The sequence below is a fragment of the Castor canadensis genome, chromosome 13 (assembly GCF_047511655.1).
Source record: "Castor canadensis chromosome 13, mCasCan1.hap1v2, whole genome shotgun sequence".
Lineage (NCBI taxonomy): Eukaryota > Metazoa > Chordata > Mammalia > Rodentia > Castoridae > Castor > Castor canadensis.
The window spans coordinates 52,879,363-53,023,541 of NC_133398.1; the positions used below are offsets into that span (position 1 = coordinate 52,879,363).

Genomic DNA, 144,179 nt, shown 5'->3' on the forward strand with positions numbered 1-144,179 from the left:
TCCTCCCCCACAAAAAAAATCCATTCTCTAAAATCCCAGATGATCACATCCTGGGCCAATTATTAAGGTAACAGCTCTAAGCCGGTTATAACTGGCTACCGCCTGTGATCCTAGCTACTTAGGAGGCAGAGGTAAGTAGGATCTTGGTTCTAAGCCCTATGGAAAACTAGTTTGCAAGACCCTATCTTGAAAAAAATCCATCACGCACACACAAAAAGGGCTGATGGAGTAGCTCAAGGTGTAGGCTCAGAGTTCAAGCCCCAGTACAGCAAAAAAAAAAAAAAAAAAAGGTAATGGCTCTGTATCCTTATGGAGTCCACTTACCTTATCAAGGTTAAACCTGGAAGGGCAAATAGGATGATCAAATGCACAAGCGCCTGCCCTCATTCTTTCAAAAGTGCAGGCTTATGACCTCCCACACCAGCACAGCTACTGCAGCTGTCAAACCACTTAGGAAGGGCCAAAAGGGGAGGGCCTCAATTTCTTGCCTGCTAGTAACCCGACCCTATTGGATAGTCAAACTACAAGCCCCATACAGCTGCCTCAGAGTTGATCCTTATCCAACTGCCAGTTTCACCCCTCAAAGTGTACTATAATCCGCTTTGCTAATAAATAACTCCTTTCTATCTTCCCATTCTTTGCTATTCTTTTGCTAACTTCCCTTCTGCCCTCCCATCCTCCCATCCTCCCGCCCTCCCTTTCTTCCCTCCTTCTCTTTTTTCTTTCTTGTGGCACTGGGGTTTGAAATCATGGCTTTGCGTTTGCAAAGCTGGTGCTCTACTGCTTGAGCTACACTTCTAGTCCATTTTTGCGCTGCTTATTTTGGAGGTGTGTGGGGGGTTTCAGGAACTGTTTGCCTGGCCTAGCCTCGAACAGCAATCTTCCTAATCTCAGCCTCCCAAGTAGTCAGGATTACAGAGGTGACTGGCCAGTGTCCTAATCTTAAGTGTTGCACCTCAAGAACTGACAGAGAGACAGAAATAGAGACAGAGAGAGAGAGACAGAGAGAAGACTCCAACCATTGGTTCCAATAGCATAAACTTCAGAGGATCTGGTGGTTTTAGTAAGTCAGGAAGCAATAACTGCCAGGCGTGTCAATGTGAAAAAAGTAGGATACCCCCACGTCCAGACCTTGAAGCACGTGGGGTGTGCAAAAGAAAACAGCCAATTGAAAGTGCTGCAAGGGGAAGCCGTATTTTTATGAGAACCAGATTTCAGGTAGAGCAATATGAAAGGAACATTCAGCATTTGAGGATACAGAAAATGTTGCTAATGCTAAAACCGAGGCTCAGAGTTTAGGGGGCGTGTTCAGGGTCAGACACCTAGTGCCCTTCTCAGTACACCGAGCAACACTACTCCATCTTTGGCTTTTATCTGATTTAGCAATCATGCGAAGATTCAACAGTAAACTTTAAGACTTGGGAATAGCTAGTCCAAGTGGTGCCGATAAAATAGCCTCAGAGAACTGCGCTGCGGATGCGCAATGCATAGTGGGTCTTGTAGTTTCTCGGCGGGGCGTGACGGGAAGTGACGGAAGAGGACGCATTGCATGGCGGGAGATATAGTCCGTCACCCTCCCCGGAAGCCAGGCGGCGCCGCCGCACACTGTACTTCCTCAAGCGCGGGAGTCTTGTTTGTGTGGCTTCTGCCAAGCCGCTGTAGCAGCGCTGCCGTTAGAGGCTCCATTTTCCCGAGACGTTTGGGTGGGTCGTTTGAGGCAAAATGGCACGGGGCGAGAGAGCTGCGGGTGGCCTCCATGGAGGGGCCCCCACGACCTCAGGCTGCCTGTAGGGAGGGGTCGCTGGAGCCTGCGTTTGCTTCCATTGAAGTCCCCGTGCCTCCCGTGAAGATGAGCTCGGCCTCGGTCACTTCTTTCGAGAAGCAGCATCTCTGGATGTTTCTGCAGGCGCTCGGCTTCGAGCCGGGCCCGGCGACCCTCGCCTGCGGGAAGATCGTGTCGCACACGCACCTAGGAGTGTAAGGAGGCCGGAGGGGGCGGCGTGGTGGCCGCCCTGGCAGACGCGGTTGAGCACCGGCTGCCGAGGCTGGGGTGGAGGCGGTCGTGTGTCTGGGGACGGTGTGGTGCGGAGATGTGCAGGGTAGATGTGCAGGGTAGATGTGCAGGGTGGGCCGAGCCCTGCGGCGGGTGGAGGAGGGGGTCCGGCGAGGGGGCGGTGGAGGTCACGTCTAAACATTGACTACCAGGTTAGGATGATGTATTCATTAAACGCACTCCGCGTACTTCACGGCCCCGCAGCAGTTTCATTTTCTCTGTACTGTCAGGGAAGGTTTAGGCTTCTTCAGGGGCTCCACTGAGAATGGCTTTAATTGCCACTGCATCCTTCTCTCCAGTGTTTTGGTCAGTTTCCCTTCTCTGGTTTGTCCGCCGTTATAGTTTGCATTCTGCATATGAAAATGTGTTCGAAGGTATCAGGTTCTGGTTCAGTGATATCAGGGTTTAGCTCCCCTCTCCTCAACGCTCATGGATGTTTTTCCATCTTTTTTTGAGACAGGGTCTTGCTGTGTACTCCAGGCTGGCCCCAGACTTCTCATCCTTTTGCCTCAGTCTCCTAGGTGCTAGGATTACAGGTATGATACACCATGCCCAGCTTTAACTGAAATGCTTTAGAGTCATTTCAGTCTGTTATTTGGAGTGATCTACCATTTTGAAACACGTCCCTTTTAAAATAACTAAAACATAAAGGTTGTGTGTTTACTTAAAGCCTGTAATCCTAGCTCCTTGGGAGACTAAGATTCGGAGGATCATGGTTCAAGGCCAGCCTTGGCAAATAGTTTTCAAGACCCGCATCCTCAAAATAACCAGAGCAACATGCACTGGAGGTGTGTGGCTCAAGTGGTAGAGAGCCTGCTTTGCAAGCTTAAAACCTCCAGTTCAAACCCTATTCTCTCTGTCTCTCTCTCTCTCTCCCTCCCCCCCCACCCCCACAGTTGCTTATATGGTAATTTTTTTTTGGCTTTGCAATTCTATGAATTTTTAATTTGTGTGAGCATGTAGTTGTTCTTATAAAGTTAAACATATATGTAGCCTATGGCCCAGCATCCCACTGGTATTTGCCTAAAAGGTTGCATTTTGGAAGAATGATACTGTTGCAGAGAATGGATTAGAAGGGAAAGCAAAGTTTCACAGTTACCTAGGCCTGAAGTAAGTTGGCAGTGGGAATGGAAAGAAGAGAGGTGACTATTTTCCATTTAACAGATATTTATTGAAAATATTATTGGATCTTGGTATACAGTGGTGAACAAAATAGATGTAAACTTTTCCTATATAGAATTTTATTTTTCTTACAGAATTTTAGTCTAGTGAGTGAATAAAACTACAACAGATGTATTATTACAAATTATAAGTGTCACAGGGAAGAGGACAGTACTATGAGTAACAGGTTTGAGAGATGGTAAGGAAGTTGATGGATAGAATTTCATTTTGTGTTCCTCAAGGAATGGAGACATTCCAAAGACAAGAGTTTGACTATAGATAGGCATACAAACATATGCAAGAGAATAGTAGTGCTAAGGTAAAAATACACTTGATTTGATTCTGTGTAAGTAATTTGATGCCTTGTGTTGGGAATCAAACCCGGGGCCTTTTGCATGTGAAGCAAGAACTCTATCAGTGAGATAGAATTCTAGCACCCATATTAACTCTTGATTCTTTATAGCTGTGTGACATTTCTTACAGGGTTTAGTGGATTTTTTTTTTTGTTTTGTGTTTTTCAAATTGTAATTTTTGACTTTGTTTTGATTAGAGAAATTGGAATAATAAAATCTAATGAATTTGCTAGCATTACATCATGGTTCTGGGAATAAAATCTAGTAGTTAAGACCTTGGACTCCAGGGTCAGGCGACGTATTTCAAATTAATACTTTTCTACTTTTTGGTTATGTGATAATTTTAGGGGCACGTTTTGTAATGTATCTAAGTTTAAATTTCCTCAGCTGTATAATGAGGATAGTAAAACTAATAAAACAATCCATGTTAAAACAAAATAAGTGTATCTAACCTTATATGATAGTAATGAAGATTAGATAAGTTGCTAACTGTAAAAGACTTAGAATAATTCTTGGAAAATAGAAAATTCTCAATAAATGTAATTGTTGGTTTGCTGGTGGCTCATGCCTGTAATCCTGCTTACTCAGAGGGAGCGATCAGGAGATCAAGGTTTGAAGTCACCCAGGGCAAATGGTTCATAAGACCCTACCTTGAAAATACCCAACACAAAAAAGGACTGGAGGAGTGGCCCAAGTAGTAGAGAATTTGTCTAGCAAGTGTGAGGCCCCGAGTTCAAATCCCAGTATTGGCAAAAAAAATACTGGTTGGTGTCGTTGTTTTCATATTAGAGGGTATGTTCTCTTAACCTAATTAGGCTTTTCTTACCTTTCTGTAGGATGTTTCCGTAGCAAGTAAGCAAGTGCCAGGTTTCTATTGGATTTTAGTTTCAGAATCAGAAAATTAAGCTTGTTTTTTTTCTTAATTGATTAAAAATGAAGAATATTAACTTTGTGTCAAACTCTTATACAGCTTTTAATGATGTTTAGCTTTATTGATCATTTTCCTTTTTTTTCCCCCTTCCTGCTTGTTTTTCATCTTAAACCACTAGGAACATGTTTGACAAGCTGAACCGTGACGCCTTTCAAATAGTTTCTTACTTTTTGTTTCAAACACTGGATGAGTCCCTTACCAAAGAAGTTTTCAAGTAAGGAGAAAATTATTTAATTTCCTTTTCTTATTTACTTATTCTCAAATTTGAAAATGACTGTCTTGATACAGCCAAAATTTCAACTTTGGCTATTAACTCTTGTTTTGAATGGATGTCACAAAATGCAGGTGTGTCCCTAAAAAATTAGCTAGCATTTGTTGCCCTCAACGCAGAGAAACTAAAGCAGATACCTTAAAAGCAACTGAGGCCAATAGGAAAAGGGGACCAGGGACTAGAGAAAAGGTTAGATCAAAAAAGAATTAACCTAGAAGGTAACACACACGCACAGGAAATTAATGTGAGTCAACTCCCTGTATAGCTATCCTTATCTCAACCAGCAAAAACTCTTGTTCCTTCCTATTATGGCTTATACTCTCTCTTCAACAAAATTAGAAATAAGGGCAAAATAGTTTCTGCTGGGTATTGGGGGGGGAGAGGGCGGAGTGGGTGGTAAGGGAGGGGGTGGGGGCAGGGGGGAGAAATGAACCAAGCCTTGTATGCACATATGAATAATAAAAGAAAAAAAAAACAAAATGCAGGTGTGTCTTAGAAATTTACTGCTTAACCTCAGTAAATTACTCAGGTGATGTTTTTGGTACTTAACTTAAAATCATTGTATACTTCACATTTAATGTAGGTTTTATTTCATAAAATTAGTTCCTAACCTTCATGGTCTTAATTAGGCAAAACTATTATCTTACACCAGTCTGTTTATACACTCAATTTTGCCCTATTTAAAAAAAAATGTTAATTATTCCGTGCCTTACTACTTTTCTTGTGGGGAATGTTATTTGTTTTGTCTATTTTTATTTTCCAGTTCTCTGTAAATTATTTTGTTCAGTGATGTATATTAATGGGTCAGTTGTACAAGGTGTGGTGGTACACACTTGTACACCTAGCACTGAGAAGGTTGAGGCTGGAGGATCAGGAGCTTGAGGCCAGTCTGGGCCACATAGCAAATTCCAGGCTAGCTTAGGCTAGTAAGATCCTGTCTCACAAAATAAAGGGGGTGAAAAAATAAAGGGGATGAAAAAGCTGAGCACCTGCCAGTCTTCATTCTTAAGTTATTTCGCATATAATTTTGGGTATTTCTTGTCTGAAAAGTGTTCAAAGCTGGCTGTGGCGGCACATGCCTTCAAATATTCTGGATGCTGAGATAAGATCACTAATTCAAGGCCAGCCTGGACTACGTGACAAGACCCTGTCTCAAAATGAGAAAAAATTGTGTTCTAAGCTGGGTGCAATGGTACATGTCTGTAATCCTAGCACTTGGAAGGCTGAGGCAGGAGGATGGTTGGTTTGACACCATTCTGGCCTAATAGCAAGAGGCCTTGTTTCAAAAAAGAAAAGTTGTAAGTGCCCAGAAGAGTAGGTGTATTGAAATTTCTATAATTAGGTATAGGGCTTCCTTTGTACAAATAAAAATAGGTTTTCTGATATTCCTTATTAAACCATGGCTCATTTTAAGTATTTCTTAAATGTAAAGGTGGAGGTAATCGTTCCTGAATGTACCAAAATGAGGCTATCACTATTGACCTGCCAGCCTTTTGGTCTTTTTTTCCTGTGTATACTTAATTTTTCTATGACTAAAGCCTATGTTTTAGAAATGCAAAAAACTGAGGGCTAGATGTGGTGACTTCTAGCACTCAGAAGGCTGAGGCAGAGGATTGCATTTGAGGCCAGTGTGGGCTACAGAGTGAGACTTTGTCTCAAACAAACAAAAACAACAGCAACAACAAAAACCAAAGAGAAAAAAAAGCAAGAAAAGCATGATAACTTTAAATGAATAATTATGCCTCTGTAAAAATTTGTGTAAAACTGATTACCAGGGAAAAGTAATACATTTTAAAATGTAGTATATTTGACAAAAACTGAAGCAAAACTTTTGTTTTATATTTTTGTATCTTTTTTTTAGCTATGAAATCATAGCACCCATAGACAGTGATACGGGTTATCTCTAGGAGTCATATTCTTACGCATTTCTCTGCTCATCATGTATCCAGCTATGCTTTTCTTCTGCAAGATTCTGCGCCTCTCGGCTCAGTACACTAATTTATATCATCTTTGTAATGTTGGTCCAGTGGATCTGTTGAGTGTTGCCTCTAGCCTAATTTTCAGTTTTTATTATTAAATTTTTTTTTTTTTTTTGTGATGCTGGTCTTGTGCTTGCTGGGTAGTACTGTACCACTTGAGCCATGCCTCTAGCCCTAATTTTCAGTAATTTTAATTGTTCGTCATTCTTTTGCTTAAGGTACATATTCATTAGCTATTTGCACTAAACTTAACTCAACTCAATAGGTATTTATAAAGAAGACCCACTTTCTCACAGATTGGTATCTGTCTTTAGTTGAAATCTAAGATGGTTAGCTTTAATCCATTTTGGTTTAGTGTTTCTAGTATAGGAAATAAATTTGATGTGCTTTTAAATTTTGCTGAGTTTGATTGCTTTTTTTTTAAAACAAATATTTGTTTTTAAGATTTTGCTGGCCTCCATTTGACCAAAAAAGTGACACTGAATTCCGGAAACATTGCTGTGAATGGTTAAAAAAGATTTCTGTAAGTATTCTCTTTGGAAGATGCAGACTTTAAGAAGTTAAAAACTACATTTAGTCTGGGGATATAGCTCAATGGTAGAGTGCTTGCTTATCATGTGCAAGGCCCTAAGGTCGATTGTCAGCACCATAGAAAACAGAAAGAAACAACAAAAAACTGCCACTACTAGCAAAACAAAGAAACCTCCCCCAAAACAAAAATCAGAGTACAGTAATTTTTTTTTTTTAGAAGTGAAATCTTTTTATTGCTTTTATGCTAACTGTGCAAGGAAATAGTCATGTCTAAGTGCACTAGAAATTGGTTTTAGATTCTTGAAAGCTTAATTATCTTTGTGACCAAGTCTGCCTAGAGTTTAGAAAAACCAAATCATTCAACTTGTGGCTCAAATAGAGTAATTTTTTAACGTGAATATTCATAGATTGTTTTGTTTTGTTTTTTTGTGGTGCTGGGGTTTGAATTCACGGCCTACACCTTGTGCCACTCCACCAGCCCTTTTTTGTGACGGGTTTTTTCAAGATAGGGTCTTGCATACTATTTGCCTGGGCTGGCTTTGAACTGCAATCCTCCTGATCTCTCCCTCCTGAGTAGTTAGATTACAGGTGTGAGCCACTGGTACCCGGCTTTCATAGATGCTTGATTTGTTATAACCCAAACCTGAATACAATCCAAATGTCCTTCAACAAGTGAATGCATAAAAATGATGAAAACTGGAGAAGGTCTGTATTCTAGTTTATACTGTTGTACCAACATTAATGTTTTGGTTCCATAGTGTATGACAGTTACATAAGTATCTCCATTGGGGGATGTTGGGTGAAGGGCATATGGAACTCTACTACTTTTGCAGCTTCTCAAACAGAATAATCTTGATCAATGATATGTTTACAAAATGATATGATGTGAGGACGGATTGGGTGGGGGTGGTCACTGACTGAGGCTTCACCTTCTCTTACCATTTTTCACTCCATGTTGGTATTGAATACATCCAAACCACTGTGCCATGAAGAGGAGTTGCTGATGGTTAGTGCGAATGATAGCTGTCACTGCCCTACTGTGAGATGCTCATCTGTGTCGTCTATTGCAAGATTGTCATGCTTTTTAAAAAAACAGTGATGTAAATATGATGTTATTGCTGACAAGTTCTTCAAATCATTTTATCTCTTTTCTCCATAGGCTGAATGTGGAAGTAGCTTTCCTCAAGTTGTTGGCTCACTATTTCTTTCTCCTGGTGGTCCTAAGTTTATTCATCTGATGTATCATTTTGCACGATTTGTTGCAATAAAATACATTAAAACCAATGCTAAAAGTAAGTTAAGCTTATAGTAGGAATGTATTTTGTTTTAATTCTTAAATTGTTACTCATAATTTTAAAATCAAGAGCTTTTAATGAAGCAAGATGAGTGAAAACATTAATTTACTTAAAAAAAAAGCAACCTAGGTAATATTCTACTGGAACTATACTTTGAAATCTCATAATGAATCTCAGTTACTGTTTGTTACTTTATTATGTTCTAATGTAGCGGTTTGGGAAACAACTTCTATAGAAAGGTCAGATAATAAAATATTTTAGTCTTTATGGACTACATAGGGTCCCCCTTCCCCTCCCTTCCTCTCCCTTCCTACTGATGATTCTCCTGCCTCAGCCTCCCTACTGCTGGGATTACAGGCATATACTACCCTGCTGAGAAATTCTTTTTACTTTATTTTAAAATTTTAATTCAAAAACTATTTATTTATTTATTTGGTGGAACTGGGGTTGGAACTCAGGGTGTTGGGCTTATTCTACCACTTGAGCCATTCCCCCAGCCCTAATTTTATTTTTTGAGACAAGGTCTCATTGGAACCCGTTGGAACCAATCAAACTAATGATTCTTCCACCTCAGCTTCCTGCTTGTTTTCATTGTTTTTTGAGACAGAGTCTCATTAGGTAGCTGAGGCTGGCCTGGAACTCACAGTTTAGCCAAGGCTTACCTCTCCCTCTCTCCCTCCCTCCTGTTCTTTCTTTCTTGTTTTCTCTCTTTTTCTTTCCGTAAAAACAAAACAAAAAAGCAGATGGAGCCAGTTGTGGGGGTGCACACCTTCAATCCCAATACTCAGGAGACTGAGGCAGGAGGATCTTAAGTTCAAGGCCAGTCTAAGCTACATAGGATACTCTTTCTCCGACCTGGGCCGGTTCACCCCTCCTTAGGCAACCTGGTGGTCCCCCGCTTCCGGGAGGTCACCATATTGATGCCGAACTTAGTGCGGACACCCGATCGGCATAGCGCACTGCAGCCCAGAACTCCTGGACTCAAGCGATCCTCCTGCCTCAGCCTCCCGAGTAGCTAGGACTACAGGCGCGCGCCACCGCGCCTGGCTAGGATACTCTTTCTCAAAACAAGTAAACAAACAAAAGGAAACTCATAAATAATAATGAAAATTTGGTTTTGGATCTTTTTTTTCCTAGGTGGTTCTGGAGTTTGAACTCAGGACCTTGTGCTTTACCAGGCAGGCGCTCTACCACTTGAGCCATACCTCTAGTCCTTGGATCTTTAACAGTTAATCTTGGAGATCATTCCTTATCTGCTTATACAGCTTACTTATTTTCATTCTTTTCTTTTTTTTTTTTTTGGTGTGACTTGGGTTTGAAGTCAGGACTTTGTGCTTACAAAGCAGGCACTCTACCACTTGAGGTCCATCTCTGATTGATTTCGCTCTGGTCTTGTGAAATATTTGCCTAGGTTAGCCTCAAACCTCGATCCTACTGATCTCAGCCTACCAAGTAGCTATCATTCTCTTTTTTAGAACTGCTTAATATTACAGTGAATGGATATACCATAATTATTTACTTACTCATTCTTCTGCTAACAGACGTGTGGATGATCTTTTTTTTTTTTTGGGCATTATGTCACACACCCAGTCCTTGATCTTTTACTATAAACAATGTTCAAGTCAAACTTTATACATAAATCAGTTTATCTTTGTTCAAGTACATAGATACACAAATGATTCCTAAATGATAATTTGCTTGGTTAGAGGAAGTATGCATTTATACTTTGCTTGCTATTACCAGATTATTTTCTATAAAAGTTAGCCGATTTATACTTCTGTCACCAGTGTGTGGACAGTATTTATTTTCCCAAAGGCTTTTCAACATTCATATAGATTGTGATTGACATTTTATTGTTTTCAGTCTGACAGGTTGTAATGGAATCTCAGTATAGTTTTGATTTGTATTTGTTTTATTATTAGTGAGGTTGAAAATTGTTTCATATGTTTAAGAGCAATTTGTACCCTATGTTTATGTATCTTGTTCATTTTTTTCTTGGTCTTTTTTCATTTATAAAAGCCCCTTCTCTGTGATGTGACATACAAACTTTTTTGCTCATACTCTTTTTCTATGCATGATTTTTGAAAATATGCATGCAATCCTGCTTTATATACATTGGCTTATTTTTAATTCTTCATAAGTATTTTGCCAGTTTTTCTATCAGTAGATGATTTGTTCCAATTATATGTAAGCCATATTATTTCATATAAAATATATGTGTTTGGGTTTAATAAAGGTTTATTGTGCATAAGGCTTTGAAGCATGCATTGTCCTATTTCTGATTTAAAGCAATTCTGGTCAATACGCCCAGTGTGTAGATGACTTTTAAATTTAGTGAACTGATTTCCTATCAAATGCTTAGAAATTGTGGTGGTTTCTATGTGGCATGCTAGGACATGGACAAGTAATGTCAAGTGAAGTATGGAGCCCCTGCTTTCCAGAATATCCAGATCTTTATTGTATGGAGCCATGTTAAAGTAGGATTGATTTTTTTCTTTTTCTTTTTCTTTTTATATATTTTTCTCTTTTTTTTTCTTTTTGTCTATGTTTTGTTTGTTTCTTTTTGTTATTAAAAGTAGGATTTATTACAGATGAAATCCTGGATTCTGAAATGACTGCATGGCTTCTCAGACATACACTTTGATCATTAGTAACATAGCCAAGAATTCCTTGAAAAATGGAGAATGGTTTTGTTTAGTTGTTTTGTTGTTTTGGTCTTATTGTGAGGAAAAGTAAGTTAATGGTACAGTGAGGATGATTCAGTCTTATTTCATCTCTCTTTTTCTCTCTCTTTTTTTCCTTTTCAGTGCTGGGGATCGAGCCCTGATCCTGGAGCATGCTAGGCAAGCCTTCCCTGAGCTACATCCCTGGCCTTACCTCATCACTTAGTTGATTTTCTTCCTTTGTTGTTAAAAGATCCTATTAGGAAGCCTAGTAGCTCATATACAACAATGTATTTGTTCATAGATATATAAAATTATAATAAGAATTATTTTGGGCAGATGAACTCTGAAAGTTTTCGTTGTGTAAAACAGTACCCTTTTGCGTACTTTTAAAAATGGCCATCTTGCTTTTATTAGCAGTACTTTCGTCTTTTTTATGTATGTGGCATACTAGCTTTTAAGGAGTTGTTAGTTGTATGATGTTAATTTCTTGAAATGAAAATTAAACTTTTAAAAATTTTGTATATAATTGGGTCTTGGTATGTTATCCAGTCTGGCCTTGAGCTCCTGGGCTTAAGTGTTCTCTTGACTCAGTCTTAGTGCTAGGACTCTAGGTACTTGCCACTGCACTGGATAAAATTAAACATCTTTGATATTTCTTACCTGAAAGTCTGTTTTCTGTGATCTTGTCTTCTGTGTAGATTCTTCTCTACGTTTTGCAGAGACATTTAATGTAAAGCCACAAGATATGCACAAGTGCATTGCCAGATGCCATGTAGCACGTAACAGATTTTTACAAATTTTGCAAAGAGAAGATTGTGTTATCCAAAAATATCGGGAAAATGCACAGTAAGTAGTATTTTGATAGTTAGAAAATAATTCCTTTCTTTTTGAACAAATGCTGTCAATATGACTACATTAGAAATAATCTATACCTGCCAGGTGCCAGTGGCTCATGCGTGTAATCCTAGCTACTTAGGAGGCAGAGGTCAGGAGAATTGTGGTTTGAAATCAGTCCCGGGCAAATAGTTTGTAAGACCCTATCTTGAAAAAAATCCATCACAAAAGGCTGGTGGAGTGGCTCAAGGTGTAGGCCCTGAGTTCATACCCCAGTATCACAAAAACAACAACAACAACAAAAAACCTAATCTATACCTACTTCACAACCTTTGCTATTATTTTTTCATTTTACAGTATTTTTTTTTTTTTTATTGGCTGTACTGGAGTTTGAACTCAGGGCCTCAAACTTGCTAGGCAGGCGCTCTATCACTTGAGCCACTCCACCAGCCCTTATTTTTTCATTTTAAAGCTGGCTAACTTTTGTTTATTTTTGGTGGCACTGGGTTTTGAATTTAGGGCTTTGTATTTGCTAGACAGATGCACTGCCACTTGAGTCACATTCCTAGCCCCAGATAACTTCTTAATAGAATATTTTAAAACTTCAGGCATTCTGTAAATTAAAGTTTACGGAAAATTTAGAGAGAAAGAAAACATCACATTAGTTCAAAAATTCAATTTTTTCCTGTAACTTTCTGTTTTTCTTTTTGGTACAGGGTCTTCTTATGTATCCCAAGCTGGCCTAGCACTTACTACATAGCCCAGGATGGCCTCAAAGTCATGATCTTCTTGCCTCAGCTTCCCAATTACTGGGATTATAGGCATGGTCCACCATAATCTGGCTAAAAAAAATCCAGTTTCTTACATGCTTTTTCTTCTTTTCAATGGAAATGTATCATTATTATTTTTGGTGGTATTGGGATTTGAACTCAGGGCCTTGTGCTTGTTAGGCATTTGCTCTACCACTTGAGACATGCTCACAGCCCTTGTTACTTTAGTTATTTTTCAGATAGGGTGTCATGCTTTTTGTCTAGGGCCAGCCTTGGACCTCCTACCTTTACCTGGATTACAGATTATAGGAGGGATTATAGGCTGCACCACCATGTCCCACTTGTTTGTTTGTGGGCCTGGGGTTTGAACTCAGGGCTTTACAAAGCAGGAGCTCTACCCCTTGAGCCATACCTCCAGTACATTTTACTCTGGTTATTTTGGAGATGGAGTCTCGAAAACTATTTGCCTTAGCTGACTTTGAACCAGAATCCTCCCTTTCTTGGTCTCTCAGGGATTACAGGTATGCGTTCCAGCTTGTTTTTGAGATAGGTTCTCCTTAACTTTTGCTTTGCTGGCCTTGAACCCCAGGCCTCCCATCTCTGCCTCCTAGGTAGCAGGGATTTTTGCATGCACTACCATGCCTGGCCTTGGTAAGGTATTTTTATGCTGTAATTGTGTTAATCCCATTTTGCATCGTTTTTGTCTTGGTATTTCATTCTGTAAATATTGCCCATAGTGAATTACTTTTAGTTTTTTTTATTTAATAGTTTGTGTAGATACTTCATTAAGTACGTATTCCTGAAAGTAGGTATTCCATACTTGAACTATTTCATAGTATTATATATTTAGGTTCATCTATTCAACAAATGTTTTTTTGGGGAGTTTCTTCTGTGGGCTGGATGTTGTTTAGCACTGGTACCACAGCAATGAACAAGATAGGCAAAGTACTTTGCTTAAGGGATAGGTTGCGGCCAACTTTCTACAATGATAAACTTTATAGTGAGATATCTTTCTAAATGATTTAACTGTTACTAAAGCTACAGAATCTTGACCGGCAGCGTGGTTCAAGCAGTACAGTGCTTGTCTGGCAAGTGGAAAGCCCAGCACTGGTAAAAAACAAAAACAAAACAAAACAAAACGCACAGAATCCTTTGAAATTACCTTAAAGCTGAAATGTTTCCTGACTGTGTTAGATAACATTTAAATTTACCCCCTAGGTGTGTCAGACAAGGATAAAAGAGCAGAGCATTCTTTCTGACTTCCACCATTCTATTCAAAGAAGTCGGTATACTAGCCCAGAAGTCATGGTCCATCTCAGTATTACCCTGTATGTTCGATCTAGCATGACAGTTAAAGGGAGTCTAGAATCTTTTAGCTGGCTGGGTGTCCTAGAGACCTTGAGCAAAGATGTGAAAAGGGAAGATATTCAAGTGAACTGTAGTAGTTAACTAATGGAATTATAATTGTTATTTTCTATGTTTTCTTGCAGACTATCAGTTAAACAAGTACGAAATTTGAAATCAGAATGTATGGGACTACAAAACCAAATTAAAAAGTAAGTGACACTTAGAGCTGGAATTTGCCTTAGATATTAGTTTAGCTTTTGTATCCTATAGGTGAGGAAATAGTGCTACAAATATTTTTAAAAATAATAAGGTATCGTCTGGAGGCATGGCTTAGGTGGTAGAATGCCTACCTGAATTCAGATCCCAGTACTGCTGAAAACAACAACAACAACAAACCAACAAATAAGAAACTCCCACAAAATAATATAGCTAGATAATGATAGGACTAGAATAGAGTTCTGATTTCTAGTCCAGTTTTCCTCCTAAAAATATTTATTAATCTTGGATGTATTATTATTGTTATCTAATTGAAATGGCTGTTGGTGGGTTTGCAGATCAGTTAGCTTTTTGACTATTAAGTCACATTGTGATTTTTTTTTTTATGACTAATTAGATTATTTAACTTTTACTAGAACGGAACCCTATGATGACCAAAGTAATATACAAGAGAAAATTCAAAAGGTGAGACTTTTTTTGTTTTTGTTTTTTGAGATATGGTCTCAATATGTAGTGCAGTCTGGCCTCAAACTTATCCACTTGCCTCAGCCTTCCGAGTGCTGGGATTACAGGTATGTTCCACCACTTCTGGCTAATTCCTTCCTCCCTCCCTCCCTCTCTCCCTCCCTCCTTCCTTCCCTCTCTCCCTCCTACCCTCTCTCCCTCCTTCCCTCTCTCCCTCCTTCCCTCTCTCCCCTCCCCTCTCCCCCTCCCCTCTCCCCCTCCCCTTGTGGTCTCTTTTCTCTCTCTGCCTCTTTCTCTTCTCTAACAGCAGTCTCCCTGTGACTCTTAGCTCAGCCTCAGGAGTAGCCGGGGCTATAGGCACATATGTGCCTAGCAGTGGCACTCTTGTATTCTCTGTCTTTGTAGTACTATTACTCTTTTTTTTTCTTTTTTTAAAAAAAATACTCATTATTTAAGCAGTATGGTATATAAGAAAATTAACATGATGTCTCTAAAACACTTGAGTATAATGGAAAAAAAATCAGTTTATAATTTATAAGATTAAGTATATGCAAAAAATAGTTTAAAATATAATTAATTTAAAATCCCTCATCCCAGCAAGAAAAGTTCTCCTTGGTTGTAACCTAATGGTGCCTGGTGAACTATTTGCCCAGGCTGGTCTGAAACCACCATCCTCCCAATCTCAGCCTCCCAAGTAGCTAGGACTATAGGTGTAAGACACCGGCATCAGGCAAGGAAACTGTATCTTGTGAGACCACCAGACTGTCAGCCAATGAGTCTTTGAGGCCAACTTTAACTTGCTATGTTTAGTATTTTATTTATATCATGGAAAGACACAGACACTGACATGAGTTATAATTATCATGTTTTACCACTTTTGTAAATTTAAAAAAATTTTTGAATTGTTATACATAATAATAGGAATTTCATTGTGATGATTCTGTACATATGTACAGTGTACCTTGAACAAGTTAACTCCCTCCATTATATTCCTACTCCCATATTTACAAACACTGTTACGTCGGTTTCATTATGCTGTCTTCATATGTGTTTGTGCAGCATACTTCACCCCTTAGTATCCTTTTCCTTTCCTCCCTCCTTCCTCCTGCTATAGATTCTTTTGAGCATAACTTGCATACAAAAATGTGCGAACCATTTGCCCAACAAGTTCCCACAAAGTGAATGCACTTGTGAAACCAGTTTCCAGTTTTAGGAACAGATCATTGCTGATGACCCAGAATCTTCTTCAAGCTCTTCCATTCACAGCTATTTTCCCCCAAAGGGTAAACACTGTCTTCACACATACTAAAGATTAATTTTGGACTGCCACTAGTAATCCTGTAATCCTAGCTACTTGGGAGGCTGAGATGGGAAAGATTGCAGATCATTGCCAGTTGGGCAAATAAGTCTCAGAGACCCCCACCTCCAAAATAACCAGAACAAAATGGACTGGAGGTGTGGCCCAAGCTGTAGAGCACCTGCTTTGCAAATATGAAGGTCTGAGTTCAAACTCCAGTCTCTCCAAAAGAAAAAAAAGATTAATTTTGCCTGGTCTTGAACTTTATATAAATGGCAGTTAATAGAATATTTTCTTTTGTGTGTGACTTCTTTAACTCATACTATTTGTGATATTCTTGCTGTTGTAGTGTGTTCATTCCCATTATTCTATTTTATAAGTATAGCAAAATACACCCTTTTTACAACTTTTGAATTATTTCCTGTTTTTGACTACTACACATAGAAGTGTGTAAATATACTTTAAATTTTCTTTTTTTTTTGGTGAGACTGGGATTTGAACTCAGGGCTTAGTGCTTGCAAAGCAGGTCCTCTACTGTTTGGGCCATACCTCTAGTCCTTTTTTTTGTTGTTGTTTTAATTGATAAATAATAATTGTATATTAATGAACCCACTGTGATGTTAATTAGCATCTATCACCACCAATTTATTATTTTTTTACAATGAAAAATAGATTTTTAGCAATTTTCAAATATGCATTATTAATAATTGTGGTCACCATCAACACAAATAAACCATTATGTCTACTCTTCCAGTCTAACTCAGTATGTAAAGAATTTTTGTTTGTAAAAAAAAGTATGTTATTTATATTTTAACTGTTCAGGAACTCAAAGACATAAAACTGATATAGTTTTTTTTCTCTCAAATCTTTTATTATTTCTCCCTTAAAAATTTCCATTAGATTGATGGCATGTCAGGATATAGGAAATGCTAACTTATCTTGGTGGTATCAAGATTTCTTAAGTTTGTCTCAAAATTATAGTGAGCTAGATTCTCCTGAGAAATTCTTTAGTTTACAAGCCTCTTTCGAAGTTAAACTATTAGAATACGGTTATTTAATTTTTTCACCAGAAATCATCCAAAGAATATGCCATTTGTTACTAAGGATAAGCAAATACTTATGCTTACAGTTCTTAATATAAGTACAGATTACGGATTTTCATATTTTGTCTCTTTTGAAAGGTTCAGTCTCTGTGGACTTCAGTGAATGAAACACTCGTGTTTTTGGAAAAAGAGAGAGAAGTTGTTAGTTCAGTGCTTAATCTTGTTAACCAATATGCTTTAGATGGAGGCAGTGTTGTTATTAATATTCCAAGGCTCTTACTGGACAAAGTTGAGAAACAAATGTGTCAGGTAAGCATTTGATAGTGAGGAAACTTTTGGAAGATATATGCTATATATAGTAATATATATTGTTTTTCTCAAAATGTTTTTCTACTAATTTCCAAATTTATTTTTGTGAGTATATAGATATAAAATCTTCATAAAGAGGGGTACTGTTAAAGGCATGTATATCCTTCAACTTTTATTATTTGTTCATACCTTGTACAGTGTAGTGAATATAGGTTACTTAGTAGGAAGGTAGTTCTGTGCTAGTTCTTTATAAATTTTCAAAGAAAACAGTAATGGTTTCCTTTTGCCAGATGTCTTTTTGTTATTGTTTGTTTTTTAAAGATAGGGTCTTGTTTTTTAGCTGGACCTGGAATTCACAAACTATTTACCTCAGTCTCCTGAGTGCTGGGATTATAGGTGTACACCACTGATTTTGGCTCTCTGAAAGTTCTTTTAAAACAGTCTCTATTTTTTGACTTCTCTTTTATGCTGTTAAGCATTCTTTTATATTTTTATTTTGGATAAGTGGGACTTTTTTTTTCGTTTATTCATATGTGCATACAATGTTTGGGTCATTTCTCCCCCATTCCCCCCACCTCCCTCACTCTCCCCCTTTACCCCCTCACTTCCAGGCAGAAACTGTTCTGCCCTTATCTCTATAATTTTGTTGAAGAGAGAGTATAAACAATAATAAGGACAAAGCGTTTTTGCTAGTTAAAATAAGGATAGCTATACAGGGAGATTCCTAGCATTGCTTCCATGTACATACGTGTTACATTCTAAGTTGATTCTTCTTGAACTGACCATTTCTCTAGTTCCTGATCCCTTTCTCCTATATATCATGATTTTTGGGTTTTTTACCTATCCTTATACCTCCCTTGTTTGCTCTCCCCTTATCATGTGACCAGAGTCCAATCACTTTGCTGTATTTGCCCTTGATCTAAAGTCTGCTTATGAGGGAGAACATACAATTTTTGGTCTTCCGGGCCTGGCTAACCTTGCTCAGGATGATATTCTCCAGTTCCATCCATTTGCCTGCAAATGATAAGATTTCATTCTGCTTAATGGCTGAGTAGTATTCCATTGTGTTTAAATACCACATTTTCTTAATCCATTCATCAGTAGTGGGGCATCTTGACTGTTACCATAACTTGGCTATTGTGAATAGTGCTACAATAAACATGGGTGTGTAGGTGCCTCTGGAGTAACCTGTGTCACATTCCTTTGGGTATATCCCCAGGAGTGGTATTGCTGGATCATATGGCAGATCTATGTTCAGATTTTTAAGAAGCCTCCAAATTATTTTCCAGAATGGTTGTAGTAGTTTGCATTCCCACCAGCAGTGTACGAGGATTCCTTTTTCCCCACATCCTCGCCAACACTTGTTGTTGGTTGTGTTTCTATTGATGGCTATTCTTACAGGGGTGAGGTGGAATCTTAGTGTGGTTTTGATTTGCATTTCCTTTATGGCTAGAGATGGTGAGCATTTTTTGATGTGATTTTGGCCATTTGAATTTCTTCTTTTGAGAAAGTTCTGTTTAGTTCACTTGCCCATTTCTTTATTGGGAGAGTTTAGTTTTTTGAGTTCCCTATGTATTCTGGTTATCAGTCCTTTGTCTGATGTGCTGCTGGCAAATATTTTCTCCAAGCTGGGGGCATGGCTCAAGTGGTAGAGCGCCGACCTAGCAAATATTTTCTCCTACTCTGTGGCTGGTCTTTTCAGTTTAGAGACCATTTCTTTTGTTGTGCAGAAGTTAAGCATTCTTTTAAAGTCTTCTTTCAGCTTTCTGATGTCTATGTGTCTCCCTGTTGTTTTGTTTTTTTATTTTTTGATGGTGGTGAGGCACATTGAACTCATGGCTTTGTACTTGCTAAGCAAGTGCTCTACCACTCGAGCCATACCTCCAGTTCATTGAATTTTCAGCCTGCTAATCTTAGTTTGTCCCACTGGTTCCTTTTTATTCTACCTAGCTTTTAAATAAAAGGGTTCTCCACTGTTCCTTTTTGCTTTCCCTCTTTACAAATTTGAGTACTTGATTACCAATTCTTTGGCTTCAATAGCTTCCTATACAAAATATTACTAAAATGTTAATTCTTGTCTCTGTCCATCAACCCATACTCCATGTACTTATTTCCATATATGTATGGGATATTTCCATCTGGTTAGATTACTTTTTTTTCTTAGTAAGCACTATATAAATAGTATTGATGGTAATATGGGGCTACAAAGATAAAATATTACTGTGACTCTCATGAGCTTTCTTGTGAATAGGTAATATGACAGGTACCTCAGATTCTGAGTACATAAAAATCATTGTGTAAACTCAGATATCTACAAGGTATAGGCAGGTAGTAGATAGGAAGTACAATAATTATGTGTAATAATAAGGAGAAGTCAGGAAGTAATGAGGTCTTTGGAGAAAACTACTACATACATACACACACACACACACACACACACTTTTTTTTTTTGGTGGGACTGGGGTTTGAAGCGCTAGTCAAGCAGGCGCTTTACCACTTGAGTCACACCTCCAGTCCATTTGCACTGGTAATTTTTAAAAAAAAGTTTTTATTAGTATAGATAGCTATATAGGGGAAAACATTTTTATTAGTACATGATAGTTATATGGGGAGTTTCATTGTGACATTTCTGTGTATACATACTTTGTACCTTGGTTTGGTTCATCCCCTCCCTTAATCTCCTTCTCTTATGCCCCTTCTTGCAATGACTTCGACAGGTTTCACTGTTCCATATTCATACATGTATAGAAAATACATCAACCATACCATCCTCTTTTCTTCGTTTATCCCTCCACCCCTCACTACTACCCTTCCCTTAACATGACCTTTTCTACATTCCTGTCCTTCATTGTTTTAGTCTGTTCATTGTTCAGTGGGGTTTTGCCTCTGTATTTTACCTGTAAGTATATTGTACTTTAGTCACATAAACTCCCTCTATTACTCTTCCTTATCTTTTTACCCCTACCCTGTATTGTTGCCGTTTTCACTTTGCTTTGTTGTGTCTTGTTCTTACACAGATGTAAGTATTTGGATATTATTCATTCCCTGTCATTTTCTTAATTCATTTATCAGTTGTAGGGCATCTGGGCTCTTTCCTTAGCTTGGCTATTGTGAACAATGCTGCAATAAACATGGGTATACAAGTGTCTTTTTTGTATTCTGACTCACATTTCTTCAGATACATGCCTAGGAGTGATTTTGCTGATCATATGGTAGTTCTAGTTTCAGTTTTTTGAGGAATATCCATATCGCTTTCCATAGTGGTTATACTAATTTACATCCTAACTGAAAATGCATAAGGGTTCCTTTTTCCCTGAATTTTTGCCAGTATTTGTTGTTGTTTTGTGTTCTTCATAACCATTCTAACAGGAGTGAGGTGGAATCTTAATGTGGTTTTGATTTGCATTTCCTTTATGACCAGGAATGTTGAGCAGTTTTCTTCGTATGTTTTTGGCCATTTGTACTTCTTGAGTCATTGATTCTTTGGGAGTTCAGTGTTTTGAGCTCCCTGTAAATTCTGGTTATTAATCCCTTGTCAGATGTATGGCTGGCAAAGGTTTTCTCCCATTCTGTTGGCTGTCTCTTTTTAGTGTCATATAGTTGCATTTGTCAGTTCTTTCTCTTCATTGCTGTAGAATAATATTTAGGAAGTTATTGTCTATGTCTGTGTGTTCCAATATGTTCCCTACTCTTTCCTGCAGTAGTTCAAAATTTCAAGGTCTTATATTAAAGCCTTTGATCCATTTTGAATTGATACTTGTACAGGAAGAATGACATGGGTCTACTTTCAGTCTTCTACATGCATATACCCAATTTTCCCAGCAACATTTGTTGAAGAGGCTGTCTTTTCTTCTTGTATGTTTTGGGCACCATTGTCAAAAATCACTGTAGCTGCATGGATTTATGCCTGGGTCTTCTATCTGTTGCAGTGTTCTTTGTTTGTTTTTGTGCCAGGACCATGCTATTTTTTTTTTTTTTTTTATAGCTGTGGCATTGTATTGAAGTAAGATATTTTGATACCTCCAGCGTTGCTTTTTTTACTCAGTATAGCCTTGGCTATGCACATTCTTTTTTTTGCTTTCATATGAACTTTAGGGTTGATTTTTTTCAATCTCTGTGAGGAATATCATTGGAATTTTAATGGTGATTGCATTGAACATATAGATTGCTTTTGGTAATATAGCCATTTTCACAATGTTGATTCTGCCAATCCATGAGCATGGAGCTCTTTGCATCTTCAATTTTTTTCTGCAGAGATTTTGCTGTAGAAGTTTTTCACTTCCTTTGAGGCTATTATAAGTGGAATTGTTTTCCTAAAGTCTTTCTCAGTCTGTTCTTTGTACCAGCAAAGAAAAACTTAGATTCTTGCATAATGATTTTGTATCCTACTACTTGGCTAAAGGTGTTAATGATGTCTAGGAGTTTTTTGGGTCTTTTCCATATAGGATCATGTCATTTACAAATAAGGATAATTTGACTTCTTCCTTTCCTATTATTATTCCTTTTATTTCTTCTTCCTGTCTTATTGCTCTGGCTAGAAATTCCAGAACTATGTTGAATTAGCATAGAGAGTGGATATCCTTGTCTCTTTCCTGACTTTACAGGAAATGGTTTCCGTTTTTCCCCATTTAATACGATGTTGGCTATTGGTTTGTGGTATTTAACCTTTATTATGTTGAGTTACATTCCTTCTGTTCCTAGTTTAATCATTTGTTCTGGTTATTATGGAGAGTGGAATCTCACAAACCATTTGCCCAGTCTGGCCTTAAATCGTGATCCTCTTGATCTCAGTTTCCCAAGTAGCTTAGGATTACAAGCATGAGCCTCCAGTGCCCAGCTACTATTATATTTTTTACATGAAATGTATAATTTAGGAAATATTGGCAACTCTGCAGGCTAAAGAAACGTATCTTGAGTTTGGATATTACCTTTACGGGTCATTGATTTGCAAGTGTTGTAAAATAAAGAATTCCCCAAACCTTTACTTTGGTTTTCTAAAGAGGCCCAGGCTGGCCTTGTACTCGTGATCTTCCTCACTCAGCCTCCTTAGTATTGGGGTTATAGGTGTGTCACCACATTCTACTCAATTCTTCTTTTCCTTTTCTTTTTTGTTGGGACTGGGGTTTGAACTCAGGACTTTGTACTTGGAAAGGAGGTGCTCTACTGCTTGAGCAAAACCTCCAGTCCTCGGTCTTTATTTTTCTTTCTATCGATTTGCATTTCTTTTCCTCTAGTTTTTAATCTTTTGAATGATATAAAAATGTAACATGGAATGTTAATTCTTCCATAATAGTTTCCACTGGAATTATTTACATAGTTTTGTGTTTGGATAGTCTTTGATTTTTCTTCTTACTCTTTAGGGTAAGATTTTTATATAATAGTAAAAAGCATATTTATGTAACAGTTTACCATAAGAACCTATAGTTCTCTAATTTTATTCCCCCCTCTGAATCTTTAGTTGCACATAGGAAATGTTTATGAGACTGGAAAATTGAACCTCTTAACAGTTATTCAGTTGTTAAATGAAGTCTTGAAAGTAATGAAGTATGAACGTGGTCAGACTGACCAAGCAAGATTGACTGTAGACCTTCAATACCTTGAAAAAGAGACCAAAGTCCAGAGGGAAAGATTATCAGAGCTGGAGCATATGAGGTACACTGGCAAGATCTTCTGTTATTTCACTTTGAATGGTTTCCTCAGTTAAATTCTTGTATAGTTAACAACCTGCAGCTTTGGCAAACACATGAAAATTTTACTAGTACTCTTAAGAGTTTGTGTAAGAACTCTCCAAGAGACATGTGAGGTAGAACAGATAGGTAATGTAGTTTTTCCTTACTGGAATAACACTTTGAACTAAGTGAAATCATTCTAATTTTTTCTAGCTTGTGTTGTGTTTAATAATAAAGTTGAACCTCAGAAAGGTTCATTTGAGCAGACTCAATGGACAGAGAGTGGGAGTAGAATTCTGACTGAAGAGATTGGAGCTAGGAAAAAAAAAATAGATAAAAATACATGACTTGGGGCTTTTAAGTAAGCACAAGGCCCCAGGTTCAATCCCTAGCAAAACTCACACATACACAAGTATGTGCACACACACACAAAACACCCCCCAAAACGAAAACAAACCCAAGAAATAAAAAGATACTTGGGCTTGGGGCAGGTGCTCATGTGGTACAGTGATGCCTAGCAAGTGAGAGACCCTGATTTTAAATTTTGATTATTAACTTATGAGAGTTATATTGATTGAATTTTCAGTTGTAGTTGCTTTTATTGCCTAGTATTAGTATTATTTTCTTAAATTTTACTCCACACTTTTTTGTTTATTTATGTTTTGAATAAAGTTCCTTTTTTGCTGTGACAGGTATAAAATAAAAGAAGATCTCTCAAATATAAGACATTCTATTGTTGAAAAGCAAAGAGAATGGCATAAGAAGTGGAAGGAATTTCTTGGTCTGTCTCCTTTCAGTCTATTGAAAAGTTGGACTCCAGTAAGTAATGTTGACTAGCCTTTTGGAGAGTGGTTTAGTTTTGGCAGTCTTTTGTTTTATCATGTTACAAGTAACTTAGAAATGCTATATGTATATATGCTTCTCATCTTTGCATCTGAGTCTAAAGTTCTAATGTTTTGGTTTCTGTAATTTTTCTAAATATACAATAGAATTTTTATTAAGCTGCTGTTGTCATTTATAGTTAATATTTATAAATTGAGAGGGCTATATTAAATGAGATTTGCCTCTTGATGTGAGATACTATGGCATTTGAGACAAAATAGAGGACAAAGTAATACCCTTGTTTATAGTGTTGTATGCTTTGATTTGCAAATAGTTTTAAGATATATATTTGGTAATTCTTTGTTAGGCAAAAAAAAATTCCATCCATATGTTAACTTAGCATTGTTATTGTGGTTGTTGGTAAATGTGTTTAAAATTGTGTGTTGTGTGTTTTAAGGCTGTGGATCTTTTACCACCTATGTCCCCCCTTTCATTTGATCCTGTCTCAGAGGAAGTATATGAGAGGAGTATTCTATTTCAGTATCCTGCTTCACTTTCAGGTTGGTTATTTACCTTTTTCCCCTTTAAACCTCCCTTCTGTCATTGTTTCTCATTATCATAACAATTTTTTATGTTTTGTTTTTTCTCTTCATCTATCTATCAGTTGTGGGACTGGAGTTTGAACTTAGGGCTTCACACTTACAAAAGCAGGTGCTCTACTACTTGAGCCACACCTCCAATCCATTTTGCTCTAGTTATTTTGGAAATGAGGGTCTCATGAACTATTTGTCTGGGCTAGTCTCGAATAGCAATTCTTCCTTTCTTAGTCTCTCATGTAGCTAGAATCACTATGAGAGCCACATAGGGGGTTTCTTTGTGACATTTCCATATAAGAATATATTGTACCCCAGTTTGGTTCATCTCCTCATTATTCTCCTTCCTCCCCTTCTCCTTCCTGAAGTTACTTTGATGTATTCTAATCAATCAAACACCCTCTATTACTCCTCCTTATTCTGTTCCCCCTACCCTGCATTGCTCAACAGTTTTTAGTGTGTTTCCCTGAGTCTTTTTCCTACTCTCAACTTCTATGAGGTTAGCTTTTTTAGTTTCCACATATAAGTGAGATCATGTGGTCTCCTACAGGTCTTTCTGTGCCTGGCTTATTTCCTTTAACAAAATGACTCCCAATTCCATCCATGTTTTGCAAATAGTTTTGCAAATAGTTGGAGGAATGAATGGATTAAAAAATGAATTATTGAGCCAAGCTGGAGCTAGTAGTAGATATATGCAGGCCAACAGGAGGTCATGAGAGCAGTTAGCACAGGACTTAGAAAGAAACGTGTGAACATTTGGGATAGGTGGTCGGTTTGGGAATCAGGTGTATTTGGGGAGGATACAGGTTGGGAAAGATCATTGATCAGAGAGGAAGACTCAGTATGTGACTAGAGGAGTAGACATAGAAAAGACTGCATGGTTTGAGGAATGAGAACAAGCTTTGGGTTTGAGCATTCAGGACTGTGGTAGCTTTGGGCAGTCCTTCGTTATGCTGATGGAAGTATGTTGATATTCCTTGGCATATTTGATTGGCATTGTGTTCTCACTTTAACCAGGAAAGGGCCTTTGCACTCTTGCCTGACTTAGTTTAAATCCTTTGCAACCGTGGAATTCTCATGTTGTATAAGTCAGCTTTTTGTCACTGTGACAAAATACTTAGAAAATCAGCTTAAAGGATGAGCAAGATTTATGTAGGCTTGTGGGTTCAGAGGTTTCAGTGTGTTGCTTAGTTGGCTCAGTTGTTTCTGGGCTACGGTAGGGCATTGCCTCATGGTTAGTGGTATGTGGAGCAAGGCAGCTCAGCTCCTGGTGGCTGGGAAACAAGCAGAGGGCAGGGGCCAGGTATAAGATGCACCTTCTCAGGCCATGCCCCAGTGACCTGTTCCTCCAGTGAGGCCCAGCCTCCTGAAGTTTCCATCATTTCTCAAGAATGCCATCAAATTATGACTATCAGTGGATTAATCTGCCAAAATTAGAGCCCTCATGATCCATTTACTTCCAAATACCCCATCACCTGTGGGGACACTTTTTATCCACATGTCCATTTGGAATTTGCATATCTGCTTTGAGATTGAGGACATACTTGTGTCTTCTTAGACTGTTCATTTGGGAGTCCACATTTATAAGTATTTAATGGTTCTTTGGGGGTACCCCTATCTTATAGGCATTACACATTTGTACTCTTAGAATTAAAAAAATTTTTTTTGGTGGTATTGGGCTTTGAACCCAGGGTCTTGTACTTGCTAGGCAAGTACTCTGCCACTTGAGCCATGCTCTAGCCCTCCATCCTTTTTTTTTTTAAAGCATAGTAACCTTGTTCTCAGCTGACGGACCTCAACATTTTTTATTTTTTTGTGATAAAACAGCATTTTTTCCTCTTCTTACACCTTACATCTTAAAGTAGTTTACTTTTTGAATTTAATTTAATCTTTTGGTGGTGGTAGTGGGATTTGAACTCAGGTCCTTATGCTTGCTAGGCAAGCAGTCTGTCCCTTGAGCCATTGCTCCGTCCCTTTTCAGTTTAGTTATTTTTGCAGTAGGGTCTTGTGTTTTTGCTCTGGCTGGCCTGCCATCCTCCAACTAAGTGCTCTCCACCACATTTAGTTTATTGCTAGAAATGGGGTCTCACTAACTTTGCCTGATTCGGATTCAAACTGTGATCCTCCCAATCTTCGTCTCCTGGGTAGCTGGGGTTACAGGCGTGAGCCACCATGTCCCGCCTTCTTCCTTTTATTTTTTTATAGGGGTACTATGGTTTGAACTCAGGGCTTTGCGCTTGCTAGGCAGGCACTCTACTGCTTGAACCATGTCTCCAGCCCTTTTTCTCTGTTTATTTTGGAGATAGGGTCTTGCTGCCCAAGCAGATCTGGACTGCAGTTCACCTATATCATGCTTTTTTCTCATCACTGGGATAACAGGCACGCGCCCCACACCAGCTTTTTTTTTGTGTGTTGAGATAGGGCTGTAGTTGTGCAAACATTTTTGGCCAGTGTTGGTGTGGAACCACAGTCTTTTGGATTTCAGCTGAGGAGCTTGGGATGACAGGTGTGTGCCACTGCATCCAGCTATTGGTTGAGATGGTGCTTTGTGAACTGTGTGCTGGGGCTTCTCTGGAACCTTGGTCCTTCTGATCTCAGCCTCCCAAGTAGCTGGAATTTACAAGCATGAGCCGCTGGTGTCTGCCTCCCCCGACCTGCTCTTGTTTTTTTTTTTTTTATAAAGACAAGTTCTTGCTGCATAGACCCAGCTGCTGTTGAACTTATTATCCTCTTGCCTCAGCCTTGCTGGGTTAACAGACATGTGCCTCCACACTTGGTTGATAATCTCCTTTTGAGTAGACCAGGTTTTAAATATTTTTTCCACCCAGGTGTATAAGCAAGAATTTTTTGCTATTGCCAAGACCAGGTGGTAGTTTCTATAATCCCCCTTTCAGGGTTAGAGCAGCATTTGCAATGTCCTGACCTTTAGTCTGTTTTGGATCTGACTGAGTGGTTTGAGGTGATGCTTCTCGTTAACTACGTAGGTGTTAAATTGCAGTGTCTGGTCTCTGGAGCCCGCCTGTCCTGTCAGGCCCCTATTTCTCAGCTTGAGCTTACTGTGCTGATTAAGCTTTCTCTCTTTGTTCTGGTTTATAATGTTACTGTTTGTTCTTTTGAGTATTCCTTTCCTTTTTCCTTACATTTTATTTAGCACTTCTACTGTGTTTATGGTAGGAGTTAGTGTTTATTTCCTGTTGGTTTCATCTTATGACTTCAGTTTTATTTTTATATTTCAAATGCCTTGCTTTATCTGTCCTCTTCTGTTTTCCCATATTAAAGTGCTGCAGTTGAGTTCTCTCTTTTCTGGGGGAGGAGGGGCACTGGGGTTTCAACTCAGAGCCTTCTGCTTGCCAGGTATGTGCTCTGCCACTTGAGTCACATCCCATTCCCAGTTCTCACTCTCTTTTGTTTTTTTTTTGGTACCAGGGCTTGAACTCAGGCCTACACCTTGAACCACTCTACCATCCCCTTTTTTTTGTGAAGGGATTTTTTTGAGCTAGGTTCTTGCGAACTATTTGCATGGGCTGGTATCAAGCTGCAATCCTCCTGATCTCTGCCTCCTGAGTAGCTAGGATTATAGGTGTGTGCTACCATCAGCCAGCACCAGTTCTCATTTTTTAAAAATTGTGTTCTAACCACCTTTTCTGCCTCCAATGTCAATTCATTCCATATTCCAAATGTTTATCAGTGATCAATTTACAATGTAAATGCGATTCTTTTCTTTTTCTAGTACAAAATACATTAATGGCCCTCTATCATTTTTTTTTTTTTTGTGGTACTGAGGTTTGAACTCAGGGCCTACACTTTGAGCCACTTTACCAGCCCTTTTTCTTGATAGGTTTTTTTAAAGATAGGGTCTCCAGCTGGCTTCAAACCTCAATTCTATTGCTGTCTGCCTCCTGAGTAGCTAGGATTACAGGTGTGAGCCAACACTACCCAACCCTCTTTGACTTTCAGTTTTTTTTTTTTTGTTTTTTTTTTTTTGTGCTGGGGTTTGAATTCAGGGCCTACACCTTGAGTCACTCCACCAGCCCTTTTTTTGTGATTGGTTTTCTCAAGATCCAGTCTGGTGAACTATTTGCCTGGGGGGCTTTGAATTGTGATCCTCCTGAGTTGCTAGGATTACTAGGTGTGAGCCACCAGTACCTGGTAACTTTTTTTTTTTTAATCTAGATCCTACATATGAAAGAAAACATGAGATACTTGTCTTTCTGAGTCTGGCTTATGTTGTTTTACATCATGATCTCCAGTTCCATCTATTTTCCTGCAAAAGGCAAAATCTCATTGTTCTTTATGGCTGAATAATACTCCACATTATCCATTCATGTGTTCATAGATATCTGTAGGTTGATTCTATATCTTGGTTATAGTGAAAAGCCTCATGATAAACACAGTTGTGCAGGTATCTTTGTTGTATGCTGATTTAACATTCCTTCAGGTGTATGCCCAGGAAGGTATAGCAAGATCATATGACTGTTCTAGTCTTAGTTTTTTGACAAACCTACATGCTGATTTTTATTGCAAGTGCACTAATTTGCATTCCCACCAACACTGTATTCCTTGCGTCCTCAACAGCATTTGTAGTTGTTGCTTTCTTGATGATAGCCTTTCTGACAGATGAGATGGAATCTCAGTACAGTTTTAATTTGCTCTCTCTGATGGCTAACAATGTTGAACATTTTTTCATTTAGCCTATTATACTTCTTCTGAGAACTCTGTTCATTTGCCCATTTATTGATGGGACTGTTTGTTATGTGGTGTTTAATTTCTTGTTCTTTATGTATTTTGGACATTAATCCCCTGTCAGATGAATAACTGACAATGATTTTTTTCATGTTCTGTTTTTTTATTCTGGCAGTTGTTTCCTTTGCTATGCAGAAGACTTTTAATTTAGTGCTAGGCATCTGTCAATTCTTGTTGCTATTACTTTCTGAGTGATTGAAGTCCTATTCAGAAAGCTATTGGCTATTCCTAGATCTTGAAGTGTTTTTCCATATGTTTTCTGTAGTGGTTTCAAAGTTTCAAGTCTGAATTTAAGGTCTTTGACCCATTTTGAATTGATTTTTGTGCAGGGTGAGAGAAGAATGTGGTTTCTGTCTTCTACAGTGAAGACATTATTTGTTTTCCCAACATTTTTTGTTAAGAAAGACTGCCTTTTCTCCAACATATATTTTTGTCACCTTTACTGGGAATCAGGTGGCTGTCCTGCATGGATTTTATTTCTGAGTCTTCTAGTTTTTTGGTCTTTGTTTCTGTTTTTGTGGGAGTACTGTGCTGTTTTTGATCCTATGGTTTTATAGTATAATTTGAAATCAGGTGTTGTGATACCTCTAGTATTGCTGTTTTTGTTCAGAATTGCTTTGGCTGTTTAGGGTCTTTTGTGCTCCCATATGGATTTTAGGATTTTTTTTTTATGAAGAATGACTTTGGAGTTTTGATGGGAATTGAATTGGATCTGTGTATCACTTTCAGTAATTAAACTGTTTTCACTATTCTGCTGATTCATGATCATGGAAGATGTCTAGTGTCTTCTTCAGTTTGTTAAAATTTTCATTGTAGAGGTCTTTTACCTCCTTGGTTAGGTTTATTCTAGATTTTTTTTTGTTTTTTGAGGTATTGTGGATGAGATTGTTTTCTTAATTTATTTTTTTTCTCAGAATGTTTGTTACTGGTATAGAAAAACTACTGCTTTTTTATGTTGGTTTTGTATGCTGCTACTTCGCTGATAGTGTTCAGTAGACCTAAGAGATTTCTGGTGGAGTCTTCAGAGTCTTTTAAATATAATATCATATGATCAGCAAATAGGGATAATTTGACTTTTCCTTTCCTATTTTTATCCCTTTTACTTCTTTCTCTTCCCTTATTACTCTGGCTAAGAATTCAAGCACTGTACAGAATAAGAATGATGATAGTGGACATGTTGTCTCATTGATAATTTTAGAGAAAATTCTTTCAGTTTTTCCCCATTCAGTGTAGTGTTGGCTAGGGGTTTGCCGTATGTAGTTTTTATTATATTGATAATAAAGGCTGAAAGTGATCTTTCTCTTCCTGGTTTCTTCATGGCTTTTATCATGAAGAGATACTGAATTTTGTCAGATTTTTTTTGCTTATTGAGATGATCATGTGATTTTTGTCCTTGGTTCTGTTATATGGATTGATTTGCATATATTGAGCCATACTTGGATCCCTGGAATGAAACTAACTTATTCATGGTGTATGAACTTTTTAATGTGTTGTTGAATTCAGTTTGCAAGTAGTTTATTAGGGAATTTTATGTCTGTGTTCATCAGTGAAATTGGTCTTTCCTTTTAGTTTTGGTACCAGGATAATACTGGTTTTATGGAATGAGTTTGGTAGTATTTCTTCCCTTGGAATTTTATGGAATAGTTTGAGGAGTATGGATGTTAGTTCATCTTTAATAGTCTGGTAGAATTCAGCAGTGAATCTGTCTGATCCCAGGCTTTTATTTCTTGGAGATTCTTATTACTGCTTCAAGCACCAGTCTTTTTACTAAAGCCTACTGTAGATATTCTCTTATTTCTTTCTTGACTATCATTTAACCTTAACAATTGGATAATTATCTTTTATCAGTAGTATTTATATTGTTTTTCTGTTTCCTTCTATTTGGAAGTTTCAGATAAGTATAGTTCAGTGGTAGAGTACTTCCCTGGCATGAGCAAAGCCCTAGGTTTGAATCCTAGCATTGGAAAAAAAGTATTACATGTTTTTTTTTTTTTTGCAGTACTGGGGGCCTCACACTTACTAGGCAGACACTCTACCACTTGAGCCACTCTACCAGCCCTTTTTTGTGTTGAGTATTTTCAAGATAGGGTCTTGTGAACTATTTGCCCTAGCTGACCTCAAACCTTGATCCTCCTGAGTAACTAGGATTACAGGCATGAGCTACCCTTGCCTGGCACTGTTATAGAATTTGAAGAGATCCTTGCATATTAGAATGTATGAGCATAGTTAAAGAATAATTAATTTTTCTACTTCCTTAGATACATCTAAGCAACATAACCTAGAAAATGGCTGCAGAAGAGACATGGATACCTTGGGAGCTGTGTGTGATCTAGCTAACAGGTAAAATAAATTTGATTTTCTTATTGATTTTCTATATTGATTTTTGTCTCATCTTAAGCCAGTTTCCAAACTTCTATACATAACTTTCCCTTCTTTTCGGTTTTTTAAGGTGGTACTAGGGTTAAACTTAGGGCCTGAAGCTTTCTGGGCAGTGTGCTCTTCTTACCACTTGAGCCACACCCCCTCCCAGCCCAGCTCTTATAATGTCTTCTTAACTAGACAGTATTTTTCTGTTGCATACCCACATTTTAGGAAAAGATTGAACACTTATGATGCATAGGCATGTTTTTCACTGTTTTTTTTTTTTTTTATTTTAAAATTGGAGTTCATGGAAATTTTTTAAGTTAAGTTTGGGATTTTTTGCCCTTTTTTAATGTGTGTCAACCAACCTTTTTTTTCTCCTGGTGGTACTAGGGGTTGAATTCAGGGCCTCCTGCTAGCTAGGCAGGTGTGCTACTTCCAGCCCTTGTGTCAACTTTTTTGAAACTGCTTTGTAACTCTTGACTAAGTCCAAGAGTTTGGGGGACCTTTGAAACTATTTTTGACCTTTTTATTTCTATATTTCTCCTTTATTTACTGAACTTCAAAGATAATACAGTAGAATCTTGAATATATGCTACCTGATCATCCTTGATGTTAGAAAAATTCCAATCTCATGTCTTTCTTTTTAAAAATAATTTATACTTATTATCTGTTATGGATGTATTATAACAGTAGTAAATAAAAATGAAAAAAATGACTAAAATTTCTAACAAATTGTCAGATTTTCTTTCAAGTTTTTTTTTTTTTTTTTTTTTGGTGGTACTGGGGTTTGAACTCAGGGCTTTATCCTTGCTAGGCAGGCACGCTACACTTGAGACACTCTGCTAGCCCATTTGCTTTTATTGTTGAGCCAGTGTCATTGTGTTGCTCAGGCTGGCCTTGAATTCACCTACCTCTACCTCAGCCCTACTGAGTACATGGGATTACAAGAGTGTTCCTCCTTATCCAGCTTTTAAGTTTGTTTCTAGAAATTGTACGTACTCATGTGTAAATTTAGTTCTAATTAAAGCATGGATTCTATTTTATGTTCTAAAATAAAAAATTCTCTGCATAATAACTTATTGTAAGTAGTCTTGTGTATGTTCATGTATGTTTAGTCTGTATATTAACTAATTTCCACATAAGGCTTTGTAGCATTACATTTATTTTTAGACTTTAACTCTGTCACAGTGCTAGCATTTCATGGGCCTCAAACTTGACATGGTAAGTGTGTAGAGATTAAGGGCTAAGTCAAGGCTGCTTTAAGGTTGTTTTTGATTGTGATGTTCTCTTTTATAAGGCTCCACAAGAATGGTATTTAAATAGAAACATTTGTTGTCACCTATAGAATCCCATCCTAAAGTGACGTTTACTTATTAATTTACTCAGTCTGTCAAGCAGTTACATACTGTAACTGCTATCCCCTGGGAATAGCCTTTGGGAGACATATAACCTTTGTCTCCCATCTAGTGGTGGCACCTTAACGATATTATTGGCCCATAGATTTGCTAGCTCTGTTTCAGAGGGCTTTTTTTTCCCATAATTTTAATGTAAAGGTTTTGGAAAAAACATTGTATTTTGCTTTTGATACCCATTAATTCTTAATTGAAGCTTGAGCACTTGTAGTGATTTTTCAGTTAGTTTGGAAGATAGGTAAAGATTCCAAAAATGCATGTTTGAAAAAATCTTACTTTTTATATTACCTATGTAGAAAAGCTTTTTTTGTTTTTTGTTTTTTTTTTTGTGGTACTGGGGTTTAAACTCAGGGCCTTGAGCCACTCCACCAGCCTTTTACTTCAAGGGTTTTTTCAAGATAGGGGCTCATGAACTATTTGCCCAGGCTCCCTTTGAACTGCGATCCTCCTGATCTCTGCCTCCTAAGTAGCTAGGATTGCAAGCGTGAGCCACCAGCACTCGGCCTAGAAAAACTTCTTTACCTTTGAATTTAAAAGACCTTTCCAGATCCAGATAAGATAATTACTTTAGGGCCAGGTGTGGCAGCTCATATCTATAATCTCAGCTACTCAGGAGACCCTGTCTCAATAAACAAGCTAGGCATGATGCATGCTTGTAATCCTAGCCAGGCAAGACGCAGGGTGATTGTGGTCCCGGCCAGCTGGGAAAAAGCAAGAGTGTATCTGAATAATAACATAAAGCAAAAAGGGTTGGGGGTATGGCTAAAATCCTGAGTTCAAACTCAGTGCTTCCAAATTTCAAAAAAGTTAAGGTTACCATTTCTATCTAGGTGCTGGTGGCTCATACCTGTAGTCCTAGCTACTCAGGAGTCAGAGATCAGGAGGATCAAGGTTCAAAGTCAACCCAGGCAAATAGTTCACAAGACTCTTGTCTTGTAAAAACCCTTCACAAAAAGTTGCTGGTGGAATGGCTTAAGGTGTAGGCTCTGAGTTCAACACACACACACACACACACACACACACACACACAAAAGTTATTTCTTTTAAGCTTTTTAAAATTTAATCCCTAATTTTATAATTAACATGAAAAGATACATGAGATTTAAATGTTTATGCAAAGGGACAAGGGAATCTAAAAGGTGAAGGAATGTAATACACAGAGCTCTGAGTAACCTCGTGACTTCACTGTTTACGTGCCATGTTTGCTATAGAACAAAATTCAGCATATGAGAACTTGATTTTGGCATGAAATATCAAAGGAATTTTGTTTTTACTGACAGTACTAGGGTTTTGAACTCAGGTTCTCATGCTTGCTAGGCAGCTGCTCTACCGCTTCATCAGCCCTTTTTTATGTTGGGTATTTTCGAGATAGGGTCTTGAGAATTATTTTCTTGGCTTCAAACCATGATCCTCCTGATCTCTGCCTCCTGAGTAGCTAGGACTATAGGCGTGAGCCACTGGTACCTGCCTGTTTTTTTGTGACTAGGTCTTGCTATGTAATCCAGGTTGGTTTCAAATTGAGATCCTACTGCCTCAGCCTCTGGAATGCTGGGTTTACAAGTGTGCACTGCCATGCCTGGCTGAAAGAATTTTAAAATGTCTGCTACAGTGCAATTCTGTGACTTGGATCCTGAGGACAATTCTAGTTAATTGAATTTATTTTTAAGCTGTATTCAAGTTTTTCAGTGTTCATTAAACCATTTAACCCTTTTAGGAAATATTATTGACTTAAAAATATATATATAGCAAGTAAGTAAAATGTTTATAATTGGGAGGCTGATACACAAATTGGGCTGAAATACTGCTCTAATTGTCACCATACCTCCCTAGAATAAAAGCTGCCTTTTGATGACCGGGACGAATTGAGTGAAATCGTAACGGACAGATACGGGGCAGACAGTTTCTTTAGACTATTCAGATACATCAAATGAATGAAATTTTTTCTTGCGTATAACTTGGGTTTGCTGTCTTTTTTTTCTTTTAGCTCTGACTCTTTCCGATTGCAGCCAGCTTCATCATCAGATAGAAAAAGTGTCTCACTACTTGAAAAGGTATATTCTAAAGCAATTTTCAATTCTGGTGATAATAAATTATGATAAAATATTTATTTTGTTGATATTATAGCTTAGTTAAGTTTAAGTTTTATTTTCACATTTCCCACTACTTGTACATTTTGTTCTATTTCTTTTTTTTTTTTTGGATGGAGGCACTAAAGTTTGAACTTGGCCACTAAGTGCTCGTACTGAATGAGCCACTCCCATTCCTTAGCCCTTTTTTGTGATTTTTTTTTTCTTTCCTTTTTCTTTTTTTTTTTTTTAATGTGATGGATTTTTTTTTTAGATGGGGTCTCACAAACTATTTGTCTAAGACTGGTCTCAAACTGTGATCCTCCTGAGTTGATAGGATTACAGGTGCAAGTTGCCAGCACTCAGCTTCTGTTTCTGTTTATACAATCTCTCTTGCTAAGTGGGAATATTATAATTTGGTGGGGGGCAATACGGGGGTGTTGAACTCAGGGCCTTATGCTTGCTAGGCAGATGCTCTACCACTTGAACCATTCCACCAGCCCAAAATAAGTTCAGGTTTTTTGTTTTTGTTTTTGTTTTTTGGCGGTACTGGGATTTAAACTCAGTACCTCACACTTGCTAGGTAGGTGCTCTACCACTTGCGCTACTCCACTAGCCCTAGAATTCTTTTTCTCTGCCATTGAACATGCAATTTCACAATAATATTAGCAACTTTTTGCTGTGTGTGGTGTAACATGCATGTAATCTCAGTGCTCAGGAGGCTGAGGTACAAGGATTTTGTTTGTCTCAACAAGCAAACAACCACACTTTTTACCTATGAACCTCTAAAGAAGAGATTTTTCAGCATCAGTCATGATTATTAAAGTTTTAACATCATATATCTTTTCTTCAGGAATCAAAGATGAGAACTCCCAAAGTGAAAAATGAAATGATTTCTGAGAAAAGACCTGAGTTTGAAGTGGGCGTCTCTTTATCAGATATTGCAAAGAACAGTGCATTTGAACAGTCTGTGCCAGCCAAAAAGAGTGATCCATTCCAGACAGAACAAGATCATTTGGTAGAAGAGGTTAGAAAAAGATTCTTACTACATATACTTAAATATCTGGCATTTCCTAAATGTTATTTGGATCTGAAGTGAAATATAGTTAATTATTGAGTAACTGGGGTAATTTGAGGTAAAGGTAGTCCCAGATAATAAAAATCACTGTTAAGGTAATATTGTTCTTTCTAAAAAGTAGAAATAAATGTCATATAAGCTTATTTAGTTAACATTATATCCATGATTTAGAATCTACTTCCTATTCTACAAACATTATCCAAAAGTATAAAAATAATGATATTTTGGGGATTAATCATTGCATAAAGTTTTAGGTAAATGTACCCAATGACTATAGTTATTTAAATACTTTGTCAGTGTTTTGTATTTCTTAGCTTCCTTTTATTTTGAATATAACAAACAGTGCAGTATTATCACCACATGAAAGTTTTGTTGTTTTTGCTTTATAAATAAAAAATGATTAAATGCATTGCTGCTCGTGAACTTGATTTTCTTAACTAGCCCTGTCTCTTAATGCTGTTCTGGTTTTCACTAGTAAGTGACCACAAAATGCTACTATTTCTCAGTACTACAGAACTCAGTTTATACAGACTAAATACTCAAGCTATTCACCGATGTTATTTTTATTATGTTTTCCACAGTATCCCTTATCATTTGAATTTGGTTAAGCAGTCAGAAAACATCATTTACTTTTTGTCCCCAAGTGACTTAAAGAATATTTTGGGTTAGAGCATATTAATTAGGTTTCCTTCTTTATTCCAATCTTGATCAAACTGAATGAGCATCTTCCAAATAGAAGAGAACTGGATGCAGTCATTTTTCTTGTTTTGGTCTCTAAATACTTCTGACGTTTTTTTGTTTCTTTTTATTGACTATACTAAAGAAAAGATAGTCATTCATGGACTGAAAAGCACAGAGAGACAGAGATGGCTCATTGTTAGTATTTTTATTTAGGAGAAGAAACCTGTGGAGGGGGTCTCCAGCAAGAGAGCTGGGGCTCACTGCTGCTTACAGATGAGGGGTTTTATAGGAAAAGAAGGACCTGGTAAAAGGTGGGGGAAATTTTTCCTATTGTGGTTTGTCCATTGTCTGTTGCTAGGGTAGTCAAGGAACTGGGTTTGTGTTCTGGTACAGGTGCTGGGAAATAGAACATTTCAGGCACAGACCAATTGCAAAAATAGGATGCTGCTGGGGGTAGTCAAGGAGTTAGTCTTATATTCTGGCATCTGTGTTTCCCTTGGGAGCCCATTTCTACCAGAGCCAAACAACTCTAGGGTCAAGCAGAGTTTAAGATGGTATAAGTGATGTCAAATTGAGACCTAATAATAAGTCTTCTTTTCTTTTCTATTTGTGGAAGACAAGGCACATTTTTTGAGCAATAGAATTTAGATTAGCAGTAGAACATGATGTGCTAGAAGTGGAGAGTCCTAGAATCTCATAAAGAAAGGTAGTGAACTTAATTTTCTCAATAGTGTTTTTAACAAGGGATATTTAGCGTTTTAGTTCCAAGAAGCCTTTTGTTTTTACTTGAACCAATTTTATTATGGTTTCAGGAAGATTCCTTTTTAGCATTCTCCAGGCAGAGATTTTAATTTGCATATTTTTTGTTTTCCAGTTTGTTGACATTTAGTTAAATAGAGCTATTTTCATATTGTGTATTTTCTTTTTTTTTCATTAATTTATACCTGATAATGAGGTCTCTGGCAAAGAAGTATATTGTCAGAATGTGTTCTTTTTGCTAATAGAGGTGTAACTGCAGATGGACTATAAAAAGAATCTGCCTGCTTTAAAATAGTCATTTTAGTGGATACAGAGTTGTCAAACCCAAAGATGTGGCAGACAGCAGCTTAGGTCACTGAAGTCAAAGTGCCCCTGAATTTTCCTAACTTAACTATAAAAATTCTTTCCTTTATAATAGGTTATCCATTTAAAATAACAAAAAGTTTTGTATTCTATCTTATTGTACATTATTGTATCTAGATAGTCATCAGGAATATCTGGGAATTTCATTGTTGGTTATTTTTGTGCTATCTCTATGGTAGGAGCTACTGTGAAATGTTCATTGTTCTTACCAGAGTTATTGTTGCATTCTGCCAATGGGCTTGGTAACTTTTTATTTTTTCTTTTCTGTTTCAGGTTGCCAGGGTAGTTTTATCTGAGTCACCACAAGTCTCTGGAGGAAAAGAAGTAAAATTAGAAGAACTAATTGACTCTCTAGTTTCTAACCCCTTCTTAACAAGGAGTCAAATTCCCCGAACTCCAGAAACCTTGAGTAAGTTAACAATGCTTCCTTCTTCTAGTTCCCCTTTCTTAGGCATTACCACTATTGGCCATGTTAGGAGAGATCTGTTGGAAACTTATTTTAAAACTCTTCTGTGTCTTTCAGTTTAGTTGGCGGTGCCTCTTTATTTGTTATGATGTAAGGGGGCTATACAGAAGCATTCAGTATGGGCACTCTCACATAGCAGTCGCTTATCAGTATTATTTTGTGGCTGTAAGCATAATTATGTAGTATAATCAGCCCTGATACCACAATTTTATTTTTATTGTGTTATTTGGCTTTTCTTGTGGAAAGTATCTTACTTGATCACTTAACAATTTTTTTTTTCTTGGCCTTCATATCTGCCTTGGATCACATTTAGAGAGCATGAAGGCTGTGTTCTTCTAGTCAGAAGCCAGAAGCATCAGCTGAAACTGCAGATCTTTATCCCTTCCCAAATAATCAGAATGCCACATATTTTTTTTTCCTGTGACCAATAATTTGTGTAGGCAAAGTTCTGATACAGGTTTCCTCATGTAATCAACACGGAGCATCCTGGCTGGCTGATTAAATACAATTTCTCTCTTGCTGCTGATTTAATTTAGGTTAAGCTGAGACAGCTTAGATCAGTGGTCAACAACCTGTGAGCTAAATTTGGTCCTGCCCTGTGCTTTTTATCAATAAAATTGTATTGAACACAGCCTTGTTCATTCTTCAACACATTTCTTAGAGCTACTTCCATGCTATGATGGCTGAGTTCAGCAGTTGTGATAGTTTAGATGGGTACTATACAGGAAAAGTTTGCCAAGCTTTGGCCTAGATGGACAAGAAAATGTCCTTTTAATATATGTTAATTGACATATGTTACATAAAAGTACATGCACATTTCAGGAACAGCTTTTGTTATATGGACGTAGAGTTTCTGATGTTGGGGTTTGTTATATTGAGAAGCCATTCAGTATATTTAATATATATCAACTGAGTCAGTAGGTTTATTTTCAGCACCAGAAGTAAAACATTTAACTTGCATGCTCTGTGTTTGGAAATATTTGTAAATTATTATTTTTTTCTCCCTTTAATTAGTAACTGAAATTAGGAGCTCATGGAGAAAAGCAATTGAAGTTGAAGATAATAGAAGTACAGAACCAGATCAAGAGGATGCTGAACATAGAGAAGTATTATCAAAATCTTCACCTGTATTGTGTAATCAAAGGGAATTTAGCATGGCCAGTTTTTTCTCAGATTTTGGCAAGTCTCATTTGCCTGAAGAGAAAGTTGTTTTAGATTGCCTCAAGGGTGTACCTCAGAAACATGTGGTGACCAGTCCTATAGGTGAAACCCCAAAAGAAAATCAGTCAGATTTGTTAAATAAGAAAATAATTAGTAAGCAAGATTTAGAATATACACCTTTACCAACCAAGCTTTCAGAAACTAGCCAAATAGAAACATTCTCCCCTGCTGTAGGCAGTAGAACAGATGTGACGGGTAGAAATGAAGAGGAGTATATTAAACTATTAGATCACTCACATACTTCTTATAATGAACCTTTTATGCATAAAACTATGTTATGGGACTCTTTTCAGATACCAAGTAAAATTAGTTCTAAGAATCTTAAGGATATGGATTTGAGCATTTTGCATGAAACTCTTCCAGAAATTGGTCACCTAAGTCTTAATAGCTCTAGGAGTTCTGAGATCAATTTTAAACTGGAACCAAATAGTTCTATGTACAGCAGCATTTTTCCAGATGATGTGGAAAAAGTGCAGACTACCCCAGAACCAGACTTCAACTTACAGGTTATTCGCAGTCATTATGAGGCCCTAAAGAAATCTCTTTCCAAAATAAGGGAAGAATCTTACCTCTCTAATCCTGAAACACTTGAAAGACACAAACTAGAACTGATTCATACATCCAAAAACATGCAAGAAGATGATATGCTTAGCTTTTTGGACGCTGAGGATTTACTCATTGACTGTACAAAGCCATCTTTACACATGTCCCTCGATGAAAGAAAACCGTCTCTATCACCAGTAACTTTGTCTAGTGGAGCAAAGATTGAGGACCAAGGTACCATGTAATCTTGGACAACTTTTATCTAATTTAAGAGGTAAGATTTAATTAGACTTGTACATATTTACTTGTTTTCTAATTTTTTTTTTTTGAGTCAGGGTCTTGCTATGTAGCCCAGGCTAGCCTGAGCTCTCAGTGCTCCTGCCTCATTCTCTCTATGTTTCATAAGACTACTTCACAATTTGAGGCAGAGATAAGAGGATCATAGTTTGAAGCCAGCCCAGGCAGAGTTAGCATCAGTGTTTCATGTTTGAAAAACAAAGCCAAAACAAGATTGGGGGCACAGCTCAAGTGGTGGAGCACTTGCCTAGCATGCCCCAGTATCATGGGGCTGGGGGTGGGGTCGGGAGTAGGATGGGTGGGAGTGGTGGGGGGGATGGGACAATAACAACATAGATACTGCTGCATGATCTTTTGGTTTTGGTCGTTTTTTTTGTTTGTTTGCTTGTTTGGTGGAGGTGGTGGTACAAAATATGTTCCTTATTTCTTCATGTAGGATGAGAGGAGTGAACTTCACCTTAGGGGTATTTTCAGAATCTCTATGGATATTTATATAGTTTACAATTGGCTTAGGCCAGGGATGGGAAAAAAAAGTCCTAAAACTGAATTGCTTTTGTAATATAAACTACTGAAAGTAAATCTCAATGAAATCTTCTTGTCTAATGGAAAATGATTTAAAAACTTTGAGAAACACAGGGCCAAGGGTAGTGGTGCACATCTGTAACCCCAGCTACTTGGCTGGGCCTGGGTATAAAAAGAGAGGCTATATCTGAAAAATAACTAAAATAAAGTAAAAAAAAAAAAAAAACCCACAAAACTTTTAAATACACTTTTGTGGTAGTATAATATCTGGGATTTGCTGTGAAATAAATTTGGTGTGGTGGAAGGGGGAAGTAGAAAGAAAGCAAAGTTGGTCACTGTATTAGTTTCTTCCTAGGGCTGACATAACAAAGTACCACCAATAGTGTGATTTGAAATTTATCATCTGTAGAGACATTAGGTTTTAGAGACTCGAAGTTCAAGATTGAGGTATTGGCTGGGCCATGTTCCTTCTGAAACCAGTATTGGAGGATCCTTCCTTGCCTGCTCTAGCCTTTGGTATCCCCAATCTTCTTTGGCTTCTAGGAGCATAATTGTCTTTACCTCTGTCTTCACGTGGCTTTCCTCCCTGTGTATCTGCCTCTTTTTTGTAAGTCATAGTAGTTACCACCCTACTCATCCTAGCTAATTGTATCTTTATGACTATCTTTCCAAATAAAGTCACATCCTGAGATACTGGGGTTAGATTTTCAACATACCTTTTGGGGGACACAATTCAACTCATAATGGCATTAATAATTACTGAAACCAAGTGGTTAGACATATTGGATTAATTGTAATTCTCTTTGCTTTCATGTTTGAACATTTTTATCATAAAGTGTTTTAAAATTACTCATGTTAGGACAGGTTTGAATCTGGTGAGATATTGATTACAACACTTTGATTTGCCCATGATAATTAAATACTGGTATTTTGAAAAGTATTCTAGGAGGAATGTATTGATCTCTGGATAAAAGGTACTTCGGTGAGAAAAATAGTAATTTTATCATAGTTTTGAGTATTTGCATAAATGTGGATCTTTTTAAAATTAACAAACTTGCTAGTAGGAATCTTTCCTATTATTTATTTTTCTTTGTAATGTTTTTCTTTTTTAAAATCAATTTTGCAGAAGAAAATCTTGAATAAGAGCCTTGATGCAAAGGAATCTCTGACTTGACAAATGAAGCAGGTACCCAGCTAACTTACAACGATGCACTTAACTTGAAGCTGTGTCACAGAATAGAAGCCGACATATAAGTTAAATACATGTTGGAACTGAAATGCTTGTTTTCCAAGGTCTAAAAAAATCCTAATGTGCTTTAGCTTCTTGTAATGTTTTTAGGTAAGGGAAATATGTTTGGAGTTTTTCTTTGTAGAGCTATCAGGTTGAAATGTGAAGTATTTGGGAAGCAGATGTTAAGTTATAGAAAGTTTGATTTCTTGAATAATCTTGTAAGCAATAAATGACAAAAGTGGTAGTTTATTATAATTTCAGTAAATGAACATAAGAATGAGTAGTTCAAATGTACTTCCACTAAGTGGTTAATAGCAGCTGAAGCTGGACGCCGGTGGCTCATACCTATAACCCTAGCTGTTCAGGAGGCAGAGATCAGGAGATCCTGGTTTGAAGCCAGCCCATAGGCAAATAGTTCCTTGAGACCCTGTCTTGAAAAAACCCTTCACACAAAAGGGTTGGAGGAGTGGCTCAAGGTACAGGCCATGAGTTCAAACCTCAGTACCACAAAAAAAAAAAAAAAAAAAAAGCCACTGTTTCTCTTCATCTTTCATTTTAGAATTAAACCACTTTTATTGGATCTTTATGGGACATTCTGGTACTAATCAAAGGAAGTAGTACCTTGGAATGTGTTGTAAAGACAGATTTTTAAGTTTTGGAAAGCTCTATTCAGGCCTAATGATTATTCAAGTATATTGATCCTGAGAAGTGATGGTTGATGGAAAAAAATGCATGTGATGATAAGTGAAAACTAGGACAGAAGGAATTTAGATGATGGAAGAAAGTGACTAGACATTTAATGAGCACTGTCAAACTAAATCCATTTAGTGGGTTGTAAACATTTATATTTAGTCTAATTTAGACTGAGAATTTAATTCTAGTTTATATTTTAACAAAAATATAAATTAAAAGATTCATTAGTCTGTTTTATTGTTGGTTTTTTTGGGGTGGACATGGGTGCTGTTTTGGGGAAAGCAGCTAGTTTTTTTTTTGGGGGGGGGGAATTGGGGTTTGAACTCAGGGCTTCACACTTGGAAAGCAGGCATTCTACCACTTGAGCCATGCTCCCAGTCTGGGAAAGCAACTAGTTTTGATTGTGTTTCTGTACTGTTCAAAAACCATTAAAGTTCTCCAGTGCCTACACAATATTCCAAAATAACTTGAGAAAACTGAACTTTGAGTTATGTAAGTAATAACATTCATATGGTCTCCTGCTTCACTTGTTTCGGGTCCCTGGCCCAGAAATGCTCTTGTCCATTACCTCTGTGAATCAGGAGGACTAGAACAGGCACAAGAACGATCGCCTTCAGTATCCTCTGTATAGCCCCAGTTCCTAACAGTCAAAATCTTGTCCACTAGCCCCTAAGAAACTGACGAGGGGTAGAAAAAGTTGGAGGGGTGAGTTCTGGAAGTAGTAAATGGACTTAATGTTTATCTCTCTTATTTCGGGCTGCCTTTTTCTAAGTTGTTTGTCCTGTTCCCAGTTTGAAGAACAGTCTTTTTGTGAGCAAAGACAGAAGAAAGGACATTTAAAGTACTTTCTTTGCAGTGGAAAGCAAAGGAAGGGAAAAGCTTCTAAGGTGTTATGTTCCTTTATTAGTTAATACAACAAATTAAAGACTAGTTCTGCGTGGAAACCATTCTCTGTTCTGCTTTATAGATGTTAGGGAGAAGGTAGGGTTATCATATTGGCATCTGCAAAGTGCCAGGGCCATTGTTAGATAATGCATATTACATTAATTACAGCCGTAAGATAGCAGTTATACCCACAGTACAGATTTTGATACTGAAGTCAGGGAATCTACATGAGTTAAGTGTGACTCAAGGACATGAGTTTATCTGAGAATGCATCTTTTAAAAGTGCAAGTCTAAGGGCTGGGGATGTAGCTTAGCGGTGGGGTGCTTATCTAGTATGCACAAGACCTGGCTTTGTTCCCAGCCACTGCAAGAAAAAAAAAACAGGTCTAAAATAGTGATCAGAAATCTGTATTTTTTAATATAATTCTTTGTAATTCACAAGCTCAGTAAAAAAGTCTGAGTACTGTTGGTAAGGATAGAGATTCACATTTAAGAAGCAGGTACACTATTGCCTGTATGTTGCTTTAGAGATAGTTAACTGACAGGGAAGCTGAGGTTAACCAATAAAGTGTGGGATGTCCACAATTACTGAGAATCCAAAGATCAAATGTCTTTCTGTGAATTTATAAAAGTCATACTGAAATCTGGGAATGGTGGGGCACACTTGTAATCCCAGCTACTTGGGAGGTGGAGGCAGGATCTTTATCTAGGTCAGCACGGGCAAAGTTGGTGAGACCCCATCAAAAACAAAATACAGGTGGGCGAGGCTTGCACCTGTAATCCTAGCTACTCGGGAGGCTAGGAACAGGCCTCCTGCAATCAGGAGGATCGCAGTTTGAAGCCAGCCCGGCAAATAATTCAAGAGACCCTATCTCAAAAACCCTATCACAAAATAATTGGGCTGGTGGAGTGGCTCAAGGTGAAGGCCCTGAGTTCATGCCTCAATACCACACACACAAAAGCAAACAAAAAGAAAACTACAAACCAGGGGACTGGGGCATGGCCCAAGTGGTAGAGTGCTTGCCCTAGAGGGCTGGAAGCGCCGGTTCAATCCCTTGGGGAGATCATATCGAGATTTATATGTGTAGGCTGAAAGTTCCTGACTTTCTTGTCCTTCCTGTGTCAGTCCCATGAACAAAATCTCAAATTTATTATTTCTCCAAAACCACTGTGATTGTAACCTGTTTCCTTCAGCTTCTTCCCTGTCCATTATTTCTTGCACAGTTGCCTTTTGATCATAAAGAACTCCCTTGCATAAATGCCAATCACAAATGGTTTAATCCTAGAATAGAGTTCAAATTTCAAGGCATGTGAAGTCTCCTACATGGATTTCATCCGTTTTCCTTTCCATCATGATCTCCTGTCATTTCAGTGAGCCATGGGCCTTTAAAAAGCTTGATCCACAATTCTGGCAGTACTGGGGTTTAAACTCAGGGCCTTGTGCTTGCCAGGCAGGGGCTCTGCCACTTGAGCCACATCCCCAGCTCTTGATTCACAATTTTAACCTGAAATTCTGATCTTCCCTTTCTGGCTTATCACAGTTATAGCTCTCTTAAGACTCAGAGCAAGTCTCATTTCTACCATGAAGTCTTTGTCCTTTCCATATCCCTGTGCCTATCCATTTTTTGAAATCTATGGTTTATCTTAACTTTTTTACTCATTTGGTATTTCATTAATTGCTTTTATTATTTTTTCATGGTCGTATGTAATCTCTCATTATGCCAGGATATACATTCATACCTTCCTGCCTATATAGGTGTGAGGTATATATATATGATCCACACATACCCCAGGGCCATGTGTCATTGTTGGCAAATATTTAAGTATTGGAATTTTGTTTGCCTCCTACATGTTGGGAGTAAAAGTCGAGGTAATGAGGGCTTACGGCTGTAGATGTATTTTTTGGTCATTCATATCAGGTTACATAGAATATACCTTGTTTTGTTCACTCTAAGACATAAAGGTGTATAAACTGACTTCTACATCAAACTGAAACTGTACATGATTGTGGTGCTGGGGTTCAAACCTGGGGTGTCATGAGTGCTGAACAAGCACTCTGCCACTGAGCTACACTCTCAGCCCCTACTTACTTATTTGCAGGGCCTTGTGCGTGCTGTGCAAGCACTGTAACTGAGCTACATCCCCAGATCTACCCCTCATTATTTTAAGTGCTTAAAGAGGAGAGTCCTGTTGCTGAGCATGAAAAAAAATACTATCAAGTAGAATAAAGAAAATTCAAGAAAAACATTTGGGGAGGGAATTAAATGGAAAACAAAAATACATTGAGTTTGCTGGACACTGGTGATTCATGCCTGTAATCCTACACTTGGGAGGCTGAGATGGGGAGGATAGTGGTTTGAGGCCAGCTTAAGAACCTAGCTCAAAAAAAAAAAAATCACAAAAAAGGGCTGGGGAAGTGGCTCTAGGTGTATGCCCTGCGGTCAAACCCCACGATTGCCCAAAAAACAGGAAATTTTGAAACCTTTCTTTACCATATGTTTCTTAGCCATAAACTATGAAGTCAGTTTTAGCTAAAGACAGGAATTCTTGACAGCTATATGAAAAACCCTGTTTTCCCTACTTTGAGTGTGCTAAAATTGAAGAAAATGTTTAAGGATATTTTGTTTAATGTAAAGAAAGTATTTGCTAAAATAAAATTCTCCTTTGCATTAAGTTCAGATACCATAGTTGCTCTAAAGAACTTTTTTTTCCTTATGCACTGTGAACTGGTGGCAAGTTCATACTCTAAATTTAAAATATTTGTAAATGTTGGGCTGAGGCCTGACTCAAGTGGTGAAGTAGTGCCTGCCTAGCAAGTCTGATGCCCTGTGAGTCTGGTGTGGGACTATTTGTAAGTATTTTCTACATACTATTGTCTAGAATAAATATTCAATATTATACCATCTGTCTCTGGAATTTCCTATATCAAAAAGAACTGTGTCATGCAAACTATGAAATGATCACATACAAAGGTATATAACTTGATCAACAAAATAAATTTGAGGTTTAGTGATTCAAGTAAGAGTATTTTGTCACTGCCATTTTAAATAATAGAATTTCATGGAGTTTAACTTGTTTTTTAAAAATGATTTTTAAAAGTATACCTGTGCCACTAATTTATTGTCAGTGGCCTTAATTAGATGATTTTTATATCTTACACATTATTTTTGAGACAGGGTCTTGCTATGTAACACAGGCTAGCCCCAAAATCTTCCTCCTGCTTCATTCTCTAAAGTGCTGGAATTAAGGCATGTGCCACCACATCCGGCTTATACCTTACATGTTAATAATTTCTCGCTCTTCGTGGGTAGGGACTGTCACACTTGTTTCTAAGAGAGGGTTTAATAAATGTTCAAATAATTTTATAAAGCCTGAAATTATAAAGCCCTACCATTTTTATGTACTCTCTGTACAAAGATATTGCCTCATCTGTAAAACGAAAGGCTTGCAGTTGTTCAGAGGTCTCTTAGCTCTAAAATACTTAGACTTCATCTAAAATAATCTATAAGATAGCTATTACTGCAACTGGGATGGGACAGTTTAGATTTTCTGATTTCAGTATACCACATTGGCAAGGCAGATTAGGAACCTCAGTAATTCCCTGAAAAAGTAGGTAATCTAAGAATCTGTTCAATATTGTCCAATTTCCAAATAAATACAAATAGGGTAATGATCTTGCCCAATTTGACTGAAATATTCCTTGAGGTCTCTTAGCTTCCTGGACTTTGGCTTCCTTAGTATGCAAATTTGGATTATATGAAGATATGATCAACCTAAAAAGCTAGGGTTTCTATGATTAACTTTTCTGTCAGTGGAGGAAGTAATGGGGTGTAATGGTTAGGGGAGGGGAGTCTAGTCAGATTGCCTTGACTTAGTTCTGACTTAATAGATCTTACCAGTATTCTCATCTATTAAAACAGAAAAGTAACATATCTCGTAGGTTGTGAGGATAAAATAAGACAAAAGCATGTTAAGTACTTAATACCCATCATATAAAAAGGCTCAGCTATTTGGCCAGACTTCACATGGGGAGGAATGGCTCATTGGGTGGTGGTGATGGTTAACAAAGTACTAAGAAGTGCTAGGAGCCATTTTGAATACTTTGTGTTGTCTTACGTTAATCTTTTTTAAGTCTATGAAGTATTGGTATTCTTACATTTCACAAACGAGTGAAATTTACTGTTGCCCAAGTTTATGGAGCTAGTGGTAAAAGAACCAGAATGCTAACTCAACTCAGGGGTCTAGCTGAGTCCGTACTCAGCCACTCTGCAGCAGTTGTTACCAATCACCAGTAAAATGGGGGATTTGCCAGTTAAGCAATGCTTGTGGGTAGTCAGGATCTTTAGAATTACTTATTAAACACCTTCAAATTATTTTAAATAAGACCATATTTTAAATTGCTAACAGTAAATGTTTATTTGTGATTGAAGCAAGAATTTATAAATGCATTTTAATACCTTGCTGATAAAATAGTAACATTCCATCTTAGCAATCTGATAATACAGGAAGATATTGGTAAAGCTTTAATGTGCATATCTATTATAACCAGGTTATCAGAACACACACAAACCACCTACTTTAGTGTTACACCATACCAACTTTTCAGAAAGGCCATCTTGAAGTTCTACTGGATAGCTGAGTAAATAGTGTCCAATGTTTATAGACTAGGGAATAGGGAAAAAAGATGGAAGTAGTAAGCACACACTTCAAAGCCCACTTTTAAGCACATGACATTGTGAATATTTAAAAAAAAAAAAGGATGCAAAACACAAAAGGTAATTCAGCATTTTCATAAGAGCATTTGGCAACATTCAACGCATGAGAAGACTGTGCTTGGGGCCATCCACTCTCTCCAGCTTCTCAAAGTGTTTCCTGGCATTGCGAATGTTGATCAGGGTAGCTGCAGAGGGGATGGACGGATCCGACATAACAACCATCACATACGTGTTAGAAGTGAAGATGTCGATGAAAGCAGCGAAGTTAGAATTCCTAACTTCCATGCTCTGGAAAGAAGCAGCCAATTTACTGCAGCTCAGCTTGAACTGCTTGATGATGTTGCTGATCTTCTCAAATCGGTGGACGTCACGCTGCTCTTTGCACTGGTAATGGGAAATCACCAGGAAGGTAGCTCTCTCGAACAGCAGAACTTCATCAGCCTCAATAATCTGGGCAAAATTCCTTAGGTTCATCTCCAGCTGCTGGACATTGGGGATCAGCTGATAGACGATACTGGACCAGGCCTTGTAGAGCGTTTCGTCCCAGATGGACGTTCGAAAACAAGCGCACTCCAGTGGGCGGGACAAACGCCGCAGGTCCTCCTCCCGCTCTTTAAAAATCAGGTCACGCTGATCCTCCTGAACCAGATCCATTTTGTGCACCAGGCAGAAGATTTTGGCATCAGGTGAGTTCTGGAGGATGGCCTCCAGACAGGACTGGTAATAATGCATGTCCTTTTCCAGTTCGCGGCTCTCTACGTCAAACACGTAAATCAGAACCTCGACATTACGGAAGATGTTGTCGCGTTGGCTGGTGAAGTAATTCTCCATGAAGGTATCCTGGCCGCCACAGTCCCACAGGTTCAGCACCAGGTTCCCCAGGAATCGGACGTGGGAATGTTCCACGTCAATGGTGGCACCCAGGCGCCGGGTGTCGCGAGCAATGTAATTTGCAAAGATGATCGACCTCATGCTGGTCTTCCCCGACCCGCTCTTTCCCATCAACAGCACCTTTTTCTTCATGGCTGTGTTTGGCATCACCCGCCGGGACCGCCGCGGACTGGGCCTGAGGGCGCGGCCTAGCTGCAGCACCGAGGGAGAGTCGGGGAGGGGGCTCCGCAGGCTGGGCTACGGTTCGCACCGCGGTGCAGCTGTGCAGCGGGGAGGCCAAGAGCGCGAACTCAGGGCTGGGGAGGCCGCGGTGGGGCTACCTCTTCCTCAGAGGTGAGCGCCTAGGGCAAGACGCTGCAGCCGCCGGGGAGAAGCGCTCGCCTTCTAAAGAGGGGAGCCGCTGCGTCTCTGCCACCACCCACTTCCCGCGGCAATCTCGCGAGAACTCCTCGCTTCTGTGCCATCCACTTCCGGCGACGATCTCGCGAGAACTCCGTGCTCAATCGTCGCTGCTGGTGCTTTTCCGAAAAGCTGCTCCTTTAAATGAACCGTAACTGGGGCGACAAGAGAGAGAAAGTGGTAGATAAAGCCAAGGACTCTGGTGTTTTGTTTTGTTCTATTTAAGCTGGGTTAATGGTTGCAGGGGCTACGTGTGTGTTTGGTCGGGAGAATGTTGCCCTCTCGTGGCCAAAAATTTCCGCACCACAACCAACTGATTTTAAGAGCGATATGGGCTTTTGGCTTGGGTAGCGGACAAGTGAGGTTCCTGACTTTGCAGCCCACTTCGGGAAGCCAAAAGAAAACAGTAAGAAAGAGACTTGAGAAGTTAACGATTGCCCGGGCTACACAGGAACACATCCCCTCTGGGAGACAGACACCCCGTCCTAGTTAGGGCTTTCTCCCTTCCAGACAAGTTCCTTTTCATATCTGATAAATTCTCAGACCTGAGAATTTATAACCAGAATCCCAAAGCTCGAGGAAATTGTAATATGGAGCATCAAGCATTAGCTTCATCCTCCCAATAACCCTGTGAACAAATAACTAATGTCATTTGAGGAAATCAAAGCTTCAAGAGGTTAAGTAACTTGACCAAGTTACAGATGTACTGAATGATGAGATGAAGTTTGGATTCATAAGTTTGCAGAGTTTATTTGCCTAACAATGGGTCACACCGCCTCCTCCAAAACAATGATTCTGCTCTTGGTCTTCAAGTAGTTAAACAATTACTGTCATTCAATATTACTCATTCAGAATGAATAAGTTGATCATCTGGACACTGAAGTCTCCTAAATCAGAATATATCTGCCATAAAGGCCTTTCGGACTGGATAATATGCATACATATTGTATATGCACAAATGCACGTACCTCATTCTATTCATTGAGAAAATATTTGAGGGCCTACTATGTGTAGGGCACTGAGTTAACATGTAGCAAAAGAAGTTCGAAAATAGTTCTTTTATGTAAATAAAACCTGCAGTGATGTGCTATAAGGCAAAATACTATGAGGGAAATCTTTCAATATTCAAACTCAGTTTCATTTCCTTGTTGACATTTCAGGAGCCTTGGGATCTATTCAACAGATGCTCTGAACTCCTTTGGCCATCATTCTGGGGTTAACCTCCCCCCCTCTTTTTTTTTTGGTGGTACTGGGGCTTAAACACAGGGCCTCACGTTTACTAGACAGGCAGTCTATTACTTAAGCCACTCCATCAGCCACTCCATTCTTTAGAGTTGGATGCATATTTCCTTGATCCCATGTCTTTCTTATTTTTGGCTTATTCATTTGGTGGATCACATTTTCATATATATGTGTGTATACATACACACATATATGTATGTATAAATATAAATAACTGTTTTTGTTGTTTTGAGACAGGGTCTCACTATGTTGACCAGGCTGGCCTCAAAGTTGTGATCTTCCTGCCCAGTGCTGGATTACAAGAATGTACCACTGTGCCTGACAAACTCAGCTGATTTTTTTCTCTCTTTTTTGGGGGTAGGCAATGCAGGGGTGTTTAGACAAGTGCTCTACCACTGGGCTGCATTTCCAGCCCTTTTCAGTAGTTTTCCTATAAAAAGTATGAGGGCAGTACAAATTTCAAAACATTGCATATCTGAAAATGTCTTCATTTTTACCCCCATGCTTGATGGGTTGAACCTAATGTTCCCTCAAGAGTCTTAGAGACATTGCTCCATTGTTTTTGCATCTGATATATGCTTTATGTATTTGACCTATTTTTTTCCTCTGGAATAAATAAGAGTGGAATGGCTCGGTCATATGGTACATGCATGTTTAACTTTTTAGGAAGTGACCAAAGTGTTTTCTAAAATGACATTTTATACTCTTACAATCTGTGAAGACACTTTTTTTTGTGTGTGTGTCTTTGGCAACCATGTTGGATTATAGTCATTCTAATGGATGTGAAGTGGAATCTTAGCTATGTTTAAAATTTGCATATCCCTATGGGCTGGTGAAGTGGCTCAAGTGGTAGAGTGCCTGCCTAGCAAGTGTGAAGCTCTGAGTTCAAATCCCAGTACCATCCCCCAAAAAGTTACATATCCCTAATGATTATTGATGTTGTTCATTGTGTTAGTGGTCTTGAAGGCCACCCTTAGATTTTATAATTTGCTAAGAGGGCTCATAGGATTCATAGTTATTGTTTATTATAGTGAAAGGAACCATCACAAAGTCAGCAAAAGGAAAAGGTACACAGGGAAGGTCTGGAGGTAACTAGATGTTCACTTCCAAGTGTTTTCTCCAGTGGGATCAGACAAGATGAGCTTAATTCCTCCCAACACATGAAATGTGAAATGTCTGCTAGGAATCTCAAGAGATTTAGTTCCCAGAATTTTTATTGGGGGCCAGTTTTATAGTCACAATCTGCCTGTCATGTGCCAAAATGCCGGATTCCTAGAAGGAAACAGGTGTTCATCACAAACCACAATACTTGTACAAACACTTAAGGCACAGTGAGCTAGTCCTGCAAGAAATGGTGGGAACTCTTGCCCAAATTCAGTTTCTCAGCTGAGGGAGGACTTTTCTTTTTTCCTTTTCTTTTTCTCTCCTCCCACCCTCCCTCCTCCTCACAGGGTCTCCATATGTAGTCTAGGCTGACCTTGAACCTAAGATCCTCCTGCCTCAGCCTCCTCAGTGCTGGGATTATAGATATACACCACTATGCCTGGCTGCAAAGCAGGACTTTCTAAGGATAGCAGTTTCTGTCTTGCTGTGTTAACTCTTCTATTCTTTTTTTTTTTTTTTGTGTGTGTGTGTTTATGTTAATTGTACAAAGGAGTTCCACTATGATATTTCCATATATACATATTTTGTTCCTTGATCAGACTAACCCCCTGTATTGCTCTCTCTTTTTTTTATTGTTTTATTATTCATATGTGCATACAAGACTTGGGTCCTTTCTATTCTTTTTTTGACCTTTTTATTTTTCTTGGGGTTTATAATTATATATATATATAATTATTATATATAATGCTTTTTAATTTTTCTTGGGGTTTATAATTACCTCAGTTTTGTTTTCTTAATTCTGAAAAACTACAATTACTAACTCATTCCTGGGTCTTTGAAAAATGAAAAATCTGTAGTAAATATTACACTATTATTTTGTGTGTGTGTGTGTGTGTGTGTGTGTGTGGCAGTATTGGGGTTTGAATGCAGTGCCTTATGCTTGTCAGCAGGTGCTCTATCACTTGAGCCATACCCCTAGTCCTATTCTTTTTTGAGATATCATATCTGAACTCTCCGTCTTTAGGCATTTCCTGTTGACTTCATGCTGTTGTACTCTGCTACCCTTTTCCTTTAATACAGTTATATTACTGTTTTAGAAACTTTACAACTAACCCATAAGAAATAAAATGTCCTTTGTCACAACAGACTGTATCTCTCAACTTTCCACTTTATAAGGATACAACAACCATTCCATTTACTTTCCCCTCCCTCCTTCAGCATTACTACTTGTCAATTATGTTCTTACATCATGGCTGATAAAATTTATATTCTACTTTGTAACTATAATTAAGTATTCCCTTAAAAGATGGAAACCATACACAGTGCTTGCATTATTATGGTTATTTAAATGTTATTCACTAAAAAGCCAAGCTTTGGACAAAGATTAGATTCATTTTTTTTAACTGCACTGCTAAATATGGTTGTCTTTATTTTCCTTTTTCTTGTCCAGCCCTATCTAAACATAAAATAAGGGCTGGTGGAATGGCTCAAGTGGGAGAATGCCTGCCTAGCAAGTGTGAGGCCCTGAGGCCCTGCGTTCATACCCCAGTCCTGCAAAAAAAAAAAAAAAAAAATCCCCAAAACCAAAAAACCTAAAACAAAAACATAAAAAACTAAAGTACTGAAATTGACAACCCATTAAAATCAGCAATAAGATATGAAAAATCATAAGGATTTTTTAAAAAGTAACTAACACTGGTTAAATTTATTTAGAAAATACAAAGTCCAAACAGCACTGGGTAAAGTCTTTAGGAAGGCTTCCCAGGGTAAAGAAGAGGACTAGAGCAAAACCTGAGTTTGAAAGACAAAGAGAACACATGATACCAGAGTGCAGGCTAGAAATGTCATTTAGGAGAAAGCAGCATATCTGTAAATAGAAGAGCAATAATCCCCTGTGCAGTGGGGTTGTGAGGAAGAAGACTTGTTGGGAATCAAAAGCCACAGTTTGACAAGGTCACTGTGGCTTAGCAGCATTCCGACAAGGTCAGAATCTGCAGGTGCACCATGTCTCTATCATGGTGGGAAGGAATGCTAAATGGTTTCTCTTGACTGAAAAGAAGTTTATACTTACCCAAGGACACTGGCAGTAACAGGATGGCAAAAACAGATAAGTTGTAACTAGGTCAGAGTGTTTTGATGTTTAAGTCTCTGCCTCTTTTGTATAAAGCTTGCTGAGAAAAGTAAAACTTTGCCAGTTGGTCATCAGCCTTCTGGCCCTCTCAATATGTGTCTTGTCTGTTCATTCCTTTTCTGAGTCCTTTTGGGTCAAGGACCTCTGTGATCCCGGCAGAGACTGCCTGCAGAAAACAGAAGCAAATCTTTCCATTAAAACAAGACAAATGCTGAATTTAGCTATATGAACTATGATAGTGTGTCTGTTGTATATATCAGATAGTTAAAAGCTAGTAAAAGGTGATGATTCTAAAACAAAACCAGAACTGACCTTTTCCCTCCCTAGCTCATACCTAATTCATTTGTGCGCTATAAAGAGTGAGGTGTGAGATATTTTATCATTATCAAATGCTTCATCAAAATAGATGCATTTTTCCACTGTAAAAACCATCTATGTTTACTCATGGACAAGCTTTTAAAAGATGTTATTTTGGTTTTCAACACATACAAACAGTTATCAAAATCTTCAATAAAAATGCCACGTGGCTCAGACCTCATGCCTGCTAATCTACGTGCACAATTCCTGATCCGTGAAGACAGAGAAGCATGTGGACCTTCTTCCTTTTGGTCCTCAGTGCATTTCTTCTTGGCTTCAAGGTCTTAATTCATGTGCTGCTGATAGAGACACTGAAATAAAGTCCATTTTCTCACAATCCCACCATTTGTTCAAATCCTGCAGTATTTTATATTTAGTATTTTGAGGTTGCTTTTCCTGAATAGTTTTGTTTTGGCTGACAGTTTCAGTGTTTCCTCTCGTGCCATGAAAGAAATATATGCTGTTCACATCACATTTTTTTTCTTTTTGTGGTGGTATTGTTGGATTGTGTGATCTCTGTTCAGATTATTTCAAAATTCTTGTGCTTGCCACTGAAGCATCTAAGCAAGACACATGAATGTAGCAAGGGAGGTACTAGAGTTTATTAAAGGGAAAGCATCACAAGAAGCAATGAATGTGCCATCTAGCCAGGTGGGCCAGGTGGGATGAAAGCAGGGAAAAGGGAGCAGAGAAAGTGCTCTTTGTTTCAAGTGCTTTTAAAAACCTGGGATAACCTGTGGGAGGGGAAAGAAGGCAGTCTCCAGATCACCAATAATCAGCGAGTAGGGAGAGATTTGGATGGTCCCAATAGGTGGGGATATGTTGATTGACAGTTACTCTGCACATGCATTTAAGCTAGTTCTTAGGTATTTAATCATATGCATGAGGTGTCATCAAAATTCATGTTTTTACCTGAAATATAATAGAGGACAAAATCACCCCAAGGTTTCTGGTCTTACAATTTATGACAGCAAAGGATAGCACTGGGCTGAGATAAGAAGTTTAGCATGCATTGTGCCAAGAATAAGCTATTTGGGGTCTGAGGAATCCCAATGCATCTTTCCTATTTTCTAGCTTGCCTTAGTACTGAGGTTTGAACTCAGGACCTAGTGCTTTCACTTTACTACTTGAGCCATACCTCTATACCAGCAACACATCCTTGATACCATTAGCCTCTTATTTGATGTTGATTATAATTCATATATTCCCAAAGTTGCTGATTTTTTAATCTTAATTTAGACCATGAGTTTGTCATACATTTAAATTTTTTTCTAAAAATTTTAAGACTTCCTTTTTTATACAGCAATTCCAGTTGGTTGGAAGGAAGAAAGCCAAAAAGGCAGGCAGGAGGATTTCCTACTACGTACCAGTAGCTCTGTAAATATTGCATTGTCAAGGCTAATAGGCACAGCATCTTCATCACTCAAATTCTCACCCAATGTGGTGGGCAGGGGTACAGGAGGTTGAAAGTGTCATGGAAGTTGACATTTCACAAAGGCAGTTTGATGGAAGGAGGCACGAGTGGGCACCCTTCTCTACTGGCCAGAAAATAGAAGCCAATCAGTTGAGAGGAAATGCAGTAATAAAGACAGAACTTTACATAAGCTTGCTGATGGGAAGATGGCAGGGATTCCTATCCCAAAAGAGCCATCTTGCTGAGAGCCTGATTTAGGGTAGTTTATATAGGAAATTGCTGATTGCAGACTGGTGGGCGCCTCCTCATAAGCAGAGGTTCGTGGCCCAATCACACACTTCTGATCTTAATTGCCTAGTCACAAGATGTTTTCCAGTTCTGCAAATCTCAAGAATCATTCTTTCTTCTTGGGCAATTTGTTGTCGTTGATTAGTTTGTTCATGTGCAGTTCCTGACATACTACTCAACAGACAGGCTAAAGGGGATAGCTGCCCAGAGGGCCTCTTGTTGATTACTAAACTCATGGTAATGCCTAAGAAAACAAACTCCAGCTGATTATTGTGAAAGACAGGCTCCTGTGAAGTTGAATAGGAAGCCGGGCATGAGATCTGGTCTCACTGCTTGACTTCACTTTTTTGGAGTTCATGGATGATGTTTAGGTAACTTAAAGAGAGTGGACAGTATGTGGGCTCTGCTTTGGCTTCCACAGCTCCCCCTCTGGGTTCCCCACTCCCTTTCTATATCCTCTTTACCAGGGAGGCAAGGAGTAGCTCCACTGTAAGCTTTGCTTCTGAATCTACTTTTCTAGAAGTGGGGTTAGAAAACTTGCTATAAAAGTCAAAGAGGAGCTGGGTTCTGGTGGCTCATGCCTATAATCCTAGCTATTTCTGAGGCTGAGATCAGGAGGATAATGATTCCAGGTCAGCCAGGGCAAAAAAGCTTATGAGATACCATGTCAACAATAACAAAAAGCCAGGAGTGGCATGCATGTGTCATCCCAGCAATGCTGGGAAGCATAAAATAGGAGGATCAAGGTTCAGGCTTGCCTAGGCAAAAAAGTAAGACCCTATCTCTAAAATAACTAGAGCAAAAAGGTCTGGAGGCATGTCACAAGCCCAAAGCCCTGAGTTCAAACTCTGAGACCCTCAAAAAAATAAAGCCAAAGAGGCAAACTCAGGAATGTTTTCACACAAAATTTGACAAAATTGAAATATTTTTCTATAGAGACAGAAATTTGACAGGTTATATAAGTTTCATATGTCATGTAATGTTATGTTAATTTTTTTGTTTGTATGTTACTAGGGATTGAACTCAGGAACTTGCACTTGGCAAGTGCTCTACCACTTGAGCTGCACTCAGTCCTTTTACTCTTAGTTTTTTAGATGAAGTCTGTTGTTAACTTTGGTCTGGCCTTGGATCCAATCCTCCTGGCTTCACCTCCTGAGTAGCTGAGTGTGGTCATGAGCCACCACTCCAGGCTTGGTTTTGAGATAGGGTCTTGTTGGGGCAAAGGCCCCAACTGGCCTGGAATTGGGACGGTCTTGTCAGCCAGGCTGGTGTGTTGTCTGTGCTCTGTGCTGTGCTCTTGGGCAAGGCAAGCTTTAGGAATGGAACCACTATCGGGACTTTGCAAGGGCTGCTTAAGTTTTCTTTTGAGCAAATATTCATGACAGCTGTCAAGATTCTTGAGATCTTCTTAACTAGCTGGGATTGCAGGCACGTACCACCACAACTGGCAGAACTAGAGCTTTTGATGCAGGAAATTTCTGGACAGAAATCTGCAGTGATTCTCATAATCAGGAAAGCCGTTGGGGAAGGCTGGTCAACAGGGCAAAACTGAATCTCTAAGGCTCTGATTCTTAAATTGTGGTTTCTGGTCCTGCAGCAGCAGCATTACTTAGGAATTTGTAAGAAATGCAAATTCTCTGGAGCTCCAGACCTACTGAGACAGAAACTGGGGGTGGGTCCCGGCAATCTGGTGTTTATTAAGCCAGGTGTTTTGGTTTTGTTTGTGTGTGTGTGTGTGGTGGTACTGAGGTTTTAACTCAGGGCTTCTCACTTGCAAAGCAGACCTTAGACTCTTAAGCCACACCTCCATTCCATTTCGCTCTGGTTATTTTTTGGAGATGGCATCCGAGAACTATTTGCCTGGGCTGGCCTGGAATAGCGATCCTCCTGATCTCAGCCTCCCAAATAACTAGGATTACAATTTGATAAGCACAGCTCCACGGCGTCATTCCTTACCAGGTCCTGGAAACGTGAACATCCACCTGAGCGCCCTAAAACTGCTTTGTTCTCAAGAGCGCTGCTGTACCGGTGAGAACAATTCCAACCAGCTAAAGGCATGGATTTCCACAGGAAGATTTGGAAATGGTATTAAAAGCCAGGCTCCATAGGAAGAGGCACCATGCATCCTAGCCCAAAGTGCTGGCATGGTAGTTTTTAGCCTTTTTGTACTCGTGACCATGGCGTTTGCTGACTTGCACACCCAGGAGCCTTTCAAAGCTGGCCATCACACCTCCCTCTTTCTTCCAAGGTCCGATGGGGAATTCCTATCTTGGGCCTGCCAGGTGAGGCGCAGACGATGTCCCGACCTCACAAGAGGTCCTTGTGACATCACTGCCGGCCTGAGTACACCCTCAGGCCCTGCAGACGACACACAGGACTCGCGATATTGGGCCCTACGGATTTTAGGGGCAAGGCGGGCCGTTGCAGGTGTGTGGGTCCCGGCGGCAGAGGCAGGGGCGTGTGTCCATGCTCGGTGCTGCTCGGTGCCGCAAGGCCACTTCAGGAAAGGAGCAAGCTACAGGAATGTGCAAAAGGGCTGCTTAGTTTCTTTCAAGCAAATATTCCCGACACCTGCCAGGACCCTCAAGACTTGGCGCACCCCCGCTGGGCTACCAGGAGGCTGAGGCGGGGGATGGCTCCTATGAAGAGGAAGTGCACCTGTGACCTGTGCTCCTGCGGGTAAGGTAGCTGCGCCCAGGGCAAGCCTGGGGGCGCCTGGATTTTCAGACTCCCTAGCCAGCCAGGCCCTTTTCCTGGAATGTAGGCAGCTTCATCCGTGTCATGGAGGATCGTTTCACTTGTCTCCTTTACTAGGCTTCAGTGTTGTCAACTAGCATTTAATGCACCTGGATCAATCAGTTGGGTGAGCGTAGCTGTTTTCAGGCATTTTTCTGTGCTCCTTTTCTGTAGAGCTGCAGGAAGCTTGAGGGTGGGTCCAGTCCTAGCCCAGTTTTTACTCCCTTCCACTAGCCCAGAACAGATCACCCAAGGATAGAAAACCCCTGGCCAAGCTGGGACTAGTCTTGCTTCTTTTGTAATTCTTCAGGAAAGAGAAAGAGAATTCCTTTCATTTAACTGAATTTCTCAGAGACATTACTGTTACTTTGTCAGAGAAACCTAAGATGTTTTAAAAACTTGATTCTGTGTTGGGTAGAGTTAAAGTCTCTTGTCCCAGCTCAGTCACGTCTCTCTTTATCAGTTACCTTTAAGGACCATGCCATGGTGAAGCCTGGCAAAGGCAGATGGTCCCAGGGACAAACTATGGGTTTTAGTCAAAAGTTCTGCAGTTGACTAGTCTATATCTCATACCTGCATCCCAGGGCAAATGGGAGCTGCTAGGCTGGGCTCTGGGGTAGCTGTCCTGGGCTGTCTATGTGGGATCTTGGGTAGGCAGCTGAACTTCTCCAGATCATAGTTTCCATATCTGTATCCATAGTACTTACCTCATAGGACTAGTGTAAGGATTAAATGAGATAATGTGTGTGACTACTGGTACGTGGATTGTGTTAGTATCCAAATCTCCAAAAAGGGCTTACAAGTGTAATAAATTATGTGAAAAAACATATAGCTACCCATAGTGGGGAGAATTAAAGGGCACTGTAAAAACTTAGAAACCTTATCCAACTTGCCCTGGCTGCTTATTAGAGTCACTTGGGGGAACTTCAGAAAGAGTGTCGGTTGCCTAGGCTGTTAATGATGTTGGAGGGCTGCCCTATCAGCAGTCTTCAGGTAATTCTGACCATTAGACAGGATTGGGAACTACTGAACTCTATTACAAACAAGCATGATTCTTGCTCTAAAGCTTTGTTTGGTGGACCACAGCACTGCTTAGTCTAGGGCTAATTTTTCACCCTGAAAAATTCTTTAAGACTCATTTCCTTACTGTGGTCTTTTACATCACCATTTTGCCTCCTCCTGCTCTGTTCTAGGTTTCAGTATTGAAATCTGTAAGACATTGTCTCCGTCTTTGCACAGCATGCCACCCAGGTAGGCAGACAGGAATGCTTACTGAAGAGGTGCAAAGTCTACAGCAAGAAGTTTCCTTCCACTCCCAGTCCACCTTGTATCTAGATATTCCTTCTGATTCTGTTTTCCCTTCATTCCTGCAAAGGGGCCACTTACCATCAGATGTGGAGCCTGTCTTGAGTTTTCTTCTCGCCTCCTTTCTTCCTCCTGTTTCTGTCCTTCCACTTTATGGTCCTGGTAAGAGTCTGTTTGACAGTTACATCCATCAGCCTCTCTTCTCTTCTCTTCTGACCTCTAGTCTCATTTCCACCTGGTCAACGTGCTTGTTGTCTCATCAGTCTCAACTCCAACCTGCAGACATTCACTAATTCCCCCTTTCTCCCAATGTCTGGCCCATTAATGGTGCCAGTAATCTTCCATTTACCTTGGTTTAAAGTTTTGAATCATCTCTCATCCTTTGATTGCAAAGGATAATTTACTCCAACATTTACTCATTTCAAAGTCTGGTCCCCTCTTCCTTTGCAATCTTTCTTTAATTGGTTCCTTTTTATTCCCATTGTTTCTTCTCTGGTACTTTCATTTTTATATTTGGAAACTGATGTTAATGAAATCCTAGTTTTCTCTACTGTGATTCCCTTACATGAAACCATTTTTTTTTCCAGCTGCACTGGGGTTTTGAACTTGAGGCCTTGGGACCTTGTACTTGTTAGGAAGGCACTCTACCACTTGAGCCCGACCTCCAACCAAAACCATTTCTTAAAGTGGATGGGACTTTTCAGCATCCCAAGTGCACTTTCTGGTTGCCCTCTGTGTTACTTACCCTTGTCCTTGCATCTCTAAAATGCTCAAGTCCCCTGTTTCTGCCTCTTAATCTTTAAGGCTCTGCTTCAGAACAAGCTCTGTGGTTCCCCATCTCAGAGGAGCATCCCCACTCCCTATGTTCTGGTCTTCTAGTTACGTGTCTGTAGGCTTCAGATCCTGATTGGTGGTATACTGTAGGAAAGCAGACACCATGTTTCCCATATATGTGTATGCTCTGAAATACTAACTGCTACATTCTCCATTTAGCAGTAAGCATCTTGAATGAGTAGGTGGATTTTTAACATTCTAGAATGGATGAAGGACACAAGATCTGGAGTGCTGCTATCCAGTATGGTAGCCATATGTGGCAGTTTTATTTAAATGAGTTAAAATTAAATAAAACTTAAATTCCTTAGTTACACTAGCCACATTTCAAATATTCAAAAGCCATGAGAGTCTGGAGATTCCGCAAAAAAGCTAAAAATAGAACTGCCATATGATCCAGTGATAAAGTCAAGATACAAAAGAGACACTTGCACACTGATGTTTATCGAAGCACGGCTCACAATAACCAAGCTAGATGCCAATCCAGATGCCCTACAACTGATGAGTGGGTCAAGAAAATGTGATACTTACATATAATGGAGTTATACTCAACAATAAAGAAGAATGACACCATGTGGTTTGAAGGTAAATGGATGCAATTGGAGGACATCATGTTAAGTGAAGTAAGTCAAGTTCAGAAAGATAAAGGCCACCTGTTTTCTCTCATATGTAGAAAGTAGATCAAAAAGATAAACATATATGCAAAAACAAATCATATAGCAATGTATATGTTAGAACATATCTGTAATAGTGGAAGTACTTTATGGAACTCGGAGGAGGAAAAGGGAATGATAGAGTGTCAGCAATATTATTATGTATGTAATACATAACATCTGTGAAGGTAGAGGTATAAGGATATATATTGAAAGCTGTTGAAAAATGGGGGGTGGGAGAGAAGGAGTAAGGGAGAGTAGTGGAGGAGGCTGAATAGACCAAAGTAAAGTACACTCACAGTGGGGATACATTGAGAAACCCCTTTGAAATCAACTTAGAAAATAATAATGAAATACAGGACTGTAAAATAGGTTCAGTGGGAGTAACTTGTGGAAGGGGGGAGGGCGAATGAAGGATATTAAGGTGAGGGAACATGCTGATGGAGTTCATATATTTTTATAAAATAGAACAATAGAACCTCTTGCAATTGCTTTAAGTGGGGTGGGGAGGGAGTTGAGGGGGAGAGATGGTGGGGATGATCTAACCAATACACAATATAAGCCTATTTGGAGTTGTTGCAGTGAGTCCCCCTGTACAACGAATATATCCTAATAAAAAAATAAAAAAAAACCCTAGAAGAGTCAAGTGACTACCATGCTGGACCATGCAGATAAGGAATATTTCCATCATTGCAGAAAGTTCTCTTGGACAACAGTGCTCTTAGTTTTTATTATTTGGAAGTCTTCATCTCCCCCACCTCCACTCCAATTAAACATGCTCAGAAGCTGGTTGGATGGAATGAGTAACTCTGTAGATGATCTCTTAGGTCTAGAAGCCCAAGATTTTTTACTTTCCAAGACTGAGGTTATAGGAAAAGCTAAGGAGAAACCTGGGGGACAGGAGTCTGTCAAAAATTCACTTGTAGCTGGATGCCAGTGGCTCACACCTGTAATCCTAGCTACTCAGGGGGCAGAGATCAGGAGGATCAAGGTTTGACAACAGCCCAGGCAAATAGTTTGTGAGATCCTATCTCGAAAAACCCTTCACAAACATAGGGCTGGTGGAGTGGCTCAAAGTGAAGGCCCTGAGTTCAAGCCCCAGTACTGAAAAAACAAAAGAGAACTCACTTGTCAGAGGAGAGACCCCTTCAGTGGGAGAGGAGAAGCTGAGGTTTCTGAGTGAGTCACTTGATCTCTCTGGGCTTCATTTCTCCCATCTTTTTAATCCAGAGAATTTTTTTGAGACCCAGGGAGGGAGAGAGGGAGGGAAGTCCACATTCCCTCACACTTCCTCCTAAGGTTTTTTTTAAAAATTAAATTAAAAAAAATCTTATTCTACTGAGGGTACATTGTGATAGTTATGAAAGTTCTTACAATATACCATAGTTGAATTCATTCCCTCCATTCCTGGAGTTCTCCTCTATCCTGGAATAGTTTCAGCAGGTCTCATTTTTCCATTTGCATACATGTGTACACGTTATTTGTACTATATTTATCCTCCTACACCCTCTCCACGTCCTCCCCTTCACTACTGGTACCAAGCTCCAGGCAGGACTTGTTCTGCCCTCCTGTTCTCTGTTTTTGTAAAAAGAAAATAACATTTTGTTTATGATAGCTAGACATTGGTACCTTGTGACACTTCCATGTATATGTGGATTATAACCTGAATTGGTTCATCCTCTCTGTTTTTCTCATTCCTATGTTAGACCTCTTGTGATTTCAACAGGTTTAAAAATTCTATTTTTATTCTCATATAGGAAGTACATCAACCATATTCACCTTCTTAACTTCCTTCTTTTACTCTCTCTTTCCTGTTAGCAGCCTCCCCTTAGCATGACCTGTTTTTCATAATATTGCTTGTATTTGTGTTGGGCTTATAGTCCACATATGAGAAAAAATGTGACCTTTGGCTTTCTGAACCTGCCTCACTTATGATCTACAGTTCCATCCATTTACTGGCAAATGACAAAATTTCATTCTTCTTTATGGCTGAATAAAATTCCATTATATATAAATACCATGTTTTCTTAATCCATTCATCAGTAGTGGGGCATCTTGGCTGTTTCTATAACTTGGCTATTGTGAATAATGCTGCGTTAAACGGTGTGCAGGTACCTTTATTGTAGCCTGACTTACATTCCTGTGGATATATCCCTAGGAGTGGGATTGCTGGATCATATGGCAGTTCTATTTTTAGTTTTTTGAGGAGCCTCCACACTGTTTTCCATAGTGGTTGTACAAGCTTGCATTCCCATCAGCAGTGTATGAGGGTTCCATTTTGCCCACATCCTCACCAACATTTGTTGTTATTTGTGTTTTTCATGATGGCTATTCTAACAGGGGTGAGGTGAAATCTTAATGTGGTTTTGATTTGCATTTCCTTTATGGCCAGGGATGTTGAACATTTCTTGAGTTTTTTAGCCATTTGGACTTTTTCCTTTGAAAAAGCCCATTTCTTCATTGGGTCATTGATTTTTGGGGAATTTAGTTTTTTGAGCTCCTTGTATATTCTGGTTATTAATCTCTTGTCAGATGTATAGCTGGCAAAGGTTTTCTCCCATTCTGTGGACTGCCTCTTCAATCTGGTGCAGAAGTTTTTTAATTTCATGTAGTCCCATTTGTCAATTTTTTTCTCTTAGTTTCTGAGCTGCTTGAGTTCTACTGAGGAACTATTAATGTCTATTAATTCCAATGTATTCACTGCTCTCTCCTGCACAAGCTTCAGTATTTCAGGTCTGATATTAAGGTCTTTAATCCACTTTAAGTTGATACTAGTACAGGGTGAAAGACATGGTTCTGGTCAGTTTTCTGCATGCAGATATCCAGTTTTCCCAGCAACATTTGTTGAAGAGGCTTTTTTCCATTGTATGTTTTCAGTGCCTTTGTCAAAAAATCAGGTGGGCATAGCTGCATGGATTCATATCTGAGTCTTCAGGTCTTCATGTCTGTTTTTCTGCCAGTACTGTGCTGTTTTTATAGCTATGTCTCTGTAGGACATTTTGAAGTCAGGTATTATGATACCTCCACTATTGCTCTTTTTGCTCATTATTGCCTTGGCTAATCAGTGTTTTGTGCTTCCAAATGAACTTTAGGGTTGATTTTTCAATCTCTGTAGTGAATGTCATTGGAATTTTGATGGGAATTGCATTGAACATGTAGATTGCTTTTGGTAGTACAGCCATTTCCACATTGATACTGCCAATCCATGAGTGTGGGAGATCTTTCTATCTTCTGTAGTCTTCTTTGATTTCTTTCGTCAATAGTTTATAATTTTCATTGTAGAGGTCTTTTGCTTCCTTTGTTAAGTTTACTCAGGTATTTTTTGAGACTATTGTAAATAGAATTGTTTTCCTATATTCTTTCTCACTCATTCATTGTTGGTATATAGAAAGACTACTGATTTTTGTAAATTGATTTTGTATCCTGCTACTTTGCTGAAGGTGTTCATGATATCTAGGAGTTTTTTGATGGTGTTTTTCAGATCTTTTAGGTATAAGATCATGTCATCTGTCCATATGAATAGTCTGACTTCTTTCTTTTCCACTTGTATTCCTTTTATTCTTCCTGTTTTTTTGCTCTGGCTAGGAATTCCAAGTCTATGTTGAATAAGAGTGGAGAGAGTGGACATTTCTCTCCCATTTCTGATATAGAGGAAGTGGTTTCAGTTTTTCCCCATTTTATATGATTTAGGTATAGGTTTGTCATATATAGCCTTCATTATTGAGGTACATTCATATATAGCCTTCATTATATTGAGGTACATTCATTCTATTCCTAGTTTCATTAGAGCTTTTATCATGAAAGGATGTTGGATTATGTCAAAGACTTTCTGCATCTAATGGTTTTTGTCTTTGCTTCTGTTAATATGCTGTATTACATTTAATGATTTGTGTATGTTAAACCATCCCTGCATCCCTGGGATGAAACTGACTTGATCACGGTATATGATCTTTTTGATATGTTGTTGAATTCAGTTTGCCAATATTTTATTGAGGAATTTTGCATCTAAGTTTATTAAAGAGATTGGCCTATAATTCTTTTTTTTTTTGTGTGTGTGTGTGTCCTTGTCCAGTTTTGGAATGAGTGTAATATTGACTTCATAGAATGAGTTTGGCAGTGTTCCTTCTCCTTCTATTTTGTGGAAAAGTTTGTCTTTTATGGTTTTGTTTGAGCAAAGAGTTCTTTAATGTGCTTGTTCTTCTTCATGTGCATGTGCACACGTGTATAGGATCTCACTATGTAGCCCAGGCTGGCCTTGAACTGGTACCTTCCTGTCTCAGTCTCCTATCTGATTTGATTACAGATGTGTGACACCACATCTGGATCTTTTAATGTGCTTTAAACTGTGGCACATTGTACTTGTTAGAGGGGAGGTTCTGATGATGCTCAGAGGGCTGGATGAGAAAGCTTCCATCACAAGAGCCACTGTCTTCTGGAGACAAGGATGCTGTCTTTGAGCAAGTTCTTAAATTTTCCCACTAGATGGCAGTCTTCTCCCAACCAACTCTCATTGCTATGTAGGACAGCTCAGTTTAAGCAGAAAACAAAACCTTTGGGGTTTTGGACTTCCTTGAATTTTATCTTTTATTTTTCATAGATTTACCTTAAGTTTTCTAAAATGAGCAATTAGAGCTTAGGGACCAACAGGGCTCAGGAAGCTGGTGTTCCTTGAGGAGCAGACCACAGATCACAGAGTGAGGGTGCTTCAACTATCTAAACCTGAAGATTGCAACCACTCAGAAAACTTGATAGTGAGCTTTACTGGTTTAAGAAAAGGGACACATTTCACTGTATCAAGCTCCAGGCTCTCCCTCCACAGCACGTCCCACCCCTCCCCTTAACAATCAAGACTGGCAGTTGGAATAATACCATAAAATGTTATCATATTTTCTTTTCAATATGACTAGCAGCAAATAAGCAAAAATATTCATAGGTTGTAGAAATACATAAAGTCAGCAGTTTTTATTTAATTTTATTTTTTTTTCATTTTTCTTTTATTATTCATATGTGCATACAAGGCTTGGTTCATTTCTCCCCCCTGCCCCCAACCCCTCCCTTACCACCCACTCCTCCCCCTCCCTCTCCCCCCCCTCAATACCCAGCAGAAACTATTTTGCCCTTATTTCTAATTTTGTTGTAGAGAGAGTATAAGCAATAATAGGAAGGAACAAGGGTTTTTGCTGGTTGAGATAAGGATAGCTATACAGGGCATTGACTCACATTGATTTCCTGTGTGTGGGTGTTACCTTCTAGGTTAATTCTTTTTGATCTAACCTTTTCTCTAGTACCTGTTCCCCTTTTCCTATTGGCCTCAGTTGCTTTAAGGTATCAGTCAGCAGTTTTTTAAACTAAGCTATTACTTACCTTGACAACAGAGCTGTACCGTGGACAGGCATGGAGTGACCCCACTTTTGTATAGCAGAGAATGTTTTTAATTACATCTGAAAATCCTAAGCATTTCCTGTCATTGAAAAAAGTGTTTGTACAGTATTACAGCACCTTACATTTCTATAGGGTTTTGAAAAATTTAAAGGGTTTTCTCATATTATTATCATATTTGGGGGGAGGATCCTCAATATGGAAAACATTGCTTAGTTTGACATTTGAGTCATTAAGCTTAGCCTGTTTTCCCTGGGATGTTTTCAGTTTACTGAGCTGTTCTTTCCCAAATGACTAAATTTGTCATTGGGGTAGGGGTTGTAGTGATTGCTGATAAATGTTGTGCATTTTTTAAAACACCACAGAGCTTTAGTGGTCTCTAGCTCTTTCATCTTACAGATGAAGAAATTGAAGCATTTCAACTTAATTTTAGTATAAAGGAACACGGTTTTACCTGCAACTTAGGTTAATTAAATTTTATTCATCTTTTACTGTATACTAGACTGCTAGATGTTACAATGGTGTCTTTTCAAGTCACTGGGCTTTTTTTTTTTTTTTAAATCGCAGGATCTCACTATATAGCTCAGGCTGACCTAAAACTCCTCCTGAGTTACTGGAGTGCTGGGATTATAAGCGTGTGCCACCCATGACTGGGGATGTAGATCAGTGGGAAAGCATTTGCCTACCATGTACAAGTCCCTGGGTTCAATCCACCAATCCCCATCCCTTTTTCCAAAATACCCACACTTATCTCCCTGCTCCCTCTGCCACCAGTGCTGTGAGTTGAACTCAGGGCTTTGCTCATGCCAGGCAAACACTCTACCGCTGAGCTACTTCTCAGCTCCCACTGGGCCATTTTTGACTAGATATTACCATACAAAGGCTCCTTTCCAATTGAGAAATATTATATGATGTTAAAAAAAAGTGTAATTCTAAGAGCTTTTTAGTAAAGCAATATAAATAGCAAATCGCTCTCCTGAGATTAAAATGTAGTCATACTACTTTTTCTAAAATTCTGTTAAAAAATAGCTGTTAATGAAGGGATTGACATAGCTTACTTTTGTATCTGATTATTTTATGGCTTTCTGTGCACCATTTAAAAGATTTTGTGCAATCTTGCAGGAAATTCCAGGATGGGATAATGTGTCATGAAATATTTATGTAGCACTGGTAGTATGTGCAGCATTTCATATAGAAGGTAGTCCCATGGAGGGCTTGCAAATTGCTGCAGAGGATGTGGAGCTGGCCATTTCTCAGAGCATGGGGAGGAAGGTGATTTTTGGGGCAGCCATGTATCTGCAACTTAAATCAGTTATGTTAACCAGGGAGGAACTTGTTATTTTAATTTTGGAAAATATTTTCTTCACATTGATGGAAATTTCCTTAACCTTAGATTTTATTTTCTTAGAGTCTCTGTTACAAATTAAGAGGAAGGAAAAAAAAATGGAGGGCTTGGTTTGATATTACATATTGCAAGAAGAATTCTTGTTTTTAATTTAAATAAAATTGACTTCATAAATTCTGATTAAGAAAAAAAAGACAAAGAACAGCCTTTCACAGATATTTGTTAGAGACTTTATCTTTAGCAGAATCCAGGTAGAGATACCAAGGAAAAAAAACCCTTCATGTTAACATTGAGTTGTTTTCAGTGTACATTTTATGTACTTTTCACATTAAGGTACTCTTTAAAAATTGTGACCTGTTTAATGTCAGAATTAATGGTTAATTGTTTGTATACATCTTTCATCTTAGAAAATGAGTGTAAGTCAGTGTGTATAATTTGCCACATTTCAGATATTGAGGTTACCAAGGACAACTTTGTAGAAATTCAAATTATTGCAGTTAAAATGGTTTATTCAATCATAGAGTCTACAAATGGATCAGTTTAGAGTAGCCTTGTTTGAATTCTATTCTAAGTGGAAGTTTTAAATACCATTCCCTCCGTTGATGTTAAAGTGACCGACCTTCAGGCGATTTATAGTTTCTATGGAAAGTGACTTGTCTCATGGGGGAAAAACAGTTAACCTTTAGATGAATGAAACCAATAAAATATGTGATAGAGGATTTCAGAGGTGGGACAGGTCACTTTGGGACGAGGGAGCAGGGAAGGCTTTATTTGAAAGGTGAAGAGGCTTGCTGGGATAATTAGGGAAGTGAAGCTGGAGCTAGACTCCCTGGTTTCAAATCCTGGCTCTGCCTGTGTGAGCTGGTGTCTGTCATTTACTATTTTTGTACAACTGGTGTAACAGAAATACCTTATTCTTAGGGAAGGTTGGGGCGAGGATTAGGTGGGAGAGGAACAGAGGCCCTGAAGGAAAAGGTTATGCTGAGTGAGCCTGTGACACCAGCTAAAGGGCACGCTGGTCCCAGAGATGAAGAAGACATCACCTCTACATGGGCTCTTGCCTTAGAACTCTGGAAGCAAAGAGCCTTGGGTGTGTCCTGGGCTGGGGGAGTATCATAGATAAAGTAGCCATCTCCCTAAAAGAACTCTTCCAAAGAAGAACAGTGCTCTTTTCCTATTGAAATGAATAGCCAATTTCTAAATTAGGACAGCTTTCTGTTAGTCTTTACATTTTTGTAGTTTGCTAATATTTCCTTAAAGACATCCATCTGCATTCCAGTCTTGTCATTTTTCTTACTTTCTGAACAAATAATGGCTTTATTAGGAGGGCAGCAGATCATAGAAGTCAGGAGCACAGATGCTGGGCCAGACCACCTTTGTTCAGATTCCACATCCCAGCCGTGTCACGTTGAGCCATTTCACAATGAAGTCTTCACTTCTGTGTGCCTAAGTATCCTTATCTGCAAAATGGAAGCAATACTAGGGCTTGACTCAGGGTTGTGGTGAGACAGAGTCAGAGTTAAGAAGTTGAATCATGCCTGGCACACAAGGTAAGACATAGTCAAGCACTATTAAGCAAATATAAAGTGACAGTCTGTGTTCTAGCCAGTGAGGTGCCAGGAGAAGTGAAAAAGTCTTTGCTGTTTATACCACTTGCATTCTAGAGAAGGGAGTTAAGTTTATTAATGGGTGGGTAATGAAAAACGCTGTTCAGAGAGTTAAATCAGGGATGTACTTGAGTGCTGGGGCCAGGAGGCTGGGTTAAGTTTGTAGGGTAAGCATGGTTTACAAAGATTTAATCTGCTCTGTGCACACTGGCAGACCCTCTGTCATCTCTGGGATACCTTTGGGCCCAACAAATGCCAGACTTTATGAGTTCAAACTGACATGAACAAACATGAAATGAAGTGTGTACTCAGTTTAGAGATTTTTAAGTCTTAAAAATGATGACTTGGGGTTAAAGCCATCCTCACTACATAGCACAATCTACCATTCAGTGTTATCACTTTTTTTAACTGGCTTATTCAAAATACCTCTAAAATTTCTATGATTGTTTCTCTAAAGGAAAGGTTAGGGTTTCTAATGGCTGACAAGTTCCACTTAGCCAAATACATCCATGTATTTCAAATACCTAGATATCTGAAGTCCCTCATTCTAATGTTAACAAATTGAGTTTGTAATGTAAGGAATAAGTTAAGTTTCTGCTTGTGCTGGTCAATTAGTTAATTTTAGAGACTATCCTTTACATGGTGATTATTTTTAAAAGCCCTGATCTTTCTCTGTACCTATCCATTTTCTCTTTCAAGTTCGGTGCATTTCAACTCTGTTCTCCAAATAAAGAAAATCTATATAACATCTGTGAACAAGAATTCAAACTGAAAAGCAAGGAATGAGTTGAATTCCTCATTCTTTCATCTTGCTTTAATTGGGAGGATGGGAGGGTGGGTAGGAAAAGCGCTGGGGGATAGTGAGAACATTTGGATTCCAGTCCTGGGTTGGATGACTTATAATAAGCCTTGGGAACCTGTTCAGGTTCTTTATCATCTCTGGTGATATTCTTTTCTTTTTTTTTTTTAAATTGTTTTATTATTCATATGTGCATACAAGGCTTGGGTCATTTCTCCCCCCTGCCCCCACCCCCTCACTTACCACCCACTCCGCCCCCTCCCTCTCCCCCCTACCCCCTCAATACCCAGCAGAAACTATTTTGCCCTTATTTCTAATTTTGTTGAAGAGAAAGTATAAGCAATAATAGGAAGGAACAAGTGTTTTTGCTGGTTAAGATAAGGATAGCTATATAGGGAGTTGACTCACATTAATTTCCTGTGCGTGTGTGTTACCTTCTAGGTTAATTCCTTTTGATCTCACCTTTTCTCTAGTTCCTGGTCCCCTTTTCCTATTGGCCTCAGTTGCTTTTAAGGTATCTGCTTTACTTTCTCTGCATTGAGGGCAACAAATGCTAGCTAATTTTTTAGGTGTCTTACCTATCCTCACCCCTCCCTTGTATGCTCTCGCTTTTATCATGTGCTCAAAGTCCAATCCCATTGTTGTGTTTGCCCTTGATCTAATGTCCGCATATGAGACAGAACATACGATTTTTGGTCTTTTGGGCCAGGCTAACCTCACTCAGAATGATGTTCTCCAATTCCATCCATTTATCTCTGGTGATCTTCATATGATGGGGTCACTCCTATTCTCTATAGTGGTGGTTTTCTAGGCTCAGAATCTCCTTCTCAAGACTCTGTGAATATGTCTTCAGAACACTTCTGGAGACTTATGTTGGTGACCTTAGAGAAGTCAGGAAAAGGGAGATATGTCATGGAGCTGAAGATGGAGAGATGTTTTCCTGACTTTTTAAAAAATTATCCAAGGCTAGTTAAAATGCATGAATTTCTTGGACCTCATGGTCTCTTTAGGCATGTCTAATCATTTTCATCAGGCAATCTGACTTCCTCTGGATATCAGCCATCTGTGGGTGCCTCAGTCTAAGCTTCACACCACTTCTCATGTCAGGTAATCCAAGAGATTAATTAGATTTTATCATACTTCTTCCAGGTCCTATGGGGAAGAAGGTCTGGTTGGGTCAGCCTATGCTATGGTTCCTCTGGCATCCAGGGTCCTTCCAATGGTCAAATTACCTGAGCTCTGGGAGGTGTGGGTTACATAATACAAGCCAGGCTGCTGAGGGAGGGGGCTATTTTGTGTAATAGGGGGACGAGTAGGAGGAAAATGATTAGGAGAGGAAACAATTGGCCTTCCGAGGACTCTTGCTAAGATATCCTTGTAGATAAAGTTGGTGAAAGATGGGTTGGAGGATAATACAATTAGATGGATTCCCAGCTCATTGAACACGCCGGCCTGAAGAGTGTTGATGGATGGCTTTTTGCCTACTTGGAACAGTATCTCCAGCACCATGCCATACGACTCCTTCATTAGCCTGTCTCGTTCAACAATTTTTTTTTAAATCAAAACTTGGATTAAGCATAGAAGGCACCCTTATCAAGTGTACTAAAAACACCAAATGGGAAGAACATAGCAGATATGATTGATGACAGGCTCAAGATTCAAAATTATCTTGACAAGCTGGAATGTTGGGTCAAAACCAAGTTGAAACTTAACAAGAGTCAACGTGAAGTTCTGTGTTTGTGATGAAAAATCAACTCTTAAGTATTCATAACAGGGGAGGTTTCTCTTGGTGAAAAGGTCTTTGGGTTTCTACTTGATGTTTAATATGGTGCAATGGTGTGATATGGCTGTGAAAAAGCATGAATAAACTCAATTTCAGACTAAATGGAAATAGGGTGCACAGATCAGAAGATGCAATTACTTCATTAGACTTCAGCCTTGTCATTTCTTTTTTTAAAAGGACACCGGTATGTGACATGGATGACCAGGATATAGAGAATGCATTCTGGAAGTGAGAAAACCTGATCTTCAGAAGCTCAGGGAATGACTGATGGTCACCTAGCGTTTGAAGGTTGTATTCTACAGAGGAGAGCTAGCACTTGTCCTAGGTGACCAGTGAGTGGTCACCTCATGAAAACTGATTTGGGATCAATACTAGTAAATAATTTTGTATTAATTCGACCTATAAGAAGTTGAAGTAGACTTTCTCTGACCCTTGAGCTGGGTGTGAGCCTGTTGGGATGTTGCAAAAAGGATCCTGCATTGGCTAGGAGTTTGACAAAATGATCTCTAAGGGCCCTTTCCACACTGGAAACCCAGATTTCTGGAAAGGGAGAAGAGCGTTTATTTTAATACAATGATTAAACTTGAAAAGTCTACTACAGAGCAAAGAATGGTGGGTGTGTGTGATATGAAGAATAAGTTGAGATCCATATGTGCCTCAAAAATCAAATAACTTCAGAGAGTTCTTAAGGCATCTGTCTTTAACATATAAACCACATGTTTAGTCTCTTGTCTCAAGCCCCTGCTCCTATAGCATCTGCCTCTTTGCATGGTGCCATTGCTTTTTTTGAGAGCTCTTTAATAACCTTTGGGTAGCATATAAAAAAGCTTCATCTGTTGCATCCATGACTTTTTTGTGTACACATAGTAGTTCATATTAATGAGGCTTTTGCTGCTATCCTGGGACTCTAGCCACCATGTAAAGTGATGCTTCAGCGGGAAATGTATTTCAAATGTCTAATAACCAGTGTGTGGATTTTTGAAATGTTCCATTGCAGAGCTGGAAAAACCCATATTTCTCTTTCCTTCTTGATGCCCCACTTCACATCTATGTTAGAACCTTTTCTAAACTGGGCTTTGGTCTTAGGAGCCTTCCTTACTCCTTGCTGTCAGTCAGCAATTCCTGAAATTCTGATAACTCCATGAATTAAGTCTTCCCACTTTTCTTCCATTGCTTTATTTAGAGATGGCTTTTTATTAATTGCTTTCTTTCACTAAGGGAAGTTGAATCATCATAAATAACTTTAAGTGATATAGGACAAAAAAGAAAAAGCCGTTATGAATAGTTTCATTTCATCTATCCCCATTCTGCATTGTGTACATCTCTGTCATCATGGTGTGTAGACTGAGAGTTTGTTTTTGTGTCCTTAGCTCCTTAAGCTTTAAAAGGAGCTAGGTATGGATATTTTCTTCCTTAATGACTTTATTTTTGGCAAGTTGCATTTGCAGAAATATGTAATACATTCAATTAATTACTACATTGAATGAATTTTACCTTCAGTTTATCTCTAGACTCATATATACCATTTTCCATCCAATGCTTGGTGTGGTATTTTTGAATGATGATGCTGGTATAAGTGAAAGTTTCTAAAGTTATGTCTTCAGGATTCTTGGTTATTGCAATGTAATGGGTGCTGGCTGGTTTAAGCAAGTTTAAACAAATGAAAGACTATCAGCAATTTTCAGGTTGCTGGGAAGTCTGGAGAATTCAGCTGGAAGATAGGCAAGGCCAGAAGGCAAGAGTCACAGCCTATGTTGCCCTACGGAGACCAGCTAATGAGTATGCAGCTATGGCCTGCTCTGACTCCTCGTGCTGCAATTGCAACCACCACTGGACATAGCCCCTGCGCTCTCAGTGTCCCTGCCTGATGAAAGAATTTTTCACTGTTACCCCAGGGTTGTTTTTTTTTCTTCTTCTTCTTATACTGGGGTGTGAACTTGGGGCCTTGCAATTGCTAGGCAAGTGTGGGGAGCAGATTATGAGAAGTCTATGAGAACGTGACATAAGCACAGTTGTGCTCAATGATCTACAGGCTGAGTTTGGCATGGACCCAGCCGCAGAAGAGAACCAAGGCTTGTGGGAAAACTTGCTAAAAGTGGCACCTGAACAGGGACCTAACTACAGGGGAACTCAAAGCTTGAGATGAGGAGACACTCTCCAGGAAATGTGTGTATAGTACAGAAATGAAAAATAAGCAAAGTGAGAGGGAGAGTGAATTAAATATAGTCAGGTATAGAACATGGGAAACTGCATATATCGGCTTTAAAAAAACTGTTAAAGAAGTTAGGTAAAAAGAAAAAAATTATAGAAGAAGAAATATAAGGTAGAATATGGTAGAAGAATTATACAGTAGAATACAGTAAAAGAAGAATTATATGGTAGAATATGGTAAAAGAAATATAGGATAATAGAGATGTTATAATAAAGAAGTAAGGAAATAGAAGTAAGAAGTAAAAGATTTTCCTCCTTGGTAGTTGAGCTGGGATGTGGGACTCACCCCTTACAACCAGTCATACAGGAGTGTGAGAGGCAGTAACAAGATGCTGTGGGCAGTGGAGCCGCTGAGCCATCAGCCCCATCTTAAAAGTAAAGTAGAGTCCAGAGATGATTCTGATTCAGTGTCAGGTGAGGAGGGTCAGGAGGGTGCTCCGGCCCATCAAGTACTGGGAACCATGCATTTGGGGTTACCTCCATGGGCCAAGGGACTTCCTACTCTTGCAAAGAGTCCCCTACAGGCTGCCTTGCAGGTGACTCATAGTCAAAGAGGCTTTACCTTGTGCTTGAGAGACTGGACCATAGCAGCCCTGGCATACAACAGAGGCTTCAAGACAAGTCCTCGGATTGGTTTCATTTGGAGCATTTAAGAAATAATAAAGGGGTTGATGTGGGGAGTGGATTATGAGAAGCTTATGAGAACTTGACAAAAGCACAGTTGTGCTCAATGATCTACAGGCTGAATTTGGCATGGCCCCAGCTGCAGAAGAGAGGGAGAAGGCAAAATGCAGCACAGCTGCTTTTTCTAAGTTGTTTGCCTTCAGAGAAAGAAGTAGAAAGGCAGGTTTTTCTTGTTACAATGTCACATCCCTTCCTGAGAATTGTTGCTCTACCTCCTTGTTTACCACTGGATAGAAAAGACTCACTGAAGGAGGATGGGAGGTTTTTTGATGGGGGATTTTGATTGACTAGTTTCTGGCTGTTGTGTGTCTCCACCAGAGCAGCTTTCTGCACTGAGAACTTTATACATAGACTTTAGAAAAGCTAAGCTAAAGAAAAGCTAAAGAGAACACGGACTTTAAGAGTTATGCTAATGCAGTTTTTAGATGTGGCTGCTGTTGTTTGTCTGCAAGTCTGAGCACCAAGACTTTAAGAGAGAACATGGGACTTTATAGAAAGAAAAGAGACTTTATAGAATAGAAAAGAAGTAAGGTTTTTTTTTTTTTTCATTTTTCTTTTATTATTCATATGTGCATACAAGGCTTGGTTTATTTCTCCCCCCTGCCCCCACCCCCTCCCTTACCACCCACTCCACCCCCTCCCGCTCCCCCCCTCAATACCCAGCAGAAACTATTTTGCCCTTATCTCTAATTTTGTTGTAGAGAGAGTATAAGCAATAATAGGAAGGAACAAGGGGTTTTGCTGGTTGAGATAAGGATAGCTATACAGGGCATTGACTCACATTGATTTCCTGTGCGTGGGTGTTACCTTCTAGGTTAATTCTTTTTAATCTAACCTTTTCTCTAGTTCCTGGTCTCCTTTTCCTATTGGCCTCAGTTGCTTTAAGGTATCTGCTTTAGTTTCTCTGCATTAAGGGCAACAAATGCTAGCTAGTTTTTTAGGTGTCTTACCTATCCTCACCCCTCCCTTGTGTGCTCTCGCTTTTATCATGTGCTCATAGTCCAATCCCCTTGTTGTGTTTGCCCTTGATCTAATGTCCACATATGAGGGAGAACATACGATTTTTGGTCTTTTGAGCCAGGCTAACCTCACTCAGAATGATGTTCTCCAATTCCATCCATTTACCAGCGAATGATAACATTTCGTTCTTCTTCATGGCTGCATAAAATTCCATTGTGTATAGATACCACATTTTCTTAATCCATTCGTCAGTGCTGGGGCATCTTGGCTGTTTCCATAACTTGGCTATTGTGAATAGTGCCGCAATAAACATGGATGTGCAGGTGCCTCTGGAGTAACAGTCTTTTGGGTATATCCCCAAGAGTGGTATTGCTGGATCAAATGGTAGATCGATGTCCAGCTTTTTAAGTAGCCTCCAAATTTTTTTCCAGAGTGGTTGTACTAGTCTACATTTCCACCAACAGTGTAAGAGGGTTCCTTTTTCCCGCATCCTCGCCAACACCTGTTGTTGGTGGTGTTGCTGATGATGGCTATTCTAACAGGGGTGAGTTGGAATCTTAGTGTGGTTTTAATTTGCATTTCCTTTATTGCTAGAGATGGTGAGCATTTTTTCATGTGTTTTCTGGCCATTTGAATTTCTTCTTTTGAGAAAGTTCTGTTTAGTTCACATGCCCATTTCTTTATTGGTTCATTAGTTTTGGGAGAATTTAGTTTTTTAAGTTCCCTGTATATTCTGGTTATCAGTCCTTTGTCTGATGTATAATTGGCAAATATTTTCTCCCACTCTGTGGATGTTCTCTTCAGTTTAGAGACCATTTCTTTTGATGAACAGAAGCTTTTTAGTTTTATGAGGTCCCATTTATCTATGCTATCTCTTAGATGCTGTGCTGCTGGGGTTTCATTGAGAAAGTTCTTACCTATACCTACTAACTCCAGAGTATTTCCTACTCTTTCTTGTATCAACTTAAGAGTTTGGGGTCTGATATTAAGATCCTTGATCCATTTTGAGTTAATCTTGGTATAGGGTGATATACATGGATCTAGTTTCAGTTTTTTGCAGACTGCTAACCAGTTTTCCCAGCAGTTTTTGTTGAAGAGGCTGCTATTTCTCCATCGTATATTTTTAGCTCCTTTGTCAAAGATAAGTTGCTTATAGTTGTGTGGCTTCATATCTGGGTCCTCTATTCTGTTCCACTGGTCTTCATGTCTGTTTTTGTGCCAGTACCATGCTGTTTTTATTATTATTGCTTTGTAATATAGTTTGAAGTCAGGTATTGTGATACCTCCTGCATTGTTCTTTTCACTGAGTATTGCCTTGGCTATTCGTGGCCTCTTGTGTTTCCATATAAATTTAACAGTAGATTTATCAATCTCTTTGATGAATGTCATTGGAATTTTGATGGGAATTGCATTAAACATGTAGATTACTTTTGGGAGTATAGACATTTTTACTATGTTGATTCTACCAATCCACGAGCATGGGAGATCTCTCCACTTTCTACAGTCTTCCTCAATCTCTTTCTTCAGAAGTGTATAGTTTTCCTTGTAGAGGTCTTTCACATCTTTTGTTAGGTTTACACCTAGGTATTTGATTTTTTTTGAGGCTATTGTAAATGGAATTGTTTTCATACATTCTTTTTCCGTTTGCTCATTGTTAGTGTATAGAAATGCTAATGATTTTTCTATGTTGATTTTATATCCTGCTACCTTGCTATAGCTATTGATGATGTCTAGAAGCTTCTGAGTAGAGTTTTTTGGGTCTTTAAGGTATAGGATCATGTCGTCTGCAAATAGGGATATTTTGACAGTTTCTTTACCTATTTGTATTCCTTTTATTCCTTCTTCTTGCCTAATTGCTCTGGCTAGGAATTCCAGTACTATGTTGAATAGGAGTGGAGATAGTGGGCATCCTTGTCTGGTTCCTGATTTTAGAGGGAATGGTTTTAATTTTTCTCCGTTAAGTATAATGCTGGCTGTAGGTTTGTCATATATAGCTTTTATAATGTTGAGGAACTTTCCTTCTATTCCTAATTTTCTTAGAGCTTTTATCATGAAATGATGTTGGATCTTATCAAAGGCTTTTTCTGCATCTATTGAGATGATCAAGTGGTTTTTGTCTTTGCTTCTGTTAATGTGGTTTATTACGTTTATTGATTTTCGTATGTTGAACCACCCCTGCATCCCTGGGATGAAGCCTACCTGGTCGTGGTGAATAATCTTTTTGATGTGTTGCTGAATTCGATTTGCCATTATTTTGTTGAGGATTTTTGCATCAATGTTCATTAAGGAGATTGGCCTATAGTTCTCCTTTTTGGAGGTGTCTTTGCCTGGTTTTGGGATAAGTGTAATAGTGGCTTCATAAAATGTGTTTGGCAGTTTTCCTTCCCTTTCTATTTCATGGAACAGTTTAAGGAGGGTTGGTATCAGTTCTTCTTTAAAGGTCTGATAGAATTCAGCAGAGAATCCATCAGGTCCTAGAAGTAAGGTTTTAAAGAATAGTGAAGCAAGGTTTTAAAGAAAAAGTTTAGAAGTAAGGCTTAAAGAATAGAGAAGAAAAGAGAGTAAAAAAAGAGTTATTAGAGAAAAGAAGCAGCGAGGCTGTTGTGCGTCTACACACCTGATCCCAGCTTTATGCATGTCTGTCTTCTATCATTTGTCCTTTCTGCATCTCCAGTCACACCCAGTTAGGTCAGGAGGAATGGAGTGCAAGAAAGCTCGCTACAGGCAGGTGCTCAACCACTTGAGCCATGCCCCCAACTCTTTTTGTATTGGTTACTTTTGAGATAGGGTCTCTCTTTATGCCCTGGCTGGCTGGGACTTGATCTGATTTATGCCTCCTGGGTAGCTGAGATGACAGGCAAGTGTCACCATGCCCAACTTTTATTGGTTGAGATGGAGGTATTATAACTTTCTGCCCAGCCTGGCCTTGAACTACAATCATCCCAATCGCCATCTTCCAAGTGGCTAGGATTACAAGCTTAAGCCACCATGCTGGCTAGTTTATTTTTTTGACATCATTTGTTCTACATTAAAATTTAAGAAGGGAACCTCTGATTGGCCAGGTCTTGGCCACAAGCTCAGGCTTCACTGCAGAAGAGGGTATCTGAAGGAGCATCTCACTCTTTGGTCTCTAGTGGGTGATGGGCCCCACCTCCCACAAGAGTAATACAGTGGGAATTTATCAAACAAAGGAAGGGCTTTAGATATTAAGCAGTTAAAACATGGCTTGATAAAAATTAGTAATTTTGGGGGGGGACTTGGGTTTGAACTCAGGGTTTCACAGTTGTGAAGCAGGCACTCTACTGTACGAGCCACACCTCCAGTCCATTTTGCTGTGGTTATTTTTGAGATTGGGGGGGTCTCTCAAACTATTTACCAGAGTTGGCCTTGAACTACCATCCTCCCAATCTCAGCTCCCAAGTAGTAGGATTGCAGCCCCCAGCAGCAATTTATGTTGAAATAGCTATCTTCATTTATGAAAATAAAAGGCTTACTTAGGGTAGAGCGAAGATTCTCATCTGTGGTGCACATGGACGTTTTTGTCTGGTGGTGCATCCTGTGCACTGTGGGATAGTATTGCTGACTTCTACCCATTAGATACTAGTGACATCCATCCATTTGTGATAAGAAAAATGATTGCTATTGCCAAATGTCCCCACAGATCCTGGGGGTCTGAAGCCCAGGAATCTGCATGTTTGAACATTTAGCCCAGGTGATTCTGAAGCTAGTAAGCAGTGGAACACTTTAAGACACACCAGTCTACTTCATTGAGTGTAGTAACAAAGTAATTTCAAAACTAAAAGGCATGTGTATGTTCACAGAGAAGAGGTGCAGTTGTAAGACATTCAAATCTTTCCAGTCCCTGACTAAAAAGAAACAAGATGGAGATAACACCTGTTCTTGGGAGAGTCTTTTGGCAGAGGGTGTTTGGAACCAGCTTTGACAAGTGATGGCAGCATTCATTGCTCTCCCTCACCATCAGCAGGAAGCATATGCTCTTGTTTTGGGCTCTGACCTCCTTATCAGTCCTTGGGAAAGAAGCTTTTACCCTGCCTCCCATAGCATTGCCCACACCTCTAGGAGGTTTTCTTGTTTTCTGGATCTCACTGGCCTATTTTGTGGTCTTGTTCACCAACTTTGTAACCCTAACCATCTTCCTAACAAAGACCGCAGGAGCAGATCACTGTGTCTCACCGCTGGCTTGCTTTCTGCACGGAGCCTCCAGGTGGGAGGTCTCACATTCTAGTTGTGTGTGGGACAAAGGAGACAGGAGGAGTCTCGTAATGCCTGTAATAAAGTTGTGGCTCCCTGAACCTCTTAGCGTCTCTCAGAGGAAGTCTTCAATGTAGGCAAGAAGAGCCATCTGCCAATACAGCATGTAGAAACATGCCTGGGGTCTTACATGAACCACTTGCTCCACGTTCTTCCTTCTGCTCTAGTCAGAGGGCTATTTATGACAGCAGTTTCTCTAAAACTCAGACCACATGAGTTTGCTAAGTAGTTCTTTGCCTTTGGTGGTTCTCTATTGGCTACAGAATAGACTTACCACTTACCACTTACACAGCCCCCATGCTACATTTCCAGCCATTCCCCACCATGCACCCTATATCCCAGGCTTACCCAACTAGGCTGAGTATACCAATACCCTGCCTATTCACTGTACTAATGACCACACTCTGTACTAACCACCTGGATTCAGATTTATCAACTATACTGCATACTAACATACTTGGACACATATACGCGCGCGCGCGCACACACACACACACACACACATAATTTTTTTGAAAGTACAGTTGGCTGTTGACATTACTGAAATCACCTGAGTTTTAAAATGTGGCCTTCCAGATTGTTCTGAAAATCAAAATGTATGGCAGCACCAGGACTGTTCCTAAACAATAGTGGCCAATTGCTGCCCAGAGAGAAAGGGGCAATGTGTCCATCAGAAGGGTAAGGGGGAAAAGCCATGAAATGGTATTCTCACTTTTCCCACCAGAGGGCAATCTAACCTCTAAAAAGGTAAAAAGGATTAGAGCTGTAAAAGCTGCTAGCTCTCCAAGGGTGGGGAACGGGCTTGCTTGGTTTTTGTGTGCTGTGCTGTTCTTACCTACATGTCTACAAACTCCTGTCCTTTCACCTGGTTCCTCCTGCAAGATCTCTGAAAGCCAGTTTGATAGAAATGCATGCAGAAGGAGCCTTTTGGTTGTCTAGTTTCTGGAGCCACATTCAGCTGAGTTGTGGTTGTAGAAGTTTGACAGAGGCCTCAGGAAGCAGAGTTCTTTCTGGGGAACAGCCTCATCTGCAGAAATAACCTTACAAGCCAGCATTACTTTGTAATTCCTGGTATAGAATCTTGACTGCTGTTAGCACCCTGAGACAGAGCAGTCAACCGCTGGCCTATTTTTTAATTTAGAAGACTTATCAGTGGAGGAGGCCAAGAAACTCCTTTTTGCTAACCAGGGCACTTGTAGATAAAACAGTAGAACTGTGATCAGAGTTTGCTTGCCTGAGCCCTGTGCAAGGGGAGTGCTATGATTTGACATCGAAGTTCTGTTGAGATGTTCTGAAGTCCTCCTGCACCAAGTAATTAGATGGGTGGACCACCTCTACCAGTCCTCCTTATTCCAGCAGTGCTGGGGTTTCTGGCTGCAATGGCCTCTATACTTCCCCTACACCTGCTCCATATGGTCCAGTCCAGACTTACCTATCTCTACATACACCCACATCAAAAATTAGATGAAATTCACTTGTAATGGTTTCTACTTTAGGTCCTGTGTGTATCTCATCTGTTACAAATGATTTTAATAGGGCTGGGAACATGGCTCAGGTAGTAGAATGCCTGCCTAGCAAAGTACCAGGCCCTGAGTTCAAACCCCAGTGTCACCAAAAAAAAAAAAAAACCAAAAACAAACAAACAAACAAACAAAAGACTTTAATAATTTAGACTTAAGGATTTGGTTGAGGGTAGAGGGTGAGGTCCCTTTGCAACTCTAAGTATGCCTGAAGAGATCTCAAAGGTTCTTTCTTTATTTTATTTTATTCATATGTGCACAAAGGTTCTTAACTCCTATATGGTGACTACAGGTAAGTGAGAACAAAGACTTCACATCTTTTTTTTTTTTATTTTATTATTCATATGTGCATACAAGGCTTGGGTCATTTCTCCCCCCTGCCCCCACCCCCTCCCTTACCACCCAGCCCACTCCCTCCTTCTCCCCCCCACCCCCTCAATACCCAGCAGAAACTATTTTGCCCTTATTTCTAATTTTGTTGAAGAGAGAGTATAAGCCATAATAGGAAGGAACAAGGGTTTTTGCTGGTTGAGATAAGGATAGCTATACAGGGCATTGACTCACATTGATATCCTGTGCGTGGGTGTTACCTTCTAGGTTAATTCTTTTTGATCTAACCTTTTCTCTAGTTCCTGGTCCCCTTTTCCTATTGGCCTCAGTTGCTTTTAAGGTATCTGCTTTAGTTTCTCTGCGTTAAGGGCAACAAATGCTAGCTAATTTTTTAGGTGTCTTACCTATCCTCACCCCTCCCTTGTGTGCTCTCGCTTTTATCATGTGCTCAAAGTCCAATCCCATTGTTGTGTTTGCACTTGATCTAATAAGTCTTCACATCTTAAATGGGTACTGGTGGCTCATACCTGTAGTCCTATCGACTTGGAAGGCTGAGATCAGAAGGATCAAGATTGAAGGCCAGCCCTGGCAAATAGTTCAGGAAACCCCATCTCCAAGATAACCAGAGCAAAATGGACTAGTAGCATGGCTCAAGCAGTAGAGTGTTTGCTTCACAAATCAAAACCCTGAGTTCAAATCCCAGTAACCAAAAAAAAACAAAAAACCCAACCTCCTGCCCCCAATCTTATCTTGTCTACATCTCTTGTCTTTGCTTGTTTTTGGCTAAAACAAAGCAAATTTCTTTGCCTCATTTTTTTTTTTCTATCACTACCAAAAAAAATCCTTCCTGAGTTCCAGGCTAGCCTGGGCTATATAACAAATCCCTGTCTAAACAAAACAAAACAAAGCAAAACAAAAATCTATTCTTAATACTGGTATGATTTGAAATGACTTATTGAGAATGTGAAAATACAGGAAAGAAGTAAGATGAGGAAGAAGAAGAGATGTAATGTTCCTAAATAGTATAAATTAGATATTGGGTTATTTAAAAACTGGTTTTAGTTTAAAAAACTTGCATTTTTTTCTGTATTCATTTGGTTCAATAACCTGTCCATATTCCATTAGGTAAAGCTAATACTGAATTAAAGATGTATTTTATATATACATATATGTATTTTATATATATATATATATATATACACATATATATATTATATATACATATATATTATATATACATATATATATGAGTAAAGCTAATACTGAATTAGATATATTGTATATGTACATGTACATGTATGTGTACCCATATGTGTATAAATATATACGTATGTGTGTATATATCCCTATGAAGCCTGTTTTTGACCCTAGATTCCACTAGTTTACCTGTCATCAGAAAGGATGTTCACTCAGCTGTGGTTCTTACAATTTAGGACTTACTGGCACACAAGAAGCTTGAGTTTTTGGTAATTTTTGTTCATGTACTCAGCTTAGTTTAGGGGGAATCTCCATGTGCTCCAAGTCTCCCTCAGTCATATTCTGTTAAAATTATCCATGGACCTGCATTTCTCAGTGCTAGGGCTGAAGTGTTTGGTGACCTTGTGGTTGTTTCCCACCTCCCCATCAGAAAGAGTGGCAGTGGCTCAGGTGCCTCAGTAAGTAGTTTGAGAGGATCTGAAGAAACAGGGCAGTTAGAAAATGAGTTTCTTGGTACTGAAGTGCAGCCAAGCATGCATTTAAGTACCTCTTTGGTGCTCTGAACTAAAGGTTCTTTAGTGGCTTGGTTGGTGGTGCACTCCTAGAATAAGTAGAAGACTTAGTTCTTATTTCAAGGGAGTTTAAGATCTGTGCAACTGAGATGTCTACATTAAACAATGAGAACCATACTGGGGGCCACAGCATAGCGACTGATGGTGCCAGAGACCCGTTACACACACCTGAGTGTTTAGGCAAGCCCTCTGCCACTTGAACCACACCTCCAGGCAAAGGAGTTTTTCAGCCTTCCTGAGACTCAGTTACTTAATATTCAAAAGGGATTACATGTGTTGATATGTTAAAATACATAGCCTAGAGCCTGGCGTGTGGTTGAATGTCCAATGTTTGGTAATAAAAATAGAAATTGAGTGGAAGACAAGGTTTTCTCTCTGCAGTCTTGTTGAGAAAGGAACCCTTTCCACGCTCACTGCCCCCGTCAATCTCTTTGAAAGAAAATATCCTGAAATGCTATTATATACCTTGCTGGATTCTTTGATAAATATTTTTTTCCCTGAAAACACAATTATGGACCCATTTATCCTGTCTTCTTAAAAATAGTTTCTTACCATCAGTGTGTCTGCCTCTAATTGTGCATTTCTCTTTCATTTCTTCTTTGATGGAACTGGAGTTTGAACTCAGGACCTTAAGCTTGTAAGGCAAGTGCTCTAACATTTGAGCCTCAGCCCTCTCTTTCTATTTCTTTCCACTTCTCTCCTTCTCTCCCTTCTCTCTCTCTCCCTCTTGTCCTTCTCCCTCCCTTTACTGACAGTCTCACTATGTACTATGTAGCCCAGGCTGGCCTCCAGCTTACAATCCTCCCACTTGAGCATCATGAATACTGAGATTACAGGTATGTACTACCATGCCTGGCTTGTAACTGCTTTTAAGAAAACCTCTGTCTTTATTAGTTGCTTCTTTCCTGGAGAGCCAACTAACCACACAATATATTTCTAAATAAAGGAGTACAGAGTACAAAAGGGCCTGTGCTAGGTACTAAAACAATTAAGGGCTTTGAGACAACTTTTATTTTGAAGTGCTCAGAATCCTTTTGCTTCTAACTTTCTTGCCATGTTCTAAAGCAGTGAAGTCTCTGGAGGTGTGGTCTTGGTAAAACGGGACTTTATTAGGATCAGAATGTACAGACACAATGAGTAGTCCTTGGGTCATCTTCTTCCCACCAGACGTGAGCTTAATGGAAAGACCGATCCAGAAATAGGAAGGAAGCTTCCAATCTCAGTACTGTGACATCGTCCTGGGCTGGGGGTGCTACTCCATGGCATGTGGCATTAGCTGTTGGGGGAGATCTTGGTACTTCTGGAAAGAGTAAGATGCAGAATGAGTGAAGATGAACTTACCAGGTCTTAACCTGATAGAATTTTTTTTTTTGGGGTTAAAAATGTTTGTTAAAAAACCAAACCAAACCAAAAAACCAACAACAAAAACTTTAATGGACTTAGCCTTGTCAGAGGGTGGATGTTGTCTTTGAAGTGACAGAAATTGCATGACTGGGGAAATGCTGGCTTTGGTCATGAAAGAGTGCAAGCATGTCAGATTCTTGCAGCTGTTTTAGTAGGCAGAGTTTCCACTTGGGGAATAACACCACAAGAAATCTCAATTTTCCCTGAGTTTTGTTCCATTTCACTCTGTGTACTCCTCTCCTCACAGATTTAAATACCAAATTGTTTCTATTACTTCACAGTTTCCACCTGGGGCCGCAGGAGTTTGCACAGAGCCAAAAAGCATCTGCAGTCCCCGTTTGCCACGTGTTGTAACTCGGGCTTCTGGAGCTGTTTATGTCATCGCCGCTCTGTGTCTGGGTTTTCCTCGTCAGGTTCTCAGTTTCAACTGAGGCTGTGATCTCAGAAGTGGGGACTCCCCAGGCTTCACCGCCAACGGCATCTTGGCGAGTTGAGGCAACTTAATTTTGGAACTCCCTTTTTCCTTTTGTCAGCTTTTAATTTTTTTCAATTTTTATTTTTATTATTTTAAAAATAGCTTTATTTTATTTTTGAATTAGTATACATTAATAACACAAGGGGGTTTCATTGTGATAATTCCATATCTATGTACAACGTACCCTGAATAAGTTAATCTCCCTCCATTATAATCACCCATTCTCCCTCCTCTTCCTTTTTTCAAATAGCGTTTGGTGGGTTTCACTGTGTTGTCCATACATTTACACATGTATGTGCACACGCACACACACGCACGCGCACGCGCGCACACACGCACACGCGCACACACACGCACACACATGTATGTGCGCACGTAGCATACTTTGATCCTCTTCACTTCCCAGTGTCCTTTGTTCCCCGCAGCTGATGTCTGTCACATGCGTGTCCCATCATCATCATCCTCTTTGGTCTAGGTCCTGTAAATGGGTAAACGTGGCGTTTTGAGCTTGGCTTATCTCGTTCAACATGATCTCCAGTTCTGTCCATTTTCCTGCAAGTGACATGATTTCATTTTTCTTTATAGCTGGGTAATATTCCATGGCATGTATGCATGTACCATATTTTCTTTATCCATTCATTGTTTGTTGGGCACCTTGGTTTGATTTTTGCAAAGAGAGTCGCCATAAGCATGGGTATGAAACTATTTCTTTTAATTTCATATTAAAATTATTTTTGAATTATTACACATTAGTAATGCAAGGGGATTTCATTGCAATAATCCCATACATGTGTGCAGTGTTCTCGCTTGTATACTGATTTACACTCCTTTGGATATATACCCGAGACAGTATGGCAGAGGGTAGCTTTTCTTAATCCGCTCATTGGTTTTAGGGCACTGGGGCTATTTCCAAAGCTTGGCTATTGTGAATAGGGCTGCAGTAAACATGAGTGTGCAAGTGACTGTATTGTGTCCTGGTTTACATTCCTTTCCATAGCAGTTGCACTAATTTACATCCCCAATAGTGCATAAGAATTCCCTTTCCCCTGCATCCTCACCAGCATTTGTTGTTGTGCTATTGATGGTAACCATTCTGACTGGGGTGAGGTGAAATCTCAGTGTCATTTTGATTTACATTTCCTTCATGGCCAAGGATGTTGGTGGTTTCTTCATGTATTTATTGACCATTTGTATTTCTTCTTTTGAGAATTGTCTGTCCAGTTCATTTGCCCATTTATTCAGTGGGTTGTTATTCCTTTGCAGGAATCCTTTGTGTATTCTAGTTACTCATCGCTTGTCAGATGTATAGCTAGCAAAGTTTTCCCCTCGTTCCATAGGCTGTCTATTCAGTGTAGTGACTATTTCTTTGCTGTGCAGAAGCTTTTTAGTTTGATACAGTTTTCTAGGAGAATGAGGTGCATCATTAGGTTTTTTATTTGAGATCTTTTTTTTTTGATGTAGGTACTCATAGCTATAAACTTTCCTTTTAGCACTGCATTTGTTGTATCTTAAAGATTTTGCTGGTTTGCTATGTTATCATTTACATTAGATTCTAGGAACTTTTGGATTTACCCATTATTTCTCTAGTATAACCCACTGGTCATTCAACAATGTGTTGTTTAGTCTCCTAGTATTTGAATATTATCTGTAGTTTCTTGTGGTGTTGAGCTCTAGTTTTATTCCATTATGGTCTTATAGAATACAGGAAGTTATTTGAACTTACTTTTATTTGAGAAGACTTGGATTATGTCCTAAAATATGATATATTGTATAGAAAGTTCCATGGGGTGCTGAGAAGAATGTGTATTGTGCAGTAAGTGGATGAAATACTCTATAGATGTTTGAGTCCGTTTGTCTGTAGTGTCATTTAATTCTGAAGTTTCTCTGTTAATTTTTTTGCCTGGATGACCTTTTTATTGATGATAGTGTGGTACTGAAGTCTCCCACTGTCATTATGTTGAGGGCTATCTGTAAGTCCAGTAGCGTTTGTTTCAGATAGACACACCAGCATTTGACACGTATCAGTTAATGATATTTCCTCTCGATGGATTGTTCCTTTATTAACATGAAGTGACCTTCTTTGTCTCTTCCAATTTTGGGTTCAAGTCTACTTTATTAGTTAAGAGTATTGGTACTCCTGCCTGCTTATGGTATCCATTTACTTGGAAAATCTTTTTCTGTCCTTTCATTTGAACTCAGTATTTGTTTTTGTCAGTGAGATGCATTTCTTGTAGGCAACAAATGGTCAGGTGTTGCTTTTTAGTCCAATTTGCTATTGTATGTCTCTCAATTGAAGAATTGAGACCATTAACATTCAGTGTTAATATTGAAAGGTATGTAATAATTCCTTCCATATTGTTGCTTTTTTTTAGTGTTTCTTTCCTACTCTTCATTTGCTTATCAACTTGTTTGATAAGATTTATTTTTTCCCATATTTTCATGGCTACATTTATCTTCCTCTTCTGTGTGTAAGGTTCCTGTGAGTATCTTCTGCAGTGTTATTTAGTGGTTATCAATTGCTTTACAGTTTATCATGGAAGGCTTTTATCTCTCCTTCAGTCATGAATGATAGCTTTGCTGTACAGTAAGCTAGGTTGTAGTTACTTTCTTTCAATACCTGAAGTATGTGTTTCCATACCCTTCTTGCCTTTAAGGTTTCTGTTGAGAAATCTGTTATTTTGAGGTTTTTTTCTTTATATGTAAGTTGGTGTTTCTCTCTTGACGTTTTTAGTATTCTCGTTCTCTGTACTTCATGTTTGAACTGTAAATGTGGTGTGGAGAGGATCTATTTTAGTCTTGTCTGTTTGGAATTCTAAATACCCCCTATAGCTGGATGGACATCTTGTAAGATTTGAGATTTTTCTGCTGTTACTTTTTTGAATATGCTTCCCATGCCTGAGCTTGCACCTCTTTTCCTTCTTCAATGTCCATGATTTGTAGGTTTAGTCTTTTGGTGATGTTGTAACTTCATCTCTTGTCCTTTGTTGATCCAGGGCCACTTGTAGAAACCTTTAATCAGCCCACTTAGCCAAAAGTTTTCTTGAGGGGTCAGATGTATTTGTGTTCATGTGTTCAGATTGCTTAAAAATATTTGCTCATTTATTCATTCAAATACTGAGACCCTACTATGTGCCAATGTCCTCGGGACCAAGAATACAGAATAAATTACTCAACAATTAAAATGAATAAAACAAATAGTGAAAAGGAGTTTTGAGTTCAAAGGAGTTTTGAAGGAGACGAGTAGTAGTTGTAAAACCTGGTGCTCAAGGGGCAGGCAGGAGTGAAGTCTCAATGGAGATCTTCAGCTAGTCACAGAGCACTGAACTCCTGAAGGATAGGGAGGTCAAGAGCCAGAAGGAGGAGCGATGCAAGGACCATGGGGAACTGGGAAAAATATACATGAATATATTTGAATATATATATTTTCATATTCTTTGTAGACATTACAAAGGAGTGGTCTCCCTACCAGCCAACCCTGTTATATCCTTTGAGGAGACCTCACAGAAGTATCATACCAGACATTCTAGGTAACCCAGCTAAAAACTGGGTATTTTACCAAGGAAGAAGAGGAGATAGGGTTGAATATCTTGCATTTTCTGCTGTAGTCACTTACCTCTTCAAATAAGGCAAACTCCTTAGCCCCCAATTTCTTACTCACCATGGGCTTCAAAATGCCATTCTGCTCCTTAGAGAAATCCCAAACTTTAATTTGTGAAAGTAAGGGGTCAGTTCAATATAAGAATGGCCATATAGTTCAGATCTTTAAAAAAAATTGAGTGTTTCAGCTCAAAGGAAAGTTCAGCGTGATTTGACATTGCAATTTGGCCTTTGTGAGTTGATCATTTATATCAGGTATTGACAAACTTTCCTGTAAAGGAGCACATAATAAATATTTTAGGATTTGCAAATTTCTGTAGGTTGGATCTGAAATGTTTTTCAAAGGCCCAGGTGTTAAAGGCTTGGTTCCCAGCATGACACTATTGAAGGTGATGGATAATTAAAGTGGGGCCTAGTGGGAAGTTTTAGGTCATTGGGGTGTGCCCTCAAAGGGAATTGTGGCACCCTAGTCTCTTCTTCTTTTTCTCTTTTACATCTCATCCATTATGTAAGCAGCTTTGCTCTGCCAAGCACTCTTGACCATGAGGTGCTGCCTTGCCATAGGCCTAAAAGTAATGAGGTTGACCAGTCATAGACTGGAACCTCCAAAACTGTAAGCCTAAGGAAACCTGTTTTTTTTATAAGTTGACTATCTCAGGTATTGGTTATAGTGATGGAACCCTGATTAACACATAGATCCACTATGTCACAACTCTGTCTTTATAGTACAAAAGCAGACATGGACAACATATAAAACTACCATACGAAAAGTTTGAATTATATATAATTTTCATGTGCTATGACTTATTCCTGTTAATTTTTTCAATCATTGTAAAATGAAAAATTATTTTTAGCTCAAAGCTGTACAAAAATAGGTGGAAGGCCAAACTTGGTCTAAAAGCCATAATTTGCTGAATCCTAATTTTGATGATTTTGTGGAAATAAGGCCTAAAAAAAGACACCAATGTTTTGCTCTTCTAGATGTTTGTTGCATAGGGTGAGATTCTAGAATGGGACGGTGGGGATGGATAATCTAAAGTTTTAGAAGAATTGAATCAGAGTTAGTTTTGAAGCCAGGGAGTCTAAAATGTGTAAAAATAGGCTAAGAAAATTTCCATATCTTTTAAGATAAATTTTTAATGTGATTATAGATAATTATAAAACTTATCATTTAAACCAATTTTAACTGTACAGTTCAGTGATATCAATACATTTACTATGTGGTGAGACTATTACCACTGTCTATTTCCAGAGCCTTCTCATCATCTCAGACAGAAACTCTGTACCTATTAATAAATCCCCATAGGCTCTTGTGACTTTGTAGTAAGTTTTGAAAGTGGGAAGTATAAATCCTCCAACTTCTCAAGATTGTTTTGGTTACTTGTTTTCCCTTGAGATTTCATGTGAATTTCAGGATGGGTTTTCTAATTCTGTAAAAAAAAAATGGCAGGAAATTTGATAGGACCTATATTGAATCTGTTTCAGTTAGCATTGTTATTTTAACATTATCTTCTAGTCCATGAACATAGGATATCTTTTCATTTGCATTGTCTTTAATTTCTTTCAATAGTGTTTGTAGTTTTTAGTGTGTAAGTCATTTACTATCCTGATTTATTCCTAAATATTTCATTTTCATTTTGATACTACTTGTTTCCTGAAATTCCCTTTTAGATTGTTCATTGTTAGTGCAGAGTTCAATTGATTTTTGTGTGTTGACTTTATACCCTATAACTTTGCTAAATTAACTTATTAGCTCTAATAGGCTTTATAAAAATTTTTTAGCATCTCACATATAGATTATATCTGTGATTAAAGGTAATTTTGCTACTTTTTTCCCAATTGGATTCTTTTATTTCTTTTGCCTAAGATGTCTGGCTAGAATTTTCACTACTATGTTGATTAGAAGTGGTAATAGATAGCATCCCGGTCTTAAAGTTTCACTCTTAAAGTGCTCTTCTGGCTTCCAGAAGTAGATTGAGAGGATTCTTGTGAACTCATTTTAGTATGAATATGCAATAATTTCTAAACTTGAATTATTTTTAGAGCATTGAAAACTTTATAGATTCTGGGTCTCGATTCATGAGGCTTGGAGAGGACTTGGTCCTTGGAAGTGACTGAGATGCAGACAGACTAAGGCTTAAGAATAGGACTGGAAGTGACATCTCTGTGTCATACTCTTCTAGGCTAGGAAACATCCTGTGTAGTGGGAGGAGAGCAAGACTTGGAATCCAAAGTGCTGATCAAGTTTTTATGCCTAGATGGCCATGGTTAGGCAGCTGACTGAAGCTCTCTGGGCCGCTTTATCCTTAGAGACTGCGCTAAGACCACCAGTCAGCTCCTTGACTAAGCTAGTTATTCCCCAAATGACTTAGGCTGCTGCACCCTTCTGCCTGGGAGAGATGTCGCTATTGGAAGGGACAATCCTATATACTGAAGAAAAAATTTGTGTGTCTGCATAATTAAATCTTTTAGACAAATTCATCAAGGGAAAAATGGCAAATTCCAAAATGTGGTTCTTATTTTTGGGGTAGGTGAGAGAAGCTGATGGATTAATTTATTTTTGTATTTCTTTAAATCAGCTTAAGTAGTAGAAATGTGGCATTCTACAGTTACTTTTCAAAAAGGAAAACTCGATCTCTTCTTGGATGGTCTCGTGGAACCAAAACCTTGACATAGTTAATAAAATTAAGCATTGTACGATGAGCTTTTCTTTTGAGGCCTTCAGGAATGTTCAAACATGCCTTGTTAGCTCACTAACAAGCCAAATTGGGAGGTGGAGGAGATGCTGGCAGCCTGTCAGATCCTGAGCCCCCCAGGCACTGAGATCAACCCCAGATCATATCCTGGGGTTAGTATGGAACTGCTAACAGGTTCCAGTCTTTTAAAAACCCAGGATTCATAGGGAAAAGGAACTATGAGACTTGGGGCAGCCCTTCCTTTTGTGGATGACAGAACTGAGGCCTCTGAAGGAGGACTGCTTACCCCGAGCAGAGAAGTCTCCTGTGGTGTCTGGTGGTTTCTGTTTCTGGGCCTCTGTTAGGATTGCAGCACCTTCAAAATGCACAGCATGCTTCGCTGCCAGAGGCCACATCCTTTAGTGGTGACACCCAAAGGCGGCCCCCTTGGTCTTTTGCTTGTCTTGGAGAGATGCAGCATGACTGCTTTTATTGTTACAGCACTGGGTGGTCTGCCAGTGAGCATGTAGTATAAATAACAACTAATAAATAATTTTACAGCAAAAATGCTAAATCTTTCCAGATAGTGCACTGGTGCGTGGCTGTCAAATGCCAGACATATCCTAAGAAAACAGTAACTTTAACCCATCCATCTTTTACAAACATGGCACAGTTGTTGTCATAAAATTTTCCTTAGGTTTTAAAGGCTTAAAACACACGTACACAAACATACCCACATATGCATAACTACCCTGGCTGGTTGCATGATAACGTCTGTTTTAAATGTGACCACTTGTATTCCTTTCTGAATTTTTCTGATTTTTTTGCATTCTAGACCATACTTTTGCATTTGTGTTAGTGTCAGAAGTGCTAAGATAAGTTGATTTTATTCATCTTGTAAGGTTTTTCTTTCTTTTTGACCTCTTGAGAGCCAGTGACCTGAGTTTGGGGCCATCCAAGACCTTTGATTTTTCTGAGTTGGGGGTTAGGGTTCTTGTCTGATCCCTTCCCTGGAATTTCCCAAGCTTCAGCTTTTCCACCTGTAAGTTAAGGATAATTTTGCCCATTGCATGGGGTTATTTTAAATATTGAATATGGTAGCTAACAAGACAACCCCTAATCTTCACACAAAACTCTTAGTGGGTGTTGGTTCTTTTTATATCTTACACTGCCTTTTATTGAAATTCTGCCCATAGCAAAGCCTGTTCATTCTGAGTGCCATCCTGAGTGGAGTGGAAGTCATGCTGCTCTGTATTTTCATCGTGCACTGTTCTTTGTACCTCTCCTGTACAGTCTTTGATGTGATGTCTTTCACTAGGGTGATTACTGTGGAAATGTCTGTGTACCTCCTTACCCTCCAAGATGACCAAGCTTCTAGACTAAAAGCTGCCTGAGGTTGGGGGCTGCAACTGATTGAACCTGCAGTTCCTGACAGATATTGTCACACTGCTTCCCACATAGCAGATGATCAATAAATGTGTGGGGATGATTTTTAAAGTGAAAAATCTTAAGTTATTAGAATAGTCCATGTTCATGAGGTGACTGTCATCTTTCTTATTCTTCCAGAGAATGGGAAACCTCTCTCTTGCAGACCCTCTGTTCTTTCCTCAGGCAGTATGGCCTCCCTGAGCAGACACTAGGTTTATAGAATAGTGGTTAATTGGAGGCCTGACTACTTACTGTGTGTTATGGATTGAATTCCTGCCACCCCAACACCCCCTGCCAAAAAAAAAAAAAAGATGTTGAAATCCTAATCCTCAGTATCTCAAAATGAGACTGTATTTGGAAAAGGGTTTTCACAGAGGGAATCAAAGTAACATAAGATCATCAGAGTGAGCCCTAATCTAATGTGACTGGGTTCTTATTAAAAGTGGAGAATTTGGACTCAGAGACAGACATGCACAGAAGGAGAGAATCCCTTCTCCAATCCAGGGAATGGCTGAGACTCCATAAATTGGGAGAGGGGTATGGAACAGATTCTCTCACAGCCCTGAAAAGGGGCTGACTCCTTGAATTTGGACTTTTGGCCCCTTTCATTTTGCTATTTAAGTCATCCAGCCTGTGGCACATTTTAATGGCAGTCCCAAAAAAGTAATACATGGTAGGAATCAGGCAAGTTCCTGTATATTTTCAGTCTTTTCTTCTTTGTAGATGGGGTGATGTGATGAATCCTACCTGTCTGTTGGGTTCTGGGGATTTAATGGTACCTGGCATTTTGTGAAGTCCTTTGTAAGTGGTGTTCCTTTCCCATTATCATTCCATAGGCTTTCTGCCTTCTTTGGCCTTGGACCATTTTTCAATTTGTAGAATTTCTCCAGAAGCCAGTTCAGCCAGATTTTGGTAGGCATGAGCTCTACAAGCCTCAGTTAAAACAAATTATACATTCCCCACGGGAATCTAGTGTTTATTTTTATTTATTTTTTATTTGTGGTACTGGGCTTCAAACTCAAGACAGTGTGCTTGCTAAGCATACACTCTATCATTTGAGCCACACCCCCAGTTCTTTTTGCTTTAGCTATTTTTCAGGTAGGAGCTTGCATATTTTTGCTTGGGGCAGTATAGACCATGATCCTTCTACTTTCCTCATCGGTTAGAGTCTGTAAAAGGAATGGCTTCAGTGCTAGCGTCTTCAAGCATGATGTGGAGGTGCCTTTTGGACACATGAAGAGCTTATCATACCCCTCAAATTTTGACCTGCAGAGAACTTCCCACCACTTACATACTTCAGAACCTCTGTGTGACGCTGCTGAGATTAAAAACTTCATTTTAGCATAGTCCAAAGTGAATTTGCTACTCTACTTTTTAGTTCAGTGTTTGTATATCTTATGAGTTGTTTGTTTAGGAAAAAAAAACTGAATGAAAAAGGAAAAGAAAATGGTTAGAAAAACTAATCATTTGAAGAGTGAAGTATCATGAGTATGTGGGTGCCTAATGGTAAAAAGATAAATTCTCCTATAGCTTATGTTCTTTAATAATGAATTGGTCAGCTCTATAAATTAAATGTATATTTTTGAAGTTCTGTGATAATATGCCAGCATTGATAGCTATGGCTCTTTGAATTCTTAGTGATCAGATAACATCAATAACAGAAATCCCAGAGCTCTTTATAAACATCAATACAGACTGTACTAATATCCATATGTAACAGGAATTCTGCTTGAGCTTAATTGAATTAGTTGCTTGGTATCAGATGAGGAGTCTGCTCTCCAGTTTCATTTGAAAGCAATGGGGTAGGGAAGGAAAGTGGAATAGAATGTTATGTTTTGGCATCATTTTATTTATCTTATTAATTTCTAGTCTCAAAGCCATTCTCAGATGATTCCATTAAAAGGAGGGTGGGATATTTGCCATTTTCCATGCAAGCAATTATGGATAGGAGAGACCATTCATGCCTCATTATAATCAATATAACTCAATCTATAACTGCTTTTTGTGCCCTTAAGGTCAAATGATCTTGTTTCCTACTAAAAACAAACTGATATACACTTCACAGGGGTAAGTTGAGAACACAGGAGAAATTTCCAAGGGTTCTTACCTTTGGAATAATAGTGTCTGACTAATAATTAGTGTCACAAACTATGTCCAGGTATACCATGTTTGAGTAGCTGCATGTTCTGGACGCCAGTGTAAAGTGAATTGTCATAAAGCAGACCATGCTTTCCTGTAGAAGTCCAGCTTTCACAAGGGGTTTGATTCCTGATAGTGTTTAGCATCGTGTAAATCACAAATGTGACCATGAATATAACAGTGAAGACATAGTGTATGCTGCAGGTGCAATAATTTAAAATTATAGTATACTTCTAGTTACATACAGTGAACATGTATATCATATATGTTGATTATCCAAAGGGCCCAGTACTTTATAAAATAACACTCAGCATATAAAATGCACAGCTTTGCCATGATTTAATGTATATGAAAGAACTTAATAAACTGTAAAGTGCTGTACAAATGTAAGCTGATATTTTATTAGCCTTGTGCATATAGCCTAGCACAGTACATTTTACTGTAAGACATTTCTAATGTCTAACTAGGAATATCTTTGTTCTCTTTAGAATTTGGATGGGTAACTTGTGGCTTAGGAAAGAGGGAAATCTGAATGGATGCTTTTTCCCCCCTAATATCTCTTCATGCTTACATGCTTCGTTTCAAACTGTTTTCCCATGTGTTTCATAATATCTTATTGTAATCTTTTAGGATAGTCTTTTTTGTTTACTTTTTCTTTCTTTATATTAGCATATATTAATTGTACAAAAGGTTTCATTGTGATATTTCCATACATGCATATGATGTACTTTGAACAAATTCACTGAGATAGAGTCTTGCTATATAGCCCAGGCTAGCCTTAAACTCACGGTCCTCCTGCCTCATCCTCCTGAGTGCTGGAATGACGGATATGTGCCATCACATCCAGCTCAAGACACTCCCTCATCTCCATTTTAGAGGGGAGGACACTGATGCTCCCAGAAGATAAGTGCCCTTTATCATCTGTGTTCCTTTTTAATGATGAATGCCCTGTGAAACCTGTTCTTTCTGACATCTCATTAAGTACTATTTCAAACATTCCACAAGGATCTGGCATTTTCCCTGGTGGTAAAAAGATGCTGTTAAAATTTCTTCAGGGATCGTGCACAGAACCATGATAGAGCCAAAAAGTGTAGAGCCCTCACAGAAGCCCTAACCTGGGAGGATGAAGACAGGACGAGACTCCTGGGTCTTTGCTCTTTCTTACTTCTCCTGTTCTTCCACTAGCATTATGGGATACTGGAGGTCACAGCAGGCTGGGAGGCCTGAGTAAAACACATGGAAAGGGAAAGCTGGAGATGCATCTCCTTGTCTTAGTATATTAGTCAAGCAATATTAGTCTATGGTACAGTAACAAATAGCCTCTGAACTCTTATTAGTTCTAACAAAGGTTCATTTGCCAATCATATGAAATCAGAGGGATTTTGTGCAGAGCCTAAGGGATCAGGGTTGCTGCTATCCTACAAGTTGGCTATATTGGCATTCATTTTTTTCCAGGCATGAGAAAGTGGGAAAAAACATGTGGCTGTCCCTGAGTTAAGGGGCATGCTCTGAGGTGTCATGCTTGATGGTCATCCTCTATAGCAATGAAATCATGACACACTTCAGTAACATCCTTGTTAATTCTCTGAGCTGACTTTTTGTTTGTTTAATGAACAGTTATGGAGTGCTTGTGTGCCAAGGCATTGGGTTGAAAAGTTGATTCCAAGCAGTAATTCATCCCAAGAAATCACCAGAATTGGGTTTCATCCAGTGATCACAATTTCTCCATCAGGGCCACTGCTAGTGTACACGAAACCTTTGTGCAAATTAAAAACAGGCGCCCCTTCATCAATGCAATTTACTTCTTTCTGTCAGAAAATTGTCATGTTGATTTTATTAGAACAATACCCTTTGCTGCTGTCTCCTGAAAAAGTGTCAAAACAAATAGATTGACAATGCCTTTTGAAGTGAATGGTGCCCACTAAGATGTGCCACTCTTGGGCAGTACACACCTGCACTAGTGCACGAGGCAGCCTTTTCTCTCTTGCTTCCTATTATTGACTCTTTCTAGAATTTCATAGATATTCTCAGGTAAAATCTTTCCACTGTGGTTGGTACCTGTAGGAGGGGGGAGCGTGTAGGGAAGGGGTGAAGGGGGATGAATATGGTAGAAATATTATGTACACAAGTATGAAAATGGAAAAATGAGACCTGTTGAAATTATTCCAGGAAGGCAGACTGGAGGGATAAAGGAGAAGGATGGAGGGGTGAATTCAACCATGGTATAATGTAAGCACTTTTGTAAATGTCACAATGTACCCCCAGTACAACAATAATGTGATAATAAAAATTAAACATGGTAAGGGTATTCCTTTTTAGAGAACATGATTTCAGTTCTGTTAAGTTGCAGGAAAAAAAATCACTTTTTGAGTTAAGTTTCTATGCCATTTTTTGAGGCAGAGTTGATTGTCACCCATCTTTAGTTTGTTTTAAAATTACATCTGCTTTCTTCTGCTCTTGCTTTCTGTTCTTTGACCGTATGCACATTTTAAAAATGTGGAGTTACTCTGTTACAATAGTTCCTTTTTATTCAAATAGAAACTTAATGGAATATCCTCAGAGTGATAAATTCCTGCCCAGGGGCTAAAAATTATTGCCATTATTAGGAAAAAAGATTTTGTTTGCCTGCATTTGAAATAGACCAACCCAACAGGCAATGCTATTATTTGCTAGAGGAACAAATGAATGGGTACATTGTGAGGGACATTCAATCTTAACTGTAAACCAATAGCTTTAAAAAAAGACCCATCTGTTTTGTGATTACATGTTATCACAGAAAGACCCAAACCTAGAAAAACCCATTACTATTTCTTTGAGCTAAGGATCTGTGTTAAAAATGAAAGAGCAATCATGTGTGAAGAAAGGATAGTATGTTTAAAAAAACTCCAGGCCTGGTCTAATTGCACTTTGATTACTGTCTCTAGGGAGTAATTCTTATTCCTTGGTAGGAAACCACGAGCAAGTCTGACCATTTGGTTTTGTGAAAATAAACTTAGTTTAATTTATTGACACATTAGACGTACCTGCCAAATTTTCTCATACTTTTTCCCTGACATGTGTCTTGCCTGATGGAGTCACTGCGATGCAGTCTATGTATTTTTAAAGAAATTATGTTTTGCTAAGGAATGTATTGAAATTGTTAAACCACGTTGCACCTTGTTCTCATTAAGCTCTGGAATGCAGCTGCCGGAAGAGGCAGGGGGACTGGAGTGGTGGCTCTGAAGGCCCTCACCTCCTACCCCAGGAGAGGTGCTCTGCTCGCTAGTCTGAGCTGCTAGGCTTGGCCTTGTGTGCCAAGATAGCACAGAAACCTGAGCCTACTGCTGCTTCATTCAGCAGAAAAGCCAAGCAACAAAATGTGGCCACCTCTATGGACAGTCCAGCTACAGTTGCAATTAAATTCCCAACATCCGGTTTTCCATTGCAACACTTGCTTAAGGGAGCCTGCCTAGGCTCATTAACAGCAGTGAATGCTGGACGTGCCCAAATTTCCAAGCCCTGACCATTCTGCTTCCTAAAGATCTCTCTCAGTCCCTGCTTCCCACCCTGATACTTCGCCTGCTTCAGCATCCTCCATCTCTGTTGTGTACTGGTGCAAGAGCTTCCTAACAGGGCTGCCTGTTCTCTCCTGTTGTCCATTACATTGTGGACTGGGGAATCTCTTAAAAATGATTGGCCTTTTCTTCCCTTGTGTGCTCAGAGCTTATCCGGGTTCCTTATCACCTTCAGAGTAAAATGAAAACCCCTTTTGTGTGTTGGTCAAAACCCTGCCCTTCAAGAGCTGGCCTCGGCCTCCTTGTCCATACTAATCTCCCAATAAGTATCACCTTCTGTTTCATGATCCTGGAGCAAAAGACAATTTTGAAACTATACCTAGCCCTGTCACATCTCTGTTCCTTTGCACTTGTTTTTTTTTTTTTTTTCTTCTTCAAGTGTCCTTTCTGCTAACGGTCCATCTGACTAATGACTTAGCCCAAGTTCCATATTATCTTTGAAGCCCTCCCTGCTTTCCTGTACTGATTCAGGTGCTCAGCATTCTGGACTCCTCTTGAGCATTATGTAAACACAACCACCAAAGCAGTTCCCCTGTAGCATAAATACTTGCTTCTTCAATTGGACTCTGAGCAATTTGAAGTCTAAGACTGTAGTTTTAATTTGTATCTCTATAAACTATCAAAGGCTTGGTACACAGAAGTTCAGTGAATGAACTGAGGGAACATTGCCAGAGCACTTCTCAGCGACTCATTAAAACAGCTCTTTCAAAAGGCAGACATTTCTAAACAAGGGAGTTAAGGTAGGCAAACGGAATAGCTTTGAAGAAGCTCAGACTTCTCAGTGAAAAATCTAGTGATGATCGTGTCTATCTCTGCATATAGATGTCCCTTCTATATTAATGTTATATATAGAGTCACCAGGAGGACGACCCAGCTCAGGGACACCCCTCTGCATGGAGAGATGGTTGGAAACCAGCCAATGACAGAGGACCATGGTGGCAGCAGCCCTTGACCTTGGGTCTTCCATCTTGTGTTTCAGTGTACTCTGAGGTTTTCCCAGGAGACTGCTTGCCTGTCCTGGCATGTCAGAACTCTCTCCAGAGCTCCAGATTTGCTCTCCCTTGGGCACCCTCTCTTAGAAGGGGACTTGATTGCCTGATACAAAATACTATGGAATGCCAAGCAATGTGACATGTAAATTCATTACCTGTTTTGTAGTGAGGTGTTTTCTTGTCTTGGTGCTTTGGACGACTGGCCAGTGGGTTTGAATCATCTCCAGGTTTGGAGGATGACTGTATCTTTGTTGCTTGGGTATCTTAATATGGCCTATGACTGGTTTCAGCTCAACTGGGTGAGGAAAACTCTGAGTTTGCACCCTGCAGGTTGTTCTGGTGAGTGAGGCTATCAGGTTCCAGTATAGAACCTGCCCAGCCCCAGCAAGGGCACAGGGTGAAACCTGTGAGAATACTGTCATAGGTGCTGGTCCTCAGGTAGGTTCTGTGAGACCTGTGGCATGGAGTCTGTGTTGGGATGGAAAGGGATGCGGGAGGGGTGGTCTAGAAGCCTCAGTTTCAGTCCTAGCTTTGCCTCCAACCATCTGTATGACCTTGGGTGAGTCACTTGCCCTTTATTTGCCTCAATTTCCAGACCCATTTGAAAACTGGTGTGGGCCAGTCTTGAAGTCAAATAATGTAGATGTGGAAATGTGGCCACGAGACCATTAATGCAGTATTTTATGACTGAGAATGGAGGTGCGTGGGAATGCCTTTTCCCTCCTTTTCTTTCTTTCCATCAGCAAAGTATTTACTTTCTATAACCACAAAGAAATAACCGAGAAACGGGAGCAGCAGCAGTTCTGCTAAAGCGATTTCATGTTGACGTCATCATATCCCTTCACAGAGGTTCCTAGGAAAGACTTTGAAGTTGATTTAACATGTTACACCTGCTTTGCTGTCAGGTGTTGGGACAGCTCTGAATTTCACAAGTCCATGAGTCAATTTATTCCTTAGTTCTTAGTGCTGTATCTACATTTCAAGGGTGAAAATTTCTCAGTTATGTTAAAACTGTCAGTGGAAAAGACCGGAGGGTAATGTGGGGTTTGAACTCAGGGCTACTTGCTTGCTAGGCAGGTACTCTACTGCTTGAGCCACATCTCCAGTCCTCTGTTTTTCTTGATACACTTCTGTACTTGTCAAATTTTTAATAATGCCTTTTGTTTTAAAAATATGTATGTCCCTCACCCCACAAAGAAAATGTTGCTTTATTATCTAATATTTTAAAAAATATGGAAGCTGGTGTGGTGACACAGGCCTATAATCTCAGCACTTGGGAAGCTGAGGTAGGAAGATCATGAACTGGAGGCCGGCCTGGGCTACATATTGAGACCCTATCTCAAAACACGACCAGGATTTTAAAAGTTTGTGACTTGCCAGTAAAAAGGACTAGTGTGAGTGGAAAATCCCAGAAGGTGGGTTTGGCCCAGCCAATGTGGGGAACTTTTCTTTAGCCCCAGCGTAGTGCCACCCTCCCCCTTTTCCCTCCTCTGGTCAGAGCTAGGGGGAGATGGGACAAGTCTCTCCTTTTGGCCAGGCCTCCCTTATTGGCTGTGTGTTTAGTGAGCATCATGTACCAGCTTTGGTGGGTCTGGAGAATTAATGAGCTGCTGAAACTCAAGTTCTTTGTCTCCTGAAGCTTCTTTTCAGATGACAGATTCCAAGCTCAGGAATAATTTAATACTTAGGAAACCAGTATTCAGGTTTTTAAGGATGTAGGTATTTATTTATTTTCCTTTTCCTTTTTTTTTGTGGTACTGGAGTTTGAACTCAGGGCCTCATGTTTGGTAGGCAGGTGCTGTACCACTTGAACCATGCCTCAAGCCACAGACTACAGATTCCAAAGGTGACCAACCCCGCCATTGATCATCTCCCAATCTTCTGATTTATATGCGTAAACACACTCTGAGCAGCACCTATCCTTCTCCTGTTAAGTCTGATGTTTTATGTCAGAAGGTGCCAGAAACATAGCTTTAGGAATGGGTGCAGCAGCCTCCCAGCAAGAAAATGACTCTAGAATAACCTAGTGGTCACACCTTCTCATATATTAAGCTTTTTAATTATTCTAATTTGTTAATCTGGAAGTACAAACACTTAGCAAATCAGGACATTCAAAAACCTGAAATCTTTTCCTTTCTCAAGCAAACTTTCTTTCTAACCACCCCCTGTCATACCTCTAGGCTCTTGGCTTCCCTGGTCTATCACTGAGCCCCAGTGAAATGTCTAAGTTGCTGCTTTCCTCTCTCCCTTCCATACGCTCACATAGGCCTTCGTTATCTCACAACCAGAAGCTGTAATTGGAGTCCACACTTTTAGACACTTGCCTCTCCCATCTACATTAATCTTCCTGAAGAATAGAGCTGATCAGGTCACTCCTAATCCACAGCTTTCATCAGGCTCCCCATTGTCCTCATCTAACTAAGCAGAGTCATCCATTCCCAGTGCTCAGCCTTGTGCCAATCGCAGGCCAGGGACTGTAGCAAAAGGAGGGTTGCATACCTTCTCCACGCCCTGTGTCTTCTCCTCCCTGAGTCTTTGCTCAGATTCACCTTTGTCCACTTATCCTTCACATGCAAAATCTACCCATTCTCAGCTTGGTACTATTTACTCATAAAGTCTGATCTTACACATGCCTTTCACTTTCCCTCACATGAACACCATTATATCCTTATTTCCTTCCTCTGAGGTCCATTCAGCATGCTATAAATTCTCCCTCCACTTTAGTAGTGTATTAAACAATTACTATACCAACCTTTTCCATTGATGGGGCGATCCACAGGGGCCAAGATTACCTTACTCTTGGTTCTCTCTATAAAGTCTACCCTAGTGCCTTGCACTTAGTTTTGCTGCATGTAATCAGGTAGTCAGCATTCAAAAGTGGCTTTAAAAAAAGTGGCTTTTAATGAGGTACCTAGAGTAGATCTAAAAAATATAATCTGATTTTTCTTACCTGTGTGAAGAGTGAAAACCAAAAATTCCTGTTCCATTTTAGTAGAGAGCTGTGAAATGATATTCCTTTGCAGCTACTTAAGATGCTGAGGCCTCGAAGTCATTCCCATTTTCCAAGTTGTGTAGACTACCTTTGAAGCAAGTGACTTCATTTCCATGAGAAAGTGGTAGTAGAAAGAGATGAGGATGTGTAAGTGTTTTTGTGCTGGCTTAGCATGGAGTCAGATCTCGGGTCTGATCAAATTATTTAACCTCTCTGTTAGGACTCTGGTTCTCCATCTGCAAAAATGGATAGTATCTGCCTAAGTTATTGTGTGGGTTATGGGTGGTAGCTGTGAGCTTCTAGCACAGTGCCTGGCACATGGTAGGCCTGCCAAAAATGCAATAACAGGCCGTTATTTTCATGGACATCATACAAGGTTCAGAGAGAAAGTGGGCACCTGCCTGTGCAGCTGCAGACAGAAAACCAACTTGATTTCAAAAGCTCACTTGCCGACAGTGCTTATTAAATGCAAGATTGTTTATAAGGCAGATTACTTGACAGCTGATCCTGAAAACGAGGCCTGAGCTCAAGTAGGAAGGACCAGATGTGCTACTCCACACTGCACCTCCTCAGCAGGTGAGCTCTTCAGGCAGAACAGACAGCTGTTTGGTTTTCTGGGGCGAGGAGGCAGGACAGGTCCTGTTTGCTTTTTCATGGTGTGAGTGGCTACAAAAGGCTAGGGAATCACGCTAAGGAGTTGTCACATGCATGGATTCAAAGCAGAGCTTTAAAATATTCTTCACAATCACTGCATCTCCACTGGGGATGGTAGTGGGAGTGGATCCAAGAAAGGACTGGAAAAGACAGTTGGGTTAGTTGACCGGCTGGCAGTTGAGTATCTACCATGTAGCAGGCACTGGTTTTGGATAGTAGGGGCAGTGATGGTGCAAAATAAAAAGACATATGGTCTAGTCCTACTACAGTCTAGAATGATCATTCTTAAACCTTTTTCTTTTTTTGTTAAAGGAGTCTTGGACTCCTTTGAAACTATGGCTTCAAAGTTTAGGAATTCAAGGAAAATGTGTAAATATATATACCATTTTATGTACAATTACAGGGGGTTCATGGATTACCCAAAGTTTACTTAAGGGAACCAAAGTTATGAAATCTTTATTTGGTAGCTACAGTCTCGTGGGAAACATAGACATGGGCATTTGATTCAGAAACACCTGGATCAAGTTTGTGTCTCACTCCTTGTGTATCTCATTGGATGAATAACCAGGGATAAATTAACTTCTCAAAGCCTTACCTACTTCCTATATAGATAAGAATACTAGCAGCATCTCATGGGGTTTTAGTGAAGATGAAGGAAGCTGACTGGCAGAAAAGCCAATGGCCTGGCACGTGGTAGATCAATAGATGCAACACACAGTCGTCACTAGGGAGCTTGGTATAAGTTAGAGGGGCACCCAACGACAGCAGGAGAGTTGTTCCTGTTGGCATCTGGGAGGAAAGTATAACCCCAGTTTTCAGGTGAGGTTTCGTGAATAAAGGAAATGTGAAAAACAACGTGGCAGGATTTCCCTCTGCTGTTAGACAACAGCGTTATGATAACTTTGTGTCACGCCAGTTTGTAAAAGGGGTTCACAACAGCATTCCGTAGGAGCTTCTGGGGGGTACGGTCCATGAAGATGGCTGCACTGGAGGGAAGAACTTTTTCACAGTAACTGCTGAGTGCTGGCACTTAAAATCCCTCAGCAATATCAAAGACAAAGGTTGATCTTATAACTTGTTTTTCTTGGTGGTGGTAGGGTTTGAACTCAGTGCCTTGTGCTTACTAGGCAGGCATGCTACCACTTGAGCTACACCCTCAGCAAAGACAAGGGTTGAGATAACAACAGCTATGAGCTCTGGAGGGGTTCCCATGTGCCAGGCATTAGGCTAAGTGCCTCCCATTCGCTTTGGGTTGAGGGTTGGTGGAGTCCTTGCTGAGAAAACTTGAGGACTTGGTGCAGTTGAGTGGCAATGGACTTGTGCACACGTGCATGTGTGTACTAGCAAAAACCATTTCTTATCAGTTTTCACTCACTTGACTGCTTTCAGAGCCACGAGCTTCAATAGTTTGGAATGTGCCTGCTGAAAAATGAAGGTTTATCATGCAGAGTGTAAGATTACAACCACAAGATTCAGAAAAGGGTCTCTGAGCTTGAGGGAGAGTTACAATTAACCTTGTAAAGAGTGCAGATGAAAGTCTTTCCCATCGTTACAATCAAAGACACTTTAGGCCACTCTTTCCCAGTGGAATAGTTGCTTTTTATGGCATGTTTTAAAGTTTTATTTCAAAAACAGTCAGCTGTATGCTCCCCAGGCCTTCACTCACAATGTGTTTTCAGTTTTCTCAACCGTATCACCAAGTTTCTGGCTATGTGAGTTGGTACCCTCCTGGACCTACGCACAGAAGGATTTAGCCTGACTTTGCTGCGCTTGTCGCAAGAGCTTTCTCCCAAATCTCCCTGCTGTGTTCTTAGAGTTCAGAGTCAGCATTATCGTGTTAGAAAATATTGTCTTGTCCGACTTCTCCTTTTACATTCAGGGAAACTGAGGTCTGGGAAGAAATGAACTCCATTCCATCCAGCACTCTTTGTACTGCATTCAGTACTTAACTGCTGTTTAAACACAACCAGTTTCTTGCTCATACCTTAGATTGGAAGGCTTAATTTTGTCATGGGTTGGTGTGCACACACAGGTGTATTTGTGTGTTTTAACCTCGTAAAGGTCACATGACTTTCCCTAAGATGTAGAAACTGACTGACTCTCACTGACAGTCTTTCAGTGAACACCTGAGTGTTGCAGGGAGTGACAGCAAGGTGTTACAGCACAGCAGAGGGTTAGCTGGCAGCTTGTGTTTGCAAGGAATTCCAGGGCTAGTACAACTTTCTCTTTCTTCCTTCCTTTCCTTCCCTTCCTTCCTTTCATTCCTTCTCTCCCTCCCTCCTTCCTTCCTTCCCTTTCTCTCTGTTTCTCTTTTTCTCTCTCTCTTCTCTTTCTCTCTCTCTTCTCTCTCTTTCTTCCTCCCTCCTTTCCTTCTTTCCTTTCTCTCTTTCTTTCTTTTCTTGGATATATCTGTTGTACAGGGGGGATTCATTGTGACAATTCCAAATAGGCTTATATTGTACGTTATTTAGCTCACCCCACCATCTCTCCTTCTCCCCGCCCCACTTAGAGCAATTGCAAGAGGTTTTTTGTTCTATTTCATGTAAGTGTATGAAATTCATCTACCATATACCCTCACCTTAATCTCCTTCATTTATCCTCCCTGCTCCCTCTAGTGTAACTTTTTCACACCTCCCCTGTTCTGCTCATTTCCCTTTGGCTTTTGTCCTTTCTTTTGGGCCACCCTCTCTTCTCAGCACAATTTTGAGCTTGCTTTGGGCCCTGGGTTCTCTTGTTTAAAGAGAACTTTAGGTAGTCCCTCCACTATAGTTGTGTCCTCTGACAATGGCAGGGTGAAAGCATGGGGCTCTACCCAATTCTGACTTCATTTGACTGTGCAGCTCTCTTTTCTGCAGTGCACAGGACTGCCATGCCTTTTCACTAGCCACTGTGCCTGCATTTTCTTCCTTCAGCAACCAGCAATGAAATAGGCTCTAGCTTTGGTACAGAGCAAATCACACCAGCCCCGCCTGTTAAAAATGCTCTAAAGCCCCCAGAGCCTCGAGTAGAGAAGCAAATTATTCCATTTCAGGTGCCAATTCCAGGTGAATGGTAACAGCTGTCTGAAGTGTAATAAAGTGCTATGATTAGTAATGTCTGACATGTGTGAGGAGGGGCGTGGTAGCACATGTGCCATATCATCCCTAGCCAAGGAGATGATGTCTAAACTTCTAAGCATGACACCCCAGACTCTCGGTCTGGGCTCTGTCTCCCTGTCCAGAATCATTTACCACCCCCATCTGCCTGCCGTGCTGTCACACCAACATGACTCTGCGTCTGCCAGACTTCTGTTTGGCCTCTTCTTTCTCCATTGCTGCTTCATCCTCCCACCCTTGATTTGAGGGCTGGAGGAGTGGCTCAAGTGGTAGAGTGCCTGCCTAGCTAGTGTCAGGCCCCTGTACTGCCACAAACAAACAAACAAAAACAAGACAACACGAAAAGAAACTCACCCCTGATTGCTTTTGAAGCCTTCCTCCCTTTTTGTCCTCTATCATGTCTCACACACTGTCTTCTGTTTAGTTGCTCGTTGCATTCTGTTACATGTAATACCATTAATACATTAAGTTACAATCACTAATCATTTGATCTCTGGACTATTTTGATGGGAAAAAAGTCAATATTTTGAGTGAGTGCTTTCAGTGCCCCAAGCACACTGGGGAGCATGCTTATCAGGGAAGTCCCATGGGGTAGATGGTGTGGGGTTTTGAAGCCGACTCTGTCCTCTTGCTATAAGGAGATGTTATTTCTTTGAATCTCAGGAAATCAGTATTGTAAACTGGGGACAAAAATTCTTATACTGACAGGCTGTTTAAGCATTTAGAAATAGTAAAGTTGTAGAAGATTGTTATAAGTCCTCAAATGGTAATTTTATCATTGGTTATCTAGTGTATTTTTAGCATATGTTAATCATACAAAGGGGTTTCATTGTGGTATTTCCACACATGTACATAATATGCTTTGATCAAATTAACCCCCTGTATTACTCTTACCCCTGTTTTAAAAATAATATTTAATGATTTCATTATTCTATGTGTATAAAGTACTATGCATATAAAGAAATTTGATTATATTCAACCCCCATCACCCTCTCCTTTCACTCTCCTCCCTTCTGGTCCTTCCCCCAAATGGTCCCTCTTTTACAGTTGTGCCTTTTTTCTTTTTAAGTCTAGATTATGCGTGTGAGGGAGAATATGTGATAGTTTTCTTTGGTAGTCTGGCTTATTTCTGTCAGCATGATGATATCCAGTTCCATCCATTTTCCTGCAAATGACATAATTTAATTGTTCTTTATGGCGGAAGGATACTGCTTTGTGTATATATACACCACTTCTTTATCCATTCAACCACTGATGGGCACTTAGGCTTGGCTATTGTGAATAGTGCTTCTATAAACATGGATGTGCAGTTATCTTTAGTATATGCTGACTTACATTCCTTTGGATATATACCTGGGGGTGTACAGCAGGATCATATAGTAGTTCTATTTTAAAAAATTTTATTGTTTTTACTTTTGCTCACATGTGTATACATTGTTTGGGCCACCTCCCCCCCACCCCCGTTTACCCCCCCACCCCACTTCCTATTTTGAATTTTTTAAGGAACCTCCATACTGATTCTATAGTGGCTACAGTAATTTACATTTTGTAACCAACAGTGTAAAAGAGTTCCTTTTCTCCTTGCAATCTCACCAGCATTTGTTATTGTTTTCTTGAAGATAGCCATTTTGACCAGGTTGAGATGGAATCACAATGTTTTGATTTTTGTTTAATTTATGGCTAAGGATGCTGAAAATCCTATGTACATTTGCCATTTGTACTTCTTTTGAGAATTTTCTGTTCAATTCATTTGCTTATTTAGTAATTGGATTATTTTGCTGTTTAACTTCTGGAGTTCTTTACATATTCTGGATATTAATCCTTTGTCAGATGAATGGCTGGCAAAAATTTTTTTCATAGCCATAGTTTTTAATGAATAAACTTAAATTGTAAGGGAAAAATGGGAATCGATGGCAAAATCTTAGCAGCAAAGTGGTTAAACAAACTGAAAATATTAATGCACAAAAATTAAAATATTGAAGCATAAATGTTGCATATTAAAATACAGAACCAGAGTTTCTGCATATCAATTAGTGCTTAACAAAAGAAATGATTAATCTTGTCCTTCCTGGAAATCTGTACACAGTTCATTTCCACAGGATTTTCCTATGTCACCAGCAAGTTATTTTCTTCAGTTATTCACACCTTGCTCAAACCTGAATTGTAAGCTCATCACTTACAAATATATGGATATTCATCCTCAAGGAAAACCAGTATATCCATTTGCCAATAAAAAGGAATTTTGAAAGCTAACAGTCTAGGAAATCAAGTTTAACGGAAAACCTCAGGATGGAGCTCTTCAGGTGCAGCAGCACTCAGGAAAAATGATATTTAGAACTGCTGCTAGCCTGTCCTGTTGTGGATTTAGTTCATCTAATTGGTTTTTAGAACAAAACTAGAAATAACCTCTTCTTCATAACATCTGTAGTTATCAATATATTTTTCTTCTTTTCAATGTGAAATAATACTTCAAGATGACCTGTATATAGAGTGTTGTCAATTCAAGCTGTCATATAAATATAAATGCTTTCTTTAATATTTCACAAACAGATAGTGTTAAAGACCTTGTTCAGTTTGTGGGGCAAAAGAAGAACGCTAACACAAGCTTAGGTGTGACACATGAAATTAATGACACATAGATAACATTTATTTTATTTTATTTTTTTTTTCATTTTTCTTTTATTATTCATATGTGCATACAAGGCTTGGTTTATTTCTCCCCCCTGCCCCCACCCCCTCCCTTACCACCCACTCCACCCCCTCCCGCTCCCCCCCTCAATACCCAGCAGAAACTATTTTGCCCTTATCTCTAATTTTGTTGTAGAGAGAGTATAAGCAATAATAGGAAGGAACAAGGGTTTTTGCTGGTTGAGATAAGGATAGCTATACAGGGCATTGACTCACATTGATTTCCTGTGCGTGGGTGTTACCTTCTAGGTTAATTCTTTTTAATCTAACCTTTTCTCTAGTTCCTGGTCTCCTTTTCCTATTGGCCTCAGTTGCTTTAAGGTATCTGCTTTAGTTTCTCTGCATTAAGGGCAACAAATGCTAGCTAGTTTTTTAGGTGTCTTACCTATCCTCACCCCTCCCTTGTGTGCTCTCGCTTTTATCATGTGCTCATAGTCCAATCCCCTTGTTGTGTTTGCCCTTGATCTAATGTCCACATATGAGGGAGAACATACGATTTTTGGTCTTTTGGGCCAGGCTAACCTCACTCAGAATGATGTTCTCCAATTCCATCCATTTACCAGCGAATGATAACATTTCGTTCTTCTTCATGGCTGCATAAAATTCCATTGTGTATAGATACCACATTTTCTTAATCCATTTGTCAGTGCTGGGGCATCTTGGCTGTTTCCATAACTTGGCTATTGTGAATAGTGCCACAATAAACATGGATGTGCAGGTGCCTCTGGAGTAACAGTCTTTTGGGTATATCCCCAAGAGTGGTATTGCTGGATCAAATGGTAGATCGATGTCCAGCTTTTTAAGTAGCCTCCAAATTTTTTTCCAGAGTGGTTGTACTAGTCTACATTCCCACCAACAGTGTAAGAGGGTTCCTTTTTCCCCGCATCCTCGCCAACACCTGTTGTTGGTGGTGTTGCTGATGATGGCTATTCTAACAGGGGTGAGGTGGAATCTTAGTGTGGTTTTAATTTGCATTTCCTTTATTGCTAGAGATGGTGAGCATTTTTTCATGTGTTTTCTGGCCATTTGAATTTCTTCTTTTGAGAAAGTTCTGTTTAGTTCACATGCCCATTTCTTTATTGGTTCATTAGTTTTGGGAGAATTTAGTTTTTTAAGTTCCCTGTATATTCTGGTTATCAGTCCTTTGTCTGATGTGTAGTTGGCAAATATTTTCTCCCACTCTGTGGGTGTTCTCTTCAGTTTAGAGACCATTTCTTTTGATGAACAGAAGCTTTTTAGTTTTATGAGGTCCCATTTATCTATGCTATCTCTTAGTTGCTGTGCTGCTGGGGTTTCATTGAGAAAGTTCTTACCTATACCTACTAACTCCAGAGTATTTCCTACTCTTTCTTGTATCAACTTAAGAGTTTGGGGTCTGATATTAAGATCCTTGATCCATTTTGAGTTAATCTTGGTATAGGGTGATATACATGGATCTAGTTTCAGTTTTTTGCAGACTGCTAAACAGTTTTCCCAGCAGTTTTTGTTGAAGAGGCTGCTATTTCTCCATCGTATATTTTTAGCTCCTTTGTCAAAGATAAGTTGCTTATAGTTGTGTGGCTTCATATCTGGATCCTCTATTCTGTTCCACTGGTCTTCATGTCTGTTTTTGTGCCAGTACCATGCTGTTTTTATTATTATTGCTTTGTAATATAGTTTGAAGTCAGGTATTGTGATACCTCCTGCATTGTTCTTTTGACTGAGTATTGCCTTGGCTATTCGTGGCCTCTTGTGTTTCCATATAAATTTAACAGTAGATTTTTCAATCTCTTTGATGAATGTCATTGGAATTTTGATGGGAATTGCATTAAACATGTAGATTACTTTTGGGAGTATAGACATTTTTACTATGTTGATTCTACCAATCCATGAGCATGGGAGATCTCTCCACTTTCTATAGTCTTCTTCAATCTCTTTCTTCGGAAGTTTATAGTTTTCCTTGTAGAGGTCTTTCACATCTTTTGTTAGGTTTACACCTAGGTATTTGATTTTTTTTGAGGCTATTGTAAATGGAATTGTTTTCATACATTCTTTTTCCGTTTGCTCATTGTTAGTGTATAGAAATGCTAATGATTTTTCTATGTTGATTTTATATCCTGCTACCTTGCTATAGCTATTGATGATGTCTAGAAGCTTCTGAGTAGAGTTTTTTGGGTCTTTAAGGTATAGGATCATGTCATCTGCAAATAGGGATATTTTGACAGTTTCTTTACCTATTTGTATTCCTTTTATTCCTTCTTCTTGCCTAATTGCTCTGGCTAGGAATTCCAGTACTATGTTGAATAGGAGTGGAGATAGTGGGCATCCTTGTCTGGTTCCTGATTTTAGAGGGAATGGTTTTAATTTTTCTCCGTTAAGTATAATGCTGGCTGTAGGTTTGTCATATATAGCTTTTATAATGTTGAGGAACTTTCCTTCTATTCCTAGTTTTCTTAGAGCTTTTATCATGAAATGATGTTGGATCTTATCAAAGGCTTTTTCTGCATCTATTGAGATGATCAAGTGGTTTTTGTCTTTGCTTCTGTTAATGTGGTTTATTACGTTTATTGATTTTCGTATGTTGAACCACCCCTGCATCCCTGGGATGAAGCCTACCTGGTCGTGGTGAATAATCTTTTTGATGTGTTGCTGAATTCGATTTGCCATTATTTTGTTGAGGATTTTTGCATCAATGTTCATTAAGGAGATTGGCCTATAGTTCTCCTTTTTGGAGGTGTCTTTGCCTGGTTTTGGGATAAGTGTAATAGTGGCTTCATAAAATGTGTTTGGCAGTTTTCCTTCCCTTTCTATTTCATGGAACAGTTTAAGGAGGGTTGGTATCAGTTCTTCTTTAAAGGTCTGATAGAATTCAGCAGAGAATCCATCAGGTCCTGGACTTTTCTTTTTGGGGAGACTCTTGATTGCTGCTTCAATTTCATTTTGTGTTATAGGTCTATTCAGGTGATTAATTTCCTCTTGGTTCAGTTTTGGATGATCATATGTATCTAGAAATCTGTCCATTTCTTTTAGATTTTCAAATTTATTTGAATATAGGTTCTCAAAGTAGTCTCTGATGATTTCCTGGACTTCCATGGTGTTTGTTGTTATCTCCCCTTTTGCATTCCTGATTCTACTAATTTGGGTTTTTTCTCTCCTCATTTTAGTCAGGTTTGCCAGGGGTCTATCGATCTTGTTTATTTTTTCAAAGAACCAACTTTTTGTTTCATTAATTCTTTGTATGGTTTTTTTGGTTTCTATTTCGTTGATTTCAGCTCTTATTTTTATTATTTCTCTCCTTCTATTTGTTTTGGGATTTGCTTGTTCTTGTTTTTCTAGGAGTTTGAGATGTATCATTAGGTCATTGATTTGGGATCTTTCAATCTTTTTAATATATGCACTCATGGCTATAAACTTTCCTCTCAAGACTGCCTTAGCTGTGTCCCATAGGTTCTGGTAGGTTGTGTTTTCATTTTCATTGACTTCTAGGAACTTTTTAATTTCCTCTTTTATTGCATCGATGATCCATTCTTCATTAAGTAATGAGTTATTTAGTTTCCAGCTGTTTGCATGTTTTTTGTCTTTACTTTTGTTGTTGAGTTCTACTTTTACTGCATTGTGGTCAGATAGTATGCATGGTATTATTTCTATTTTCTTATATTTGCTGAGGCTTGCTTTGTGCCCTAGGATATGATCTATTTTGGAGAAGGTTCCATGGGCTGCTGAGAAGAATGTATATTGTGTAGAGGTTGGATGAAATGTTCTGTAGACATCTACTAGGTCCACTTGATCTATTGCATATTTTAGATCTTGGATTTCTTTATTGAGTTTTTGTTTGGATGACCTATCTATTGATGATAATGGGGTGTTAAAGTCTCCCACAACCACTGTGTTGGCGTTTATATATGCTTTTAGGTCTTTCAGGGTATGTTTGATGAAATTGGGTGCGTTGACATTGGGTGCGTACAGTTTGATGATTATTATTTCCTTTTGGTCTATTTCCCCTTTTATTAGTATGGAATGTCCTTCTTTATCTCGTTTGATCAATGTAGGTTTGAAGTCTACTTTGTCAGAGATAAGTATTGCTACTCCTGCTTGTTTTCGGGGGCCATTGGCTTGGTAAATCTTCTTCCAGCCTTTCATCCTAAGCATATGCTTATTTCTGTCGGTGAGATGAGTCTCCTGTAAGCAACAAATTGTTGGGTCTTCTTTTTTAATCCATTTTGTCAAACGGTGTCTTTTGATGGGTGAATTAAGTCCATTAACATTAAGTGTTAGTACTGATATGTATGTGGTGATTCCTGCCATTTAGTTATCTTAGTTGTTTGAAGGTTTGATTGTGTGTACCTAACTTGATGTTACTCTCTACTGTCTTGCTTTTTCTTATCCTGTGGTTTGGTACTGCCTGCCTTTTCATGGTTAAGTTGGGTGTCACTTTCTGTGTGCAGGATCCCTTGCAGAATCTTTTGTAATGGTGGCTTTGTGGTCACATATTGTTTTAGTTTCTGCTTATCATGGAAGACTTTTATTGCTCCATCTATTTTGAATGATAGCTTTGCTGGGTAGAGTATCCTGGGGTTGAAGTTATTTTCATTCAGTGCCCGAAAGATCTCACCCCACGCTCTTCTTGCTTTTAATGTTTCTGTTGAGAAGTCTGCTGTGATTTTGATGGGTTTACCTTTGTATGTTACTTGTTTTTTCTCTCTTGCAGCCTTCAATATTCTTTCCTTAGTTTCTGAACTTGTTGTTTTAATGATGATATGTCGTGGAGTAGTTCTATTTTGATCTGGTCTGTTTGGTGTCCTGGAGGCCTCTTGCATTTGTATGGGAATCTCTTTCTCTAGATTTGGGAAATTTTCCGTTATTATTTTGTTGAATATATTACGCATTCCCTTCGCTTGCACCTCTTCTCCTTCTTCGATGCCCATGATTCTCAAGTTTGGTCTTTTGATGGAGTCGGTGAGTTCTTGCATTTTCTTTTCACAGGTCTTGAGTTGTTTAATTAGTAGTTCTTCAGTTTTTCCTTTAATTACCATTTCATCTTCAAGTTCTGAGATTCTGTCTTCTGTTTGTTCTATTCTGCTGGATTGGCCTTCCGTTTTGTTTTGCAGTTCTGTTTCGTTCTTTTTTCTGAGGTTTTCCATATCCTGGCTGTTTTCTTCTTTATTGTTGTCTATTTTTGTCCTGAGTTCATTTATCCATTTATTCATTGTATTCTCTCTTTCATTTTGGTGTTTATACAGTGCTTCTATGGTTTCCTTTATTTCTTCTTTTGCTTTTTCAAATTCTCTATTTTTATTGTCTTGGAATTTCTTGAGTGTCTCCTGTACATTTTGGTTGACCCTATCCAGTATCATCTCTATAAAATTCTCATTGAGTACTTGTAGTATGTCTTCTTTTAAATTATTCTTGTAGGCTTCATTGGGTCCTTTGGCATAGTTTATCTTCATTTTGTTGGAGTCTGGCTCTGAGTTTCTGTTCTCTTCATTCCCCTCTGGTTCCTGTACTAATTTTTTGCTGTGGGGAAACTGGTTTCCTTGTTTTTTCTGTCTTCCTGTCATTGTCCTTGGTGTTGTTACTGTCCCTGTACTGTGTGTAATTGAGTATTTTCTAGCTTGTAATAATAACAATGGTAATATTGAGAATGGAAGAGTGAGCTGAGATGGAAAGCAAGAAGTTAAAGAAAAGGGGAAAACAAATATACAGACAAGAGGGAGAAAGCAGAACAAGGTATCAGACAAGAGAGTTTCAAAGGTATAAACAGGGAGTGTTAGTGTACTAATCGACAGTAAGCTGAACAGACAATAGAGTGACAGAGAGAGGATTGAAAATCAAAGATAAAAAAAATAAAAAATAAGTATATGAAAGTAATATCTATTTATAAAAATGAATTAAAATAAAATGGAAAACAGAAAATTAAAAAAAACAAAAAAAACCAAAAAACCAAAAAACTTCCAAGTTTATATGCAATGCAATTTCAGTCTTAATAATTTGGATGTCCGTCTCAATCTCCAGTCCTGGAGTTGGTGCCTCAGATGTTGTTCTGTAGTTGTCTCATCAAAGGGGATGCATAAAGTAGAACAAAACTACACTCACACACACACAGAAGAAAAAAAAAAAAAGCCCCACCAAGTGTCCCCAGTTCAAATGCAATACAGTTTCAGTAAGTTTTTCGGCTTGCAGGTGTAATTCGGTTGTTCTCTCATCAAAGGTAGGGAGAAAAAGAAAAAAAAGCGTCTGGAGGCAGTTCTGAGAGTGGTATCTGCAACTGTGGCTTGCCTGCCTGCTGCTCTCAGCCTGTAGCTGGCGGCGTTATTTATGCAGATCTCTGGGGTGAGCTTAGCACTCACCTGGTCCCACAGGCTTTGTTTGCTCAGAGTTCTCCTGTGCAGGGGAGGGGGGCCTCTGCTACAGGCTTTTCCCTTTCCAAGCACTGGGAAAGGCGACACTGCCCCGCGTTGTCAGGCCTGCGTGTCTATTTACAGTTCACGTGGGAAGTGGGTCTTCCCTCCTCTCACAAGCATCCCCGCTCCTGGTTGCTGGCGCGCCCCGCTCCCACCAGAGCCTCTCCGGCCCGCCCGGCTCATTTATTTACAGTCCCGGGAAGGATTCCCTTCCCCCAATCTTCAGCGCTCAGGGCGCCCCACCCTCTTTCCAGCGTGTCTTAACTGTTCTTATTGCTTAGTACTCAGTTTCTCTTTTTTTCCCGGGTGGAGGTCAGTCTGTCCAGGGGGCTATGCTGCTCTGGCCCAGGCTTGTCTGTGGGGGAACCGCGGTACCGCGAAGCTCACCTGGTCCGCGTCTTCCCAAGCCGTATGGGCGCCGGCCACTGGCGGCCCGGGGGCCTCCTCGGTTCTCCGTTTAACGTGAAGTGGAGATTCCCTGCGCCGGCTGGAGATGTGGAGGAGTCAAAGTTATGCCTTTTCTCGGTGATTATGCCTGCAAAGTGTGTCTCCAGCGTCTTTCCAAGATTTCACTATAGGAGGGTCGCTTTCTGCTTCCTACCTCTAGCCGCCATCTTGGAATTCTCTCTCCTAAGGCCTTAATCACTCATTTTTCCAAAAATCTTCAGTCCCTTTTAATGGGAAAATAAAACGCTTCCCAGGATCCGAGTGTGACCATACATAGTCTCCCTCCTCCCTCTATCGCACGTGTACACCCATAGATAACATTTAAAACCTGCATAGAATATGAACTTCAAATGGTAGTCTGATTTTAATTTCTATCACCTCTGAAACTTTAAGTCCTCTAGTATAATTTGAAGTCAGGTTTTATGGTACCGCCAGCACTGCTCTCTTTGCTCAGTATTGATTTGGCTATTTGGAGTCTATTATGCATCTATATGAATTTTAGGATTTAAAAAAATTTGTGAAGAATAACTTTGGCATTTTGATAGGGATTACATTGAATCTGTACATTCCTTTTGGTAGTATAGTCATTTTTGTAATAATTCTGCTGATCCATGAACATAGGAGGTCTTTATAGCTTCTGGTGTCTTCAATTTCTTTCTTCAGTGTTGTATAGTTTTCACTGGAGAGGTCCTTCACTTCCTTAGGTAACTTTATTCCTAGATATTTTTTTGAGGCTACTATGAATGAGGTTGTTTTCTTCATTTCTTTCTCAGCCTGATTATTATTGGTATATAGAAAAGCTGCATGTTGAGTTTATCCTATTACTTTGCTGAAAGTGTCTTATCTGATATGAGTTTTTCTTGGCAGACTACTTAGGTATTTTAAGAAGTAGGGGTAGTTTGACTTTGTCCTTTTCTATTCATATCTTTTAGTTCTTGTTAAGAACTTTCAAAAGAGTGAATTTTTTACTTCTGGCTAAGAATTCTAGCATGATACTGAGTAAAAGTGGTAAGCAGTAGACACCCTTGTCTCCAGACCCTGGACTGTAGAGGAAATGGTTTGAGTTCTTCCCCACTTAGTGTGATGTTGGCCTGTTCATTATTTATAGCCATTATTATGTGGAACACATTCCTTTTATCCTAGTTTCTTCAGGGCTTTCAAATGGAAGGATGTCGAATTTTGTCAAAGGGTTTTTCTGTATCTACTGAGTTAATTGGACCTTTTGTCCTTTGTTTTGTTTTTGTGTTCTATTGTATTTATTGACTTGCATATGGTGAACCAATCTTGCATTCCTAACGAACTTGATTATGGTGTATGATCTTTTTAATGTGTTGTTGAATTTGGTTTCCAAATATTTTATTGAGAATTTTGGATTTATTTTTATCAAGGAAATTGATCTATAATTTTCCTTTTCTCGTGTGTCTTTATCTGGTTTTGGAATAAGTATAATACTAGCTTTATAGAATGAGTTTGATAGTGTTCTTTCCCTTTGTATTTTATGGAATAGTTTGAGGAATATTGATGTTAATTCTTAGAAGGTCTTGCAGAAATAAAGAGTGAATCCATATGGTCTTTGGTTTTAATTGTTGGGACACTCTTTATTATACTTCAGCCTCATTGTTCATTATAGACCAGTTTAAATGGTTTATATCCTCTTGATTCAATGTTGGTATATCATGTGTATCTAGAAAATTATTCATTTCTTTGAGGTTTAAAATTTATTGGTATGTTTCCAAAGTATTTTCCTAATGGTTCTCCAAATTTTATCCATATTTGTTGTAATATTCTCTCTTTTATCCCTTTTTCTTTTTGGTAGTTTGGGTAAGGGTTTGTTAAACATGTTTATCTTTTCAAAGAATCTCTTTGTTTCATTGGTTCTTTGTATCATTCTTTTAGTCTTCATTTAATTATTTTCTGCTCTGATATTCATTATTTCTGTTTTCTGATTTTGTGTTTGGCTTACTTTTTTAAGACCTTGAGGTACATCATTAGGTTATTTGTGATCTCTCTGATTTTTTTTTAATGTAAGCATTCATAGGTATAAACTTTCCTCTTTGTACTGCCTTTGCTGTGTCCCAGATGTCCTGATAAGTTATATTTTCATATTTAGTTGATATTAGGATATTTTTCCTTTGCCCTTTTGTCTTTGACCCATTGATCATTCAAAAGTGTATTGTTTAGTCTCCACATGTTTATATATTGTCTGTAGTTTCTCTCGCTGTTGATTTCTAGTTTTATTCTACTGTGGTCTGATAAACACAGGAAATTATTTCAGTTTTTAAAATACTTGTTAAGACTTGCTTTATATCCCAGGATACAATCTATTTTGGAGAATATTATGTGGGTTGCAGAGAAAAATATGTATTCTGTGGCTATTGGGTAGAATATATTGTAGATGTCTATAAGTCAGTTTGATCTATGGTATCATTAACTCTGAAGTTTCCTTATTGATTTTTTATGTGAATGACCTATCTGTTGGTGAGAGAGAGGTATTGAATTAGCTACTATTGCATTGAAGAAGAAGAGGTGCAAGCAAAAGGAATGCGTAAGATATTCAACAAAGTCATAACAGAAGATTTCCCAAATCTAGAGAAAGATATTCCCATACAGATGCAAGAGGCCTCCAAGACACCAAACAGACCAGATCAAAATAGAACGACCCCACGACATATCATCATTAAAACAACAAGTTCAGAAACTAGGGAAAGAATATTGAAGGCTGTAAGAGAGAAAAAACAAATAACATACAAATGTAAACCCATCAAAATCACAGCAGACTTCTCAACAGAAACATTAAAAGCAAGAAGAGCGTGGGGTGAGATCTTTCGGGCACTGAATGAAAATAACTTCAACCCCAGGATACTCTACCCAGCAAAACTATCATTCAAAATAGATGGAGCAATAAAAGTCTTCCATGATAAGCAGAAACTAAAACAATATGTGACCACAAAGCCACCACTACAAAAGAGTCTTCAAGGGATTCTGCACACAGAAAGTGAAACCCAACTTAACCATGAAAAGACAGGCAGCACCAAACCACAGGAAAAGAAAAAGCAAGACAGTAGAGAGTAACCTCAACTTAGGTACACACAATCAAACCTTCAAACAACTAAGACAACTAAATGACAGGAATCACCACATACCTATCAGTACTAACACTTAATTTTAACGGACTTTAATTCACCCATGAAAAGGCACTGCTTGATGAAATGGATTAAAAAGGAAGATCCAACAATTTGTTGCTTACAGGAGACCCATCTCACTGACAGAAATAAGCATAGGCTTAGGATGGAAGGCTGGAAGAAGATTTACCAAGCCAATGGCCCCCAAAAACAGGCAGGAGTAGCAATACTATCTCTGACAAAGTAGACTTCAAACCTACATGATCAAATGAGATAAAGAAGGACATTCCATACTAATAAAAGGGGAAATAGACCAAAAGGAAATAATAATTATCAACCTGTATGCACCCAATGTCAACACACCCAGTTTCATCAAACATACCCTGAAAGACCTAAAAGCACATATTAACTCCAACACAGTGGTTGTGGGAGACTTTAACACCCCATTATCATCAATAGATAGGTCACCCAAACAAAAAATCAATAAAGAAATCCAAGATCTAAAATATACAATAGATCAAATGGACCTATTTGATGTCTACAGAACATTTCATCCAACTTCTACATAATATACATATGAATATGTATATTGAATAAGAATATGCTGAAATTCTTCTCAGCAGCCCATGGAACCTTCTCCAAAATAGATCATATCCTAGGGCACAAAGCAAGCCTCAGCAAATATAAGAAAATAGAAATTATACCGTGCATACTATCTGATCACAATGCAGTAAAACTAGAACTCAACAAAAAAAGTAAAGACAAAAACCATGCAAACAGCTGGAAACTAAATAACTCATTACTTAATGAAGAATGGATCATCGATGCAATAAAAGAGGAAATTAAAAAGTTCCTGGAAGTCAATGAAAATGAAAACACAACCTACTGGAACCTATGGGACACAGCAAAGTCAGTCCTGAGAGGAAAGTTTATAGCCATGAATGCATATATTAAAAAGACTGAAAGATCCCAAATCAATGACTTAATGATACATCTCAAACTCCTAGAAAAGCAAGAACAAGCAAATCCCAAAACAAATAGAAGGAGAGAAATAATAAAAATAAGAGCTGAAATCAACGAAATAGAAACCAAAAAAACCATACAAAGAATTAATGAAACAAAAAGCTGGTTCTTTGAAAAAATAAACAAGATCGATAGACCCCTGGCAAACCTGACTAAAATGAGGAGAGAAAAAACCCAAATTAGTAGAATTAGGAATGCAAAAGGGGAGATAACAACAAACACCATGGAAGTCCAGGAAATCATCAGAGACTACTTTGAGAACCTATATTCAAATAAATTTGAAAATCTAAAAGAAATGGACAGATTTCTAGATACATATGATCATCCAAAACTGAACCAAGAGGAAGTTAATCACCTGAATAGATCTATAACACAAAATGAAACTGAAGCAGCAATCAAGAGTCTCTCCAAAAAGAAAAGTCCAGGACCTGATGGATTCTCTGCTGAATTCTATCAGACCTTTAAAGAAGAACTGATACCAACCCTCCTTAAACTGTTCCATGAAATAGAAAGGGAAGGAAAACTGCCAAACACATTTTATGAAGCCACTATTACACTTATCCCAAAACCAGGCAAAGACACCTCCAAAAAGGAGAACTATAGGTCAATCTCCTTAATGAACATTGACGCAAAAATCCTCACAAAATAATGGCAAACTGAATTCAACAACACATCAAAAAGATTATTCACCACGACCAAGTAGGTTTCACCCCAGGGATGCAGGGGTGGTTCAACATATGAAAATCAATAAACATAATAAACCACATTAACAGAAGCAAAGACAAAAACCACTTGATCATCTCAATAGATGCAGAAAAAGCCTTTGATAAGATCCAACACCATTTCATGATAAAAGCTCTAAGAAAACTAGGAATAGAAGGAAAGTACCTCAACATTATAAAAGCTATATATGACAAACCTACAGCCAGCATTATACTTAATGGAGAAAAACTGAAACCATTCCCTCTAAAATCAGGAACCAGACAAGGATGCCCACTATCTCCACTCCTACTCAACATAGTACTGGAATTCCTAGCCAGAGCAATTAGGCAAGAAGAAGGAATAAAAGGAATACAAATAGGTAAAGAAACTGTCAAAATATCCCTATTTGCAGACGACATGATCCTATACCTTAAAGACCCAAAAAACTCTACTCAGAAGCTTCTAGACATCATCAATAGCTATAGCAAGGTAGCAGGATATAAAAATCAACATAGAAAAATCATTAGCATTTCTATACACTAACAATGAGCAAACTGAAAAAGAATGTATGAAAACAATTCCATTTACAATAGCCTCAAAAAAAATCAAATACCTAGGTGTAAACCTAACAAAAGATGTGAAAGACCTCTACAAGGAAAACTATAAACTTCCGAAGAAAGAGATTGAAGAAGACTATAGAAAGTGGAGAGATCTCCCATGCTCATGGATTGGTAGAATCAACATAGTAAAAATGTCTGTACTCCCAAAAGTAATCTACATGTTTAATGCAATTCCCATCAAAATTCCAATGACATTCATCAAAGAGATTGAAAAATCTACTGTTAAATTTATATGGAAACACAAGAGGCCACGAATAGCCAAGGCAATACTCAGTCAAAAGAACAATGCAGGAGGTATCACAATACCTGACTTCAAACTATATTACAAAGCAATAACAATAAAAACAGCATGGTACTGGCACAAAAACAGACATGAAGACCAGTGGAACAGAATAGAGGACCCAGATATGAAGCCACACAACTATAACCAACTTGTCTTTGACTAAGGCACTAAAAATATACAATGGAGAAATAGCAGCCTCTTCAAGAAAAACTGCTGGGAAAACTGGTTAGCAGTCTGCAAAAAACTGAAACTAGTTCCATGTATATCACCCTATATCAATATTAACTCAAAATGGTCAAGGATGTTAATAGCAGACCCCAATCTCTAAAGTTGATACAGGAAAGAGTAGGAAATTCTCTGGAGTTAGTAGGTATAGGTAAGAACTTTCTCAATGAAACCCCAGCAGCACAGCAACTAAGAGATAGCATAGATAAATGGGACTTCATAAAACTAAAAAGCTTCTGTTCATCAAAAGAAATGGTCTCTAAACTGAAGAGAACATCCACAGAGTGGGAGAAAATATTTGCCAGCTACACATCAGACAAAGGACTGATAACCAGAATATATAGGGAACTTAAAAAACTAAATTCTCCCAAAACTAATGAACCAATAAAGAAATGGGCATGTGAACTAAACAGAACTTTCTCAAAAGAAGAAATTCAAATGGCCAAAATACACATGAAAAAATGCTCACCATCTCTAGCAATAAAGGAAATACAAATTAAAACCACACTAAGATTCCACCTCACCCCTGTTAGAATAGCCATCATCAGCAACACCACCAACAACAGGTGTTGGCGAGGATGTGGGGAAAAAGGAACCCTCTTACACTGTTGGTGGGAATGTAAACTAATACAACCACTCTGGAAAAAAATTTGGAGGCTACTTAAAAAGCTAGACATTGATCTACCATTTGATCCAGCAATACCACTCTTGGGATATACCCAAAAGACTGTGACACAGGTTACTCCAGAGGCACCTGCACACCCATGTTTATTGCAGCACTATTCACAATAGCCAAGTTATGGAAACAGTCAAGATGCCCCACCACTGACGAATGGATTAAGAAAATGTGGTATCTATACATAATGGAATTTTATGCAGCCATGAAGAAGAATGAAATGTTATCATTTGCTGGTAAATGGATGGAATTGGAGAACATCATTCTGAGTGAAGGTAGCCTTGCCCAAAAGACCAAAAATCGTATGTTCTCCCTTATATGTGGACATTAGATCAAGGGAAAACACAACAAGGGGATTGGACTTTGAGCACATGATAAAAGCGAGAGCACACAAGGGAGGGGCGAGGATAGGTATGACACCTAAAAAATTAGCTAGCATTTGTTGCCCTTAATGCAGAGAAACTAAAGCAGATACCTTAAAAGCAACTGAAGCCAGTAGGAGAAGGGGACCAGGAACTAGAGAAAAGGTTAGATCAAAAAGAATTAACCTAGAAGGTAACACACATGCACAGGAAATTAATGTGAGTCAACTCCCTGTATAGCTATCCTTATCTCAACCAGCAAAACCCCTTGTTCCTTCCTATTATTGCTTATACTCTCTTTTCAACAAAACTAGAGATAAGGGCAAAATAGTTTCTGCCTGGTATTGAGGATGTGGGGGGGAGAGGTAGGGGGTGGAGTGGGTGGTCAGGGAGGGGGTGGGGGCAGGGGGTAGAAATGACCCAAGCATTGTATGTACATATGAATAATAAAACAATAAAAAAAAGAATTAGCTAGTAGTACTGTGTTGGGGTGGGTGTGTATCTTTTTTTTTTTTTTTTGGCAGCAATTGGGTTTTGAACTCAGGGCCTCACACTTGTTAAACACATGCTCTACCACTTGAGCCATTCCACCAGCCCTCTACCTAGCTTCTTATATCCAATAGTGTTTGCTTTATGAAACTAGGTGTGCTGATGTTTGGTCATATACGTTGGCAATTGTTATATCCTCTTGAATTGTTCCCTTCATCAATATGAAATGACCTTCTTTGTCTCTTCTGACTAATTCTTGTTTGAAGTCTGCTTTCTTGGACATGAGCATAGCTACTCCTGCTTGCTTTTGAGCTCCACGAGCTTGGAATGCTTCTTTCATTCTTTCATTTTAAGCCTGTTTGTCTTTGGCAGCGAGGAGAATTTCTTATCTGTAACAAATGGTGGGGTCTTGTTTTTAAATCTAATCTGCCAGCCTTTGTCTTTTGATTAGAGAATTGAGACCATTAACATTCAGAGTTATTATTGAAAAGTATATAATAATTCCTGTCATTTTGTTGTTTTTGTAGGGTTTGAATCTTTCCTAATCTTTATTTGCTTGTCTACTCATCTAGTGAAATTTATTCTTTCCTGTATTTTCATGGTTGTGTTTATCTTCCTCTTCTCGAGTAGGATTTTTTCTTTTTCTTTCTTTTTTTTTTTCATTTCTCAGGTTCCTCATCTGGTCAAAGTTAAAAGTGCTCTGCTTTTTAAAAAAATTTTTTATTCATTTATTCACATGTGCATATATTGTTTGGGCCATTTCTCCCCCCTGCCCCCTGCATCTCCTTCTCCCCCCTTCTCGCTTCCAGGCAGAACCTGATCTGCCCTTATCTCTAATTTTGTTGAAGAGAAGACATAATCAATAATAAGAAAGACAAGGTGTTTTTGCTAGTTGAGATAAGAATAGCTATACAGAGAGATTCCTAGCATTGCTTCCATGCACAAGTGTGTTACAACCCAAGTTGATTCATCTCTACCTGACCTTTTCACTAGTTTCCGATCCCCTTCCCATATTGACCTCTGTTGCTTTAAGGTTTCTGTATTAGTTCCTCTTCAGTGGGGACATCAAACACATTCATGTTTTGGGTTTCCTACCTATCCCCATACCTCCCATATGTGCTCTCCTCTTAGCATGTGACCCAAGTCCAACAGCATTGCTGTGTTTGCCCTAGATCTAAAGTCTGCATATGAGGGACAGCATATGATTTTTGGTCTTTTGAGCCTGGCTAACCTCGCTCAGAATGATGTTCTCCAGTTCCATCCATTTACCTGCAAATGACAAGATTTCATTCTTCTTCATGGCTGAGTAAAATTCCATTGTGTACAAGTACCCACATTTTCTTAATCCATTCATTGATAGTGGGGCATCTTGGCTGTTTCCATACCTTGGCTATTGTGAATAGTGCTGCAGTAAACATGGGTGTGCAGGTGCCTCTGGAGTAACTTGTGTTGCATTCCTTTGGGTATATACCCAGGAATGGGATTGCTGGATCATATGGTAGATCTATGTTTAGATTTTTAAGAAGCCTCCATATTTTTTTCCAGAGTGTTTGCACTTGTTTGCATTCCCACCAGCAGTGTAGGAATCCTTGCTAACCCCTGTTGTTAGTGGTGTTTTTGATGATGGCTATTCTCACAGGGGTGAGGTAGAATCTTAGTGTGGTTTTGATTTGCATTTCCTTTATGACTAGAGATAGTGAGCATTTTTTCATGTGTTTTTTGGCCATTTGAATTTCTTCTTTTGAGAAAGTTCGGTAGGATTCTTTTATGTATGTTCTGCAGTGCTGGCTGAATTTCTTTAGTTCTCATTTATCATGGAAGTTTTTATTTCTCCAATTATGAAGGATAGATTGGATGGGTACAGTAATCTAGGATGGAAGTTATTTTCGCTCAGGGCTTGAAATACATCATTCCATGCCCTCCTTGCTTTTAGAGTTTCTGTTGAGAAATCTGTTATGCTGAATGGTTTTACCTTTACACGTGAGTTGGTTCTTCTCTTTTGTAGCTATCAGTATTCTTTTCCTTGTTCTGTGTACTTAATGTTTTAACTATAATATTATTTGGAGAAGTTCTTTTCCAGTGTTGCCTGTTTGGTGTTCTAAATGCCTCTTGCACCTGAATGACCATATCTTTCTCAAGATTTGGGAAATTCCTATTGTTTTATTGCTTACTATGCCTTTAGCTTGCACTTCTTCTATGTCCATGATTCATATGTTTGGTCTTCTTGCATGTTCTGTTTGTACTTTCTTACTTTTTCTTTATCCTTATCTAAATGTTGTAGTTCGTTTACCTGTCTTCAAGCACTAGCTAGGCTTTCAACTGATTTTTTTAAATTTGATTTTAAATTGAGCATTTTATTTCCAGAATTTCAATTTGATTTTTTTTCAGAAGTTCTATGTCTTCATTGAAATCCTCTTTCATATCCTGCATTGTCTTCCTTCTTTCACTCAGGTATTTATTTGTATTCTCTTGGAATTCATTCAGTAGTTATTTGTATTGTTTTTTAATTCATTCAGGCTTTGGTTTGTTTCTTTTTAATTTTGTTGATAATTTAAAAAAATTTTATTAGCATATAATAGTTGTATGGGGGATACATTGTGATATTTATGTATGTGCTTATAGTATATTTTAGATTTATCCCCTCCATCATTCTTCCTCACCCTCCTCCCTGCCTTTTAAGAGCAATTTCAACAGCTTTCATTATTCTTCTTCCATTCATGAATATAAGATACATTTTTGATCATTCTTAAAACCATTCTTTTAAATTTTTTTGTCTGGGATTTCCTTCACTTCACTATTATTAATGTCTGTTATTTTGTAATTTTTGATATCTGGAGGACTCTCTTTTTTCTTTTCTTCCCTCCCCCCCTCCCTTTTTTTTTTTTTAGAAAAGCAGTTTTATTAGGCAGATGAAATTGAGATGTGAATGGCTAGGTTGTTCAGGGAAATATCTGAAAATTACTTTTTTGATATCCACCAAGACTTGGATTGCATTTTGTTCTTCCCTCAGACCTGGAAACAATAACTACACATGTCTCAACAAGTGATGGTTCTTCCCTTTCCCATGTGCAGAAATTCTGATGATCTCAGTTCCTTCTGGAACAAATTTTCCACTTCTCTCCCCAGCTATCCTCAATGGATTTACCTTTACAGGTTCTGGGGCTAGGACAGGAAGTAAGCTGTGTAAATGCTTTTTCATTGGAAGACTTTTAAAAAATATATATATATATTTTTCGTGTTTCTGCATTGGGATTTGTGTATCTGGGGCCAAGTCGTTGGTTGAAAGTTACCTGTAGTCTCTCAGTTGAGGTTTCTGAATATTTAGGCAGGACTGTGTAATGGCAACATTGATATGAAGTTTTTCACCACTGGACTGGGGGTATAGCTCATATCCAAACATTTGTCCATGTGCTTAGGACACCAGGTCTGATCCCCAGCACTGATCAGAGAGAGGAAAAGAACTGGAGTCACCTGTAGTTCCTAGTGAACAGATTGGTGTTATTTGTGGGATGAGGGCTGGGTTAGTCAAGAGTCAGTCACCTGCTTCCCAACTGCTTTCACTTTAGATGCTTCCCTTCTTTGTATATCATGATCCATTACTGGCTGCAAGGAGCTTCTTAGCCTGTGGACTGGGCAGGTTTCCACTTGCTCCAAAAGTGCTTCATTTTATACCCTAAAAGGAAGCCAGTGTTCAAGTCTAGGGGTGTCATGGGTACCTTGGAGAGTGGAATTAGCAAAGTTCTGAGTCCTGCACTGGCACAGAAGAACTGAGGGATCCAGGCACTCTGCCTACTGGCATCAGTGCTTTCAGACCCTGCTCAGCAGTTCACTCCCTATAGGAGGTAGAATAGGGAAGTTATGTGATTCACAGGACCAGGGGTCAGAGCTCTTAATCCTGCCTGGTAGGAAATACATGTAGCCAGGAGGCAGACCTTACAGGCTGAGAGCTTTGCTAGCCATGGGCTTGCTGTTCTGTCTCTGCAGTGATCCTTGGGTGATGGAACACTGCCTGACACTCTCCTGCTTAAATTTCTTAGTGGATCCATATCAGACCCTCTCCTTCTCCACGATTGCCTCTCCTGACTGTCTCCAACCCAGATATGGTAGCAGGGTGTCCTCAGACTTCCAGAGCTGCATTATTTTTTTATTTTATTTTTCAATTTTTTATTATTTATTTATTCACATGTGCGTACATTGTTTGGGTCATTTCTCTCCCCTGCCCCCCTTCCCCACACTCTTCCACCTCCCCCCCTCACTTTCAGGCAGAACCTGTTCTGCCCTTATCTCTAATTTTGTTGAACAGAAGACATAAGCATAATAAGGAAGACAAAGCGTTTTTGCTAGTTAAGGATAGCTATACAAAGAAATTCCTAGCAATGCTTCCATGTGCAAATGTGTTACAACCCAAGTTGATTCATCTCTAACTGATCTTTACACTGGTTCCTGACCTCCTTTTCATGTTAACCTCTGTCGCTTTAAGGTTTCTGTATTAGTTCCTCTGGAGTGGGGACATCAAACACTTTCATGTTTTGGGTTTTCTACCTATTCCTATATCTCCCGTATGTTTAGAGCTGCATTATTTTTAATTTTCAAATCCTCAGAGTATCTCAGTCTCAAATAATAGGAACCATCTTAAGATGGTGCCTCACTATAGCTCTTGGTGATATGGGAATGACAAAATGTGTTTCTTGTTCAAAGGTAGGCTGCCACGCAGGGGCAATCACTGTCACACGAAATCCCTGCACTGGGTTTAAGGCTTGTGGGAAGTGTGGGCTAGAATTGCCAGTCTTTCCTTAGGGCCTTGTGGTTGTGGTTTCAGATTACCTTTTCTGCCCAGGGAACCGGGGTTGGAGCTGTAGATTGTTTTCTACTTTTCTCTGTCACCTTCTTTTCTGTGCCTTTCAGCCGTTCTGTCACTTTTATGATTCCCAGTGTTCTGCCTCTGTGTTTTTAAAATATATTCTCTCCTTTGTTACCCTTACTCTTTTTATTCATGGAGTCAAAACAAGGAAGCTTGTAAGCTTGTATTCTGCAATCTTACTCCACCTCCCTAGTTTATTTTTAGGTGGGTTCTGTGTGGTACAATAAGAATTAACTTAAGCAGGATGCTGATAGCTGATGCCTGAAATCTTAGTTACTTGTGAGGCTGAGATAAGGAAGATCAGGGTTTGAGTCTAGCCCGGACAAATGGTTCACAGATCCCATCTCCAGAATAACCAGAGCAAAATGGACTGGATGTGTGGCTCAAGTGGTAGAGCACTTGCTTTGTAAGTGCAAAGCCCTGAGTTCAAACTCCTGTACTAACAAAAAAAAGAAAAGAAAATTAAGCTGTGAGAGAGGATTGTGGTCCAGGCCAGGCCAGGCAAGGCCAGGCATAAATGTGAGACCCTATTCAAAAAAATAAATGAAGCATAAAGGGCTGGGGGTGTGGCTTAAGTGATAGAGTGCCTACCTAGCAAGTGCAAGGTCTGAATTCAAACCCCTCTACCACCAGAAAACAATAAAAGACAACAGAGACTCAAATTATTTCCTTAGTGTCACAGATTATTGATTAGAGTTAAATTAACTCTAAATTATTGATTTAGAGTTAAAACTCACATAAATGCAACTCTAAGGCCAATGTAGTCCTTTTTAAATTTTTATTGTGGTGGTAGTAGGGTTTGAACTTAGGGTGTCATGCTTGCTAGGCAGGCACTTTACCACTTGAGTCACTCCACCAGCTCATTTTCTTCCTTCTTATACACTAAAAATAGTATTAAATCGATGAAGTTGTGAAACAGTATGAAAATTATAAATCCCCTTCACATCTCTCAGATTTTAGAATTATTTCATTTTTTTGGTTTCTCTCTCTTTCCACACATGCACATATACTCGTTATCTTCTTCTGACCTGATGACTCATCTCCTAATACTTCTGAAACAAGAATTCTCCTCCTGCATCATCATGCAAACAACCCTATTAGGAGATAGCATTTATACCATATTATCTACCACACATGCCACCCTATTCACAAATAGTCCTAACAATATCTGTTTTTCTTTTTTGTTTTAGAGTCATATCTAGGGACATAGATTGCAGGAGTTACCAGGTTTCATCAGTATCTTTAAGATAGAACAGCTCCCTGGTCTTTTCCCTGTATCTCATGCCTTTGACAGGCTTTTCTGCCTGGGTCCATCCAATATTTCCTCTTCATCATATTCAGCCCATTTATCCTTGAGAGGAAACCAAAGAAATGATGCTGAACTGATCTCGGTGAATCACATTGATGGGCACGTGCTGATGATCCACCTTACCACTGATAAGTTTATCCTTGATCATCTGGTCATGTTGAGGACTGCCAGGTTTCTTCACTATAAAGACATAATTTTTCCTTTGATTACTATGGAGATGTATTATGATGTTATACCAATGTTCTGTTCTTATCAAAAATTTACCCATTGGCCTTAGCATGTATGCATGGTTAAATGAACCCACCAACACCACTACCATGATTGTTGCTAGTTGTCATTTCTTCCACATTTATTTGGCATTCTGTAAAAAAAAGAGTTTTCCCTTCTCCCCCATTTAGGCATGCATGTGTTTAAGTATGGATTCATGGGTCTATTTTTGTTCAATGAGTTCTGACCTGTTACTATCATTATTTTAATGCTCAGATTATTCTCTGCTTGAGCTCTTTCAGACCTGACTCCTTAGTTCTTCTGACACTAAGTATTCTCTGACTTTCTGACACGTGTTCTAAGGGTCATCTTGTATTTTCCTTGCCCAAGTCCTGAAGTCAGCTTTTGATCTAGTAGCTCCAATTCCTTTAAGTGGAGGATATTTAGAAACTAAGATGTGATTTCTTATTGGGCTCATTACTTCTGGATATTTGTACCACGTTTGTCACTTTTTCATTGCTGGGACAAATACCTGAGAAAAACAGCTTAAAAGAAGGAAGAGTTTACTTTGGCTCACAGTTTCAGAGGTTTCAGTGCATGGTAAACTGGCTCTATTACTTTAGGCCTCAGATAAGTCTACTTATCTCTTGGCACTTAGGCAACTCAGAAAGAGGAAGGGTCTGTGGACAAGAACTACACTTCAAAGTCATGCCCCCTTTCTCTAACCAGGCCCTACCGCCTAGTTTCTACTACTTCCCAGTAATGCCATCAAATTATAAGTCGATCAATGGGTTAATCCTTTGACTAGGTCTAAGCACTCGTGATCCAGTCACCTCTCAATGATTATCTACCAGTTGGGGACCAAGCCTTCGACATATGAGCCTGTTGGGGAATATGTCATGTCTAAACCATAAGACACACACAACACACACACACACACACACACACACACACATACACACACACAGAAAATGTGCATTGATTCATATGGATATAAATACATGGAAAATAACTCTATATTAGCATACATATTAGATCCCAGTCAGTTGTAATCCAGTACCTCAGAGGTTTCTTCATTTTCTGTTTAGACATCTCTTCTCAGAGTGAGAAACCTGTATCCTTTTCCTTTTCAATATATTTACTTGTTTATTCAATTTAACCAATCTTTTAAACTATTGTAGCTACCTCTTTTGCCTGTCACCACCATATCTCCAATCCCTTATTGCCACTTTCATGGCCATTGGGGTATACTGCTACCAATGTCTTTATAAGACAAAGGCTCCAGCCTTTTTTGGATACTGGGCATCAATGTCAAGAAGGGGACATGGGCATTGATACACATGTGTTTTTAAGACAGGATAGGTTCATTGTTTTTCTTTCTATCCCTAACATCTAACATAGAACATGATATCTAATAGGAACTCTGTGTGAATGCTATATAAGTATGAATAAATAAACGAATGCACAAACTTCTGAAATCATTGTACATTGTTTACCTTGTGAATGTTACATAGAGTTTATCAGAAGATGAGGACACTATAGGTTAGACCAAATGTCTTTTGTATTTGGGAAGAGTTTTATTTTTGTCTCACTTAAGCAAGCAGCTTTGGAAGACCAAAAAGGAAGAGGACCAGACATGAGTATACTTATTCCAGATGAATGGAGCCCTGGTGTGGAGACAGTTGACAGACAAGGCAGCTTGTCTTCTGATCTGACACAGCACTAGGCACTGAAGGCCCTTACGCTAGGACGTTCAATGATTGACAACAAAGGCAAAGCACAATCTGAGAACTGGCTACTTTATTTTGATATTGGTGTGTGTGCACGCACACGTGCTGGAGCTAATATAAGGCACCACTCCAGAGCAACTAGTTCCTGTCCACTTACATATTTTCCGATGTTTCAAGTGCTTGCAGTATTCCATGCTTTCCTTGTCCAGCTCCACTGGAATGTACAACTTTATATCAACTGTTTTGAAAGCTACTCTGAAGGCCTTAGTGCTTTAGAATGGATGACTCTCCCCAACAGTGTGCAGCTTACTATTAGCTTTGTGCACGATAACCCAGTTTTCACTGACACTTACCATGGCAAGCACCTGCAGAAAGCTGATAATACATACATATGCCTTATGTGTTAGAATCATTTTGAGAATAGAGTCTGTGGAGTGGTCACTAAACTACTCCCCAAATTCCATTTCTCTTGCTGGTTTTCTGTTGATGACAAAAGAAGCCAGGCTCTTGACATGTTAGACTTTTTGTCACTGTAGCAAAATAGCTGAGAAAGGAGGGAGGTGGGGATAAAGGAGAATGAGAAGGGGGTGGATTCAGCTATGATATATTGTAAGAACTTTTGTAAATGTTGCAGTGTACCCCCAGCACAACAGTAATATAATAAAAAAGTCTACTACTACCTAAAAAAAATAAAAGCTGAGAAAACAGTTTAATAGACAAAGGATTTATTTTGGCTCATGGTTTGAGAGTCAAGAGCCCATAGTCCTTGGTGCCTTTCATTCTGGGCTCAGGTAAGGCAGGACATCCTGGCAGCAGGAGCATATGGAAAAGGCTACTCACCTCATGACAGTTAGGAAGGGGGGAGAGAGAGAGGAGAGAGAGAGAGAGAGAGAGACCAGGAGACAGACAGAGACAAATCAAGGACAAGACATAGCCCCTAAGGTCACAGCCCAGTGATCTTCTTCTGGGTAGGCCCTAGTTCCTAATGTTCCCAAAATAGCTCCACCAGTTGGGGACCAATATTTTTAAAACGTGAGCCTTTTGTGGGGGGCACTTCATCTGCAGACCCTAACACTTGGTTTCATTGCTCGCTTGTGGTTGGGGATGGCTTTATGCCCTGATCCCACCCAGTGAGAAGTGGGAATGTTTTTCACTTTCCCTTTGCCTGGCTGTCGAGGATAGATTCCGAGTACCCGGGACTGCCAACACTTTTCTACATGAGCTTTGCCTCTCTGTGTGCCCTCTGGGTTAAACATGGTTGTGGCTTTAGGTCCTGAAAGACTCGAGACATAGTGCATTTTGGGCACAAAGAAGAGGAAAAGAGGGAGAGTTAGGTCGGGGAAGATCAGAGTATGAGCAAAGACATGGAATTTGGTAGAAACTGGGGGAGGCCTGCATTACAAACCTGGGGTTGCTTAGAGGCTCAGAGATGGAGATTCTGAGTCCACTCTGTCTTGGATGCCCTGGTGTGCCTTTTGCAGCTGAGCTGGTTCTATGATTGTCCTTTACAGCCCCAGACTGCTTGTGTAACATGACTCCCAACTTCAGATTTTGAGACTTCTGGTCTAAGTATGGTATATTGTAAAGATTAAGTGAGACAGTACAGATAAAAAATGTAAGAACTGTACCTGGTACACAATCAGTACACAGTAAATATCAACTATTCATATTGACACTCTTGAAGGTATGCAAAATCTATTGGTATACAAATTCTATACACTTATGAACAAAAGGCAGAGATGCCATGAAGTTTTCAGCAAGTCTAATAGAAATTCATGGTGTTTATCTCTTGATAAAAAAAAAAGTCTAATAGAAATTCATGGTGTTTATCTCTTGATGTGAGGCAAAGGAGAGGATTACTTGGCTGAGAATTTTATTTTTGTCAATCTTAGTATTTGTAGGGAAGAAAATCAAAGCGGAACTAACACCCATAGTATGTATATATCTGCCTGTTCTCTCCTAACACCTCCTCATTCCCCAGAACTCAGCCAGCATCTGGGAGGCCCAGTAAGAAATATTCTTTAAATCCTCTGCATTCTTCCAGAAGCCCAAGAGGTTTAGCAAGTTCTGATTTTAGCTATAAACAAAAAAGTACAATTTTTAAACTTGTTTCTTTATGCTAGAAATGGTTACATGTTTGCTGAGTTTTTTTTTTTTTTAAAAAAGCAAAGCCTGGGTCTTTTGTTGGTTGGTGGTCAATCAATATGAAACAGGATATTGCTCAGAGATAAGGTGGGTTATCTTGAACATTTTACAATGCTGCATTTTATTGAGTGAGTGGGGGTTTATATCACCAATATACTTTAATTTCCAGAGAGAATATATTGAAAAAAGAATAGTTGGAAAGGGATGATTTAAAAATTTTCCCTTTGGGCCAAACATCTGAGGGGACAGAAAAAAAAATCATTAATGAAAACAGAGACCACTTTGACGTAGTGAATTATGGACACACAGCACAGGGAAGTAATTTTGTTCCAGCTGCTCAGTTGTGGTAAGAAACTTGAAGTCCAGCCTTCTATGTTTTGGGGTGAGGGGAGGGGTGTCTTGTAACACTGACTTCAGTCTCTAAGAATCAAATGCTTGTTGAAAAATATTTATTGTTCTCAAAGGAATAAATTTAGTGGAAATAAGCCTTTCTAAAATCATTCTACTCATTGCTTAAATTATTTTTCTTTTGCTTTAATGACATAAGAGATTTGGCTCAAAGTTTGAAAAGCTCTATAGAGGCAGAGAAAAAAAAGTATGGATCAGCACTGGTAAATCTTTTTTGATGGAGGATACAATAGTTGTTGAAATTTTGGCTATCAGTTGAAATTCGGAAGGTTTCAAGAATTGAAGCAAGCAGCAATGAAACATGGGAATATTGAGTTTGTGGTGGTGAAGTCAGTGGCTTGTGAGAAGAGGGGAAAATCCCCACCATTTGAATTAGGCATTGGCTACCAGATCTAGATCTTTCTGTGTGTGTGTGTCTTGCTTTGCCACCTGGCGCTAGGCTAGTTAGGGGGAAATGGCGCTTGTTGGGTAGGACAGCCAGGGCAGACCATACGTGGGTGAGGAGACGCCCCCAAGCCATTTCCTCTCCATTACCCACAACATGGGCCTGTTAGAGGTGGAGAGACCCTCAGAAGTTGTGACATTGGCACTGAAAATGCCATGTGTGAACACTGACATGGCAGCTAAGAGATCTCAGCACCAAGTTTGGGGGCTTGGTAAGTCGATTAAGATCAGTGACTCTGAAGACACTTGCAGACTCCCAGGCCTTTCAGGACATCATAAGCATGATAGCACTCCAGGGAGGGACACAGGGATGCTGGAACACTTTTCAGGAGAATATGGGGTGCTGCTGTTCTGGAGTCCTGCTCTTCAGAGTTTTGGGCTCCACTCAGATTGTTGCTGGTCTCCTTGCTGAAACTCCAAGCAGGAATCAAGTGCTGTGTCTGCTGTGTGCCCAGAGGGGTGTGGGTGGGGTGGTCACTGTAGCTGGTCACTGCAACCTACAGCCGGTGCTTATAGACTCAAGGAGAGCATCAGATTTTCTTTCTCCACACTTGAAGCTCGGGGAGGAGAGGAGGAGCGTTTTATGAACTTCTGCTTGGGGATCTTCTGACCGCAAAGCTGACAGCTCAGAGTGATCCTGGCCAGTGCCTGCACATCCCAAAAGGGGTGGGAAAGCATAGTGCTTTCTGTTATTTATGCAAAGTGAGGAAAGGAGCCTGTGTGAAGGGAGACATTACGAAACAAATTAGTACATGTGGAATGGTTGATGTCAGCTGGCTGGTGGAAATTAACAGGGTGTCAAGCATGGCTGTTATCTTTTTACCTTAATTAATTGTATGAGACATTTAACATGTTGACACTTCAAGCTAAACATCTGGGGTTTAATGGGTGGTGGCGTTTATCCAACAGTTTGCTCTCTCTGCTTTTCAACTAAGATCCGTGCTCGCTGGGTCCCATTCTTTCGTAATTTAGGCAGAGGCGAACATCCCAACGCCAAGCTTAGTGCCTGTGGGTAGAGGAAGGTCTCTTATTCTGATAATTAACTTGACCTTTCCTTAGAAAGGAATTCGATAAAAGGAAAAGAGCATCTCTGTTAGAGTTCGCAAAGCAGGCAGGCATTCTGGTTTTGCCACTGATCGTTCTGTAATATGGAACCAATCTTCAGCCTCCATAACCTGGCTTCCTTATCTGGGATATTGGTGGGGTGACACCATACTTTTAGCTCTGTTTAGCTCTCAGGACTGCACAAATAATAAGACAACACCATATGGCAAAGTTCTAGAAACTACAGGTGTTTTACAAATTGTTCATCCGTTCAACAATATCAAGTGCGTGGGTGTCCCAGAATTGTGCGAGGCTCCTTACTTAATAGTGAACAAATGCTCCTCCCCCCACAGGCAACCTAGTTTTGGCAACAAACATTTCTTCATGTGACAGGGATAATACTGAGATAAGAGTAATCAGAGACTGCTATGCAGCCTTGGGTAAGGGTGAGATGGTGAGTCAAAGAGAATCTTTGTTTTAAAATAGGAATTAAAGAGGCCTTGATTGTTTTTTGCAATGCCTGGAAGAGAGCCTTGGAAAGATATGTTTAGTGCAGCTGTTGGATTTCTCCAAAATTCACAGGGTGCTAGGTTTCTTGAGAAGAGAGTGAAACTCCAGTCAAGTATGTGAACTTGCTGCATTGTGACTGGAAGACACTGAAGAGCCATGCAGGAACAAGCCCGGGGCAGCTGACACCAACCTCAGCATGTGAGACAGGAAGATCCCTTTGGTTGTTGGCTCTGCACTTATCATCAGCTTAAATCAAGAGTGTGTTTTGTCCCAGGTGGTTGGACTGGGGCCGTATTGGCCTGGGGGAAGCTATTGCTTAAGCAACTACATGCTTGTGTCGTGTAGGCCCTACCTCCTAGGGATTTGCTTTCATATTTCACTAATTTAGAAAAAAATTTAAGTCTGTGAAAAGGAGAGACTAGAATAAGTGACAACCCCCTCACATGTCCAACTCCCAGCAGTAATACTGATGAAGGTTTTGACACATTTGTTCCAGCTGTCAATCCCAGCCATCAGTCATGTCACCCCCACATATCCCACTGTGCTTCTCTAGAAGAATGGACATTTTCTTACTTAACCACGATGCCATGATCACATCTAAAAATCCAGAGATTGAAAGAAAACTTTCTTTTGTCCTCTTTTTTGCTCCAACATTTTATTCTGAAAACGTTCAAGCCCATAACAAAGTCAAAAGGATTTTAAAATGAATGGCTATATATCTGTCACTTAGATTCTGCTTTTAACACTGACATCTTTCCATGTACTTATTCATTCACCTGCCAATCTATCTTTTTAGGTGTTTTTATGTGTTTTGAAGTAAATCATGCAAATGCATAAACTTCTCCCTTAAATAGTTCAGCACTCATTTCCTTAATACAGTTCAATACTTGTTTACTTTTTTCTTTTGAAGTAAGCTTTGCAATGAAATGTACAAATGTTTAGGCACATTTGTTGAATTGTGACAAATTCGTGTGCCTAAATCCAATCCCTACCTAGACAAAAGACACTGCTGACTCCAGAGAGTTCTGCACGCCTCTTCCTAGTCACCCTTTCCCTTCTATCACTTCCAGCGGTGGTAACTATTGATTTTATTTTATTCTCACTAGAGATTAGTTTCTTCCATATTCTGATTTCTTTGTTCACTCTATCTCCCAGGCATTCCGAGCTCTTGCCCCATCAATTAATTTTTTTCTTTTTTGGTGGGACTGGAGTTTGAACTCAGGACTTTGTGCTTACGAAGCAGGTGCTCTACCACTTGAGTCATGCTTCCAGTCCATTTTGTTAGGTTATTTTGGAGATGGGGTTTTGAGACCTATAAGTCTGGGCTGGCCTCAAGCCATGATCCTTCTGATCCCAGCTCCCAAGTAGGTAGGATTACAGGTGTGAGCCACTGGCTCCATCAATTATTTTTGCTCATCAAAGAACCTTTATTTGCCTCTGTTTCTCCACTTGCAAAGATTATCTGACCTTACTTCCTTTACCCATCGCCTAGTTAACAGTTCTCATGTACATCCTGGGCAATTTCTTGTGTTCTTATTCTACTTTTCTTGTTGCTTTGCCACCAGCCTTTTTGGAATGATGGCCTCATCTCCCTCTGCTTCCTCAGCAGCACAAATACCTTGGTCCCAACCCAGTCACCCTCCTAAAGCTGCTTTCTAGCCACCAAATAAGATGTCCCTTTTCTCAGTCCTTTTGATTTTCCTGTGGCATTGAACTGTTTAACACTCAAAATTTTTTTTTGACATTTGAATTTTCTTTTTTTCTGTCAGTTTATTTCTTTTATGTTAGATTCCCTCCTACTCTGAAACTTCCTTTTTTACTTCTTAAATATGGTGCTATCCAAAGTTTTGTTTTTATTCTTTTTTTCTTTCCTTGGCAACTTCATTCATATTTTTATGGCTTCATTGTCATTCCAGATGTCTTCCAATCATGTGATTTGTACATGTCATCATTTTCAACAGTCTGTGGACAGTTCCTCCAGGACTCTTCTCTTTTTCCTTCTTCTGGTGCTCTTGGCAGATGTGGCTAATGAGAGAAGGTGTTGTCATTGAACTCTGTGGTGTCCTCAGAGTCTTTTCAGCAGGCACCAGCACAGGTGGTCTGTGCTAGGCCATGTCATTTGCATCTACTTGTCATATTTACCCTGGATAATCTTTAGGATTGCTTCTTCTCTAACACATATTAAAGAGTTTTGCCCTGCCTCTGTTACCCAAAATCTGTTCCCCTGAGGGATTAGTCACCACCAAGGTTTCAGTTTATAATCCTTGCTCATTTCACTGTCACATGGATAGAGTATGCATTGAAGTTTCATTTTCCTCACACTATTCTGACTCTTCACAGAGCTGTAGGTAGGTGAAGATAGGGAGTATGAGGCGTCTTATCTCAAGGTGCATGCTTGTGGGCTTGGAGAGTGGCTCAAGTGGTAGAGTGGTTGCCTAGCAAGTGTGAGGCCCTGAGTTCAAACCCCAGTATTGCCCTCTGTTAAAAGATGTATGTACATTTGTGTGTTCAGAATTCTTAGTTTTCAGCTTATAAATGCATTCTTACTTGTCTCTTAGCCTCTGGGTATATTATGAATACAAGAAAACAAGTTTTAGTAAATATTTAAAAAGTTTGTAAACCACTGCAGGTAGCCACATGTATGTGAGGAAAAGTGTTGGCTGACTCCTCTGCATTGTCTTCAGGATTGGCTTCCTGAAGCTATTAAGGGTAAAACCGTTCCAGAGACACGGGTCCTCCTGTGGAAAGGCCCTGCCTCTAGTGTCTTGGGGTTTCTGCTATCCAGCCACCCTACAATATTTTTGAACTATTGGCATGGAGTGATTTATTTATTTATCTTTTTGAGGTACTGGGGTTTGATCTCAGGGCTTTGTGTTTGCTGTGCAGGTGATCTACCACTTGAGCCACACTCTCATCCCTTTTTGGCTTTTAGTTTTTTAGATAGGGTCTCACATTTTTTTCCTGGGGCCAGTCTTAGACTGTGATCCTCCTATGTTTCCTACATAGCTGGGATTATAGCTGTATGCCACCATACTTGTCATACCATGATTGAGATGGGGTCTCCCTAATTTTTTTGCCTGAGTTGGACTCAAACCACCATCCTCCAATCTCTAGCTCCAAGTAGCTGGGATTACAGGCATGTGCCATCACACTTAGCCTTGAGTGATGGCATTTATGACTTGAGGTTTGGTGATCCCATGCTCTCACCTTCCCGTCCCTCCATTGAGAATACATTTTCTGAGCAAGCATTTCCCTCCCTTGCCTGGCAGCTGTAATAGCTCACAAGCTCCCATCTACTGGGAAAAATCAAAAACAGGCTGACAATCCTTTAAGAGCCTGAACTTTGGGTTTTTAATTTGATTACAAGTGGCAGTCAGTTGTGTGCGAGGTGATATGGGTCCTGGGATGAAGGCTGCTGCTGACCAGCTGTGTGACCTTAGTCAGTGACTTTGTTGTCTCTAGGTCTCCCCATCCACATCTGTATGGTAAAGTAGTGGGGCTGACTGAGCTGTAGGGTCCACCATGATCCAGCATTTCCTATCTTTTCTTTCCTGGCTGTTACTGTTACTTTATCTAATGGTAGTCTCTTGCTTGCACAGTAACGAACATTCCAGTGAAATACCAGAGTTTTAAAGTGCAGTGGGAATTGTGTCTATATGTTGGTCTGCACTGGGATGTTTTCAGGGTCAGTAAGAAAGGGGAGAATGTACTGTCTTGGAAGACTCTGAGGACATCTGAGGGGAACTTGGGTGGGGCAGGTCAAAGATCTGCCTGTTAACTGACCTTAGTTTATCTGAGCAGCCAGGAGCAGAGATATTTGGTAAAGGTTGGCATCTGACTAAGTCACATAGCATATGGCTGTGATTAAGAGCACAGTCTTTGATACCTGAAGTTCTAGTTTTGTTTCTGTCACTTTCTGGCCATGTGACCTTGATCAAGATAACACCTTCTTAAGCCCCAGGTTCCATGTTTGTTGAATGGGCCTCCAGCACTGCTGTGAAGATCACTTGGGAGAGTAGATGAACTTTCTGTGTGGTGATAGCAGTGGCTCTGTCAACAGAGCCTCTAATTACAGAGGGCTTGACTCGGACCAGGCCTTCCTTCCAGTGCCTTATTTAATCCTCATATTCATAGTAAGCAGGAGGAGTTATCCATGTTATTATAGAGGAGGAGAGTGGAGTTTAGAAGAAGAGGTAAGTAATTTTTCAACATTGCATAGGTAGTCAGTGGCAGAGCTAGGATTTTGGAAACCAGATTCTACTTCTGAAGTCCCTTTACCCTCTGCTCTCTGCCTCTCAAACCCTGTTTACTTACTGCATGCACCAGGGGAACCTCAGTAGGGTTGCCAGAATACCACATTGGAGGCAAGACAAGTCACTGATACCCACAGATGCTTTTCTCCTTACACATAGGTAGGTTCTAAAAGACTTTTGGGAGCTGAAAAGCCCCAAGTTAAACCATACCTGATACCCACCTCTCTTCAACAGCCACCAATGCCTGTTGGTGGCTGGAGGGTGGCTGTTCTATTTTTCTCATGAATGACTTTGGTTGCAACCATGAAAAAGCTTAACATGAGTGTTTATACAAAGCAGCATGGAAAATAAAGAGTCATGTAAGAAGCAGGGGTCTGTAGCAGAGTCGGGTAACTGTGATTGACAATACTTAACTGTATATATTCACTAGTTAGTACAGAGGGTTTTGAGTGTTCCCAACACAAAAAAAAGATAAGTGTTTGAGTGATGGATAGACTAATTACCCTGATCTGAAATATCATACTGTGCACCATAAATGCATACCTTTTTTGTGTCAAGAATAAAAATAAAGCATATAGATGGTAAAAAATAAACGTGGCTGAAGAAAAAGAGTAGGGATGCAACACTGTGAACACTTTGAGCAGATTGTCACAGCAAGTAACAGCATCTAGTGGATCATCAGTAGTTTTGGGGTGTTGGGGGAGGGCACAATAGTTGGTGGCTTGTGTCCTATCTTGAAGATAGGGAAGCATTTTGGAAAAGTGGAAGTGGCAAGAAGTGAGCAGATGCAGGGGGAGTGAAGGTATGCAAAACTGAGGCTTGGTGCCACGGATTGAGGGGAATTATGGAAAATTTCATTTTTCCTGCCTTTTAATGCTTTGGTTATATCACAAGACAGTAAGTCTAGAGAATTCAAGAAAGAGACAAATACCATATTGGTCAACAAAAATCCTTCTTTCTTTTCTTTTGTCTCACTTTAAGGCCTAGGCTGGTTTTAACGTTGTGATCCTCTGCTTCAGCCTCCCCAGTGCTGGGATTATAGGTGTGAACCACCACACACAGCAATAAAAATATTTCTAAGCATTTTAGTCTTGCTTCCACATTTAGAGAAAACTTTTTAACACCCAAGTGCTTGCAGTTTCTTTGTCTGACACTTCAAACTCTGGACCTGAACTTTTCAATAGAAAAGCCACTACCATATGTGGCTCACGTTCTAATTCTATTGGAGGGTGTTATTCCAGAGGTCTCTCTTATGTCCTTGACTTTCTAGCATTCATTCTAGGGTTACCCAAGTCAGAGATGGCTTAAGCCATTGCATGTCAGGAGTGACAGAGGCCTTTGCTACATCCATGGCTGAGTCACCCATGTCGTGTGAGCTTCAGACTCATGGGCCCAATTTGCATGGTCCCTTTCAATTTAAAAATTCTATGATTCTAGATTAGAGTCAATGCTCAGATTCAACTATTAACTTTTTCTGGGTTTCATTACAAGTTCTCCACTACTATCTTTACTAGGTATCAGAGAAAGTCAGAATTATTTCCTTTTCCCTCTGAAGTAGTAAATTCCGAAGAAAGACTTTTGAGAGTTCTGATAAATTAAAGCCATCTTCTCCCCTCCCCTTTCATTTCCTGTCCACTGACTCATCTGGGTTTGTTTACCTATGCACCTGAGTAAGAGATCTCAGTTCTTTGGTTCATGACTATCAAACTTACTTTTAAATGCTCCAAGCATGGTTATTGCACAAACTTTCCTTAGACATCAATTGGCTCCATCAAAATTGAGGAGCTAAGTCTTATCCCTTTAGACTGTACTGCCAGAATAGTCAGTCATTTTCCTTTTCCTGATGACTTACAAATATCTTTCTTTTAGCAGTTTTTCCTTCTGTATACTGCCTTTGTTGATCCAACTATCCTAAGTATATCAGACACTAGCCTACCTTCCAGACTAAGATCTCAGACTTACTTTTTATCCCAAGAGACAGAGGGCTTGGAATAGTGAGAGGGGAAGGTATTCAGGGTGTATGGTACAGGTAGGGAAAGGTGATGACCCTATGAGCAAACTTAGCCAATGAAACATTTGTGCAAGTTTTTGAAGTGAGACAAAGTTTCAGTTAACCTATAGCAAGTCAAATACATAAAGCCTACCCTACAAATATATGTTGATATAATTCTATTTAATGAAACTTCAATACTGGATGGAAGTTTATTGCTATCCTGAAATCCACTCTCATGATACCACTTTGCAGTATTTTGCCATTAGATTTATTTGTCTTTTGGAATAAACTCTTGCAGCGTATTACTTTTGAAAAAGTAAAAATATGAAAGGAGGGGGGACAAAGAAGGTAAATTTTACTGGTTTGAAAAACAGGGGCACTGGAGAAGGAAAATATTGCTGTGCCTGCAGAGTTTATTTTATTGCAAATGTAAATCTTGACTTTTCTCTGAGTATGGATGAATAAAATATACACACAGAGGTATTTTTGTTATGCAGTATTTCTTGGTTTTTGATTTGAGGCTTGTAGGAATCCAAAAATGATAGGATACTAACTAGTTCAGATTGAAATCTCAGGTAATTGAGCACAGAAATGGTGAT

General features: G+C 39.2%; 2 protein-coding genes and 2 non-coding genes across 4 annotated transcripts; 2 read left to right on the plus strand and 2 right to left on the minus strand.

Annotated features, from left to right (window-relative positions):
- Positions 1 to 1,572: 1,572 nt before the first annotated feature.
- On the plus strand, positions 1,573 to 43,274 carry Haus6 (HAUS augmin like complex subunit 6). Its single transcript, XM_074051739.1, is given in 18 exon segments — positions 1,573 to 1,977; positions 4,617 to 4,712; positions 7,193 to 7,271; positions 8,439 to 8,571; positions 11,939 to 12,086; positions 14,335 to 14,400; positions 14,824 to 14,872; positions 17,351 to 17,521; positions 22,980 to 23,173; positions 23,883 to 24,009; positions 24,470 to 24,572; positions 31,607 to 31,688; positions 35,109 to 35,175; positions 36,044 to 36,217; positions 38,345 to 38,480; positions 39,552 to 40,506; positions 40,508 to 40,556; positions 42,226 to 43,274. Coding segments are annotated over 18 exon segments (2,919 nt in total). The 5' UTR covers positions 1,573 to 1,756; the 3' UTR covers positions 42,295 to 43,274.
- On the plus strand, positions 34,894 to 35,026 carry LOC141415971 (small Cajal body-specific RNA 8). The gene has a single exon (XR_012440912.1).
- Positions 43,275 to 48,319: 5,045 nt separating the features above from the next.
- On the minus strand, positions 48,320 to 49,965 carry Rraga (Ras related GTP binding A). The gene has a single exon (XM_020178801.2). It carries the CDS (start codon positions 49,680 to 49,682, stop codon positions 48,741 to 48,743), a length of 942 nt encoding a protein of 313 aa, XP_020034390.1. The 5' UTR covers positions 49,683 to 49,965; the 3' UTR covers positions 48,320 to 48,740.
- A 77,785-nt stretch (positions 49,966 to 127,750) lies between these two features.
- On the minus strand, positions 127,751 to 127,880 carry LOC141415962 (small nucleolar RNA SNORD22). Its single transcript, XR_012440903.1, has one exon. It is a non-coding gene; the product is annotated as a small nucleolar RNA SNORD22 (small nucleolar RNA).
- Between the last annotated feature and the right edge of the window lie 16,299 nt (positions 127,881 to 144,179).

Excerpts from the sequence above, each read along its gene's own strand:
- Rraga (XM_020178801.2), bottom strand. The coding sequence starts at position 49,682 with ATGCCAAACACAGCCATGAAGAAAAAGGTGCTGTTGATGGGAAAGAGC.